The sequence below is a fragment of the Micropterus salmoides genome, unplaced genomic scaffold, assembly GCF_014851395.1.
Source record: "Micropterus salmoides isolate LMB-PRFRI ecotype aquatic unplaced genomic scaffold, ASM1485139v1 Ms_hic_scaffold_18, whole genome shotgun sequence".
NCBI classification, from domain to species: domain Eukaryota; kingdom Metazoa; phylum Chordata; class Actinopteri; order Centrarchiformes; family Centrarchidae; genus Micropterus; species Micropterus salmoides.
In genome coordinates this window covers 4,984,954-5,129,132 of record NW_024040928.1, presented here as the reverse complement: position 1 = coordinate 5,129,132, position 144,179 = coordinate 4,984,954, and the positions used below count along the sequence as shown (strand labels likewise).

General features: G+C 40.6%; 1 protein-coding gene and 1 long non-coding RNA gene across 2 annotated transcripts; one reads left to right on the top strand and one right to left on the bottom strand.

Annotated features, from left to right (window-relative positions):
- Positions 1 to 46,631: 46,631 nt before the first annotated feature.
- On the top strand, positions 46,632 to 130,121 carry cnih3 (cornichon family AMPA receptor auxiliary protein 3). The gene is made up of 7 exons (XM_038727803.1): positions 46,632 to 47,397; positions 65,077 to 65,145; positions 81,949 to 81,996; positions 106,992 to 107,104; positions 114,952 to 115,095; positions 115,754 to 115,809; positions 128,916 to 130,121. Exons 1-6 carry the CDS (start codon positions 47,320 to 47,322, stop codon positions 115,779 to 115,781), a joined length of 480 nt encoding a protein of 159 aa, XP_038583731.1. The 5' UTR covers positions 46,632 to 47,319; the 3' UTR covers positions 115,782 to 115,809; positions 128,916 to 130,121.
- LOC119909546 lies at positions 75,008 to 76,788 on the bottom strand. Its single transcript, XR_005445476.1, has 3 exons — positions 76,591 to 76,788; positions 76,185 to 76,465; positions 75,008 to 76,068 (listed from the first exon to the last, which is right to left on the bottom strand). It is a non-coding gene; the product is annotated as an uncharacterized LOC119909546 (long non-coding RNA).
- Positions 130,122 to 144,179: the final 14,058 nt, after the last annotated feature.

Sequence of the window (144,179 nt, the reverse complement as noted above, 5' to 3'; positions counted from 1 at the left end):
GCAATAATTTATTACCCTCAGAGAAGTGGTCAAAAACATCCATTATTTCTCAACATACTTATATGTAAGATGTACTTTACAAAACAGAATAGAGAGCTTGTGACAGGTTAGTGGTCATCTTACTGAAACTGAAAGAGGAAAAATAGAGAGGGCAAGAAAGAAAGGCGTGTTTGAGTCACTACGCAGCCTTTTTTAAAGACCTGGACTCAATTATCTTGCCCTATAGTTGGAATGGCAAAAATGCCAGAATTTCGAAGGCACACTTACAGAAGTCTAGATTACAGGGAGGGTTGGACCTGCCTGTATTTAAGCACTGCTACTGGGCTGCCAATGTTAGGGCATTAATGTTCTGGCAGCAGGGATCCCTGGATAATCAGACGCTCTGTGGCTTAAGATGGAGGCCAACTCTGAATAATTCTTCACTGCCAGCTATGTTATTTTCCAAGTTTGAAAAGCCAGGGTCCCATAAGAATTTATGCTTTGTGGTAAAGCAGTCAGTAAGAATTTTAAACCAGGTCAGGTGCTTTCTAAAATTACCAAATACATCAGTACAAACACCTATATGTTTTAGCCATTGTTTTCTGCCTCCCTGGCATGACATACTGTACCATGATTGGAGAAAGAGGGGCTTGGTTTCAGTTAATAATCTGCACATCATTCAGCCAACTGAAAGGAAAATACAATCTCCCTAATTCCCATTTCTTTCGGTATTTGCAGGTTAGGCATTACGCCCAATCAAAAATTGAAGATTTTCAAAATCTACCCCTGGAGCATGAAATTTATGATATTATATAAGAGCCCTCCTCTCTCCAAGCGTCTTCTTTCGAGAATTGTACGTCTATTTGATGACTGTATTGTTGCGCACACTGTAAAAACTAGGGATACTTGGAAAAAAAGAGTTAGGTGTGGAATTATCTGAATCCATGTGGAACAACTGTTTGTCTAAGATTCATTTCTGCTCTATAAACAGAAAGACCGTTCTTGGAACCCATTAACTCATTTTGAAAAAGCTAAATTACAGCAAACTAATTTTGTTCCCGTATTGAGAACCTTTCCTCCTACTGCTGTATTGAATATGACTGTAAACAACTGGCAATAGCTACATCTGAGCCCTGTTTGTTTAATTTGAAAATGTAAATAAAATATATTTTTAAAAACTCTCAGGTTCACGTGAAGACGGGACATTCGCGTCTTCTCCACTTCGGTGCCCTTCTCTGGGTTGATGGAGAAAAAACACCTTAGAAAACAGAAGTAAAAACAATGTCAGTATTAATTAAACAAAAAAAGTCACCATCACATTTGTATTCAAGCTATTATGTTGGACAAAGCCCATCCAAAAAGACACACCTCTGCAGAAACTTCAGGGTTGATGCCAGCTCTGATGGGTAATGGAAGTTGAAGCAGTAATAGCTCCGAAACATCAGGCACAGGGAAGAAATGAAAGAGGGGATGTTGTCATGTATGATGTTTCGAAGCCATTACAGCATGAACCATCTTGATGAATAGTGGTATTATCCTAAAAAGAAAACAAAAAGCAAATTAAAAAAAACAACAATAATTAATAAAAACAAGATTTGTCTTGAAACATTTCACCAAACAAGGGGCATGTACATTTCTCAGTTTCAAATTGCTTGCCATCAGTACACAAATAACTGAATGTGCAGGTTTAGGGGAAAGAAATATAAGCAGTACAGCCAACGACCCGCACCTCATCAGCCATCTCGTCAGCCTGCCACACCTGCCAGTAGTCAACCTCATACCTGCCTGTATTTCAACCCCGGTTCTTCACACCTTTCTTGCTTGATTGTCGTTGCTCCATACCCGGTGCCACCTCTGCGTTCAGGCTCTCATGTTTTTGATTTCGCTCAATTTCCCTGTGCTTTGTTGCTGCTGTCACTAACCCTGTCTCTTTGTCTGCTTTCCTCCCAGGTTCACTCACCCTCGTCCTCCGTTTTGTCGGCTGGGCTCACCCTCCGGTTCTCTCCTCTCCGGGCTTCCCCCACGGCGTCCTCCCTGTTCTCCCTTGCCTCCTCTCTTCCTCGGCCCAAGTGTCCCCCAGCTCTCTGGTCCCAGTCTCCTTGGTTCCCCGTGCCCGTGTCTCCCCAGCATCCACCTCTCCCTCCACTCCATCCCTCACCCCCCTCATCCTTCAATAAACCTCCTTCCCTCTGAGCTCTGCATTTGGGTCCTCTCTGTCCCCATACCACACCACCGTAACAGCATGGACGTTAAACAACATACTGCTGTGGATGGTGGCAGCAAAATCTAAAAATTAAATCAATATCAGTTTAAGTTTATGCAATACTATACCTCTGAATGTGTCTTAATAGACTGTTAAGAGAAAGAAAAGGAAGAATGGTCCATCTGTACTTCCCCTACTAGACATGCGTCCTCCACATAGCAGAACATCACATCTTCCTTCTCATCCAAGTAGGACAGCAGAAGCAGCACCATCTCTTTGATGTCTTCAGAGCAACCACTCAACTCATCCTCATCATTTTTAACTTTGTTACAGCCTGTAGGAACTTTTTGTTCTTGTTCACAGCAACAGTAGTCATGTAATTCAGGAGCCATTTCCCCTTCAGATCCGTGTGAAGGTTTCTTTAAGCACAATTCCGGTGAGTACCTTACAGTGGACTGCCATGCCAAGTTCATCGAACCAAAACGGCCACTCTTCCAGAAGGTATTTTATATTTTTTCCCTGGTTGACTTGTTTATGCTGTGTGTAGAAAGTCGACATCAGATGTTTAACCTCCTCTGGATTTGCATCAGAATTTCCAGAATTTCCAGTCCCAATTAATGCACCCATTGGTGTCCTGGATTGCTGCCCTTTGCTCTGGAGGGACTTTGTCTGTCTCAGGCTCATCAGAATGATGCTTCCGTTTTCATATTTTTGGGGTCTTACATCGCTTCATATTCTCTATCCTATTTTGCAGTTGCTTGACTAGAGAATGATAGCCTGGCCCAATCACATCTCCCTCTATTATGTCCTGCAGAGATTGTGAATATTTTGCTGCCATCTTTTTGGCAACTTCAGTAGAGTTTCTTTTACTTGCGCAAGGATTCTTCTGCAACTTCTCATGAACCAGAATCCGGACCATCTCCCTTCTCATTTGTGGACTTGGTCGTTTCCCTCTGTCCAATGACTGCATCAGTTCCTCTGGAAACTTCTCCCACGGGATCGTAAAGGTGTTCACCCAGTCTATATCAGGGCTTTGGCATCTGTTTGAAGTGGTTGAGGTTGAGCTTCTAGGTGAAAGAGACTGCAAGGTTGAGGGAGGTTCAGGGTAGGCACAGACAGATAAGCTGCTGGTTTCAGGAGTCTGGCCTCATCATGTGATTGGCAAAGAGCAAAAAAGCAGGAAATTATACTGAGAACCCCCCCCCACACACACACCCCGATAAAACTGGTGGCGGATCTATTATATCATATGGATGGTAAAGCAGGACCCATGACAATAACTTATTTGGTGGATGTGTTGCAGTGGGAATCAAAGACAAGTGTCTAATCCACTGTACCATCGCCACCTCTCTATAATAAATTATTTTGTATTAATTTTTGACCAAACTTCGACAGCTAAATGCGCAACATGCAACTGATTCTATAACTAAATAATATAACTACTAACTTTCAAATTAGTTTAGTAGAAGTTAATAGATTATTTTTAATGAATAAGAGACAGCAGCAAAGGTTGTTGCCTGTGACCTGGTGGTGTAGGAAAAAGTCTGATATTTCAACTCTGGCAGCGGGCGGGTGTGTGCGTGAGATGAGAACGACCGCGACAGTTTCACGGGATCGCGACAGTTACACAGAAGCCGTTGCCATGGTTACCTCGCGGAGTGCTTGTTTGCCTGTCTGTTGATGAGGAGCGCAGAGGAACCCCGCGGATCAAAGCCGTATGAAACGGCCTTATATAAAACCTGTCACAACCATTCACAAGAAATTAATTTATAACTTTAACATAAGAACATAAAGACTTAAAAAGCAACCATTCATACAGTAAAGTGTATACAGGCTATATGATTGATCAATCGACAACAAAGTCAAAGTAAACATTAGACATAGCCTATAACAAGCAATAATCAAAACATATCCAATTTATCCGATGCTTATTGTCAACTCAGTGTTGGGAAAGTTACTCAGAAATAATCTAGCTATTACCTAGTTACTTAGCATATAGGCTACTCCTTAAAAAAGTAATATTAGCTACTCTAGCCTAGTTATTACTGGGTGATATAACGCCACTCTCTCCCGATGAGTCCAAGCGTCACTGGCAGTAGCGACTGGAGTTTCTTTCTGAGTTTCAAGTTGCTGTGTTGCTTTAGCTGATGCTTCACTAACCTAAGTCAATGTAGAATTGTTCGCGTAACAATAATGACGCGTGACAACAACGTTACTTACAGCTGTCGAAAATACCTCTCCTCTCTGTTCTCCTGTCTTCCTTTAGTTTTGGCTAACAGCTGATAAGGTCCGGTGCCGCTGAGCTGTCTTCTTTGGTTTCTGTTTTGGAAATAGTAATCCTTTCAACTATTCTTTACTGGGAAAAGTAATATTACGGTATTACTGCCCAACACGTTACGTACTACTGATGCGTGAGAGCAACTGTGGCACACACTGCTCAGGTGTGGAATAGGCAGCTGAACGCAAACGAACATCCTTGTCGATACTTGGAAAGGAAGAAACCTTTACACACGTCAGCCTGTAGATGTCCTCAAATCCTTTCCATTTCACTCGGCGTGCTCCTGTTTTGTACGGTCTCCTCTAGAATATCTTTGGACACTTCTGGAAGGTCAGGCAAGGCCTCGGTGATGGCGGTGTGTAGAAACGTCATTTCTGGAATCAAGGAAGAATGTAAATGTAAGTAACACTATACATACTGTATATGTGGATAATAGAAACCTCTACCATGAGTATATAATGAGTGAGGATTTAAACTTATTTCTGTACATCTTAAAAGTTTGGGTAAGCAGTTCTTAAGAAATCTCACCACAATATATAGCGAACAACAAAACAGCCAGTAATGTAAACAATGTTATATTGTGGGATAGCAAACTGTCACTGCAGCTGCTGCTGTACAGCTAACATGCAGATGAGGAGGAGGAGGAGGAGGAGGAGGAGGAGGAGGAGAGAGAGGAGCAGAGCCAGCAACTCTCCTGCTAATACAGCTAACATCACAACAACAGCTTGTCCTGGCAAACTAGAAAGTCAGCTGAATGTCTGTGGGCAAGTCATTTAATGTTATCTGAGACAAATCATGGATAACAAGTTTTTTTTGTTTGGTGGACCACTTACTTTGTTTATTTACCCTTTTGTCAGAGCTGCCGACTGTGTAAATCAAAGTTTTTTTCAGCACACACACACACACAAAGAAGATAGGTTAATGTAAGGACACATTCATTGAAAGTGTTTTGGAATAGAGTTGCACTAACTAGAAGGTTAACCTCAACTTTAAAGGGAAAAACTGCTGTTACTTTCATATAGCATTTTTTTAAAATCATTTTTACTAAGCATATATCCATTTCTAGTATGGTTTCTCAACCACAGTGGCCTAGATCATGTTTATTTCGACAACACACTGTGCTTCAGTGGAATGACTCTGTGCCCATCAACAATGTATGACGGTAATGGATAAAAATCTGTTCTTGGTTCTCTGAGTACAGATGGCTTTCAGAATGATAGTCAGCTTTATTCAAAGTGTAATCCTGTCCCAATTCATGCACATTTTGCATCTCTCCAACAATAGTCTGTATTGTTGAAGCTGGAAGAGGGAGCTTATACATACATTCCTAAGAAAGCTCTCATTGAAATCCTGTTCTAATTCAGTGCTTTGATTTGTTGTTGTATCATTTGCGCACTGGCCGGCATCTCCATATGCAGTGGCAGCATTAGACTGACAAATAGTTTCCCTGTACATGTTACTTATGCTATCCACTGAACATGCTCTATGTTTCCTGGACATATGAGCGGTAAATGAAGATTTCACAGTGAATGTGTTTTTACAACCAGTGAGTAGACATGTAACAGGTCGACCCTCCACTATATACTCCTTCAAGTGAGAGAGAAGTTCCCTCACTGTGTGAAATTGGCGCTCACACAGCGCGACGGCACATTTAAAATCTGTAACGGCGCTAGTAGTAACATTGTGAACACGATAAAAGTGAGCTTTAAAAGCTGCGTAACGTTAGGTACAAAATGTACGCTTGCAGTCAGTGCCAACACACTTGAAAAGACAATACAGTTTATTCCTATTACCTCTAACACACAGTGTAGAACATAACACCTCAACGTCTCTACTGTTTTGCTGCAAAAACTGCAGGTAATCATTTTTAATGAAATACCAAAATCACCCGTTTTTTTCAAAATGTTTTAACGTTACCCACGCGGATAGCGCTGCAAACCTCTGCTTCTCAACTAAGTTTGCATGAAAAAAACCCAAAGGCTACCGAAAAGAGGTTTACCATGAAACCCACCAGACTAACTCAGCTAGCATTACAGCAACGTTAAGTTACATCGGTGTTGCTGTAAAGTACACCCTTGATCTAAAGCAGACTGTAGTATTTTTCTGACAAATGGTCGTCAGGTTTAAAGAAAATAAAGAATTTACCTGAGCATAAGATGCGGCTCGCCGTATTGTCACTCGTCACACACACGCTGGTCTGGCTGCTGGCAAAGTGGGCGCAGCTGCGAACAAACGTGAATTTAGCCAAGCTGGCTGCTGCCGCGATTATTACGCGGCTCAATGAAAGGACAGAATCTATCTCTGCTGCTCAATAAGTGGACAAGGCAGAGTTTGAAATTCAAACACAGGTGTTCATTTTTTGCGGGAATGTAAAATTTACTTTGAAAATCCTCACAGTTGAATTTCAAAGATAATACATTTTTCTGTTATGGAAAAATACTTGCACAAATAAATATGATACTTTTTACATATTCTTACTTTACAATTAACAGTTGTGTTTGGTTCATTGTTTTGCAAAATATTTCTGTAAATAAAACATTGCTTCACTGTTTTTGTATTAACAGTATTTTTATGTCATGATTTACTGTTAATTCCACTGACTTTTTTTTTACAGTGTAGGAATGTTCCACTCAGTGCAACTACAATATGAATGATTATTGTTCATTGATTTTCTACGTTAGGCTACAGATTCGTTTAAATAGTGATTTTAGTGCAACTGTCACAGTTTTAAAGACAGACAGACAGACAGAGATTTTATTCTGTGCTGAGGATAAATCCACAATGTGCAGAGATCTGTCCATACATCGATGACAGATTGATCATAAAAGCGGTCATGTTCAAGATCATGTTTGGATGAAAAACTAATAGCCTATCCAAACGGGATTTTAAAGTTTTTAAAGATGTAAATGCTTTCAGATATGTGACTGCATTTACATCCCGTGGAGGTTAGGTTCACGCATCAGTTGCCGGAGTTACTGATCTAGGGATTATCTGATCTCGCTCTCTGAAACAGAATACCCAGAGTTTCCTTCATCTCAGGCTTAACATACTCAGAATTTTCACTAATCCCGCTTTCTGAAACTTTCAGAGTTTCAGAAAGTTTCTTATCAGCGCCATTTCGTCGCAGATTTTTCGTTCAGAGGAGGATCATAGGGGGGTCCAAGGTCTGTGTTACAGGGGCACTGGCCCCTGTTGCCCCCCCCCCCCCCCAAAAAAACAGGTCATGACCTAAGCATATGCACAACATCTGGCTTTTCCTCATTGTGGGGACCTCACTGTATGTATTAGAAGCATGATCAAAAATGGACAAGAACACAGTTGTTGTGCACAGAGGCCGTACTTAAAATGAAGAGGAATACATATCACTTCCATGGTTAAATGATAAACTAATGATTTGTACTATTTTGCTTTCACGTACTGAGCTCCTCCTCTTATCCCATTAAAGGTTCAGTAGGTAACTTTAATAAAAAGAATGTTTTGGCATATTTGCTGAACGTCCCAGCTCCACATGGAGCTTCATGCTCATTATTTTCGATGCCATGGAGCTTGTATCGATGAGTAGCAAATAGGCATGATGACAAACAGTGGGGAATACCTTTTCAGGGGGGACAGCGGTGTACGAGCCTCTCATCCCGCTGTTAGATATTCTTGCAGCTGCCTCTGAAACCTGCGGCGCTCTGCCCTGGGCTATGAAGCTTTGGAGATGGGTCTTTGAGAAGACGAGTCAATGAGGGAGGGGGTCTTGGCAAGGCTATCGCTATGGAGAGCGAGCATTACGCAGGATGAGGTTTCTTGTGGGTTTGGTGGGTGGGGCATAGTGGAGTATTACGAGCTGAGAGACAGAGATGCCAAAGGTTTTGCATTTTATGTTCAATTGTTACCGAATGCAGGTATAATACTATCTCGACTTATGTCAATTTATGATTTGATTGTTTATGTTATTCAAATTTAAACTTGTACTGTGCAGAAAACAATTTTTCTCATTAATGTTTGCTTGTTTTTTAAAGACAGAGTTTCAGCCTTGAGGAGCTAATTTAAACTGGAAATATTCCACTTTCAATATTCCCCCAAAATCTGTGTTTTTAGCACACTGTCACACATTATGGAGAGTACAGTGTGTTTTCCTCTATCCTCTTCCCTGTTGTCAGTCTGCTTTGTATTTCTTCCTACCCCCACTACTCATCTTCACTGAGTCCCAGGTGAAATCATGATAGAGGCTGTCTCTTACCACCCATGTTCGCTATCAGCAGTTCTGAAAAATAAGGAACACTATAGCATTTAATTAGCTGAATCAAAATTTCAAATGAATCATGCTAATCCGGCCTGACATGATCTACTTTCTCCATGTCTCTGAGCACCAACACAATTAAAACAGAAAAAAAAAAAAAAAAAAGGATTACTGCATGGCAGAGGGAGTTCATCTTGGATCCATTTTAACCCCTGTGTGCCATACAATAGTGTGCATGAAGGGGCAGCAGGGGGGACAATTGCCCTTTATCCTGATAGCACCAGAGTGCCCACTTCCATTTCTACCGCCTTAAACACAATTTCATGGATAAATAAGGATTATTTTTGGCAAAAAAACATTTGTATAAGCATAATGAAGAGATTTTAAGGAATTGCAGCCAGAGACGTAGCTATGATTGAGAACAGAGGTCATCTCCATTAGTTGCAGGGCAGTTATCATTATTCGATTAAAATGTAATACTGGATATTTAAGTACTTGTGGGACAAAAACTAAATGATTAATTAGTTTCTGGCTGCGTAAAGAGGCTTTTAAAACGGTGTGTAGATCTTCATTAAGGTTGAAGGATTGAAATATTTCCTGTGACTTTAGAATTATTGCTTCCCTTTGGTGGAAGCCCTGGGTTTTATCAGCACTTTAAACTCAGACCTGCAGATAATAATCATAAATGTATGTTTATTGTAATTTTCTAGGGATATTCCTTTACATTGGATAATGTAGTATCACAATAACAATTCCTCTTCAAATTGCCCTATTATTGAGGTGGAAAAAAACTGACAGTCACACATACAGTCACACGTACAGTCATTCATCTGACATCCTGTTTTTCAGCATGTTAAATGTTTCTCTGTACTCTGATTTGGGCATGGAACCTCCATCATGCACGTCCGATGAAGCCACTTGAACTGCATGCAGTTGGAGAAGGCGTATGTTTCAGTATGACCATCTTCAGTGGGCACATAACCTTAGTGTTCCTAATAATCCTAATATCATCGCTACAGTTCAGCTCATACTGTACCAACTTGCTCCAAAGATTAGCAATATTAGTATTATATCATTAGCAATGAATGCCACAATCTTATATATTAATGAGTGCATTGTGTTTGCTAGTATATTGGTATCATTACATGGTGTTGATTTTTTGTACAATTGCATATCTTGGACATGTATAAATATGTATAATTAGGCCTAGGTGATTTACTGAGATTAACATTCAATTTAGAAATTGTGTAAATTGTCAGTCATTATCATGTAATGCTTACATTTTTATCAAGGTTAAATCATTGTACCCGTGACGGTTCTTTAAACCACCAACACCTAAATTGGTGGCAATGGTTTTGTTTTCTACAAACACATTGTTTCTCCACATGCTGCTGCTGCTGAGTGATCTGTCAATGAGGGAGATGGAGTTTGAAACTGCCTTTTATAATCCACCACAGTTTCTGTACAGCTGCTGGGCCACCCATCCAGTTCCCCGACGATTACACTTGGGTCGGTCCCCTGCCTCATGTCAAGTACAAAGTACCTCTTTACGATTATGAGGCTTCGATGTAAAACGAACAGGATAAAGATGTATTTTTCTCACTGTGTGACTACTTGGTACTTTTAAAGCAAAGTATTTAACAACAATCCAAAGAAATTATTACATTATTACTGAGGTTTGCTTACGTTGGCGTTAACTGCCTTAACTTATCCAGTAGTTGAAAAACAACAGACAGACTTAATAAACGGACACGCTGTGACCTAACGTTAAACTATACAATTACAGCCAGACTGAAACATAGCGCTCACGTTTTCCTCTGCTCCGCTCGTTTTCACCGTCACCTACTGCCGCCTGTCACGTAGCTGTCCTTTGAAGAATGAGCAGAGGATGCTCGCTAAGCGTTACTGTACTGCACAGTGTGCGGGTGAAAATCATTAACGTTAGTTGCGCATTGACATTATTGATCATGTTAAATTTTAGTAGCAGCAGTCACTCAATCAGTAGCAGCTAAACAGGGAAAACTATCACATCTGGAGGAGGTCCGGAGCAGCACTTCCGCATTTCCGCCTTTTTCATTACGTCAACATTACGTCATCAGTTAACCTCGAGATAATTGATTATTGACATCTGTGAATCGATTCATAATCGTCCAAGTCCGCATCGTGATACATCTAAAAATCAATTATTTTCCAAACCCCTGTATACAGTGGGTACGGAAAGTATTCAGACCCCTTTAAATTTTTCACTCTTTGTTTCATTGCAGCCATTTTCCAAAAATCAAAAAAGTTCATTTTATTTCTCAGTAATGTACACTCAGCACCCCATCTTGACAGAAAAAAACAGAAATGTAGAAATTTTTGCAAATTTATTAAAAAAGAAAAACTGAAATATCACATGGTCATAAGAGTGTACATTACTGAGAAATAAAATGAACTTTTTTGATTTTTGGAAAATGGCTGCAATGAAACAAAGAGAAAATTTAAAGGGGTCTGAATACTTTCCGTACCCACTGTATATACCCATCCTTTTGTGTCATTCAGGAGGTCAGGTTTGTTATGTTCAGAATTATGTTGTAGTGTTGTTATGTTGACCTCAGTTTAGTTAAAATACCAACTTTAAGTAATTCTGTTGATACTTTGTTGTCTAACATGGTTTAAGTACGTTTTTGAAACTTAAATTAATTTAGTTGGCTAAATAAAGCCTAAACTTTTCTAAACCTCAACCTTGTGTCCCTGCCTTTGCTTGGTCCTTGAGAATACCCAACACTTTACATTTGATGCATAATGTTGCTTCGCAATAAAATGAAGAAATTAGCTCTTGTTGACTGAATCTTAAAAAGTGAAAAATAAGAAAGGGGGGAAAACATAGCAGCATGGTAAGTCACTTTGCTCTTGACAGTGTGTCTAAGGAACATTAATGTTACCCAAGAAACAGATCTAATTATACTCTATCACAGCTTAGCCCTTGATTCAATCAACAGGATTGGGGGTGATTTAATTCTGGTTTGCTTAATGCCTGAGGAGCAGCCTTGCATGTAAATAGGTGTTTTGTTCTTCTAGTTGTTGTTGTTTTGTTAATTTGACAAGGGATGCCTTTGACACACTAGCTGCTCCTGGGCCCTGATCCTGCTGGTTTTCTATCTGTGTTGTTCCTCAGTGAGTTATACAGGTGGTGGTTTGAAGTGTAGATGAGAAACAGTCTGATCAGAGAGTCTGAACAAGTTAATTCAGATTTGATACCAGATCATATCTTTGAGTAACTGGCATGTAAAATCAAAAAAAGATTGTATTTCTTGTAGATTAGTCAGGTCAAAATTTATTGTGTTACTTTTGGTTATCGCCAAATACCAGCAGAACTAATGACATTGCCATTAGCCTCGTCTGTAATTTCAGTTCAGTGCTAACTAGCAAATAGTATGCAAAGATGCTAAACTAAAGGGGCGGCAGTAGAAACTGGAGGGTCACTGGTTTGATTCCAGCTCGGACCACAGATGGGGAGTGTGGACTGGTAGCTGGACAGGTTCCGGTTCCCCTCTTGGGCACTGCCGAAGGTGGCCTTGAGCGAGCCCCTGAACCCCCAACTGACATCTCTCCATGTGTTGTCCCTATAGGTCCTGTTTGTGTGTGTGTATTTCAGACCTGTGTGTAATATTAACAACAAAGTGAAAGCACAAGGGATTAATAAAGTATATCTTCTTCTAAACCATTAAGCTCAGGTGGCAGCTCGGTCACACAGCAATGCTTAGAACTGACCCAAAATAGCCTAATGGTATCATATAACCTTACGAATCAAATCTTGCTCAAAAAGTCTTCTGTACATACATCTAATGTATGTGCTGAGGATGGACCTTGGGAAAGACAAAGGGGCAGCTTTTACATCAGTAGACAGGTAATGAGGGAAAGCTGTGCTGGGGCAGTATGTAGGGAAGAGCGCAGTACACTGCAGGTGTATGAATCACATTTCTCCTTCATGTGGCCTTGCCATTCCTCCTTAGCTGCCCCCTCATCCTTTCCCCGGGTGAATTATTGCCTCCATCTCATCAAAGGAAGGTTCATATTCATACACCAGTCATGTCAACATGTCAGAAGGCAGCAAGCTTGAAGTTGTGTCCTTCACCTCCTCTCTGGGCCTGCCATGTTCATGCACCTTAACCTTTAGATCACCTACTTACATAGACTGTCACTCTGAAAAGCATCCATCGAAGCTTGAGGGTCAGTTGTTGTTTACACCAGGGGTTTTCAAAGTCTGACAGTGCAGCCCCCCCCCCCCCAAACTTCAAAATCTTTAGTTTACTTAGTAAGTTTAGCTCAATTCCTGGATGCTTGTGGGATCATTGTTATATTATTTGATCCCATAGACACTCAAACACTGCTGTTTGACAGCATACTGTGGTAAGATACAGGTTACAATTTTATAAGTAACATATTTAAGCCCTCAGTTTCAGTCCTTGTCTTGTCCTTGACATATGTGGTGTGTTCTGCCTGCTCCCCTGCGCTGTGGATTATGCAGTTGACCGTTGACATTGTTTGGATTTTTGCTACTTTCATGGATTTATACCTGTTTTGGACTTTGCCTCGAACCCATGTAGGCCTGTTTTGTTGTCCTGCCTCTGCACTACGCCGCCCCTGACTTGCCATACATTTAACTTTATTACTGTCATAAAAAATGTTGATCGTGTTTTCCAAAGCCCAGGGTGAGGTCCTCAAATGTCCGCGATATACAAACACTCGCCTCATTAATTTATGGTTGACAGTGGCAATGGCACATGAACGCAGTAGCTTCTCCGAGCTACAAATCCAAGTTCAAGCATCCTGGCCAAAATTCCAGCTCCATCCATCCTGTGCATAGAAACCTTATGCCACTGCACACGACAGCCTCTGGCTAACAGCTCACCTTTCACCAGTCTATACCCACCATTGGGCATTCTTGGCCCGCACAACACGGTCAAGTTCATCAGATATTTTGGAATAACATCCATGAATATAGAGGTCATGTTTTTTAATCCGTTCCCCATACAACTTGGCTAAATTCTCAAAAGGAAGTGCAGTGGAAACTTTTAAGATCATCAGCATCAACTTCCAGCCGTGGCCGACCCAGATTCCTCACAGCGGAAGTTCCAGTATCTGACACATTCACTGATGCTCCTTCAGCAGATTGAACAGACAAGCTATGGGTGTCTGTTCTGTAGACTGTTAATGAGTTCCACTGGGATGTTTAGGTGATGTGATGCCATTGTTGCCGAGGAAAGCTCCCGTGAGCAACAACCAGGAGGTAATCAAAATCTAGGGTTTCATTTCTGAGAATCAAGCTGAATCTTGCTTGAAATCTCTTCTCATACTTGCTCCTGCCTGCACAGATATTTCATTACGTCATCCTTACACGCCAATCCTACCAGAGAGCTGGCAGTGTAATCACAAAAGCAGACAGTGAGAGGAGAAGTCTGAGCAGCAGAGGGAACTGTAAACAAAAAGAAAAACGTTATAAGTTTTTTGAGATGTCTTTTTGCTTCAGTGAGTTTTATTTTCGGTCAAATTCTTATTTCAGTTTGACACTTAAGAAGTTTTGTTGACTAAATTGGCACAAAACTGAATTCATAAAGAACATTTATACGAGCAAACAAAACCTGCACTTGCTCTTGTGCTGACATTGCTGTCACTTCAGCAGCATCTGTTTGTTCTCCTGGCATCTTCAGTTTCTCTAAATATAGACTGCGATTCCTTGAGGAGACATTTAAGGTGCAGATGTCTCAGAAAGCTTTTGATGCAGTTATGTTAGAGCTAAAAGAAGATTTTCCTTATTTCTGGCAAGTAAAAAAACCAACAAAAATCTGAAAGTAGACTGATGCGGAGAAGGGTTTTTCATACAAGGACACTGCTTCACAAAATCAAATAAACATTAAGGACCCATTTTAAAATGAAACCAGCGAATAGCTTTTGTCCTGGAGACTTTTTTTCCAGAGCAGACCACAGTATCTTCTTCTTCTGCTGTGTAAAAATCCACTGCCTCTCTCTGGTGGCATGCACAGGCCCTTCTGCCCTGCAGTGAAGGCTTTAGAAACATGCTGCTTTCAGATGCAAGTATCCACTGTGAGGCCTGACGTGCCATTTTGAAAAGATGGATTTGGGTAATGGTCCAGCAAGAGTCTCAGCGTTAAGCTGTTGCACAGAGGAACCCACAGAGAAAATGGGAAAACGAACAGGACCCAGGACTGCTTCAGACCTTCGAATGGGAGAAGGAGGAGGCGTTACCATCCACGTCATTCTGCTGCTCAGAAACATTTAATGATGATGTAAATGAGATAAAAGCTTGGTCACGTAAGACTGAAAAAATGGCAAGGTGAGGAAAGGGAATTTTCCGGTGGTGATCAGAAGATATTCTAATTGTTTTCTCTCTGGACACAGGCTGAATACATTTGACATCTGTTGGCTTTAAAACATTTTAAGATTTTTCAGTCCTCTCATTTTAAATTTCTCAAGTGCGGTGACTAAATTTGCTTAATTAATTGTTTCAAATTAATATGTTTGAAACTTTGAAATGGTAGCTGAGCCGTCATGGAATGTGCTGGCCTGAAAACTGGGAGGAACTTAGGGTGCAGTGTCTTGTGATGGACATTTACAAACTATTATTTTTTAAGGAAGTGCAGTATGACAAGAACTTAAAGGTCCCCTGTGGAATTTTGACCACTAGTAGTGCAATAGAGTAATGTTTTTACGAGCGCATTGTACCGTGCATGCGCACAAGTACGCACATGTGTGATGAGATCAAAACGTGACATGATTTCTTGTCTGGTTAAAAGCTGACTCACTCAATTGACATTTTCCACACTTGACTTGCCCAGCCGATGCGACACCGGCACACCAGATAGTAAACAAATGAACCCAGTCTTGCGCTGTAAATCCAGACAGTTGTGAGCGATTTGGTAATGTAACTGGTATAGTTTTGCAATATAAACATCTAAAAACTACTGTAAGCTGCATTTATTTGATTTGTGGTGTGATTTCTGCCTGATCAGTAGTGTTTTCAGTTACTTCTGTTTTCCAAACGGACTGAAGGGGACACCAGCGGAGCAGTGACATTGCACAGCAGAGTATTGGACAGGTAGAGTTAAATCTTATCTTAACACTCCTTACTCCTTACTCCTACTTCTACTCGATACGTCAGAGAACACAAATATGTTGGATAGATTTTGAATGAAAGTTTTGAACATTAGCAGATAACCTACAGAAACAGGAGTTTATAACTGAATTAATATGAATTCATTTATCATTGAGGTGAATGCACATTTGAAGAGCTTACTTCCCCAAACAAAAGATCATGCCTACAGTGTGTGTTGACTCAGCAGGGATGATATGCCTCAGAATCCTACTGCATTATATTCTATTCTATTTTAAATTGTCGCCTGCCGCCTGAATTTTGCGTTTCCCCTTTACATGAAAAAACATTTACACCAGAAATTTATAAAAAAGAAAAAAAAAGAACAAAAGAAATCCACCAGAATGCAGGAAATTATTGCTCAAAATATTCATATAATTCAACATTATAGATTTCTTAAAAATAGTATTAAAATCTCGTTTCAATCTCGTGAACCTATTATCATATCTCATCTCATGATCAAAGAGTCTTGTCACCCCTAGTGATTTCCATCCTGCATTTGGTTTCATGTTAACTGGCTGAGCCACAGCATGGTGGTAACAAACCAGCAAACACAGCACTGCAACAACAAAGGCAGCGAAGAAGACTGCATGCAAGCAAACATGATAAATACATATATCTTGAGCACTTAAAAAAATGAGGGTCTAATGCTTCATAGCTTAAATTTTGTTTACTGTCTTACTGTAAGGTTAAATCAGGATAAATAGATTTTGTATTTTCCCTTTGTAACCTCAATTACTTAATTTGTTATTCTTCAAGACACAAAATCTATTGAATGCTCCTCAAATAACTAATTAAATATTTTATTAACCATTTTTCTTTTCTGTATTTGTACCAGTCTGCTGAAAAAGTAAAAAGCTACAGCTGCATGGTTCAACACTGTGTGGCCTGAATGTGTCAGCATCATCAGTGGGATTCAGTCTAAACTAGGAGTATAAACATATTTTGTCAGTTCTTAAAATGCCATATTACTGTCTTCATCAGCAGAAAGGTTGCTCAGTTGTCATTACGTGACCTAAGTATGGAGCTTCGGTCATGTCCCATGCAGTACTAAAGCTGACTTAAAGGCGTTTCAAGATTATTAAAATCTACAGGGACTGCAAAATCGCAGTACAAAGTTGCAAAGCAGAACTGGACATTCATCAATTATACAGTAATCAAAACTGAAAAGGGAAAGAAACTAAGAAAGAATGCTAATGTGAAGAAATGTTGGACGCAGATATGACTCTATGCGCAATGTCAACAGGCATGATTCCAGTCCTAAATATCACATATGTTATTGTCATAACAGGAAACGCACAGGTAAATTATTCAAATTAAATAACTGAAATTATATGACATGAATGCATTCCTTTTAGGTGAGCTAGTTCCAGGGTCTTGGTATTGTGCATGCTGTCTGACTGGCATGGCGTAAGCCAGGTTCAGACTAGATGATACCCAAACAAACGTAGGGCGTTGGGAACAAAAATGGGCATTGGGTGTGACAATTGATCATTTTATTTATTGGACCATGCAGTACGTTCTCGGGGGCAGCCGGTTTCATTGGTGCCGTGACCGGGTGGGAGTCTGGTTTAGGGTGTTGAGTGTGACGGAAGCCTGCGAGGCTGTGCAGTGAGTAAACCTAACTCCCTGACACTTTAAGAGATGCACTGGTGAGCGAAGCGAGTGCCCATGGCTTTTAACCTTCTCGTTACCGTGTCCGCGTCCCGTACCCGAGGTCGCCGCTTTGAGTCTGGGCCGTGCCGTACATTCGCAGGGGTGGCCGGTTACACATACCATTGTTTGAATTCTTGTTCCCGGAGTCGGTCCATAGCACCTTTGTAATTTGGGGATTTGCTTGCCTTTTGTGTTTGGACTGTTTTTCCTGGTTTTGACCTCTGCGAAGTCAACTCACCACAAGACTGTGTACCCTTTGGTTTATATTATAATTAAGTTCAACCGAACCTATGCTGTTAACTGTCCTGTGTTTGGGCCCACATCCCTGGTGTTTTCCTATCTGTGCAAGGCAAACGTGATATTTAGTGCATATGGATATGTCGTGGCTGCTATCATGACGTTAGCATTATTACTCTTTGTGTGGGTGCCTACAGTAGCTAAATGGCTAAGTTGTTAGCAGGCTGGCAAGGTTGATTGGCCAACTTGCCTGTCTCTCCACCTGCCTCCCTCTTAAGTTGCGGGGTACAATTTATCAAGTGTAGTGTGACACACCCATACTGAGTATTAAAGCATGATGAAAGGTGAGTGTGTGTATGCTATTTTATGTGCATATGTGGGCTTGGATTCCAGTGTAAGCGGCAGCACTTTGGGTCACTGAGTTTTTGCTTCACACAAAGGCCTGTTCACTCCACTGAACTGTGAAGAGCAGCAATTTATTTTAACTGGGCCTGATGGCTCGTGAATGGGTGTAAAGATATGATACATGGGCTTTCCCATGCTCACCTTGGGCTCTCCTTTTCTGCTCCATATCATTACAAGAGCTTCTATATTATCACAGCAGGGAATGTAAAAGCTTTGTCACAATGTGACTGAAGAAAATCTGGATTATAGAAACAATTTCCAGCCACCAAAATGAAATCTATTCAGTGTGAGCTGGTACATTGGATTCCCACAGTGCAATGTGCAATTGTTTTTGTTTTGTTTGCTACCCTTTATTGTGCATGTTTTCCTGTGAGACTGGGGAGTTTTAGTTTCCATGGGTTTCTGTTACACTGCCCTGATTTTAGAGCAAGGGGCTTGTGGGACCAAGGCTGCAGAAACAAAAATCAATAGCTTTGCAAACAACATTTTACCACTGACAAGTGCATTCATCAAGTAAAAAGCAGTTATACTCTGCAAGTGAATCTCCCTTCATATTACTCTTCAAAGCAACAAATATGTTTTTCCTGTGAAAACACGCAAGAGAGAAGAAGCTCCCTCTGTCTGTCACTAATAACTTTATGGGGCCCTCAAGGAATCACACTTACACTTATTTGGAACCGTGCTCTAGCTTTGTGTGGATGGAACTGTTTTGGATACTCTGGCATGGAGGACTAAAACTGGCAAAATCAAAAGAAAATAAATAAGTAAATGACTCAGTAAATACATTAACATGCTATTAAATGCATCAAAGATAATACATATAAATGTAGGCATTAATAATATCAGATTTTAATGATTTATTTTGTTTATATTAGAACATTCAATTTTATTTATACAGTGCCAGTTCATAAGAAGTTATTTCATTTTCAGATAGAGCAGGTCTCTGTACTCTGTAATATAACAGTAACAGAGACCCAACAATTAGCCTAGAACGAAGCAGCCCAACATAAATACAAAAAAAGTAAAGGTAGTAGTGGTACAGACAGAACATGAATAATAGTACTAATAATGATAGCAATAATAATAATAATAATAATAATAGGTGTGGGTGTCAAGCAGGAAAATGGGGGGCAGCCTGCAACCACAGATCCAGATCCCACAGTTCCAGAGCCAGAAACACCTGCAGAAAGTCATAGGAGAGAGGAGAGGGACGAGAAAGCACAGAACTATGGGAGAGGGAAGAAGTTGCATTGTTAACAAGCATTAACGGGATAAAAATACACAAATGGAGGGGAAGAGGAGGAGAAAGGGGCTCAGTGCATCATGGGAAGTCCCCTGGCAATCTAATCAGTCAAACTAAGAGTTGGTTCAGGGCTCACCTGCAGTGTTTCCCATAATTAGCCAGTAATTTGGATAATTATCAATGCAGACCGCCACATATTGATTTTCCAAATTTTTACTAGGCGTATTTAAAATCATTTTTGATTAAGGAGCTGTATTGAGCAGCATATATTCGTGCAGCACCTTCTGGCACCATTGCACAAACAATACATTTTATTTAGGAGCAAAGTCTTAAGCCTACTCTTAAAAGGAGAGATGGTGTCTGAAGCCAAAGCTGGGAACTGATTCCAAAGGAGAGGGGAGAATCTAAGCTATGTTTTCTGGCATCAGGGCAACTGTCTTCTAGTATGCTCAGGGCAGAATGACCTTTCTCCTGTTATAATACATAATAAAATAAATAAAATATTAAAATTATTATTATGTAATAGGGCTGTCCCTGACTAAAGATTTTCATAGTTTAATCAGAATTGTAAATTCTTGTCTGTAGTCAACTGATCGTTGAATCGAGCGGAGGGGGGGTAGCTCCTCTTCAATCTTGGGAAGCTGCAGAGTTGCAGTCTGTCTCATTTGTCACTGTAACTTACACTGTGTTAAGCTTATTATTGACCCCTTTCTCTCCGCTCTGCTCGCCTTCCATTAACCGCTTTTGTGCAGAGTTGTGCCCACTGAGATTTGCTTGCACCTCGCGGGTCTATTCCAAGTACTGTTTTAAAGCCATATAATATTCTTTGTGTGGTTCATCAATAGTGTTGAGCAATGCCTCCGCCGATGCGTCGGTAAAATGGCCGTCAGTAAAATGCATGTTGCAGACTGTATATAAGACAGTGGCAGGTGAAAGCATGACGCGTTTTCTGTCATCTGTCCTCCAACACCATAAATGCCATAATGAAAATGAACATCACACTAAACCAAGAGGAGGAAACTAAAAACAAAAAATGAAGACTGTGATGGTTTCCTTTCTGCAATAACTAGGCTAGCTAACTACACCTGGCTAACTACAACTTAGTTAACTTAGCTAACTAAACTAGAAAGACAAACCAACAATCAGACACAGAGAGACATACCTACTGTAAGTTCTAAGTAAAATACATGATAAATTGGTTAGCTAGCTCACAATGATGTTTATCGGTTTGATGCTCTGACTTAACGAGGTGTGACGGCGTGACAGTTTTTAATGAGGCATGACAGTGCACCTGCGCAAGCTTGGAGAATGATGTATGACTTATGGAATTACTATAGTCATACATCACAATCCCGTTTTAACAACTAAGCAACTTTTGCAACTTTGAGCACAAAATTAAGCTATTTGTCAAAAAATATTTGGCGAACTATGTGGGTAATCAACATTGTAAGGAAATGACTCAAATATAAGATATCATAGAAATATCAAAATACACTGGAGGGGGACTTTAAGCATTAGGGTATCAATTGTGGATTCATTCACCCCAAAAATATTTATTTAAAGCCTTTTTTCCAAAATTTTTTTTTTTACAGCATTATGTTGCATAATAGACTGTATATTAAGTTACTGGGAGAAAACCGGTAGTTCTATGTAAAAATCTGACATTTATCACCCCCATATAGCCAAAATGACATGATCCTCATTTCATAACGCCTCCGTGAAGATTCGACTGTGAGATTGGCTGTCAAATCAAGCTCCTTCTATCAAAACTGGACTATTCGGGGTCACCCCTAATCTGTAATATTTAAGGCTGTGCACGTTAACACGTTATTATCACACACACATTAATTAATTAATGCCAACAATTATTTTATCGCACGTTAATTCTTATTATTTTGAAAGTCCGTCACTCACTGGCTCTGAATACACATACAGTGAAACCATGGGTCACAGGAGGGGTGGGATGTTAATTAGCCTCTAAATCACCCACCCAAACAAGCAGTGGAGGGAGGCTTCGGCAGACTATGCTGGATGCAGCGTGTGTGAGAGATAGATAAACAAAAGCAAGACAAGCGATCGCAAACAAACTCACCAACGAGGATCAACCTCTCTTCTAGGGCTGCAACTAACGACTATTTTGATAGTCGATTAATCTATCAATTATTGAATAATCGACTATTCAGATTATGAATCGCAAAATAACATAAATGCATCTTATTTAGCTATTAGCCTTTAAATTAAACCTGAGGTTGTTTTAGGCATGGCTAGTTAACAGTCAAGACAATAAAATAAATACTGCATTCAAAATCGCAATATGGCAAGTGCAATATCCAAATCGCAGAAGGTGTAATTATTTGATGAAGGTAATTTGTCGTGCTGCAGATACCCCGGCCTAGAAATGTTGTTATTTTTTCCAGCAAACTGTAATATCTGTCAAAATAATAAACTGGAAAATAACTGGATTTTTTTAAAACCATGGGAGATTAAATATTCTTTGGACGGTGGTCAAAAAAGGTAAACAATAACACAAGATAATCAGTACATTACAACACATTGGGGCTTATTCATTGTAATGACTTATTTACCAAAGCCTGGAGCACTAGCTCACTACTGTAAATAAACAAGATGTGCTCACAGAAAAAGGAAGTGCAGGGCTCTGCTTCCCTTCATCTGTGTAGGAGAGGAACTAGAATGAAATTACGTTGCCCCCATGTGGTCAGTTGGAGCAATACAGTTGTAATACACTTGAAATCATAGTAATGATTTGAACTTTGCATTCCCCATCCTCTTCCTTTTATTGTTGACAATGTTAACACTGTAGAAAAGCGAAATACAAAATCATAATAATGAGCCTCTAAAATATACATTTTAACAAGGGGCATGAAGTGAGTGGTAATGATTTTGAATGTGTCAGAACACATTGTTTATTTACTTTAGCACAGTGTAACATCACACAAGTCTCACTGTTCAAAACAAGGAACAATGGAATAAATAACTTCCAACTTTGCAAGAAATACTTGCAGACTCAACATGATAGATGAATAATTTACAAACTACCCCACTTTATGCCTCACCTTTACCCCGCCTGAACTCGTCATGTCTTCATCGTCCCTGGAATCAGAGTCCTTGTCATCAAACTGGACACCCGATGGTCGAGAGCTCCGGTGTTAGCAGTGTAAGGGTGTCAATCTTCTGGTATCTCAAGATTTCGATTATTGGGGTCAGGGTTAAAAATTATTTATGGGGTGGCGAGAGGGAGGCAGGAATTTTTGAGGGGTGGCAACATATGGCAGACATATATATACTGAATTTAATCACAGTTTGATGAGAACTAGAATGTACACACAGGGCACAGACTGCCATTTATAAACTCATACAAACTTAAAGCCCCCCTCCAGTGTATTTTGATATTTCTATGCTATTTCATATTTTTCTGAGTCATTTCCTTGCAATGTTGGCGGCGGCTACTAAACAGCAGATCAGCTGCTTTCTGTGGAACTTTCAGTTGCTGCAGCAGAAATGTTCATTAAAAGATGCATTTTTGAATGCAATATTTATTTTATTGTCTTGACTGTTAACTAGCCATGCCTAAAACAACCTCAGGTTTAATTTAAAGGCTAATAGCTAAATAAGATGCATTTATGTTATTTTGCGATTCATAATCCGAATAGTCGATTATTCAATAATAGATAGATTAATCGACTATCAAAATAGTCGTTAGTTGCAGCCCTAGAAGAGAGGTTGATCCTCGTTGGTGAGTTTGTTTGTGATCGCTTGTCTTGCTTTTGTTTATCTCTCGCACACGCTGCATCCAGCATAGTCTGCCGAAGCCTCCCTCCACTGCTTGTTTGGGTGGGTGATTTAAAGGCTAATTAACATCCCACCCCTCCTGTGACCCATGGTTTCACTGTATGTGTATTCAGAGCCAGTGAGTGACGGACTTTCAAAATAATAAGAATTTTTTTAAAACTGCATTAACGTGCGATAAAATAATTGTTGGCATTAATTAATTAATGTGTGTGTGATAATAACGTGTTAACGTGCACAGCCTTAAATATTACAGATTAGGGGTGACCCCGAATAGTCCAGTTTTGATAGAAGGAGCCTGATTTGACAGCCAATCTCACAGTCGAATCTTCACGGAGGCGTTATGAAATGAGGATCATGTCATTTTGGCTATATGGGGGTGATAAATGTCAGATTTTTACATAGAACTACCGGTTTTCTCCCAGTAACTTAATATACAGTCTATTATGCAACATAATGCTGTAAAAAAATTTTTGGAAAAAAGGCTTTAAATAAATATTTTTGGGGTGAATGAATCCACAATTGATACCCTAATGCTTAAAGTCCCCCTCCAGTGTATTTTGATATTTCTATGATATCTTATATTTGAGTCATTTCCTTACAATGTTGATTACCCACATAGTTCGCCAAATATTTTTTGACAAATAGCTTAATTTTGTGCTCAAAGTTGCAAAAGTTGCTTAGTTGTTAAAACGGGGTTGTGACGTATGACTATAGTAATTCCATAAGTCATACGTCATTCTCCAAGCTTGCGCAGGCGCACTGTCATGCCTCATTAAAAACTGTCACGCCGTCACGCCTCGTTAAGTCAGAGCATCAAACCGATAAACATCATTGTGAGCTAGCTAACCAATTTATCATGTATTTTACTTAGAACTTACAGTAGGTATGTCTCTCTGTGTCTGATTGTTGGTTTGTCTTTCTAGTTTAGTTAGCTAAGTTAACTAAGTTGTAGTTAGCCAGGTGTAGTTAGCTAGCCTAGTTATTGCAGAAAGGTAACCATCACAGTTTTTAGTTTCCTCCTCTTGGTTTAGTGTGCTGTTCATTTTCATTATGGCATTTATGGTGTTGGAGGACAGATGACAGAAAACGTGTCACGCTTTCACCTGCCACTGTCTTATATACAGTCTGCAACATGCATTTTACTGACGGCCATTTTACCGACACATTGGCGGAGGCACCCCCCACACCCCTGCGTAAAGTAAGCGCACCATAAAACGTAGTGGGAGTTATCGTGTGCAGTGCGTGACAGGACCATCGACTGTATGATTGATAACAGCTGATACTCGCACATGAGAACAGAAACCACTGTCTTTCATTGTAGCCTTTTTCCCAGTTACGATAACCCTCGAATGAGGTGAAAACCGTCCTTGGAGCATCGTGGAGGGAAAAACTTCTACAAGCAAAACAGTAAGCTACATCTTTCGATTGCGAGTACTCTAGCCAGGGATAAGGTTTGTACCAGTTGCTGAGGAAGCTTCTCCTAGCTTCTCCCTGGAGGGTCTTAGGGGAACTCGTGCATTGGCTGCACTGGCCTCTCACACCTGGACTTGGATGCGTCTAGAAGATGGAGGGAGGGGAGCAAAGATTCATACTGAATTACATCTGAACTAATTATACAATGTAACAACTAAAAACATAATCCATTAGGAGCTGTCATTGATTAGTTATAACCATCAGACTGACATTTTAGTTAGACCCAGTTTGTCCGCGGCCCGTCTTGCGGCTCTGGTCAGCAGCAGTTCACGTAAAAGACCTTGAGGGGCCTCCAGGCTGGTCATCTCCAGGATGAGCTTTTCTTTCGCAGGAGTGAACAACAGGCGGAACGTGGAGGCAATGTTGCGGGCGAGGGACACCGCGTACGGGTGTGGTGATGATTGCTGAAGCTCCTGATACCGCGGTGCTAGTAGCCATCGCATGTCCCTGTGTGCGATGCTGACATGCGGAGGACCATTTGATTGTACCGTTTTTTTTTACACAATTCTGTCTCTCTGCTTCTCGTTCTTTTTCTTCTCCTTCATCTTCTTCCTCCTTGCGATCCTGACCACTCTCCTCGTCCTTGTGGTCGTAGTCTCTGTCTGACAAGTATTCGTCATCAGAGTTGGCAGAGTACCAGTTGTCGTCCTGGTCCCCGAAGTCTCGGACGCTCATGGCTATTTCCGGTTTCAGGGAGCGTTTTTGGGGGATGCTTTCCACTAGACTGTTTGCGCCTTGGTCACGGGGGTGTTGATCCGGACGTGCTCTTTTTCTTTTTATCGTCATTCAATTCAGTTCAATTCAATTTTATTTATATAGCACCAAATCACAACATCTAGGAGCGCTTTTCATAAAAGAGCAGATCTAGAGCAGCACTATCAACAAGATGATCGATTTGGGAGGGACTGAAATTAGCATAGGAGTCCTCCGTTACTTTGTGACTAATAAATTAAAAGCTGAAATTTAGCTACAGCAATATCTGTCGCATTCTGCCTGTCAGCCATGTTTTAGTTTTGCACTAGTTTTGGTCAGTTGAGTATCTGTTATTTTGTCTCTGTTTTGGGTTTCAGTCCTATCTGTTGTCTTGTGTCTAGTTTTGTGTGTTCGTGCTTGTTGGTCTGATGTTCTCTGTGTGTCTTGTTGGGGGGTCTGTTTGTGTTAGTTCTGATCTGTTTAGTTTCATTATTCTGATTTTGATTGTTCTGCGATAGTCTGTCCTCAGTTTGCCTGTCTGTCCTGTTTTAGTTTTGCCTTATTATGTTCAGTGTATTTTCTGCATTTAGATTTGCTTGTGTCTATTCCCCCAGCAATTCCTCTGCTATCTCTCTGCCTCGTTAGTCCTGATCCCGGTCACCTTGGTTGCTCCCGCCCTGCTCGTTAGTCCCTGGTGTTAAATGTTTGCTGTGTGTCTTCAGTCCTTGTCCGGTCATTGTAGTGTGATGAGTGTTCTGCCTGATTTGGAGTTTCCTCAACAGTTTGGATTTTGCCTGCCTCAAACCTGTAAGACATCCTGCTTTTTTTGGATTAAAACCTCTAAATCTCTGCTCTGGTGTCTTACGTTCGGGCTCTCACCTCCTGTGCGCTCACCTGCAAATCCTGATGCTATCAGACAGACATCTTGTATAGAAATAGGTTTAATTTGAGGTTTTTTATGCACAGCTCCTCTTCTGTTTACCTTTGATTTAAATAATTTTAAATGGCTTTCACTAAGTAACTCCTGGAATGGAGGAGTAGAGAAGTGTGTTAGACTGCGACTCTGCCTCCTGGTCTCAACTCTTGGTTGTCATGGATTTGGTCCACTAATAAACCTAGCCAGATTTCTAGAAATGAGATCTGCTCCATCCCAAGTGGGATGAATGCCATCTCTCTGAATCAGACCAGGTCTTCCCCAGGAAGTCTACCAAGTGGTTCAATCTAAGAAGTCAACATCAGCAGACAGACTGATGCAAGATTTTAAGTTAAAGGTTCAGTGTGTAATATTTCTGAGGAATTTATTGACAGAAATGCAATATAATATAACTGTGTTCAATGTATAAAGACCTTAACTAATGAACCATTATGTTTTTATTACCTTATACTTAACGACTTCTTCTTCTGCTTGTATAATTCCAGCAGTGTAGACACCCGTCACTACATTAAATGCATCCGAAGAAGAGGAAAAGATGATAATAAACAGTCTCTGAGTAGTCTTCTGGTTTATTAGAAGTAAGAAGAGCAGTGACCTTTGGACAAATGAACGAGCACACGTGTTATTTCGCACAAGAGCCGACAGCCTGTGGATCATACCATGCAGCCAGAGGAGTCGTGACAGATGCAGACAGATGACGGCAAAAAAATCACGGACTTTTTTTGTGGATTTTTCCAGATGGAAGGCTTTGATGTGGGACAGATGTTTTCAAAGTGGAGCTGAAGTTGTCTGTTTTCTGCTAGACGGTAATTAAGTTAGTTGCGCTTTAGCTCGAAGCTATGCCATAATCACCGACAGACCTGGCATGTTTCTCCTGTTTTGTAAAATATGTAGTTGGATTAATTTCATGTAGCCTTGTTGTTCTCCAGTGCTGTGGTTTGGCTTTTCTGGTTAAGTTAGTGAGACAATCACCTGATCAGTAATTAGCAATAAAACTAACGTTAGCTTACAGCATGGAAGCGATCAGCCAGCTAAACTTTTACTGCTCTGGTAGAAAAAAAATGTTGGATTGTAATTTAATGTAGTTATTCTACAGTGCTCTGTTATGACTATGTGGGCAGAAATGTGCCCTTACTTTGCTGAGACAAAGTACTGATGAATATTATTGGTAATAAATCGGTAACAGCATGGAAGCTCAGATTGGCAGCTAAACTTCTGTTGACTACTGCCCAGGTGGAAAACATGTATTTTACTGCTAATGACACATAACATGACTGTGTGCCTATCAAGTGACCAATAATGAATACTTTCCAAATTTCACTTTTTCAAACATTGCACCGTTTTACCACAAGCTGAAATTATGGCAGTCAATACTACTGTGTGTTGTATTTTAAACAAAGACATTTTGGTAAGATTTGCAGACTGCTTATCTAATTAAGCAAAATGAGGAGCCTTGAGCCTCACCAGCCAATGTAAACTTCATGTGGTTTATAATGGACTGTGGTGCAGAAACAGTGAGGCTTACATTTTACATCTGTCAGTGGCCATACTTGATGCACTAGATGTCTAGTTTGAGATGTTCATTTACTTTGGTGTTAGTCTAGATGAGCTAACCTGAGATGTAACAAAGTATGATTTCAGCACAGTAAAATACTGTATTACAGGAGTATGAGACATCATGTAACACTTAATTTCTTGATGTGGCTGTTTAATAAAGTAGTAATATTCACAACACAAGGTTTTACTAAATCAAATATAATCTCTTAATGTAAAGAAACCTGATTTCTTGACTGGCAACTCTCTCACAGAGGACATCTGGGGGGGGGCAATTCACAACTCTCACCACTAAGACCTTTAATGGATAGATTGTAATTGTTGAAGGTGGCGACAAACTGATCAAAATCCTCTTTTGAAGGTGTCCAAACACCTCATGTTGTCCAAGAATCTAACAATGTTGGGGTTTCAGAACAAGCCAGCGCTGCTTAGGTTGTTATAATTCATGAATGTGAAGCACCATCTCTTCACTTCCTTTTCCATCTTCTGGACATTTTGCGTTGTGGTAGTCTCCCCGCAGTCCTTGGACCTGTGCCACCATGGTGCTGTTAGGTCTTCAGGTGGCTCAAGCCCAAAGGAAGGAGAGGAACAATATAAAATGAAAACTGGGCTAAAAGGAACAGATTCACATGTAAACTTCTGGCACATCCAAATGTTTGGTTTAGTGCAGTGACTCAGCACTTAATATGTAACGCTTCAGAAAATTCTGTTTATTAAAATAAATTCTTCGTTCTCCTGCCTCTCTGGAAAAGAGTGTAAGAGGAAAATTGCATTAACAAACACTTTAAAAACATGCAACAAAATCAATGTAACATTGGGATCTGGACACAAAGATGAGACCAGACAAAAGGAACATTGATTTGAAACACTGGCAGGGCCAATATTGGTACCTTTAATCTATTAAAATACCTCACTGAAGAAACCAGGTGATATCTGGAAGGCTGTCAACGTCCCAGTCTAGGTCAAATGACAGTTCAGACCACAGCTGCAAGGAAGAAAGAGAAGTTGACCTGTAGACTGAGATGCTAAGTTCTGCTGTGCATCTGTGCTCCCCACTTCCAGGGCGTCCTCAGATGAGTCCTCAGCCGACCAACTGCTGCAGCCCCCACTCAGGTTTGGTGGCTGCAGAGACAACTTCACCACCAGATGAGGATCTGCCTTGTCTTTCTCCAGACTGTTGCCAGGCCTTTTGCTTGGCTTCTTTTCTACCCAGCTTCTGAAAGACACATTAGAGGGGAAAACAAAAAAGGATACTCTGTTCACACATGCATCTTTTCACCACAATGGTGACTGAGACATTACCCTCACAAAGCTGTAACTCTGCTGCTGTAACTCTGTCAGTACAGACAAGGGTACACTGAGCTTGTGAAGCTGTCAGTAATGGATGCAGACAATCAGCTTTCATGTCAGGAATCTGTTTGGTGACTTGGCGACAACAGCAGCATATTCGTGCCACTGCTGGAATGAGGAGCAGATCTGCACTGGTGAGCTTCTGTTACAGTATTCAATAATAGGTATGAGAAAAGCCTACAGCCATATTGTGAACCATCTTTAGGTGACAGTCCAGCCGGGTAAACTTAATCCCATGGCACCTAGTGTCTGGGCAGCACCACATCTACACAAGCATTGTTGTACATTTTCAGGACATCAGCACAGTAATTAGCTGTGTGGGACAGTTTTAATTTTGGGTCAGTTTTATGGACCTTCCTGATGCCGTTCCTAGCATCAGCCTGCTCTCCTCCTGGTCTGTGACACCATGTGCCCAGATATATTTGCATACAGGCACACCGGGCAGTCTTTTAGTGTCATATTCTGTGTGTACAATGTAAAAGCAAACATGTGGAGAAATAAGTCAACAGCTGTAACACAAGATTGAACTTGTAACAAGTATGATGCATGCAGCATTACACCTGTAACAGATCCCAAGAGATACAGACTTTTACCACAAAAAAGACTGCAAGGAGCTATTCTGTCACTCAGCTAACCCTTACAGTCCTTAAGGAGTTCATTTTTATTTAATACAAAGCTGGCATGTCAAGAATAAATTTAAATAACCCTCACAAGTTAGAAATTATCAGCCCTTAACTAGCATGTTTACAAGAAACTGGCAAATATTCCCTTAGTAAGCTGGCATTGTGAGATTACATGCATTTACATCAGGGAAGATGGCGTTGCCACATTTTCACTCGCTTCTTTGGAAGCCCTGCAGGCGCTGGACATTAAACAAATTATGCAACAAGTGTGGCAGACTAGTTAAATCGACACTAGGGCTGCAGCACTTAAGCGACATAACGACGTCCATTAGAAATTTGTCCACATGGGTAATTTCATTTGACGCATTGTTGTTGAAGGGGGGTAGCAATCTTACCATTAAGAAAATTCCAGTTCATTTGTAAGTGCAGGAAGTGTTAGCTGTTATTCTGTCATTACTAAGAAATGTTTTGGTCTTTGTTTCCTGCTTTCTTACTGGGCAGACGCTTTCCTGCTTGCTCTTACCTCTCTCTCTGCTTGCATTTGTTTGCTGAAACTCTTTCCGCTAGAAGTTATGAGCAGCGGCTCTTTAGATACTTTTAAATCACTGGGACTGTCAGATAAAGTAGGCTATTGCCATACTTTAAACTCTTATGATCTTAGTGCTACGTGAGTGTGGCCTACGAATAGCACTAGCCTGTACTGCAGCAACTCGAGTTATAGCTAAATACAGAACAGACAAGGCAGACTAAATAACTGAGAAACACTGGTAACTCCACAACAAGACAAAACAGACTAAGATATGTAAGCCTCACTGTTTCCGCACCACAGTCCATTATAAACCGCATTGGCTGGTGAGGATCAAGGCTCCTCTCGCTTTGTTTAATTAAATAAGCAATCTGCAAATATTACCAAAATGACTTTTTTAATTCTTTGAAATAGAACATAAACACAAAGTAGTACTGACAACCATAATTTCATCTTGTGGTAAACCGTGCAATGTTTTTAATGGGCATGTAATATGTGAAAGTAGATCTCTTATCTGGAACATAACCTGCTCCAGAGCAGATTAGCCGTTCAGCATAAGTTACCATGGCGATCTACCCTGGTAAGAAGTGAACCACCTTCGTGGTACTGAAAACCCAGGGTTAACCCCGAAGTTACCTGGATAAGCTCAAATCCTGCTTAATGGTACAGGCCCCAGATGACTACTCAGAGACTATAAATAGTTATTATTATTTCCTCCTCTTCTTCTTTTTACGCATTCAGTGCCTGCCTGTCTCCTGCCAGTCTCCTGCCTGCCCACCTGCTTCACCTACACCGCCTCTACTCACCGTCTTGCCTGGACTCTCCGCTCTGGACTCGGATTGCTCTCCTCCCCCACTGATTCCTGACTGTCTCAATAAACTCCCCTTTACTAGTATCGGTTCTTGGCTCCGTCGTGCTTTTGGCTTCAGCCTTCTCCCACACACACCCATAACATAGACAAGTCAGTGGGATAAAACTGGTTAAAACTATCTTGTTGCTGGTGAGGAACCTCTGAGTAAGAGGCAGAGGAGGTAATAGAGGCTCTGATTGACACCACCTTATCAGTAAAATAAGATAAAAACAATTCACAGTCATCATTACTTGCAGCTGAGGCACAAGGAGGGGTTGGGTTTACCAGCTGATCCACAGTCTTAAATAGAAACCTGGGATTGTGTTTATGTGTAGTAATGAGTTCAGAAAAATAGTGTGTCCTCGCATCCTTAACCATGTTATTGTAGTTAATTAATAAATCCTTCAGACTGAGGTAATGGACTTTGGATTTTTTCCATCTGCGCTCTGCTTTCCTGCATTCCCTTTTTAGGCTGTGAATGCTGTCATTTATCCAGGGTTGCTTACTAGCTTAAGAGGAGCAATAATATTTAATGATGACAAGCAAATATCATTGACGTGATCAACCAGATCGTTGGTGTTTGACTCATGTGAATGTGAATACCAGGAAATGAGAGCTGAAATTCTGAACTCTTATCTCATATTTATCTTTTGATCTTAAACCCAAATGTCTTCAGTGAACAGCAGAAACAAAGGAATTTGCCTTACCGCTCCAATACCTTTGGAGGGGACTGTATTACCTCTGAGTATTATAGGCTTAAAGCCTTTCTGAATAAACAAACACCCGTTTGATTTGCGCAAAAAACACCATTTAAGATCATTTGCAGCTTACAAAAAGAACCAGTTTAGGATCATAAACACAAATGGAGATATCTGTTTATGCAAAAGAACACCTCAAACATGTTGGACAGTTTAATCCGGAATCATATTAATTAATACTTGCATGCAGTGCAATTTATTCTCATAAATAAAGTAAACAGGAGGACAAATTACATTTAAATTGATGCCGTTTTCAGTGCGTCAGTCGAGCAAATAGCAGTGCATAGTTTCATGTAGCCTATTGTTGTCAGATGTTCGTTGCCTTATCGAGCCAAACGTTGTGCGCTAGCGCGTGGATGTGATGCCCTGCTTTTAAATACACGTTATGGGAAATATAAAACTAATTCCAAATTAGTACCTGGGTCATCCCATCTTGCGTGAATGTGCCCCCTCCAGCCAGCGACGTCAGTACTCAAGAGGGATGGCCCTTCCTGCAGATCGGTTATAAAGGGGTGGAGCTCCGGTGCCCCCTTTCTTCGGGTGAACAAGCGTTGCATGGACGTGCGTTTCTTAATGTCAGTTAAATTTCGTTTAGTAGCTTTTCTGTCAGAATTTGTCTCCTTTTCTTTATACAGTCAGTATGTATTAATATTAATGACGGGTGTTTCACTGACCATTTAAAGACAACTATGGCTGTTTGAAGGGTCGGACGTGGCGCTCCCTCACATATGCCACATTTCAAGTTGATAGTGATTTATAAGGAGAACTTGCTTACAAGTGAGCATCCACACAATTTTATAAGTCTGAACATTTTTTGGCAGACGCCATTTTTGGCTTTTGGGTGCACGTACACTTTTAGTGAGGATTCTACACACAGTTTTATAAATGAGAACCCAGGACTGTGCAGAAGAGAAGGACTACCTGCCGGTGCAGGGTAGAGCCGGCCTCCGGAGCGTCTGAGCGCAGCCTCCTTCAGGATCCTACGTCAGGAAGCCGATCGCCGTCAGCCGCCAGTGCAGGAGATGCAACAGTGTCGGCAGGCACTGTCCACCGAAAGGGCTCCGTGTCAGGGAATCTCGAAGACGCAGGTGCATCCGCTGGGTGGACCGGAGTGTTGTTAGACAGGGCTGCATAGCAGTTGGAGAGGCCAATGTGTGGAGGAAAGGCAGCCCTGTCTGAGCCTTTCTTGCAGCCACGGACCACCACTTCAGCCCATGTCGACTTGTGCTTCGGAGTCGAGCAGGACAAAAGCCTTGGAAGGGTAGCAGGGTCCCACAGCACGGTGTCCTGGATGTTAGGAATAGCGCTGAGAGAGGCAATCTGTTTGGCTTGTACTGAAGCCATCCACAAAGCCGGTCAGCAGGGAGTCTTTTTCTTTGAGTTCCTCTGAAAGCCGTCGGATGGGTTAAATTTCTTTTTAAGCTTTTCTGTCAGAATTTGCCTCCTTATCTTCATTTAGTGAGTACATATTAATAACACCGGTTTAAAGAGCTCCCACAGAGATGAGGGCTTCATTTTGTATTCACTTTGAAGTGTACTGGAGCGTTAAGTTCACTGCTGTGGGCGGAGGTCAGGCATATGGGGGAAAAAAAAAAATCCATATTCGAATCCCAAAATTGAAAATCGAATGTGAACCCAATGATCGAATATTCGAATATTTGGGTCCAGCCCTACAAAATTCATTGTCTTTAGTTACTTTAGTTACCTGCTCGTTACTGATCTTTTAATGTATTTATAGAACAGACTTAACAAACGCAATGTTATGCAATTGAACACATATATAGCTAGCTTACCTGAATCTGACAACCTGTTCAGAACCTGATGTGGCTTCTTTCTCAGAGCATCTTAGCCTAGGAGTTCATCAATCAGTTTCCTGTCCATGAAATGGCAGCGCGCTTCAAGTGTAACACCATCAGCCTTAAGTTAGCCTCAAGTAGGGACACTGCAGAGCTGCAGTCTCTATTCATTAGTCACTGTAACGTACACTGTACATTACAGCTAAACTAGGCTTGTTGTTCACCATTTTCTCTCTGCTCACCTGCCATTCACCGTTCTTGTGCAGTTTTACGTGCATGCCGTGCGGCCGACAACTGCATGCATGCTGCAGTTCCTTGTGGGTCTATTTCAAGTACTGCCCTGTTTAAAAACTATATAATATTCTTTGTGTGGTAATAAATTATCTGAATGTCCATGAGGTGCGGACACCGGCACAACACCGGTGCAGCTGGGGCTACATCTTTTCAGAAAGTGCTCCTCTTCTCCACTACGCACATATACACACATACACACTACGCCTACACGTGCGCACTGACCTACCTTAAGGGTTAGGGTTACAATTTAGGATTTATACACGCACTTTAAAAACATTTATTAAAAGCTTTTTTTCTTCTGTTTATTTACAGCATTATACAGGTGAAACTCGAAAGATTTGCATATCCTGCTAAGTTCATTTGTTTCAGTAATTCAACTTAAAAGGTGAAACTAATATATTATATAGACTCATTACATGCAAAGTGACATATTTCAAGCCTTTATTTGATATAATTTCGATAATTATTGCATACAGCTCCCGCTTGTCCAGCTGCTTCCCCTCCTGGATCTCCTCTTGTTTGTCCATGAGTTTCTTTTTCTCCAAGTGTGGCACGCTGTCAGTAAAGGGAAACAACATGCAGTGTGTTCTTATTTCCTCTTTTGTATAAGCATATTTTTTGCTTCAAATCAAGACACATTAAAGTCTTACAGCTGTGTGTGCCAGCAATGAGTCAGTTTTTACTTATGAAATTTTGCTGTTCTCTCCCAGGAAAGCAGCAGGATCAGGTGAAAGAAATAAAGAACTTGCTACACATACATTGGATATAATAATAAGGTACACTGTAATAGCTTTCAAATCACCATATGATGGTTAAAGCCTGGAGAGGAATGACGGTATCTGCGCTGATCTGTGACAATGTCCTGAAAGAAGTATCAGTTCAGTTAAAGTAGTTGGTAGTAGTTTCAGTTATCAGGAACATGCTGTTGACAGCAGCTGTTCTCCACTTCAGTGATTCAAATGTAAATTGCACCATCTGCTGGACAAATGCCTGTTATTACAGTGTAGAGAGGAAACAACATGGTTCAGTATGGTTTGGGGATTTACTCATTCTGGGGCCCACAAGGGCACTTAGGGCTGTGAGGCACAGGCATCTGGCAAAACGCACACTGTATACATTTAGACTTTTGCTATTCTACTGCCACATCACTATATAAGGAACTCAGATTGCTGCATTTATTTCAACATCTAGAAACATCTAGCTTCTGCAAGAAATACATTTTTGTGCTCATATGGCAAAAGAGCTAATATCATTCTAAATATAAGCTATAAAAATCCACACTATGGCTCAATTTTTGGCTTTTAATAATTAGGAATTTTCTCAAAATTGCTATGAATTTTGCTGTTATATTGTTACTGTTGTTATTACATGTCTTTAATATAGCCAATTACAGAATAATCTTGGTAAACTAAAGAGCTAGACATGTTTATTATACCATAAAACTGTTTAGAGTCTGTGAAGTCTGTGAAGATTCTTCATCCAGGTCGTAGTTATTCAAAGAAGGTTAAAGTCAAGGGCAACTGGACTTGGTTGAAGATACTAGAAGACATTTCGTCCCTCATCCAAAGGACTTCTTCAGTTCTGACTGACTGGTAGGGAAACTCAGCTATTTAACCTTAGTGGGGTTGTTTGCCAGGATCATCAATACCGCTGGTTCGTCGGTGTTTAGAAGAAGTGTTAGACACTCCGAAAAGAGTGCAGAAACAGCTTGATTGGACAAAAAAGATTAATAGTTGCTAGGCAACACTAGTCAAAATGCCTACAGGGAATAGAGCACATGATGGCCTTGGCCCGTTTCCAAACAAAAAATGAAAGGCTATGCTAATTTCTGGCAATACTGCTTTCAATTGTCAAAAGAGCTGTAAAAAGGCCAACAGTGACACATTGCTTTTCAGTGCTAACAATGAATCTCCAAGTAAGCTGATACTGATGGGCCACTCTCATACACTTTTGGGGGAATGGGCAAAACTCAGAACTCAGTTTTCTGCTTTGATACCCGGAGCTCTCACACCGGAGAAGTTCAGGGGAACACGAGTGGAATTATACCCACTTTTCTGCTGTCATCAGTGGAATTATTGAACATTCTAGTCAAAGGTGCGGCCACCTTTGTTCACAAAGTGAAGCGGCGGAAGAGAGATAGACGTGATAGACTTTGCACACCGATACTGGCAATATTTCTCTAACATGCGCTCACTGTGCAACAAACTAAACAAACTTCAGCTGCTGGTGGGGAACAGAGACTCTTATTCACCTTCTGTTCTATGTGGCTGTGGCTGTATGGATCGATACGGACTCTGTGCTGCAGCTGACTGGCTTCCAAAGTCTTCGGAGCAGATCGCCACACAGAACTCTCCGGCAAAACAAAAGGTGGAGGTATGTGTTCTCACATCAACGGTGGCTGGTGTAACGATGTGACAGTGATTCAACAGCACTGTTCTCCTGTTCTGGAATATTTTACCTTCATTCATTCTGCTTGGTGTTTACGTTCCACCACAGGTCAACATGCAGGACGCACAGTGCATGCTCTCTAATTATTGTCCATGGCGACTTTAACAAAGGAAATGTCAGACATGAGCTCCCCAAATACAGATATTTATAAAATGCCCGACCAGAGAGGAGAATATTCTAGATCACTGCTACACAACAATAAGCAGTGCCTTACCGTCCCTCGCGCTGCACTGTGACTCTGACCATGTGATGATCCACCTGATTGGACTGTACTGACTGGGATGTTTTCAGGACTGATACCGACAGTCCGGTGACTGAATACAGCTGTATGCCATCACGCACCAAGGAGAGTTATAACAATGAGAAACCCTGGCTCACAGCTGAGCTCAGACCGTTAAGAAGGGAAAAGGAAGCTGCTTTTAGGATCCAGATTTAAGGAGTCCAAGTACAGGTTTAACAAGGCAATGAGAGAAGCTAAACGATGGTACTCAGAGAGAATACAACACCAGTTCTCTGCCAACAACAACGCTCCTGTCTGGAGAGGCTTCAGACAGATCACTATAAACTATATCAACTATAAACCTAAAGCCCCCCACTCCATTAACTGCTCTCGCCTGACCAATTAGCTGAAGCAGTTCTACTGTCGTTTTAAGAAACAAAGGGACAGTCCTGACACCATCCCCCAGTGACTACACCGATCAGATCTACCTCCTCCACCCCACTCTTCATCTGAGCTATCAGGCTATTTAGGAGCCCGAACCCCTGCAAAGCAGCTGGGCCAGACTCTTTCCCCAAAAACCAAGGACCACAGGACTAAATGTCTACAGACCAATTGCCCTGACCTCTGTTGTAATGAAGTCTCTTGAACGGCTTGTGTTCCAGTACACCTAAAATCCATTACAGATCCACTTCAGTTCACCTAAAGAACCAACAGGTCTGTTGACGATGCAGTTTACGCAGTCCTTCATTTCATCTTCCAACACCTGGACTTTTCATGAACCTATACCAGGATCCTGCTTGTGGATTTCAGAGTCTGCTAACTGCAGTTTATAAAGAAGCGTGCAGAGACTTCAAAGTGTATTAGAGAAGTGTTTGAATTTATGGTGAAACACTTTGGAACCAAACACTTTGGTCTGTTAGAAGGTAATAATAATAATAATGATAATCTTTATTTGTAGAGCACTTTTCAAAAACAAGTTACAAAGTGCTTTAACAAGTGTAAAGACAATAATACCCAAAAGACAATAATACAAAAACAATACAAGATAAAAGCATGAAAACATTGAAAAGACTAAAATACACGTTTAAGGTAAATATAAAACTAGTAAAATACAATAAAATAAAAGGGATAAAATAAAGTCAAATAAGATCGGGAAAAAGGCTCTCCTAAAAGTATGTTTTAAGAAGGGACTTCACTGGAAGGGAGTTCACTGACTCAGCCGACCTGATTTCCTCGGGCAGGCTGTTCCAGAGCCTCAGGGCCCTGACAGCAAACGCTCTGTCCCCTTTAGTTTTCAGTCGAGACTCTGGAACAGACAGCAGACCTCTGCCCGAGGATCTCAAGGTACGTGCTGGTGTGTATGGGACTAAAAGGTCAGAAATATAACAAGGCGAGAGGCCATGAAGAGCTTTAAAAGTGATCAATAGAATTTTAAAGTCAATTCTAAAACATACTGGGAGCCAGTGTAATGAAGCTAAAATAGGGGTGATGTGGTCATATTTCTTTGTTCTGGTTAAAAGCCTGGCAGCTGAGTTCTGGACAGTCTGGAGTCGATCAATAGATTTTTGGGTTAAACAGGTGAAAAGGCTGTTGCAATAATCCAGGCGTGATGAAATGAAGGTGTGTAAAATGGTCTCAGTGTCCTTAAAAGTTAACATAGATCGAATTTTCTAAGTTGATAAAAACATGATTGAACAAGCTTTGTGGTGTGCTGCTCAAAACACCAAGGTTCTTTGCAACAGGCTTAATGTGATTTACTAGGGAACCAGCAGATGGCAGTATTTGATTTACCATCTGCTGGGACCCGATGACCAGGATTTCTGTTTTGTCTGAGTTCAGCTGGAGGAAATTATTTGATATCCATTTTTTAACTTCACAAAGGCAGTTGTTAAGTGAACTCAGCATTCCAGGATCTGTGGTTCTGACGGGGAAGTATATTTGTGTGTCATCAGCATAAATATGAAAAGAAATGCCATGTTTATGGATAATATGTCCAAGGGGAAGCAGATACAAGGAAAACAAAATGGGTCCTAAGACCGACCCCTGAGGCACACCATATTTAACTGGACAGAACGAAGAGACATAGTTGTTTACAGACACGCAAAACTTCCTATTTGACAGGTAGGATGAAAACCATTCTAAGGCAGTACCAGAGATCCCCACCCAGTGCCTCAGTCTGTCTAACATGATGTTGTGATCAATGGTGTCAAAAGCAGCGCTAAGGTCCAGGAGTACTAGGACTGAGCACATACCTTCATCAGCAGACATTAAAAGGTCATTGGTGACTTTAAGCATGGCAGTCTCAGTGCTGTGGTACTTCCTGAAACCAGATTGAAACTTTTCAAATAATTTGTTATTTTCCAGCACAGTGAGCAGCTGTTTGGACACAATTCTTTCTAGAATCTTTGCAATAAAAGGCAGTTTTGAAATTGGTCTAAAATTTTGTGGGAGGGAAGGATCTAAACCAGGTATCTTTAGATGTGGGTTCACGCAAGCTGTTTTAAAATAATCAGGGACACAACCAGTAGATAGGGAGCTGTTAAAAACAGAGATCAAATGGGGCCCAACAGAATCTATTACTTTCAGTAAAAATTTTGTAGGTATTACATCAAGTGGGCTGGAGGACACTCTCATTTGTGATACTGTTGGGATAAAACTGGTTAAAACTCTCTTGTTGCTGGTGAGGAACCTCTGAGTAAGAGGCCGCGGGGGTAATAGAGGCTCTGTTTGACACCACCTTATTGGTAAAATAAGATAAAAACAATTCACAGTCATCATTACTTCCAGCTGAGGCACAAGGAGGGGTTGGGTTTACCAGCTGATCCACAGTCTTAAACAGAAACCTGGGATTGTGTTTATGTGTAGTAATGAGTTCAGAAAAAGTAACTTTAACGTTAATGGCCCACCTTGTCAGGTAGCTGACGTTACTGTATGAATGTTAACGGTAGCGTTAAGTAAAATTTGCCAAACAGGCTTTGTTACGTTTGGATAAGTAACATTAAAGATTCTGTAACAGGGTCACTGTGTCACTAGAATAAGTGTCTCCACCTGGACTGAGAACGGGGCTGAGGGTTCAGGGGGAAGCGGCGGTTGTCGTATTGGTAAAGACTGGTAACTTTGCTGGGCTGTAAATGTTCCTGAGTTAAAGTAGAGAAATTAGCTGAATGACAGCCACTTCTGAGTTTGTCTAGGCTCTCCAGCTGCATGTAATTTTAATCTGTGAGGCCCTGCTTACATTCAAGATTAGCATCTGTAGCAGATACTTTTGTGACAACCCAAAGGTTCATTAAAATTCTCTATAAATATATGTCACGCAGTACCAGTTCAACAGTAAATTTAACATAAGAGCAAAATAATGAGTTTACATAAATAGCTGACTTGACTGATAAAGTGGTTTCCAGCAGCAAGATTAATATTGCACATATGAGTAAACAGTGTATTGCATATTGCCATAATTACTGTTACATGCTATAGAGGTTGTCATGCTGAGGCAATCTCAGTTCAGTAGGTTTTTGCAAGTTGGGAAAAAGCTGTCAGTAACTTTCTACCATTATTGTGTTTACAGGAGCCAGAGGAGCTGATGGCACCATCATTCCAGATGTGAAGCAGCAGAGTTCAGCTCTACAGAAGTCCCAGCTTGCAGTGTGGCTCTGCCAGATCCTGCAGCTCACTGCTTTGTTCAGCCTTTTGTTTTTGTTTTACTTTAACCTGGACTCTACTGATTTCAAATTATGACAGTGGGTTCCTATACATAGGTTCTGTCATTATATTTACTATTGAAACACAATACTACAAGTCATACAAAACAACTTTTACATTAACATTTCAATATTGATATTTCCATGAATGCAAGATTTTAATTTGTTAAACTGTTGCTTTTGTATTAGAAATATTTTTTGTTGTAGAAAATGTATCAGGCTAAATTTACTTAAAGTACAATCACATTAATCATCGTTCTTTCTTATTGAATATTGAATATTGAATATATACTGTGAGCTAAACATAACAAAATAGAATAGTTAACAGCTGTAAAACGAAAATATTAAGACGTGTCACGTGAACCATGAAACATTTTTGGTAGCATTTTCAATTTTAAACTCATACTTCTCTTTTAGCAAGAGAGCCTTAATGTTTGATATTTTATCTGTGTTGTATATTTAACTTGTCCTTGGAACTGAAAGAGTGTGAAATCTAAGATTTTAAGTCAATAATAAAGACAAAATGTGTGTTAATATATAGAGAATTTATTGCAGTGTGAACCATAATTTATGTATATTTTAAATGTGCATAAAAAACACATAAGGACAACATTTAAAACTAAATGTAAAAGTGAACAGAGGGGGAGAAGGGCCTTTCCACGTCAGTCCACGCCATCAGATCCAGACGTCCAGCACACCGAGGATGCGTTTCTGCAGCTGCCTGGCACCAGGTGTGACATCTGATCCACATTGTGATTCTGGGAGGAAAATATATGAGTAATGAATAAATGTTGCAGGTAGTTAATGTAAAATATAAAGTTAACTATAAAAGATGCCTCAGTTTGGGTGACAGTGCTAATATGTCACATTTGAGAGAAAATAGAACAAGGGAGCATAACCTCAATATATACATGACAGTCAATAACAATAGTCAACAATATGTTTTTGTTGTCCTTTGAAGACAGACAATGTAATATCAGCTCTCAAATGTCAAGTAGCCATAACAATAAATGCTGATTCATAGTAAAGTTAACGTTAGTCTCCACATAATCTATTGTGGCAAATTACCACATATATATATATTTATATAAAAACGTTGAAGCATTTTAAATCTTGTGTAGTATAATGTAAATAACAGAGAAATAGTTACTTGTTACTTTAAGTGTTGTATACTTTCAGGTTAACTTACCTCCAGTAATGTTATAAGCTGGTAACTCCAACCAAACAAGCCCCGGGTAGAAGCTACTTCTGCTAACGCAGTGTAACATTTAGCATTAGCTCATTAGCCTGAGCTAACTTGGTCACGTCAAGCTAGGTGGGCGGGGTTTCAGCAACCAGGCACCTTAGTTCCTCCCACGACCCGCCTCTTTGGCCACTTTTGGTTATCCGGGAGTGACGCGCGGTGACACGCTGCCAAGATGGCGCCGGCTAGCTCTGCCGATAATGAGCTTCAGAACGGCTCTTCAGAAACCAAGGGGTGACGTGACGGATCCTATGTCCGTTGTTTTATACAGTCTATGGTCCTAACATCAAGTGACCTTCCGATTATTGCGGCATATAAAAACAAACCACAAGCCCTTTAGGTGTGTGCTTGACATCACTTCAACTCCCAGCTTTCCTTAACCTACCCAGACACCTTGTTACAACGAAGATAGGACAGGAGAGACTTCAAGCCGACCCATTCTCACTCCCCAACACAGGGGATCCCTTTAGCGTCATAGTTCAACGCAGTGGGGGAAGCAAAGGCAGGAATATGATATTTAACAGAAAAGACTGAGTAAGGAGGTGGTTGGGGTGGATGGAGGGCCAGAACGCGGACTTTGAGGAGTCCCAGATTCATGTCCCTTGTGGAAGAAAAAGTCAACATTAAATTACAAGTTACACAAGTGACGTTAGTTAACTTATATGTTAATTGATGTACGTAGTTATTTTAACCCAAACCATGATCTTTTCCTAACCTTAACCAAGTACTGTTTGTGCCTAAACCTAACCAAATTGCAACGTTTCGCAATTTTAATAACACACCGTTTCAAAATGCCGATGTTTCAAAACGTTAGCGTTTTATTTTGAAAGTCTAACCGGACGTTACATGTATTGTTGCACACTTTACTGGATGTTGCATATTTGTTGTTGCTAGGCGTTACTAACTTGACTGCGGAGCCTTAAACGTCTAAAAATGCCAAAGGGCCTTGACCAAGCGTCAATGGGAGTGAGAATGTGTTGGTCAAGCAGGAGAGGAGCAAGTTTGTAGCTAGTTAATTTCTATCATACATCGTGTTGATAAATCCGAGTATTTCTTTTGGTGAAGCTAATAGTTATTTGTTTCTGTTTTGAAGAATACAACTTCTGTAATGTTATACTGTGATTAAATAAATAAACCAAATTTTTAGGGTCCTTGTTGGTTGTTCTGACACATTTATTTTTTATTATTATCGCTTGTAATTAGCAGCCGGCTTGCTTCGTGCTTACGCATGTAAAATGTATATTTTAAAGGCTTTCTATTATAGTTTTATATTTTTCTGTTATTTATAACATTCTTTCTCAGCCCTGGAACTCAAACCATTTTTTGATGCCTTAAAAATATCTACTAGTCGACTAGAAGGGGGGCAGCCCTAGTATTCAAACTGTTCCATGCAGTTCAGTACAACACTAGGCTTTATAAGCAGTGTTTATAACATCAGAAACAAACAGGGATGTTAGAAAACGTTGTGCAATGATGCAACACTAGTTACCATGCAGACTCGGCAGTCTGTCTTTCACGGGTCTTCCTCTGCTCCTCTCAGGCCTCCTGACTGTCTCTCACACTGTGTCCTTGAGAGACCAACCTGAAGAAAACGCCTGTCAAGGCGCTGGCAGGGGAAGTCCCACGTTCCCTTGGGGCTAATAAGGATCGTGCACACTCTCCTCTCCTCAGTCTAAACTGCACTTCGTGCGTTAACAGGTGATGAGGGGCTGACCTGTGCTATACCTTCTTTCCCTCCCTCAGGGAATATTGGTTATAATTAGAACCAATTCCCTTTCGGTCCGTACACTTGGTTCAACACATTGGTATGGAAATCTTGCATCACTCCCTGAGACATCCCTGCAGCTAGACTGAGAACATCCAGCCCTGGTACAGCAGCAACTGTGATGGCAATTACATCACTTCCCTGCTGAGCGCACCGACTGAGTGACATCCTGTGATGTCACATCCAGACCATAAAACTTCATAAAAGTATGTAGAGAAGCCCAGCTTGAAACCCCCTGCTGGTTTTCTCTCTCTAAGTACTGGAGCTTAGGATAGATGCACTTTCGATACCACAATGCCTCTAAATAACAGAGGACTCTTTCTGAATTTCAGTCTGTTGCCCTGGACTATAGTTCCCATGATCCATTGCGAGGTTGCGTGCGCTTGCCAGGAGGTCTGTCTTGCAGTCAGCCTGCCCAGCATTGCAATTTGTGATACAACTATGCCCTCTACCAGGATGTGTCTGAGGGACTGAAATTGTGTGCAGGCGAGGGCTTGTTTCCTCGCTTATTGTCCGCAATGTTGGGTTTTTAAGTGGGAATAGATTAAAGAGAGCAGGGTGCAGAGCTGTAGTCTGCCTACAACAGTCTCACTGGCCTTGACAGGAATTTTGGAAGAGTTTCCTCAGGTTGCTCTCACGAGGGCACAATCCCCATACTAATGTGTTGTACTGAGTGTACCGACTGAAAGGGAAATGATAATGCATAAATGATGCAATGAACTGTAAATGGCCTTTTACTTGCAGGAGTCGTTTTAACAGTTTATCCCAGTAGGTGTATATCCCTATGTATCTCGGCAATTAATTATCTGTTCAGTTTAAGCTATTAAGCCTGATCTGTTAGAGCACTCAGCACAGAGTGTATAAAGGTTAATTTCACTGTAACTCACACATAATTATTGTGGCTAATAGCTGCCATTTTCCCGTCCAATATGAGACTGTGAATTCCAAGAACACGTTAAGAATGAGGGAATGATTTGTGGGCTTCTGGGGGTCGTTGTACTGCACTGGTTCCCCTGCTTACGGTGTGGTCCGGTGTTCGAAGTGTGCTGTGTAACATGAGTCATCATCAGTATGACGATTACTACTAATAATAATTATAGCTGCAGGCAGTATTGAGCGAGCCTTCGTACCTCCTGCACGTTGTGGTGTGCTGTTTCTGCTGCTGTTGGGGGTCGGTGGACGTGGCTCCGAATTTCATGAATATTGGACACAATACGCGCAATGGAGTGAAATCCAGTCTTTGATCTGGATCTTCGTCCCCCAGGACATTCAACCTCTCCCCTTCTCACACTCTGTCCCTAGTTTGCACGTTATCATGCCTCTCCCCCTCTCTGTGTTTGTTTGCTTCTGCTCTCTGTGTGAATGCTGTTGTCCTCTTGTGTGTTTGTGTGGCCTGTCGTCTTTTCAGCTCTCTCTGGTGAAGAGTAGTTGGTGTGGCTCAGACCTTACCCAGGTGACGCACTGCTTCTGACTCCAAATTGGCATGTAGACATCCCCATGCCGGGACTCTTATCAAGAGTCCGTGGCATTGCATTGTGATATTTCGCCATGAAAAAGGAAGTAGTCTGTAAATGGACTGCATGGTCAAATCTGTCCCAATAATGCCAATATTGAATATTCCTTCATGGTTTGCACTATGATGTTTTTATTATATTTCTTCATCAAACATTATTGTGTTAATGTGTTCTTTCATGTGTCTATGTTTAGAATGGATTGTATGTTACGCTGGATATTTTCCCTATGAGGAAATGTTACAATTCCATCACAGGAAGTAGTGGACATTTTATTTTGTTAACTGTACATCCCACACTTTGTTTGCCGTCTCTAACTCTTGGTTTGGTTCTCCACAATTACAAAAAAACTATTGCTGCTGTTATAGCTGCTGGTAAATAAAGTGCTCCAAGGTAATCCTGAGACATGTCCTCGCTTTCCACATAAAACAACACAGAGACAGACCCACTACATAGAAACACACACACACACACACACACACACACACACACACACACATAACCAATATATAAATATATATATACGTATTACTCATTATTCAGGGGTATGTTTCAATGGGTTTTTCAGCCAATAATCTGCATTTTTATTGAAAATAATAAGGCAGCAGTTTGGTCAAAGACAGCAGGCGTAGCTCTGTTGCTAGGCAACAAGCTGCAAGCATTAAGTTATGCAGAACAGATAGCTGAAATCCGGTTGTAACACAACTTTCAAAATAAAACTCGGACTCAGTGTCATAAATTTTTCGTTTTTTTAATCTTAAAATGGTCTTTTCACAGTGTTCTTCATTGTTATTAATGTTGGCAGACTGCCATCTATAATAATCTGCCAAAAAACCTTACTAATTACAAAAGATGGCCTACAATTATTTTAAGCCTTTTATTTTCATTCAAAGTCAGTTATGGCTGTTGTATTTGCTTGCAATTGTTTATATAGCACAAAATCACGTGTCTCAGAGGATCTTACAATCTTGACAACATTGGACTTTAAGTGGCTGTGTACGACCTTTTTCCCCATGCTTTTGTTTTAAAGGCCCTTGCCACTGTATTTTTCTCCCTGCCTCTGGATAGCACGTTTTACATCTTGCTTTAAGTGTTTAATAAATACATTTATAAATGATTTTCATCATTATTTACAGTACACATTGCTACATCGCTACTTTCAATTAACTTTATTGTCAACACGCTTTCACACAGTAAAACATGATCTTATATCCTTTCATGATGTGCCGTTTTCAAAAAATATAACAACAATAAACAGTAAAATACAGGAATGTAAAGGGGATTTTACTCTGTATAGACAGTAATCGTGCAAAACACATTACACTACAGCTCTCAAGGATAATCAATTAACTTAAAGGGTATCATGTATTTTGTAGAGCATTGTTTCCCAGGTGTCTAGACACAGCATAAAGCTTCTGTGATTATTTGAAATTACAGGCAAGCGTCAGAAGGTGGCGCCAGTCTCAAAGTTTATACTGTGGGCCTAAACCAAGAAGACGGTTCAGTTTCATTGAAGTCCTCAATGAAACAGTATTTTTTTAGATCACTTTCGGTATGATGATTGCAGGAATGAATGCTTTCTGTCTGAAGCATGTACAGTATATTTGCATTAAGTGGACATCACACAGCAAATTGTGTTGTACTGAATTGGTCAGCCACCCTGCGCAAGTTTCAACAGCCCCCAAATGATTTGGCATCCAAATGATCAAATATACACTGAGAGCACAGTCAACCTTGAAAGCAAGTCTGTGGAAAACTAGAAATGTGCACACAGACACCAGCTGCACACACACGCCGGGTGCTGCTCTTTTAAATCCACCTGTTCACGCGCCTTCCTGCGGTGTCTGCTGCGCTATATGGATGGTTTGTCAGGGAGAGAAAACAGCATTAACGCCTTGTGCATGAAGTGACGAGGAGCTCCTCTCATAACACAATGACAGCACGTACACAGCAGAGGTCCTTCTGCCGTTGCTGAATGGATTACATTCGTATTCACCTCTCCCGAATGGTTTTGCGCATAACCTCCTCATATTAGCTTCCAGTCATCTCTGAGAAGACCGCTGCCTCTCTATGATTGCATGATCCCCTCAGCAATACATTGGGCACAGATCGCTGATCACGCCAAACGCACTGATCTGCGACCAGCTTTTACTTCAGAGTCACATCACCGCTGCTGGGTGGACGCACTGCTGATCTGGAGAGGATTTCTGCAACAATTCGTTGCAAAAATTGTGGGGGGCCAAGTCATGGTGCCGGTACCGCAGCGGCTTCTCATGGTACCGTGAGAACTTTCCTTCTGACTCCCCCCTTTCCCCCCCTATTTTTGTTTTAGATGTTTATCGGCGGGATCGTGCTTCGTTGGGAAATTATCCACCGTTTCCCCTTTCAATTATGTTCACCTTTGCTGCCTTCTGCTACATGCTGTCTCTGGTCCTCTGTGTGTCCCTGATCTTCTTTGCAATATGGCATGTAAGTACCTTTAAATCGGTATATGTTGTGTTTCGTGTTTTCCTGGATGTGTGCACGTCGGACGCGCAGGTGTTCTGCGTAATAGTGCTACAGAACTCACACTCCTGAGCATTCATTCATTTCAAATGGATCTTTTTCGTTTTAACATCAGTTTTTGGCAGATATAATCCTCAGCGTGACAGGTGCGCACCTGTATCTCTCCTCATTCATATATGCATTCATCCTTTTCACCACCTTGACACAATATCACCAGTCTTTCCTCTTATTTGGCTACTATAATACATACATATTCATGCTGACCCAATTTGATATGCAGAAATGCTTGCAACCCTGTGCAGCATCCTAGATCAATTAAACAGCCTTCCTTTCAGTTCAATTAGGACATCTTGTAAATCTCCCTGCTCTGCTCAATCTGCCTTTAATCAAGCCTCAGCTCAGCTACACACCAGTGCCAATATGAATGACTGCATTATTATATTTAAATAATCTAATTACTTGCTCCATGAGCATCATCTCCATCATGCAGAGCCTTATGTAAAGACAGATTTGGGTCAGGTCTTTCAGCATATTGCCCTGAGTATGCTTTTTTGCATGGAAACAGCAAACAGACCTGATGCACTTGGAATGACTGATCCTCTGGCAATTACAGCTAATAGTCGGTCTGCCTGTCTGTCAGACAGTGGCCCATGTGTCTGCTCACAGAGCAGAAATAAAGAGACAGGGAAAGTGAGACTGCAGACACCCATGATAGTACAGTTAAAACGGAGTGGGTTTGTTAAAGAAAAAACAAAGCTAAATAGAATAAACATAGCACACCTTCATAATGTGTGCGACTACTTCATTGATAAGGAATAACAACACCTCCAGGTTTTGATTCACAATACAGGAACAGAAAACACAACACCTCCTTCAGTCCTGTCTGTGATGTAAATTCAGCACTGGTGGAAGGATCACAATGGAACACGTTATTCTGTAGCTTCAGCAATAATCCACATCGCACCAGGCTTTATTTTGCATTCTGCTTATGATGGCAGAAACAGGGGAGATGCCTCCGTGTGACATGCAGACGTGCAGTATAAGAAGCTGGGAGCTCCATACTGGGAGAAAACATAATTAGGAAGGAGCTGTGAGGTGGGAATATGTGGAGCTGTGGAAGCCTTCAGCAGAGCCAAGGCTGCACATTAACACCAGCCACCTGCCAAATGCTGGGAAATGTTGGCTGTAACTCTTTCCCTTCTATCAGCCGCTTTGGTAAGCAGCCGGAGAAGGCTATCTTTTTGGTCAGTCTTTTATCTCTAATTTCAAGAACTCATATGGTTTCAAAGAACTGCTGAAAACACTGAATCCTGCTGCCATCAGTGGCTACTTGACCAAAAGGTTAGTTTTTAATGCCCTGAGCAGCAGTGCATTGCTAAAAAGAGCAAGTGTGCTGAGTCAAACTACCCTGGGTAAAATCAAGCTATAAATAAAAATGAGCCAGTATAAATGAACATAAAAAGACAGAGGCTATGAAACAGGACACAGGGACACAAAGACAATGGAAAATGAGTAATGAACTGCCCTGACTCAAACATATTACCAGTCCTGTCAGCAGGTAACATGAGTCATGGGAGTAAGAGAATGACAAACGACTGCAAACAGATGGACTTCTGTCATTAATTGGCCACATCCATCAAAACATATACCCCAAAGTTAATTAGCTCACAGGTATCTGCCCTATCTACTCCTCCGCTCATTTTCAGGTACTGATAAATCTGTCGTTAGCATGTTTTGTAGGAGGGATCTCACTGACCACAACTGATTCTTCTTCCAATTCCCTCATTCACATTACATTACATAAGGAAAAAAGAGGAGGACACGCTGGCTATCTTTGGAAAATCTATTGTCATTAATCACGTTCCTCTCTGACCATCCCTGGACTCACCGTGAGCTAAGGTGTTAAGCAAGAATAGGTCAGGGAACGAGGGAACAGAACTAGACTGTGGCTATATAAGTATCCATTAAAGTCACAGTAACAAAACTACTTTTTGGGAACTATGGGGAAGTCATGTTGATGAGTTTGTCTAATCATTTTACCACTAATATACCCTATATAATCCTGGCAGCACAGTGCTTCAGTGGCAACTAAGTGCATTAATTGTACTAAAGTACTGTAATGGAACACAATTTTGAGGCACTTTTTCTTTATTTGAATGTTTTGTACTTGTATGCAACTTTTACTCCACTATAAATACTATATTTTCACCACACTACATTTACTGCTGGTATAACTACTTTGCAGAGTCCCATTTTACATATAAACTTGTAACCATCAGATTAAGTATTAATCATAAACGACCCAACAGTAGCTAAAATTAGCAGCACCTAATCCAACAACAACAGTAAAATCCAATTTACACATGGATGCATCAGTAAAGATATTCTAAGAATACATTTGTCTGCATGTGAGCACTTTTACTTTGGATATTTTAAGATTATTTCCTTCTAATATGTCCATAATTGTGTTCCATAGTGGTATTGCTACTTTTAAGTAAGGGATTAGAGTATTTCTTCCACCACTGCGCTTGCTGACAATTCTTATTTTGCAATTACAGACTAATTATAAACCAATTTTGCAGAAGTTAGCTTGAACCAAACTAGCACCAACAGTGTGTGTGCGCGTGGATTTGTAAAAAGCTTACACACTGGCTGATCCTAGAACTTGCCGAGCATTCCAGTTCTTTTTGGTACTTCCCTCTAGTCTTTCTCCTTTTTTTTCTGTTGTCACTCTATGTCTATAAAGTATGTTCATAAAACCCTGGTTGAATTTTTGTCCTCACCTAAAAAGAACTTCTGCCGTTCTGTCTAACAGTGCTAAAGAAGAAGAGAAGAGCCACAATATCAGTAAATTAACTCAAATAAATGTTTTGATAAGCCCAATTATCTAAAGTTTTCTAACATTTTTTGACATTTGCCATCATAAGCTATTGGTCATACCAGACCAAGTGAGATTATAGCAGTAAATCTCTAAGCGTATTGATTTGAGAAAGGGTTCAAAGGTTCCATAGTCTGGTCACATACTCTATCCATTAGCAGAACATTTCTCAAACTTTAACATTAATTAATAATATATGTTCAATTTGGAAACACAACACATTCAGAAACACAAGAGATCAGATTTTTAAAGGACTACAGTCAAAAGGTTTTACTGTAAATGCCTATAGCTAGTGTTCTGATCAGCCAGGACTTTTCACCATATTTCAAGAGAGAGATTTTCTTCTTCTTGCGTGGAGAGAGGTACATTTCCTAGCCGTCAGGCAGAGACTATGACTCTTGAAGTGATTCTGGCAGCTCAGGAAGAAATAATTATCCATTAGGACTAGTATATGTAACATTTCTGACAAACATGTCACACTGTTCTCACTGTGGGATATATTGACAATGAGTGGTTCACTTCAAACCAGATGCAACAATCGGCAGAATCAATCTGTTCATTACATAAAATCCAACACCCCAGTCACCCATGGGAGCCCCCACAAATGATTACGAAGGCATTTTAATTAACATACAAGGTGAACTGCGACCTCCCCCGAGCTCTACGGCTCAGTGCTTCCACGGTTTGGCTGTGCTTAAGTGATTGTCCTCCCATGTAACCACAGCCCCTAATGTGCTTTACGTGTCATTAAAGCTGGGAGCGAGCCACACGGTCCTCTGGTGCGCCTCTGATAGATGGGAAAGCCTTGCGGTTGTCCTGGCTGTGTGGCAGAGGGCAGAATGTCAAATGGACATCATTTGCACCCTCAGTTGGGTTTGTCCATTATGTTGTGGCAGTTCTGGTATTTAGAGTATGGAAGGTGCAGTAAGAAATGAACACATATTTTGCATAGATGAAGCAACAAGTAAGGCGGATTTTTCAACCGGGCAGACCATCCTTATAATATAAGTCTCAGTGTTTGATCCACATCCATCAACCTACAGACGCCTTTTCATTTCCCCAGTCTCTCCAGGCAGAGGACATTTAGGGGAATCACGTTTTCTGAGGGCTCTTTCAGAGGTGTGGCAAGCAGCTACAAACTCTTTTAATGTCGTTCAGAATTTTTCAAAGTAAAAGCTTAGTTCAAGTCCAAATACTGCTTTTTATTTTGTAGGCTAAACCACTAAAGAAGAAGTGTTGATGTGAGTAACTGTTGCTGTAATGACTGACATCTATTTCAGCACCACTATCAAAGAATTAATTTATTTATATTTTTTGCTGCTATCAAAGCACCATAATCTGGCGGCGCGCCAGATATTATTGTTGGGCCGTTTTGGCAATGGTCCATAATAAGAGAATGAACGTGTTTCCCTTGTCAATGTTTGTATAAACATGTGTTGGTTATAATGTGCAGAAACAGTGACAGTGTTTCACACTCTTGGCTTACATTTTCCATGTTATCTGTCAGTGGCCAAGTCGCATTAATATATGGTTTTACTGAATAATTAAGTAAATATCATTTCTTATTAAATATACCCAGGGTGCGATTTGTGTAAAAAACAGAGGGGGGGGGGGTGGGGGAGGGGGGGGGGGGTGTTTGTTTTACCTCATGAAAATAAGGGGAGAGAGACTGATTTAAAAGCCGTCACTTTCATTAAACCCCGTAGCTGTGTGTCCTGGCATACTCAAAGGTGTAACAGGGACACTGGGCTTCTTGTCATCATAGAAACAGATCGTCAGATTGTGAAGTTTATTGCAGCTTCAGTAATATGCCTACCCGCACCCTGAATATACCTAAAGAACCCTCATGTCTTGACTGGCCACTTTTTGCTGTCACAGAAGAGACACCTTTTGTGCTGTGTCAGCCACGGTAGCTGTCCTACGCTCTTTGAAAGTTAGAGGGCAGTGGTAGACTGGACAGATGGTTGCAATTCACAACCCTCACCACTAGATGCCACTAAATCGTACACACTGAACCTTTAATTAATGGATAACCAACATTTAAAACTTTTATTACTAAATAGGATCACAACGCAAAATAAAATGCTCACTCCAGGAAGTCACAGGTCTGACCAAGAAGTAGTGAAGTACATAACCCATGTAAGATAATGACTTCTTGTGTTTGAATTTTGATTTGAAATAAGCAAGATATAACATGTGAATTTGTGATGTTTAGAAGTACTGGCAAATGTTATAACCCTTTGACATAATCAGGCTAGCTGTTGCTGCTGTTTCCATTCTTTATGCTAAATCAGGCTAACATCCCCTGGTTCTAGCTTTATAGTTAATTTAACTCTTGGCAAGAAAGCTAATAAGTGTATTCCCCAAAGTGTGGAAACATTCTTTTAATACAGTCATTACTTAGGTCACTTATCTTAAATTATTTTATTTACTCCCCAAAGAGCAATTAAAGAAGTGCATATTTACTATGGTATTAAATTTGGTCATGCATGGCTACAGTTTAAACCAAATGATTGAGATGTTAAGGCCGAACGGTCTGGTTGAACTGTACCCTAGAGCGTGTACCCCCTTGGTGGTTTGTTTTGGGCTGGTGTGAACAACCACACTCTGGTCCGAATTGAAGAGATGGTCTCGGACCACTGTCAAGTGAATTCTGTTTTAAAATAAATCAGTATTAGTTGAGGGCAGGAGGTGATGAATTTTGTCTCTAATAATTCAAATTTTATGATTAAAGAACGTCATGAAGTTTTTACTGCAGGAATACACGGCACAATAGTTGTAACTCTGCTTGGCTACAGCGCTGAAAAGAAACGTGGGGTAGTTCTTAATTTCCTGAACTTAATGATTACTGATGAGTAATAGGCTGCTGTGGCATTAGGGAGGGCCTTCCTTAATGTTGTAAGACTATCTTGCCACCTTAAAGGGGCCATGTGTAGTTTTCAGTGGCCTCTAGCAGTGAGGTTTCAGATTGCAACCACTACCTTCCCAAGCTTGTGCTGATGAGCGTGCCCAGTGAGAGAGCCAAAACAGAGACTTAATTATCCCAATCTAACCAAAGTTATAAACAATATGATAGTATTGGATGATTAATGTTGACAGGAAATAAAGCTCATAAATTAAAAAATACTACTAATTTTTGGAATTATCCTGCAAGATAGCATTTTGTATTAATTTCATGTATCATTGTAGTTTGCCTTGTCATCAGAGTTTACCATTTATTTTATTGTTTATTTCAAAAAATAAAATTTAAAACCCTTTCATCATTTCTTGCAGGCTAAAATCAACACTTTGACATAATACCAGTACACAGCATAGTAATATGAATTGCATTAGCTGGTGAAGTTTGGCAAGCTATACAACTGTAGTGTTTCGCAACGGATAACATTAGCAATTGGCCGGCATTAGCTGGCAAGCTAACGTTATCTAACTTTAGCCGACTAAAACACAATATCACAATATATTTCACATGCTTTGCAGTAATATTAGTTTACCTGTCCAATAGCATGGAAGCTAACTCTGGGCTGGTTTTTATGTCAAAAACAAAGCAGAGGTCTCTTCATGACCCAAACGCCTTTCCAGTGTCCACCTGCGTTGTGAAAGGATGTGTGTGGGGGTGGTGTTTGAGAAGCCTGTGAACACAGGGATGAAAAGAATGAATAAATAACCTGAGAAAGATCGTAGACATAAGGAGCAGGCACAGGGGCAAATATGACCTGTCCCCCGCTGGCCACGGTCCTGCATGAGTAGGAGGGTGTGCTGTGAGTGCGCTGTGGTGGTTTGCCGGGAACTGTGCAATGGGGAGACTGCGGTTCAAGAGAGGATTGGAGAAAGCTTCTGCAGCTATGCCTATTGTGACCGTGGTTCTTTGCCCTCGAAGACTGAGAGGAGGAAGGCTGAGATTGATCCGGAGTTGGAGAGACCTCATTAGGGCAGCTTGAGTTGAGGCTCCCACAAGGCCGAGGCACATGCACCACACAAACTTCATTTAAATGTGACAGGACACACATGGAATAGAAAGCAAGAGGATAGTGGAGGCCAATGATGGCCAACTCATTTTTGCTTCAGGACCCTCTTACGGGTTAATCCGGCCTTTGCCAAAACCTTTTTTCTCTTCACCCTCTCCCTTTCACCTACCTACCTATAACACAGAGGCAACATTAGATCTCCCGCACACTTAAGGCTGGATTTGGAGAGGAGCAGCTCAACTAGCATGACGCTTGGCGACGCCAACTCGCCAAGCATGACGTTGCCTCACACTGAGATTTTGACAAGTACAGGGCATTCGCAGGTTTAACAGAGGTGTCGTGTGAATAAGCGTTCACACTGAACAACCATAATGCTCGCCTGTCTGTTACTGTCTCAATGATGTTCTGGTGATGGTTTTTTTGGGTTGCTATGTGCAGAAAGGAGAGAGGAGCTAAGCAGAATACAAAATGATCATCAGACATGAAAGAGCAGATGCAAAGCTAGGCAGCGATACAGATAGGGATCAAAAGACAGGAGTAGTAGATAATAAAAGTAAAGTTCTGTGTGGAAAGGCTGAAATTTCATTGTTGAATGAGGGATCAAGCTTTTCTAGGAGACAAGTACGTGACAACATGGGCTGCAAACAGAGAGATTGATAAAGAGATCAATAACGAAATGATTAACTAGAAGAACAGAAGAACAGACCACTTCAGTCACAGCAAATAAAGCTTTGTGTTGGGAAGGGCACTCAAAGTTCACACTGTCTTCATCTGGTTTATTCATGTCCTAATTACAGCAATGAAATAAAGATGAAGTACAATCGGCTTTCCACTTAATGTTCTTGTTACAACCGTCTCCGGCTGTGTCCGGAATAATTTACTCATTCAATATTTATTTAACACTACATAGGGAAATCAATGTAGAGGACCATATAGTTTCAGGAAAATATTAATCTAGAAAATAATTTTTTTGAATCTGGCAACCTGATCAATGCACGACGGTAGCTCGCTCTCAGGAGCATGGATTTACTCTGATGTATGGACTTCAGTAGATGTGGTTTAAAAGTGAATGATTTCAGATGGAAACTCAGAGTTTTGTTTCAGAACACTTCTGGTTTTTTAAAACTGCAGTCTTATTTATACAGTTTTAGCCGTCTTTTGGAAGGATAACATCGTGTTCTTCATACAATGAAGTATCCTGGTTCCCGAGCTCCTGTCTGATTTGTTCGGCAGCTCAAAGAGGCGTGATGTTGCATTTTAAAAACAATATAGGGACAGAAAAGGGTCTGACATTGAGTCAGATGTGCAAGAGTTTATAAATAAATCTAAAGAACTCTAAAATGTATTTTATTTTCGAAAATCATTAATCATCAAACAGGCAATAGTTTCTGTGTTTGGATACGTAACTCACTGCTGATTAAGGGCAAACAAGAAAATGGCTAACATGAACATGATCTCAGGCTGAGAGAATTAAATAAAACTATGGCAAAAGTTTGATTTTCAGGTTAACAGTGAAGTCCAATCAGACAGATCTAGCAAGATAATCTAAACCACTTCATTTGGTGATAAAACTGAAAGAGAGAAAACCCAAAATGTTGGTAATAACCCCTCACTGCAGAAGAAAACTGCACACGTATGTAAGTACATCAGGTTAAAGTTTATCCAGGAGGTATTCTGTACACTGTGCTGTGATGTGACATTCACAACTGACAGTCTAGCTTGTCTTTGTCTTCATTTTGGTAAACATAGTGGATTGTTTGAAACCTGTGTGATTGTCTGAAAGCTTCTGTTTTGTGCCAATTCTGACTACTTTTTAGTCACACATTTTCGTCCTAGCAATGATTAAAATGTTATTATTATCAAAATACTAATTTCTACTAAAAATAAGACCCAGGCTTTATGAAATCCAAATTTTCTGTAAGATTGAAGAGTACCATATCTATTAAATACGATATAGAAAAGAGGACAGAACTAATGTGGTGATAAGGGGGAATGACATTCTGAGAAAACCCAGCCACCCACCCACTACCTCATCCACTGGCCGGTGTGCTCTATGGCATATGATATGGTAACTTCTCTTGAAAAATAGCGATATGGGGCACCTAAATAGAATTTACTTTTAATCAGATCACAAATGAAAAATAAGGTTGGAAGACGTTTGTTTGAAATCCTACGTCGGTATTCACAGCCTTTGCTCAGTACTTTGTTGAAGCACCTTTGGCACCAATAACCAGCTCAAGTCTTTTTGAGTATGATGCTATAATCTTGGCACACCTATTTTTGTTCAATCGAGTTCAAGTCTGGGCTCTGGCTGGGCCACTCAAGGACATTCAAAGACTTGTCCTGTAGCCAATCCTTTGTTATTTTGGCTGTGTGCTTAGGGTCATTGTCCTGTCTTCACGTTCCTTCTGCTGAAAAACACCTGATGCACGATGCTGCCACCACCATGCTTCACTGTAGGGATGGCATTAGCCAGGTGATGAGCGGTGCCTGGTTTCCCCCAGACATGATGCTTGCCGTTCAGGCCAAAGGGTCTTTTTTGTTTCATCAGACCAGAGAATTTTGTTTCTCATGGTCTGAGAGTCCTTCAGGTGCCTTTTGGCAAACTCCAGGCAGGCTGTCATGGGCCGGGCAGGCAGCTCTAAGAAGAGTCCTGGTGCTTCCAAAACTTCTTCCATTTACGGATAATGGAGGCCACAGTGCTCATTGGGACCTTCAATGCTGCAGAAATATTTCTGTACCCTTCCTAAGATCTTTTACAGTAGCATGCAGAGCCACAGTGATTTTCTACCACACTACACTGAACTGTACAAACTAAGAAGTAGCTTGTGTTCAAGGTGACCTAGTAAGACATCAAGGGGAAGAAATACATAGGTGATATAGCTGATTTTAATCTCAATGAAGCATACTGTCAACAGGGCTTTTCTGGCACCAGAGGCTATATTAGAGGCAGCGTTCAGTATAGAGCTTGGTTGGCTCAGCACTGATCCGTGTTCATTAACCCCTGCTGGCTTCTCATCCATCATTCTGACTCCACTGTTTTTATTGCTCCACTATACACTGTGCGATTACACTGTAGGATTACCCTACCTTTATCATCCTCCCCCCATGTCCTTTCCAGTTCTTTCTTTCTTCTTATTTCAACCCACCTCACTATCTCTTCACATTTAAATACTGACAGATCATTGGCTTGAAAAGTGTGCAGTTTTTGCTTGCATTCTTTCTTTCTTTCTTATTCATAAGCTTTGTCATTGATGATGAGACTGGTGGCAATTTTTCAAAAAACACTGTACAGGTCTTATCTTTTTTTCACAACCTTAGAGATGCGCTGACTGTTCCCATTAGCCAGCTCCTGACACTGGCCAGGCTCTGTATTAACTGACATACAGCCAATAATCCAGTTCTTTCAATCACAATTCATTGGATTTTTCAATATGATTGTCTATCAGTTAAATGTTTTGTGCTTAACGGCTGCCTTTAGTGACCTCCAGTTTGTTGGCATGAAAGAAATATGAACCTTTGCAATATTATCTTACTAACAGCCTGTAAGGTTAAAGTATCAAGCAGTGTTTCCATGGTAATGGATCTCCTGCCATTGATTTCAGTACTAAAGCAAATATTGTCCTGCAGTAATGTCACTGCAACATACTTTCTTTGGCCAGTCAAAAGGTGTGGTGTGACTACACACCTGTTTATATAAATAACTGTATATGTGTTAAATATGCTCAATTGATGTTCTGTATGATGCATTCATTTTTGTGTCTTTGGTGTCTGAAGTCCTGATAGCTGAAGAATACAGAACGCTGATATAGGAATTTCCTGAAAGGAAGAGATTATATTCATTTGATCTCGTCACAGTGCAGGAAGGGGTTAACTGAGCCAGCAGTGTTTGTAAGGATCAAGAAACTTCCTTCTCCAGTGGTCTCCGCCTGCCAAGGTGTTCAGCACAGATACAGGCCAACACTGACAGGAGCATGTTAGTGATTAAAACACAAGCAAACTCCCAGTATATGGACAGCTAGTGACCCCTAGGAAGTCTGCACGAGAGGGGATACTTTTATTTTCTGTACGCAGTCCTAGAAGGGTAAAACGGATCTTACAACGTGGCGATTAATACATTGAGCGGCAAATTCGTGCCTTTTGCAGCCACTAAAGCTGCACAAATAAGACAATAAGAAACCATGAAGAAACCATGATGAAATGCACCCCTAAATGCGCTGCCAAGCAAATAGTGTCTGGGTGTTCAGGTGCTATTTGCAAATTTTTAAATTAGGTAATAGGTATACATTTGGTGCAAAATTGGCCCGTTTCTATGCAAATGAGCCTCATCAGCAGCACTAATAGCCACACGCAGTTGGAATGGAATTATGAAGCGTCTTAAGAGATTTGGTGGTAAGTGAAGCACACAATCACAGTACATCATATGCTCACTGACACAGACAGTACAATATGTACTATTCCTCGCGAGGGAATGAAACTGGAAAAACAACATTAACCTACTGCTTTGAGATGTGGAGACAGTGGTTACACACTGTAACAGTCCAGCACACAGCAGAGTACAGAAAACAGCTCTCCATGCGCCCAGAGGCATGAGGGGAGAGCACACAGTTAAAGCACCCCAAATAACAATCATTCTGACTCCATACAGAGTGAGTCATAAAAAAACGTGAGGCATCCTGCAGATAGAAAACTAATAAAAGAACATGAGAGAGTTAATAGATTATCAGATAGAATTAGAATGTGTTCTCTTTCAAACCAAACATATAGATAGATATGAGTGGAAAGTTTTGTTCTTGCAGCTGCGTTATGCTACTTCGGTTCACTTAAGAAGTACAGATAAGAACAAATATTTCTGGGACAGCTACAATTGCAGATGAACATTTAACAGACACAAAGCAAGGGCAGCTGGCACTCAGCTGCAAAATTTTTATGGCTGTGTGATGGCCTGGTTCAAGTAACGACAACAAAGGAGGGAAACACTAAGAGAAGCTAAAGGATTTTATCAATCCTATTATACCAAATTAGACCAAACCAGAGTAAAGATACTCCACTTGGGGTGTGGAAATGAGTAAATCGGTGGTGGCTGAGGTGCATGAGTGAAAATGATGTTGCACAACAAAAACATCAGAACACACTCAGCGCCTAAACAAACCAAGACACAAGGTGTGCCTGTGGGAAGGAGCACAGAGAGATAAGTCTGTAGGTTTAAAACAAAAATGTTGCAAAAATTGCTTGAGATTTTCTTTTGAGCTACACAACAAGCTATCCTTCCGTGGGCAACAATCCTTGCATATGGATTTGACTGTAAGGAATTCATACTGTGCTGGACAATTGCCAGCCATTTTGATTGGCTTTTTGCTTCCCTAACATTTGTCACAAGCAATAAAGACCAACACAGGCTCACTCACACCAGACCTTTTCCCATTGTAGGTTAGCTCCTCGCAGGGAAATTGGGCAGCCTGTGGTGGAAACTTTGCATCATGCCTGTTGGTTAATGAAGAAAACAGATTGCACGAATTAAGCCCCACACTGTTCAGATGTCAATTGGCTGATGCAAATTACACTTGGGGCCCGATTTACTAAAGGTTTGCGTGAGTAAAAACGTGTGCAAACTTGATATCACCAGCAAATTAAAAGCTGATCTACTAACGGCGTCTTTCAAAAGTGCAAGATAGCACCTGTTGTTCATTTAGTACTTTTGCCTTAATGAATATGGAGTTTGGCGCGTTTCAATTTTATTGTGCAAAGTAGTGGGAGGGTAACATGCAAATACATTTATTTACTACACGCAATGTGATCTAACAAGTCTAAACGCAATTTCATGTTAGTGCAACAGCCTCTGTATTTAATACGTTTGAAAGGAAGGTGCAAAGTGTTGCACAGATGGCTGCTGTTGTTGTTGCCAGAAGGAGACACAGCCGTAATGAAAGAAAACATAGAGAAATGAACAATATTAGATAATATTATTCTATATCCAATGTATTGAAATACAATTATTTTATTTTATTTATTCGATGAATTATATGAATTGAATTTAATTTGTATTTTGTATTTTCATTTAGCTTTGGCGATACTGTTGCCTTAACATTCATGCCAATAAAGCAAATTTCGTTTCGACCTGACTTCTTTTCTCCGTGAGATGGAAGAATTTAGAAAGTTGCGTTGCGTTGCGGAGAGCCCCCAGCTGCAGCGTGGATCACAAAAATTCATCCAGCTGGAGGGAACGATCACCAACTGTTCACAGCGCACTGGTCGTAATAGCAACACAACCCATTGTAGGTATGGAAGAGGGAATGGGGAGTTTAGAGCGTTGGGGCATACAGGGCCAGGGACAGGAGATCGCAGAGCGACCGGGCACGGCACGGATGGTCAGTGATTGTTCCCTCTGGCTGGATGAAGCACGATCTGCTGGCATTTCCTCACGTTTGGGTCATTCCAGCATACTGTATCTGTTTCTGCTCGGGTTTCCCAAAGCAGTTTTTCAAGTTGTTCTGTCCCAAGTACTTCAAGTACTTCAATCTCAGGCAGGCACATACGATTTCCATATAGTCGGGACGCACTGAACGAAACAAACCAAGGTTTTTACGCAGTGGCTGATTTCCCTCCCGACTCTCCACAGCAGAAACCATTAATTTAAACCCTCATTTAAATACAGCCACCTCCATTGTGTTTGATCCTGTTGTCATCTACGCAATGATTCTTAGTAAATCACCCATAACAGGTACTAAAATTGCAATGTTTTAGAATGCACACGCAATTTAGTACTCTTTATTCTGGATGTTAGTAAATCGGGCCCTTAGTGTTTGGCACCAGTTTCATTGGGCTCTAAATTGCCCATCAGAGGTCGGTGAGGAATTGCTGTGCAGAAAACCCCATATTGAGTGGGTTTAAAATCCCAATGAATAATTGAGACAGGACTTTGAATAATTAAAGTGGACCTTGTAGTCTTTAACATTAGAGTGGAGGCTCCTCTGATTGCTGTTGTTGTTTTTAATCTTGTTATTTCCATATGAATGCCTTGAAGGCTGCATGGAGGAAAAAGCATGTTTGGCTGGTCATAGCTTTAACCCATTAGAAGATGGTGAAAATAAGCACACATTTACATCAGCACACTAAAACACAATAAATTGCTGCAAAAAAGCTGCAAGCAGAGTTCAGACATGTCATGTTTGCTGCATATTGGACAAGCATCATATTTTGTGGCAAAACATGCATATGGTTTGCCTTTTTTTTTAGAAATAAAGCAGAGATTCAAGATGAAATTGCATTTATATATATAGATAGATAGAGATTATTTATTAATAAATTCTTGATTGTTCATGGTTAAAAAAAACACATAAGTTTTGGTGACATATGGTCCTTAGAGTCACTGATCAAATAACACATAATACTGTTCAACCTCAGACCATCATTTCTTTCCAACCATTAATCATGTAAATCCAATTATTAAATTAAATAAACATAAGTATCTCTTACGAAGCAAACACATATCCAAATACCGACTCAGTGACCACAGTCTAGGGAAAGGCCGACACAAGAAGTCCTGGCTGCGAACAGATAAAAGAGTGTGCGGTCACTCTTTTGAGGTAGAGACAAAGATGCGCTTCCTCTTAAAATATAGCAAATACACATATATCAGAATGCAACACTAAGAAATTAGATTTGTTTATCCCAAACTTCACAGAGCTAGATGACGGTGAAGGTCTCAGTTAGTACAGTAAGGTGAGTACACTACGCAGGTACAGTTTCTATGCCAGAACAGTCCGCTCCAATATGCTCAAGATCATATAAATAAGCCACAGAAGTTTTGGGAAACAAAACTGGACCTTTTTGGCACGATAGATCAGCGGTATGTCTGGAGGAAGAAGAATGAAGCATACACTGATAAGAACACTCAAACAGTCAAGCATGGTGGTGGCTCGGTGATGCTCTGGGGCTGCTTTGCATCCTCTGGCAGCGGAAACCTGCAGCATGTGGAAGGCAAGATGGATTCATTGAAGTATGAGGAAATCCTAGGAGAAAACGTCATGCCATCTGTGAGTAAGCTGAAGCTTGGGTGTCATTGGACCTTCCAACAGGACAATGATCCCAAGCATACCTCAAATTCCACCAAGGCTTGGTTGCAGAGGAAGTCCTAGAAGAATCTACAGATGCCATCACAGTCACCTAACCTGAACACCAGAAAAAAATCTCTGGTTGGATTTGAAGAAGGCAGTTGCAGCACACAAACCCAGGACTATTACTGAACTGGAGGCCTCATGAGGAATGGGCTAAGATTCCTCAGCAACGTGGCCAGAAGCTGGTGTCTGGCTATGCATCTCGTTTGCAGCAGGTCATAACAGCAGATACACACTCCTACCAATATATCTACCATGTACCCCGTACCTTGAAGTGTTGGAGTTGAACTACTGTTTCTTCAAGTCAAAAAGAGCCAGTTCAGGCCTCTGATTAGGATACCTTTTTTTAGCGATGTTGTCGTGTTTCCACATCTCTGCATTTACTTTGAGTACATTGCTATCATAAGTGGCAGAACTGACGGCAAAAAGATGAAGAGAGCATAAGACTTAATTGAATGATCCTTTAAGCTTGACATCCATTAAAACATCTGCTCTATAATGTTCTTTTTGTATGATGCACATAAGGATGTATAGGCGAGATATTTCTGTTGCGCTTTTATGTGTGTGTGTGTGTCAGTGTGGAAGAGTGTGTTCCTGTGCGCAAATGCGTACAGAGCTTCACTGTATGCTTGGATTCATACACCCATGAAGACTATGCGAGTGTATACGGTTTATGGTGTGTATGTGTGTTCCCATCACCCATGATGAATAGCTCGAGGTTTGATAACACACTGTAACAGAGCAAGGCAATGAGTCAGGATCACTGATCCACTGGGAAATAACATGTTAAGAGCTGCCTGTCAGTGTGGGGGCGAGCCCAGGAAAATAACCCTGGATTGGTACAAAGCTCTGCCGTCTCGCTGATGTTCATTCCCAATACTGGGCTAACACACACATTCACATGTGCAAACTCACATGCCACTGATTCCTCTGTTTCTTTCTCATGTAGCACACAGTGCACGGATAACATGTTTGTACCACACAAACAGTAATCCCATTTGTCTTACTCTGGACTCACACACACACAAACACACACACATACATACATACACAATGCGCAGTGGTATACTCACCCATGGTGTACGCACCTCATGCGGATACACTGACTGGCCCTCATATCTCTTCCTGTAGTGTCTCTCTCACGCGTACACACTTCCCTTCTGAGACCCAACTAATCAAGCAATGGCATCTATCTTTGTAGTGCAATTGCCTCCATTGCAACACATGCAACACCAATGGAACTGTTGCGTATTTTATCTGCTGTTCATCACTACTTGCCATTGTCATTACCATTACAGCAGTGGGTGGGCGGAGGAATCAAATGACACCAATTCAAGGGGTTCTGATTTCTCTAACATGCAAATGGTGTGCCTTTGGGCAGATCTGATCCAACATTTTAACTGGAGCAGATCGTGCTAATGATGACGAGAGTTGATTCTGAAATGGAGGATGTGGGTACATGATGCCTCCCTGTAAGAGCGACTTAGAGAGAGCTCCAACCACATCTAATGGCCTTCTCAAGGGCTATTTTTATCAGACGGTGTAGCAGTTGGATTGGTTTGCTCAGCAGATGATGCTGACATGGTGCAGTCACATTGAGACATGTTGAACCTGAAGCCACAGGGCAACAGATTGGAGGAAATTAGTGAAGGAAGAGAACTGGAATGAATGATCATGACCTTAAAGGATAAAGCTGCTGTTATTTTATACTTATTGTCAACAAATCCCATTAAAAGATCATAACCAGTGTTAGCTGCTTTCTCAGTATTTCCTGACATCCTGTTCTATCTGTGACTTAGCCCAAAGTCAACTGGTCATAGTTAAGATGTAAATCTTTAACACTGATATAAAACAAATATATAGTATTATTTCTATAACAGCTGAGCACTGTCGTTTTTAAACCATGCTATCAGCATAGCTTTATGGATAGCAATGGCGGCTGGATCGGTCACTGTACTGTGTTTTTTTGTTTAGTGCTAATTAGCAAATGTTAGCATGGTAAAATGCTAAACTAAAATGGTTAACATGATATCTATTATATCTGCCCAACTTCAACATGTTAGCATTGTCATTATGAGCATACTAGCACACTAACTATTAAGTACAGCCTTAGAGAGCCGCTGGCATGGCTGTTTACTCTATTCAAATCACTTTTCTGTGCTGATGGGCCAGTGGATAAGACACATGCCTTTGGTGTGAGAGACCTGAGTTCAATTCCCTGCAGTGACCAAAAAAACAATATCGCCAACATTTAAGTGTGCCATTTCAATTGTTTCTGTTATATAATACAAAGGTAGATACAATCTATGGTAATAACATGGTCTTCTGCAGCCCAGCTTGTATTGTGAATGCTGCATTGCTGGTAGTGAGACATACAGGAGGCTGTTGGCAATAATTATGTAAATGGTTACATTTATATAGCGCTTTATTCAAAGCACTTTACAAGGTTTTTGCCGTGCATTCACCCATTCAATCGCACGCATCACGCTTGGGTGCTGGCCAGCCAAGCAATTCCCGCTTCATCATGTGTAATGTGGGGGAGGTGGGGTTTAAACTGCCAACCCTGTGATAAGTGGACAACCCACTCCACCTCCTGAGCCACAGAGTGAGACATTTAATTCTATATTGTCCCTCTGTTTTACCGATTATACAGTCATCAATTGTTTCCCTCTGTCCTTCACAGATAACAGCTTTTGATGAGCTCCAGGCTGACTTCAAGGTGCCGATCGATCAGGGCAATCCACTCCATGCGGTAGGTTTGGTGTACTCATTTTCATTCACACAGTCCCAGACATTTTCTCTACATGCTTCTTTAGATCATTGTATTATTGTTTATGTGTCAATGGCAATTGTTGGCACGTACGGAAATAGATTTAAATCCATTTGCTGAGGGATGTAGAGCACAGCAGGAGATTATGCGTCTCACCTTTCACTGTCTGTGTCTCTGTCTTTCCCATACCTGTACTCTCTCCTCTTTCTTTACCCCCTTTAATTTTAAATAATGCAGTTGTCAACATACTAGTTTTATACACCCTCCCTCTTCACCTCCTACATCAAAAGCAGACTTGTACTACATGGCTTCAGACCAAAGCATCAAGTATGTTTGAATTATCTTATACCAACAAATCCTACAAATATAAATAAAATAAATGTGACTAGTCAATTTGGCACCCCCACCATTTCAGAGTGTAATTCCACGCTGTTGTAAATAAGGACAGCTACACACGTGCATTTGTTTTGATTAAATTATGATCAAAAACTAGCAAGTCGCCAACTTTGCAAATACAGCCAAACATCAAGCAAGTGCGACAACACAAGAAATAGCAATATTACTTACTAGTACAACAGAAAGTATGGCCGCTCTGTGTCTGTCTTGCAGCCTTTTATTCCTCGAAGCTCTCGGCAACTTGAATGTTACTTGAAACGTGGGTGGCAAGCTAGCCAACAAAACTAGACAACAACTGACTCAAGAGCACTTACCGGTCCAAGTGTGTTGTATCTACAAAGTTTGCTAACATCAACTCAACATTTATAGGTACTGGCTAAACCTCTGTCTGTGAAACCTCTAGCTGATTTCAACAGTTTTGCTAACACAGCCAATAATCAAGCAAGCGCAACAACACAAGAAACAGCAAGCCAGTTAATAAGTTATTACTGACTAGTCCAACAGAAAGAAGGCCAGCTTGGCATCAGTTCTGCATCCTTTCAGCTCTTTTAGCTCACGCCAACGAGTAACAGCCAGTCCGATATTTATTCTTGTCCAGTCTTGCTCGGTTACTCAGTCTCTTTTTTCATCGTCTTTGGTATCTTTGCTGCCTCTGCCAGGATATCCAAACTGACAATACAGAGCCGGCTTCTTCCAAAGAAGTTACATTTTACACGAACTGAAGTTTTGTTGTGTTGTGATGCTGTAAAGAATTACTCTATTCTTATAGAGTAATGCTTTACTCTATACTACGTAGTGCCATAGAAAGTTTCAACAGCCCGGAGAGGCAATAGTAGTGATGTCACCTAACCTATTATAAGTCTGTACCATGTTTTTGAAGCTGTTTTTTTAAAGATAAAAATACTACATAATGTTGCTTGAAGGCTTCCATGCACTGTGATAGTTTTACAGATTTGCACCGTGGGAGTCTAAATGTCATATTGTGACCTAAATGCCTGGTGAGTTGTAGTGATATGATGTAAATAGAAAATTTCCAATTTGCAACTCTGTAGGGAATTACTAATTGGAAAAAGAAAACCTTTTCATGACTAATTCAAATCTTTGGAGGAAGAAAAAGAGATAAGTAATAGCCATTGGTGTAGGGCTGACCCCGAATAGTTGAAGATTCGATGCTTCGATGGGCGGAGCCTGATTCGACTGTCAATCCCACAGCAAAACGAGGATCATGCAATTTTGGCGATATGGGGGTGCTCAACGTCTGATTTTACATAGAACTACCAGTTTTCTCCCAATAATTTAATATAAAGCCTATTACAATATACATTTCAACGTTTAATGCTGTAAATAAACACATAAAAAGAATAAAATTTTCAATAAATGTTTTTAAAGTGTTTAAATAAATCCAAAATTGTAACCCTAACCCTGGGTCGTCAGTGCGCATGTGTAGGCGTAGAGTGTATGTGTGTAGTGGCAGTGGAGGAACACTTGCTGAAGAGACGGAGCCCCGGCTTCACTGGAGTTGTGCCGAGTTGCCGGCGCCTCGCGGGACTTTTGGATAATTTATCACCGTTGATGAACCACATAAAGAATATTTTATCGTGTTGAAATAGCTGGCTACTTGAAATAGACCCGTGAGGAACTGCGACGTGCATGCAGCTGTCGGCAGCACAGCGTGCAGCATGCAAAACTCTGCACAAGATCGGTGAAAGCCAGCCGAGAGAGAAAAGGGTCTTCAAAAAGCCTCAGTTTAGCTGATTTAGAAATTTACAGTCTAAGTTGAATGAATAGAGACTTCAGCTCTGCAGCTTCTCAAGATTAAAGCGGAGCCACCAAGTGTCCCCCCGGCTTGCAATCGCCGCGCACAAAAACCCACATGATTCGACTATGTAAATCCTTAGTCAAAGACAGCCCTACATTGGTGAAAGGTAACTAAGTACATTTATTCAAATGCTGTACCTAATTACAATTTAGAACGTATTTACATTTTATCCTTTAATATGAAAGGATATAAAAATATTGTTCTTTTTACTCCACAAAAGTTATTTTACAGATAATGTCTATGAGGGGCAGAGCGGTGGTGCAGTGGTTAGCGCTGTCGCCTCACAGCTTTGAGCTTTGAAGCTTTGATAGTAATACAAAAACAGCAAATAATGCCAATTGTTAAGACATCTGTTAATAAGCAGGCTGTCATTTCAAGAGCTGTATGTTTTTGATAGATAGAAGCAGAACAGCAGAAGAAGGATTAATGCCCAAAAAGTTCTGGCAATGACATAAGTGAGTGAGATTCTGATGGGGGAGAGATAACGGCGTCCATTAGTGTGTAATTCACTGTGTGTGTGTGCCTGTGTGTGAGAGAGAGACGGAAAAAGAGAGAGTGCTCCTTGTCTTTCTTCTCATAGCTTAGGCTAACTAAAACAGCAAATGGTTTTCTAACAAAAACTTTGTTTTTAACTTTGTTACGGCTAGGCTAGTTGACCCAAGTGCAGGACTAATAGAGAGAGGAAGCTGGAGTTAGATTAAAGAGAATTTATTGCAGGGTTGAAGGTATTGGATATTGAGCAGGGCAGACTGGGAGAAAAGATGTGTACAGAACAAGGGTTGGTGGCTGCTGTGCAGAGCAGGGGAAGCTATAGCTGAGAGTCCAGACTGTGAGAGGCTGAGCTGAGCAGGTACAGAGCAGAATCCGTGAATAGTTTAGCCGGGTGGGGGTCCAGGGAGAGCAGACGGGATGAGAGTTTTTTCAGGTAGAAAGATTTGCTTTTAACTTTTATTATAGCGTACTAAATGTTCTTCTTCTACAATAGATCTGATATAATTATTTCAATGTGTTCATAATGTTGTTTGTTTGTTGCTGCCTACAGTTTACTGATTAATTTTAAGATGTAGGCTATTTGACATTTTGATCTGTAATGAAATTAAACAATTGTTAATTAATAAACCCCGTAACTGCCACACTGCCCTTGTCATTGCTCAGTTTAAAGTGCTCCCACACCTATATTTTGTTTTCCCTTTGATGTGAACTGTACTTTCACTGCTGTGTGAGGAGGTCAGCCAAGCGGAAAAAAACCCCTCAATATTCGAATCCAAACAATCAAAATCAAATGCATACCCAACGATCAAATATTCGAATATTTGAATATTCAGGTATTCAGATTTGAGAAACTGTCCCTATTGAACAACAGTGATGGTTACAGAGACTTCTATTGGTCACTTTATGACAGTGTAGTTACATGGTACACAAGAGGTTCATTCTATGAATTACTAACTTGCTCATTTCATGTCTTAGAAGAATTAAAATTGACAACCTGTGTTAAGGAAGGTTAAGTGGATTACATATTGATGTAACATTACTGTAATAATATTAGTAAAAAACATACTCCTTGTTGCTGTAATATGCTATTAATTAAAAAGTTGGGAGAGGCTTTGTTTCTTATTTTGTTAAATACCCTATACTGTACAGCATCATCTGGTCTGAGAGGTTGCAGTGTTTTCAGTTTGGCTGGTTGTTAAGTCCTAAGGTTAATTATTGTTCCTGTAAAATTCGTTTCATTTCTGAAATGAGCTGCTGAACAGGTTGTACATCAGGGGAGTTACTTTTAATACCCAGTAATAGGTAAGGTAATATTATTGCTTTTTTAAGCTGTAATAAGTAATGTATTATAATTTCTGAGTAACAAGCCCAACACTGTTGATTAGAGAACTGATTATCCTTAAATTACATCTGGCTCAAAAATCGGATACAGCAGTTAATTTCCTTTTAAGGAAGGCATCTGGCACCTTATCTCGGCCATATCGGGGCTGAGAGGGAGGTGTGTGTATGTGTATTTGTGTGTCTGTGTGTGTGTTCAGTTTCTTCTCCTTGCTAAAGCAATCAAAGAGAAAACCTGGTTTCACTCATCTGTTTGTGACCAGTTTTACTATGAGTACTTGTACTTTTAAGGCTTGAAGTACATTTACTGCTAATATTAAATTTTTACTGATTATGAATGCAAAACTTTTACTTTTAACAGAGCTTTTTAATAATAATAATAATAATAATAATACATTTTATTTATAGGTGCCTTTCAGAACACTCAAGGTCACCTCACAAAACATAATAAAACAACAGTATAGCAATAAATCGATACACTTAACAATGACTATAATTACAGTGCATAAAATCAGGGTACATAAACAATTGGAAACAAAAGATTGCTGTGACCAGGTAAACAGTGATCACATTGGATATTCCAGTTTAAAAAGATGTGTTTTCAGGCGGGATTTAAAAACTGAAAGCGGCTGAAGGCTCTGGTGGGTGTGTTAATATGAAGGAGTTCCAGTGAGGTCCAGAGGAGCAAGGTTGTGAACACGTTCACACACTGGGATGGGACCGAGTGACATTATAAATTGTGCTTGAAATGAAAGTGTGCTATCGAGGATCACACCCAGACTCTTGACTTGAAGGGAGGGGGAGCTGGGGAGTTGTCAATGGTAAGAGAAAAACTGTCAGATTTAGTCAAAGTGGATTTGGTGCCAAAGAGGAGACCCTCGGTTTTGCCTCTGTTAAGATTGAGGAAGTTGCAACAGAACCAGGATTTGATTTCCGTTAGGCAATCAGAGAGGGAGGTGGGTAGGAGATTTGAGGTAGGTTTAGTGGACAGGTAGAGCTGGGTGTCATCTGCATAGCAGTGGAAATAGATGCAAAATTTACGGAAGAAATGGGGAAGAGGAAGATGATGAACAGAAGGGGCCCCAGGACAGAGCCATGGAGAACATCAGTAGTGACGGAGGATAAATCTGATTTGAAATGTTTGAGTTGGATGAACTGAGTGCGGCCAGAGAGATATGATTTAAACCAGTCCAAGGGTGTATCAGTGAAACCAATAGAGACTAATCTGTCAAGGAGGATGTTATGAGCGATGGTTTCAAAGGCTGCACTCAAATCAAGGAGGATGAGAATAGTTCACAGTCCGGAGTCAGCTGCCATGAGAAGATCATTGGTGATCTGGTACTTTTGCTTAAGTAAAAGATCTGAATAGCTTAGACAAGTGCAGAAAAAAGTAGAACGTTGTGGTCATTACATTTTCTGGAAATCCAAAAGGAAGTAACTTTTGGAAGGATGCAGTGTTCCATCATGCTATTCCCAAAGATCCCAAAGGAGTCCCTCTTGGTATAATTCCAGAAGGCTTTGAGAGACGGGTTAAAATCTGTTTATTACAAATCCTAAAGAGAATCACAATTAGGTGGATGAAACCTCACCCTCCATCACATAACATTTGGATTCAAAAAGTAATGTCTGTCTTTGGTCACCAAAGCATCTGTCTCACATTTTGACCACCTTGTTTTTACCACATTTGTCTTACATAGTTAACTTTTGTGTGGGGCAAGCCCAAATCATACGTTGTGTAGGGTCCTTTAGTGTCACCTTGAAAGGTGCCAATAGACTCTCAGCTGGTCACACCCACAACTAACAGTGTTTACACACTCGTTGTGTTTTTTATGTTTATTTAAAGGCTGTTTCAGGCTAATGCAGGGATTTAGGCTTTTAGTGGTACTGTGTATCCAGCCTGCTATTTAACTAGGAACCTTTGTTTATTTGAGCTTACAGAATATTATGTTTTAAAAACAGTCAATTCACAGGTTAAAACACTCTATTATATATATATATATATATATCCTCTACTCCGCTAAGCTGCATGGTAAAGAAGTTGGACATGTAGTGAATATTGAGAAACTTCACTGTTTGAATGCATTTTTGTATGTAAATGTATAAACATTATTTGTGTTTGTGTGTGTAAGTGTGACGTGAGAGAAGGTAAAAAGCAGCGAGTCTCTTTGAGCCTTCGCCAGTTTAGAGTGTTTTTTCCCCCCCTCACCCCAGTGTCATCTCCTTCCACTACCCTGTCACTCTTAAAAATTCTCAAAAAGAAATTGTCAAATTGTTCTGCTTCATCGCTCCTCAAAATTGCCACAGCAGCAATGATGGGAAGTTGTGGAGAAAAATGTATATTAGTGTTGGCCAGCATGGGAAAGCTGCTCCGGGTGAAGTTGTTTTAGGATGGATTCCAGTCCACTAAATCCTTTCCCCCTGAGTCTTCTTGGCTTTTACGAACACAGTTGGCTCTTAATAATGCATGGTGGTACAGTACAGACTGAGCAGCTGGTTTGGAGGTGACTTTGACTTAAGAGCTCTGGACTATATCACTTCTGTGGAGGACTGACTTCTTCATTCTTGGGGATGAGTGGAAGAAAGGCGGGGGAAAAGTTGTGGACAGACTGAGGAAATAATTGCAAACTGAAGGAAAACGGAGAGTTAGAGATGGAGACAGACAGAGAAAGAGGAAGAGAAGACTCAGTGAGGGTTTCTTAAGAGGCAAAATAATTATTCTGCTTGAAAGGCATTTTAAAGACTGAAAACAGTGCATTAGACCAGATTTTCCCACTCAGTACAACTTTCATATTTTGTCATATTTGCATATCATTATGCAATGCCGAGCGTATCAAAGAATCCAGTAGGGGAATGGGTACAAAGGGTTCCATCCAATTTTCTCTTTCTTTTCATTTTTTCTCATACTCCCATTTAGCCTCCTGCTTCTTACGACGTGTCACTGCTGCCCATGAAAATGTCCAATGTGCAATTGACTGTAAAAATGTACATCACAACTACTCAAATATTAAAGTTGCTCAGTGTATGTCGTTCCCATTTCGTTTATTTTCCTCTTTTGTGCTTATCAAAATGTATGTCCATTAGCAGTCATTTACATACAAACTTTATTATGAACACATGTGACTGTATCTGTAACAACGAATCAAGGTCCCATTTTCAATTTAAGCTTTCTGTTTTCCCTAAAGGCACAAAGAGCTACAGTAGGCGTGGGAAATAAAATAAAAGACTCAGTCATTTAAAACATTGACTTTTTATGTGTGTATACTTGTCATGAAACCACATTTTTTATATTGAAGTTGGAGGTTAAAATATGTGCGGATCAAAGTGGAACAGAAATTTTAATTCTCCTCACTTTTTGTGAAATATAATAATGTCTGGTGCTATTAGCTAACAATTGTTGGAATTGCAATTGTTATTTGGATGCTGACAGAGAAACTCACACAAGAAACAAATTCACCCATAGGCATACTCACTTATTCTGGAGGCATAGTTAAGTCTGTCCTGGTATAGGTAATTGTTCAACCTGGGGATTTCAAGGGCATAGTTTCTTTCTACTTACTTGTATCTTGTTTTGCAATAAAGTGCGAAAATCCCAACTTTATCTTCTGTATCTATCTTCTTAACCTAGCGGGTTGATGGCCTCATCCCGAATACACTAACTAGCCATAATTTATCTTGCCTCTTGCACACAATCACACACTCCTAGAAATGATCCGTATGACCCATCTCTCACTAACTGTTGCATAATATCTCCCACCCAACTTTCCTTCTTCCTCTTTGTCACTTTCTTTCTTTCTTGAAACCAAGCAGTCTAATTAGCAGTTTCTGTCAGCTTGCTCCCTCAGGGGGGAACCTCACATTGTGCGGACCCTTCACAGACACACATGCGCACACACACAAACACTCGGATACAATTTCTCTAACCCCTCTGTCAGCATTTCTCTCTCACATGAAATTTGCAGAAAACTACAAACTGAACTTGCTTCACTTTTCTCTTTTAGTTTTTCTCTCTGTGCCTCTCTCTCTCTCTCTCACAAACACACACCTTTTATTTTATATTGGCTATGTGTAGTCAGACAGTGTATTGATGTAATGATACAGTGTAGTGAATATTGTCACAGCACATGGAGAGTTGTTATTGCCCTCAAAAACTTAGTAAATTCCAAGAAAAGTAGGGCTGCTGCTGCTGGAGGAGCTGAAAACCTCTTTGATAGTTTATGTGTTCATTCATTTTAAGGATGTGTTTCAATGTGTATACATGTATAACATCCTTTTCTCACCCCCACAAATTCCACCGTTCATACTCCGTTTTCTTCGACTGCTTTCAGTGGTTACACTTAAAACAGGAATCTTGTCAGGAATCCCTAATCAACTGAAACCCAATTTATCACCTAAACTTTGATCTATTTAAATTAATGCTTCAACTTCATTCTGTGCTTAAACTTAAACTGTTGCACTTCTATTTTAACTGCTATTTTCTTTCAGGATTTATGTTTTGCCATTTTAACTGTTTCACTACTTCTACTATTTCAAATGTTCTCACCACCCAATTTCAACATCAAGCACACAATCATTTTCTAAAGAAAATTTTGCCTTTAGTAGAAGTAGAGTCACCACACCAGATACACTGTCTGTGTGCAAGCTGCAGCAGTTCAGCAAGCTAGCTGTCACGCACAAGTGTGATAGTGACAGTGGTGTAATATAATGTCATAAGTTTAGTTGAGTTGTCGCGTTGGAGGCGAGGCTTCCCGAGCAGCAGGAGAAGCCAGGGAATCTGGGTGATTTACTGTAGATTAGTTTGTTATTCACGTTGGTGGAGACTACTCTCAATTATGGCAATCGGAGGTCACTAAAATCAATGTTGAGCCGGTGTGCACATATGCAAAGACATGACCAATGACGACATGTTTAGCCGCATGTCATTCCACCACTGGCTGTTGAGGTGGTGTCCAGCAAACGATGTGGGCTTTGTAAATAATCGGGCAGACTTTCTGAGGAATACCTGGTCTGATTCGGAGAGATGACAATCACTTTGAAAAGAGCATCTCTCATATCTACAAATCTAGAAACCATGACAATCCAGTGTAGACCCCAACCGATATGGGTTTTTGGGGGCTGATGCCAATGCCGATATTAAAGTGACAAAGAGATGATTTATGAGCCGATATTTTGAAAATTTGGATAGTAGACCCCTTTCCCGTCTTAATATCCATTTTCCTAATGTTTGATGACTTTGTCAGGCAGAAAGCTGTGTTAGATTGTTGTTCAGCTCACATTTTCACTCTAGTTTAGTCATTTCCAACACGCCGACTGTAACTGCAGATAAATTTAGAATACGCCAGAAACTATAGTTGAACCACTCATTACGATGTTAGCGCTCCTCGCCATAGCTAATTTTGCAACGGGAAGTGTTAACTGCTGTACGTGATGTTGGAGAATATTTAGAAGTGCCACACTGTTTCAGAAATAAGTCTACAATCAGGTTTGTCACTTTCCTGTTTCTACATGCTCTGGTAGACTCTGGTCAGCTGATTGTTTTCTTTTGTGGTTTTTCCTGGTAAGGCAGTGTTGTTAACACGGAAGCTGCAGAGCTCCCTCTGGTGGGCAAAATATTCAACACTCATGTCATGAGGATCTGTCTGTTTCTTTTTTACAGTTTTCCAATTGTTTACATGCAATTTTGAAAACCGGGTTCTTTTTCCTCAAAATATAATCACAATTATCCAAACACCACACTCAATTTGCATAATTCCTAGATTGTTTGAAAAATTACACACTTCAGTCAAAACATACACACATTTGTGAAAATGCAATTGTTTTCATTTAACCAACACAGTTCTCAATGATCAGACACCATTGCAGCCAGTTTCACACTGCTGTGATAAATAAAAACACACTTGTAAAAAAAAAGAACTAATTCTAGGAAATGGCATGTGCTAGATTTTTGGCCAGACATTGTTATGCAAGGGCTAATTTAGATGAAAAAAAGTGACAAACCCACAACATTCTTCATGATTAGTTTGAGATATAGGGAGAATGTACACAGAGGCCTACTATAAACTTACCAAGCACTGCACAACACTGATGCTGCAGACTGAATATTCCAAGTATTTATTTCAATACTTACAGTATTTCTTACCATAATCAGTTACAGTAATCCAACAATGAAACAAATAAAATCTGTTGACAAATAAAAATTACTGCATGAAGTACATGCACTTTGACTGTAAAAGCAACAAGAAAACTAACTATTCATCATCCCTGTCTGGATCAGTCCATAAGATTTCATCCACATCACAGATTGTCTTCATTGGCAAGGTACCGTTGGAAGAGTCGCCTCGTGTGACGAACCCACGCCTGCACAGAAGCTGCTTCGATATGATCACAGGCCTGCTCCGTGGCCTGAATGAGGGGCAAACGGTCATAGGGCCGCAGATCGTATACCTTCCACCGCCATGCTGAAAAAAAAAACTATTGGATTGAGGAAGGGGGAAGGTATAAGACTTCAAATTCAGGGTGCTCATGGAACCAATTCTGGACCAGAGCAGCCCGGTGGAATGAGACATTGTCCCAAACGACAATGTACCGCATCTGGTCCACTTGGTTTAATGCTGTGACAATCTTGTGCAATCTGTCAAGAAATGCAAGTATTAGATTTGCATTATAGGGTCCCACATTTGCATAGTGGTGGAGGACCCCATTTTGTGTAATAGCAGTGTAAAGGGTGATGTTACCCCCTCGCTGCCCTGGCACATTGGTGATTGCCCTGTGTCCAATTACATTTCTCCCTCTTCTTGTTTTCGCAAGGTTAAATCCAGCCTCATCCACATATATAAATTCATGTTGAATTTATGCTGGACTCTCTGAAACACAGTAAAAGACAATAGGATGCTATTCAATATCTATTGCACAGTATTTTTTTGTGCCAGATCATAATGAGCAGTGCATAATACCACACCATAATAACATGAATACATACCTCCACATACTCATTGCGCAGATGTTTCACTCTGTGAATTTCTGTCAAATGGTACCCGATACAGTTGCTTCATGTATATTTGATTTTTCTTGAGGATTCGACCTAATGTTGACAGAGAGACTCGTTGGATGTTATTGCAAATATGGTCATCATTGATAATATTGGCTTGGATTTCTCGCAGCCTGATACAATTATTGGTCAAAACCATGTTCACAATGACGTCCTCTTGTGCACGAGTGAACATGGGGCCCCTTCCACCTTGGTGTCCTCGACCCTCAATCCTATGTAAAAAAAATATAAAAAAAAATAAAAATACACATGCAGCCTACTGCCAAATGTCATAGTAAACAATACTGATGATAAGTACAGCAAGCGTCAGTTTCAGTGTACTGTGTGGTTAGCTTACCTTTTTTCTCGAGGAAATGTCCGAATTACTGACGCAACAGTATTTCTGCTGAGATTTGGTTGAACACTTTGTCCAGCTTCCATCAGTTTCAGTCCATGGTTGATAACATGGTCAATAAGTGTTTTCTTTGTTCAGGTCCTATCAACTCTTCAGGTCCTTCTCTACCTCTTCCTCCTTCTCTTCCTCTACCTGGGCCTCTTCCTCTACCTGAGCCTCCTCCTCTACCTCCTTCATCTCCTCTTTGAGCTCTCGCTCTCGCTCTCGCTTTCTTCTTCTTCTTCTAGCTCCTTCCATTTATGTTGAAGACAGGTGAACTCACTGCTGCTGCTGCTGCTGCTGCTGCTGCTGCTTTCTTCTTCTTCTTCTTCTTCTAGCTCCTTCCATTTTTGTTGAAGACAGGTGAACTCACCTGCTGCTTTTTATAGCACACCTGAGTGCTGTGTTTTAAATTAGCACGTGTGCTTCCACACCTGGTGGATGTGATTATCCAATTTGTTCATTAGTGTGGCTTTGTAATGACAAGGAAGTAACCTCACAATCCTTATCTGTGTCTAAGGTGTGAAAATATGTGTAGAGTTTTACAGATCACTGTGTGTAATGTTTTGCAAAAAGGGTGAAGGAGACATTGTGTGTAATGTCGTGCAAATCTGTGGAGGTGTTTTGGTCATTTGAGTAGAATTTTGCAAATTGTGTGGACATTTTTATTTTAGTGTGTAAACAATCGTAAAAAACTGTAAATGCAATTAGCTCATATAGCCAATAAATTGGTCGGGCCCTAATCCAGAGTTGAAACCAGGAGGCAGTCCACTGTTCTCTCTAATGGAAATTAGAGCAGTTACCCACCCAAAAGCTCATAGTAAAAGTTGTTTTGTGACTTTTTAAAGGGGTAAAAACATAGAAGTCACATAATAACACAAACGGACAGAGTCAGCAGTAGACCAGGTGGGTAAAATTAGCATTGCCAAGGGAGTCTGGTGGCTTTGACAAGAGAAATATAGTGATTGTTTGTGGTCTATCTTTGTAAGGATCCTCTCCATAATGTTGTCAGACACTTAGATTAGGCGCAGTTGCCCGCAAGGACTACATTGCAGCCCTGTCTTGCTGCTGCCAGCTCACTCCTGAACCAATTTAAAAATATTTCCCTTTTAGTCACAGACACACAAACATGGAAAAATAGGGCCCAGGTTGCCCTTTTACCCCCTAAAGCACTTAATAAAGTCACCTTTCAAATTATAGCTTGGGCCTCCTGTCCCTTTGTGTCTCGCTCTTGGGTTCACTAGCTCTGCCAGAACAACATGCACACGCACTCTGCAGAGAGACTTCAGAAGGGATACAGCTACAGCCATACAGCCAAGAGCAATGATACTATCATCAGTCTGAAATTGATAACTGAGGAAGGAGCGGAACGAAGAGAGATTGGGGGGGTTCATTCAAATGCTTTATGAATTTGGACTTTAGGAGTGTTTTTAATGGCCTAACTGATGTTCATCAGCATTCCACCAAGGACGCAAGCACAAGTGATGAGACAGCTTCTGTATCCTCTTCACACTCTTTAAACGCTCCCGTCATCCTGTGTATCGCCACATCTCCACGCCTGTCTCCTCCGCTTAAGTTCAAGTCTTACTTGAGTCAATGGGGGAAATTTTTTCACAGCATTTAAACACACTGCGCACCAGTGGAACATTAACGTTATGAACACCCTCTTCCACTTCATCTTTAGGGGTTCATTGTCCAATCATACTTACATGAAGCACTTCCTGTAAATGAGAATTTGCCCTTAATTGGTCTGCCTCGTTAAATAAAGGTCAAAGCCCCCTCCAACCCAACCCTCCACCTCTCCACTTCACATTTTCCAGCTCACCCTTCCTTCCTCCAACTCTTGTTTATACTTCCACGCCACTCTCGCTTGTCAAGCTAATTTTCACTGAGTAACATTTCAAAGAGGCATCAGCCTAATTGCTTGCTAATGAATAGACAGTTCTGTGTGTGTGTGCGCACATGTACACCGACAAACACACACAAACTCTGCAGGAGATGAAGGCGAGGGGAAATGGTGTCATGCAGGAGTGAATTGGTTCAGCCCTTGATGAGGTGCATGGTCTTAACCAGAAATAAACATTAGCTGTAGAGATAATTAGCTATCAGCCTTTTATGGCTGTTGTGGTGTGTGTGCAGATAAATACTATACATATATGGATGTGGGTATATGTGTGTGCAGCGAATGAGGTCATATCAAGGACAGTGGGAGGGTTTAAATTCAGCCTTTTAAAGAACATGAATGACTTCTGTACACGTGGCAGGAATCTATAATCTGCCGCTATGAATGCAAATTCTTACCTCGACCACGCATTTCTCCTTCCTCCACTCAATCATGGATTCTCTTTTTTGCCGATCGTGCTGCTGCCACACATTGCACCTCAAAGTCATACTTTATTCCGCTGAAGTGGCCTCTCCTTATACTGTAAAGTTAGCACAATATATCTTCCGCATCTTCCTGTGAAATGAAGGTCCCATGAGGTGTTTTGGGGAGGTGAGAGCTGAAGTCTTGATACTTGATACTTTCGTTGGCGAGTGTGAACACACACACACACACACACACAAAAACATATTCAAAAAATAAATATATGCTACAAAATTATACAGTGGTCACCCTCAATTTTATACTACCATTCCCTTATTTATCAGCCTTACACTCAGGAACCTCTAGTTTCATTATTTAGAGCACATGCATAAATTTCCATAAGAAACCTCTGTAGCAGTCTGCACTTAAAAATAGTAATCAATTATGTATGTTTACGTCCTCAAAATTTGGCATCTAAACTTCAAATACATCAAACATCAGATTTTAGAACAAGCCTACCAGTGCCGTAACCGGAGAGTTTGGGGGAATATTATTATTTTTATTATTTGCTTTTTTCTTTCTGATGTTTCTGCCACTTAGGGACAGCACAGCAATATCATCATATTACATATTATTGCCATCTTGTTGGCAAACAATTGTCTATTTACCGTATGCATCCTGCAGACAGAAAGGAGCCTTTGCATTCATTTTGAGTTATGTTTTTGGTCACCTGGAAAATCCAAATTTTCAAATTTGTTTTTGTCTCTACCAACTCCAGAATGAAATATCTGGCTCTTCGGCTGCTAAATGCTCCACTATGTTCACCAGCTATTTGCTAACTATGTCTGCTATTTGGTGCTGGGCAGGTAGTGTACAGTACAGTAAGAGCATTTTCACAGAAAACAGTTGCCTGCTTCTAGAAACTAGTTGATGAGCCTGAAACAAAACAGTAAAGTTTCAGGCAGTAAAATCAAAACAATAAACTAAAAGACCATAAAATTCTCCCCAGAGCTCATAATCGAATGATAATTATCTGTGGGTTCATGGGTTCATCCCTTCACTTTATGGGTAGATCCAATGTTAATGAAAGATACTGATTAAGTACAAAGCTGGGGTCAGAATGCAGTGAGGCAGGGTGAAACAGCTAGCTTGGCTCTGTCCAAGTTAAAAAAAGAAACTGCAAAAAAACCCTACCAACCCCTGTCACTGATGAACATGTTTGTGTGTTTTTTTAACCCACACAAGCTATTTCTTTAAAAACATCAGTTTTCCTATCTACGAGCCAGTCTATCCTCCTTCTTCGGGTATGGTGCGAGTTACAGTCAGCAAGTGCGGCTTTTGATTTCAGTCTCGTTTTACTACATTAATACCAAACCAGGCAACCTCATTATAATGACAACACTTGGGAACTGCCTCTCCCTCCAGCTTTTGTTCTCTACGAAATTGTTGCAGCATGTACCTCCCTCCCCCACAAATTGTTGTTTTTACATTTCTGTTCACGTGTAGGTTAAACAAATGGCATTAAAAGTTAATAAGACTGCCTACTTTGGTTAATTGTTTCAATTTAAAATGAGCCAGGCTAGCTGTTCCTCACTGCTTCCAGTCTTTATGCTAAGCTAGGCTAAACATATCCTGCCATCACAGATGACTGATAATGACTAACTAATTTATTTAAAGTTCTGTTATGATAATCAACAACTACAACTATTAGTGGACTAAAATGGATGTGGATGGATGAGGTTTTTCACTGCGTCTGCACACACACACACACACACACACACACACACACACACAAACAGTGCATTCTGTCTGTCTAAAACTATCTCCCTCACAGCTCTCACCCAGTTCCTGCTTCTGTCTCTGATTCTCTCTCTCTCACACACACATACACACACACAGAAGTTCAGCAGAGGTAGAATCTCACTGTCACATTTTCACACAGCAAAATCTAAATCATATGCTTCTTGCTTGCACTCAGCATTAAACACATGACGACAAATCAAAATCAAATCAAGCTGGTATAGTCACGTACACAATCACACACCGTACAACGTGTAGTGAAATGTGCAGGTTACTGCACAGGTAAGAAAAAAACACAGAGGCAGCAAAATATGCAGTTACTGTCCATGGTTTTCTAAAAGAGTTAATTACAATAAGCAGACCACCGTGGAGTATCAAAAATACTCATGAATTTAGTGTTCATAGGCAGCACATTTTCACACATTTTAATCCTATTTTTCTTGTGTGGTTACTAAATATTAGTTCAGCTTTGGACATGCTGGCTTTGATGTTCTGTATAAGCCTCTGTTGTTGAAGTTTGCCGTCAGCTTATGAGAAGCAGAGATATAATCAAACTGACCGTCCACAAGCACAAACAGCGTGACACTTACATCGATATATGATTCATAAGAAGCCAAACTTGTGCATTGCTATGAGTATTAGCTTAATAAAAGAAGGGTTTTCATTTGAAAATATCTTTGTTGATTCTTTTAGATAAAGAAAAGTGTGTCTAGAAAAGGCGAACAAGTAATATCAGGCAAAAACATTCTTATGCCAGACTAAATCCACACAACAAAGTATATTTTGAATATAAAAATGCGGTCTATCTGCACCTTAACACCTTAACAACTACTCATCATTTTGGATATGAAATCCATTCCCAGAGTATTGGGATTTTGTCAAGTCTAAAGTCATGAGATCAATGAATTGTTTGTGACTCAAATCACATGACTTCAGTCATCTCTCATACCATTACCAGGTCCAAGATGTATTAATGTATATTTGACCGTGATTGTCTGTGCAGTTTTTTGCGGAATATATTTATGAGCTTATGAAGTCACTGGAAAGGTACTTAAAGCCTTTTTCACCTACTTTCCTTCCACTTTCCTTGCCTACAGTACAAGGACAATCTTGTTTCATCTTTCATGACCCATACTCATCTGAGTCAACAACAACAAAATGTTCTGTGAATCCCAGGAAGATAAATACTTACCTTTTCCCGGTTTGTCTCCTCACAGAGGGAGAGACTGCGGAACATCGAGAGGATCTGTAATCTGCTGAGGAAGGTAAGCAGAGAAACAGTTTGCAGATGACACCCTACTTTCACCTGATATCTGATACTTTTAAATGTATTACTGCGTGTTTTGGCTTCATGCATCCTCTAAATGTTGTAGTCTTACCACTGGCAGCATTTAGCACAATTTCCTTGTCAATTTTTAAAAATGCAAGTCTTCTGCTTGACAATTTAGTACTTGATATTTGAGTTATGTGAGTGTTTAGAGCTGCAATATCAGTAGTCTGCAGGTCTAATTTCAGTTGTTCAGTTTTAATGAGTTTTGATTTGCACAGTGATGCTTCCTTTGTGCTCTTGCCTCATGCTGAACTAACATCAAAGGGGAGTCTGAGATTGAGAGGTTCTGTCCTGTGCTCTGCAGCCTGTCGGTTTCTGTGTGTGCGTGTGTGTGTGTGCAGACAGTTTGCCATGAGGATGAGAAGAGGCCTCCTCCCAGCTACAGCGTGACATCTGTTTCTCCCTGCACCTCTCTGAAACTCACACTGCAAATCTCATGCATGTGTGCGTGCAAGTGTGTGTGTGTGTTTGTATTTGTGTGTCTGTTTATGCTGGAGGTTCATTGGTTGAACAGCTGATCTTGGTTATCAGCGTTGTCAACTCGAGCCCCCAGGCCCTCCGCTAGCCCATGGGGAGGACATTCTCCCTACAGTGCTTGTGCAGTTACAAATGGCATTAAGACACAAACACGCACAAAGCAACATACAGTACACACACACACTAACACACACACATCCAGATGCACTGTCCTTGCAGCTGTGACCTACTGTGCAGGGATCATTGGAGGTAGCTGCAGAGGTGCTTCCAGAATGTCACTATGGAAGTGTATCCAGGAATACATTCAAATCCACAATGGCATTATCATTTTCTACCTATGTATGTGTCATTTGAGTAAAAAATTTAAATGAAACGTTAATTTAAATCTTAAAAAAAATGATTTACCATTTATGCAAGCAACATTTAAGTCGAAATGCAATTTTCTCTTTAATGGACAATATTTAAAAACAATAAGCGAAACAGTCTATTGCATTTACATGTCAACACACTCTTTTTGGGTCAACATGAAAATTAATGCAATCTGGCGGGTCTTCAGTCGGGACATCACTTCCTCGTCAAGTTACAATGTCTCATTAATAATTCAATATTTTATTAAATCATCCTGAAAAAGAGACATATAAAGTACATTGGAATAATGATAATGATCTCATACTTTAAAATCAGTTCAATTTGGACTCACTGCTGTGTTATGATATTAATAATAATAACATATGCCTGATCGGAAAATGCTGGACCTAAAAATTCAAAACAATTTCTATGATAGAGATTAATGTAATCACTGTATATCAACCATTTCCCTGAACAGGAGTATCAATATTTATTACGTTCCGTTTACTTGCTTTTAACATGGAGGTGATTTAGAAAATCCATTTTAAGTGACTACTAGTAGAGACATGTTCCTTGTGTTGATCATCCTAATGTATCGTGCTTGTGTAGGGACAAACAGTAAACAAGATTTAAGCATGTTGTCTTGCTGCCATCTTGACCAACAGCTTACAGATGAGATAATGTTACCACATTTGTCTAAAATACTCCCAAACTTTAGATGGTCGTTTTTAGCTGCAGCCTTTTATACGAGTTAATGTCCGCTTCACCCCAGCCCTAATATATGTAAATCGCACCATATATATATATATATATATATAGCTTACCATATTTTCCAACCCTACGCCAATGTATAACTGACAGGAAGGGTTAGGGTTAAAAACACAGAGACACAGAGAAGCAGAAAGAGATGGCATCCCTGCCCCTGAAGTGACAATTTCCTTTTTCATACATCTATCAAATTCAAACATCTGTTTATAGTATATGAAATTCAGGCACACAATTCATGAGCTATATTTGAACTGTACTGCTTACTGTGCCTGTCAGTGTGGATGCCTGAGGTCCTGATGCAGGAGGATCTACTGCATTGTGGTTTTTGCTCCTTTCTGCAGAGCTCTACTATCCTTTACTAAAACTATTCAACTCACTCCAACTGGCACAGTCACAGCGCGGTGGTCCTGATCGATTTGCTTATAAGCTTTGGCTGCGTTTCTTTACATTGGCATACCTATTTGATATTTTTCACTACCGGCACACATGGATATGCATATGGACACATGTCTGTTCTGTCTGTGTTCTGATGGGTTTTGGACTCTTGAAAACCCATGTAGATGACAGTAGCTTGAGGGGAAATACTGTGTTCTGTACTCTCAACTGTTTGTGTCTGTGTGTTATTTATTAGATATGCAGTCTTGTGACTTGATGCAATGAGCCGGCGCGTTGTCACAGCAACTGAGCAAGCCTGAGTGTACTCATTAGTGCTCTTCCTTCCTTTATTTTTGGACCTATCTAGCCCCTTTTTCTTCTCTCTCCTATTTTTCAACATCTCTCTCTTCCTTTTTTTTCTCTTTCTTCCTCATCCTTCCTTCTCTCCACACCTTCCTAAGATTAGTAAGGAGTAGGTGATGGAGGATGAGCACAGACTGTTTATTATAAGGTGCCTTGGGTATTTTTTTGAATCGCTGCCATGCTGACATTAAAACTCAACTTTGGCTGCTTTTCACTTGTGTCATTAGGTGATTATCAAATCAGTGACTCTTAAAATAATGTCCGTGTGAAAAACAATCTTCACGAGTTGTCACAGAGCAGTGAAGCAGTGCGAATACTAACTTACAGTCTGATATAATTGTGTTTTATTTTAATTGTTTAAATCAGCTCTTTACTAAAACCCACTTGTCATACTAAAAACTGCAATCCACACTCCACAGTATAGCTCTAAATAAAGTGTCCAGGCTGTGTATATTACTATTAAAGGCAGTCTGTCTGTTAGCTATTATCTTTTACGTCTGTTCTTGATTATGAAGAAACTCTGTCTCTGCCAGTGAACCCCAGTCTAACACAATGCTTTCAGGGTGTCCGCGGGGTCTTAAAAAGTCTTAAAATTAATTTTGCGAAAATTAAGGCCGTTAAAAAGTATTAAAAAGTCTTAATCGCCATTTAACAAGGTATTAAATGAAGATATTTTTTTCAATGTGAAAATTCTGTTTGTCCAAAAGTTTGTTTGATAAAGTGTAAGTTAACGTATTTATTTATAATGCGTAGCCAAAAATACTAGACAGGCAGTGCGTAGCAACTGTGTGATTTGTTTCTGTAGGCGCAGGGATCTACCAAGCAACTACTTCACTCTTAAACGCTCCAAAAAATAGATCCGTGCGAACCGGAAAATGATTTATGAGTACAACCAACCGTAATCTCCCGTCCCACCGGACCCGCAATGTTTATCGTCCAAAACATAGTTGGAGTGGCAATCAGGAGTAACGGGATTAACCCGGTTGGCCGGTCGTTCTGTGGCCACTTTGAATAGCCCCGTTCCTGAAAAACAAGAGCAGGATGCGCTGCAAGAAGCGGAATCGGTAAGACAGAAGACAACAGTGAAAATTCAAGGAGCGTGTGGGTTTGGCTAACGTTTGGCTATTTAGCTAAATCTCTGACTTTTATTGAAACACATTCAACTTCTCATAAAGCCGATGCTCTCGTCAGTGTCACTTTTTGTGAACAGATCAATCACAGCCTGGATGGAGCGGGATTTTAAAAAAAAAAAGTTTGATGTGCTGCAACAAACTTTATAAATGTTGAACTCAATGTTCTGCATAAATGGGTATGATTATTGACGAGTTAGTAGTCTGCCTAAAATCAAGGTTGGAGACTGTCATGTAGCCTAGAGCATTATTCTTGCACAAAGTTAATGAATAAAAAAACAACCAAACTGAAACAGCTGTAATTTGAATTAATATTACACTAGTGGTAAGTAATATACTATTATATGAAATTATATTGAACATAATGAATACATTAATATCAAACTTACAGTTTACTATTAAGTTAACAATGTACTTTAAACTTATAATATTATACTAATACAGTCATTTAGACTAGTTCCTCCTCCAGGTTGGGCCTGTACTACACCGCCTACACTACTTACGTTATTCATCACTCAGTTTATTCTCTTCATCTTTGTTCCCTCCTGCCCTATTTGAAATTTGTTGTATTGATCGAGTGGTCGATGAAAGTTATCACACATATCATTGCAGACAAGCTCAAATTATCTAGTTTAAACCAACTAAAACACAAAATTACACTGTTTCACATGATTTGCTGTAATATTGCGTACATAAACGTCATAGCTTATGTAAGATTCAATTCAATTCAATTCAATTTTATTTATATAGCGCCAAATCACAACAACAGTTATCTCACAGCGCTTTTCATAAAAGAGCAGGTCTAGACCGTACTCTGTGATGATATTTACAGAAGCCCAACAGTTCCCACCAAGAGCAGCACTAGGCGACAGAGGCAAGGAAAAACTTCCTTTTAAGAGGCAGAAACCTCGAGCAGAACCATGACTCAGGGTGGGCGGCCATCTGCCTCGACCGGTTGGGGTGAGAGAGAGAGAGAGAGAGAGAGAGAGAGAGAGAGAGAGAGAGAGAGAGAGAGAGGGGAGGGAGGCAGCCTACACAATATACACACAGAGGTACAGACAGCGAAGGTAATGTTGCTATAAACTAAATGAAAAATGGTACAGATATTTATAATAGTGTTAATGGTAACCATCGTAATGTTAATGATTATAATAACAATAAGACTAGCAACAATAGTCGTTGCAGTAGAGGGTGTCGAGCAGGAACACGGGGGCAGCAGGCGACCCGCAGCCACAGATCCAGACTCCACAGCTCCAGAGCCAGAAAACCTGCAGGAAGTGATAGGAGGAGAGAGGAGAGGGACGAGAAAGCACAAGACTACCAGAAAGGGGAGAAGTTGTGTTAGTAACATGCAATAATGGGATAAGGTTGCATACAGAGGGAGAGAAAGTAGAGGAGAGAGGAGCTCAGTGCATCATGGGAAATCCCCCGGCAGTCTAGGCCTATAGCAGCATAACTAAGGGATGGTTCAGGACTACCTGAGCCAGCCCTAACTATAAGCTTTATCAAAGAGGAAAGTCTTAAGCCTACTCTTAAATGTGGAGATGGTGTCTGCCTCCTGAACCCAAACTGGAACCTGGTTCCACAGGAGAGGAGCTTGATAGCTGAACGCTCTGGCTCCTAGTCTACTTTTGGAGACTCTAGGAACCACAAGTAACCCTGCATTCTGGGAGCGCAGTGCTCTGGTGGGGTAGTAAGGTACTATGAGCTCTTTAAGATAAGATGGTGCCTGACCATTAAGAGCTTTGTAGGTAAGAAGAATGATTTTAAATTCTATTCTGGATTTTACTGGAAGCCAATGCAAAGAAGCTAAAACAGGAGAAATGTGATCTCTTTTCCTGGTTCCTGTCAGAACACGTGCTGCAGCATTCTGGATCAGCTGAAGAGTCTTAATGGACTTTTTCGAGCAGCCTGATAATAAGGAATTGCAGTAATCCAGCCTAGAAGTAACAAATGCATGGACTAGTTTTTCTGCATCATTTTTAGACAGGATGTTCCTGATTTTCGCAATATTACGTAGGTGAACAAAGGCGGTCCTTGAAATTTGCTTAATGTGGAACTTAAACGACATGTCCTGATCAAAGATAACTCCAAGATTCCTCACAGTGGTGCTGGAGGCCAAGGCGATGCCATCCAGGGAAACTATATCTTTAGATAATGCGTCACGGAGGTGCTTAGGCCCCAGAACAATAACTTCAGTTTTATCTGAGTTTAACATAAGAAAATTACAGGTCATCCAGGTTTTAACATCCTGAAGGCACATTTGAAGTTCAGTTAAGACAGTTGCTTTTCGCTGGAAATCTGACCAGTCCTTCACATGGGATACAATAGGCCTATACAGGCTGTTATATGTTTAAATTCCTTTTAAAACCACAAAAATATCCCTTTTAAAGGTGTGTGGCTGATTTAATCGGTTACTGCTCAAAGTGGCTCGGGCAGTCTTGAAATATGTTGAAAAAGTCTTGAAAAGGTATTGAATTTTACTTCTGGATTCCTGTATATACCCTGGCTTTACACTTCTTTAGATGGTTGGGTGGACTGCTACTGTTAAAGCTTCCAAATTACATTATATCTCGTCTCTAATTTAAAACAGTTACCAATCCAATAATTGCATTACCATAGATATCCCATATGTCCACATTAACAATATTATAAATTGAATGAACTGCAAACTACTCTCTAATTAGATAATTTAATTCCCCTTTGTTGCTTGGAGTGTTACTATCTGATGTTGCAATTGTTTTTATTAATTCTAAAGTCTTTAGATGCAAAATATGACATCAAGTGTATCATGGAAGACACGAGACTGCATCAGTTATTCTGAGTAAGATATCTTGTAAAACTGGTTTAGGTACCAGGCTGTAAACATGTAATGCTGGCCTCCCTTTTGTTGAAGCAGTTTATCCAGCCAGCTAAACACTCAAATAGAAAGGCTGTTAGACTGAGGAGGTTGTGCCGTCTTAGAATTTACTGAGAGACATGATGTGACTGTAAAACTGAAACACAAATTAATAGAAAGATGTCAATGAATAAAGGCTCTTAGAACATATGTTGTCTTATAATCAGAATTATCATAGAAATATTGGAATCAGGGTAAGTAAATTTAGACAGATGCTATAATATCAATCACTATAGATGAATAAAGACTTGTGCCATATCAGAAAAACCTACAGACATGTCCTTTGCGTCAATGTACAGAAGAAAGTTTCCAAACAATCCACAGAAATTATGAGTAACCTGCAGCATGGGCAGTGTACTCCTCTACTAAAGCAGAAGTGAAACTTCTCTAGACAAAAAACACATTTTTGCTCTGCATCACTAGGTGAAGGTTTTAGAATGAAGAATATAAAATAGAATACTCATTTCTTAGGACGCGGCATAAAGAGGCCACTCCCTGCCTGGTATCTTTAAGGACACCACACCACTCCATTAATAGTAATTAGTAATATCAGCCCTGGGACAGGATGAAGTGACTGCAGTTAAAATGCAGAGGGGGCTTGTTTTATTGTAAAACAGTAGGTTATCATCCTGCTGTGTCAAATTTTGCATTTGTTTTCATCCTGCGGGTGGCAAAATTGCAGCGTTTTGACTAGATGCGAACAATTACCTTTTCGATATGTTTGTGCATCATGGCTATAATATGAAACAGGAAAATGTCTTCTCGCGTGTCGCTGACGATGCCCCAAAAGTCATTCCATGTTTCAGCGCAGTAAGAATGCTTGGCATGGCGGTGAGGGGCCCAGAGTAGCGCTGCAGGATGGCGGCAGGTGTCCCATTTGTCTTCGGTAAAGTGGGCCATTTCAGACTGTAAAAGTGTCGAGCTACAGAAAACTCAGATTCCACCAAAGCTTTGTTGACTGTCTGGGTCAAGGACACACATTGCCTCAACCAGATGGCTGTTCTATTCACTAAATCTTGTGTTAATATCCCCAGTAATTTAGCCTACAGGGCTCTCCACAGCCTACTGCTTCAGGTGTGTAGGGACTTGGCACATTTGCTTACTTTGTGTAGAAGTTGCTGTTTCTGATTTGTCATTAGGGCCAGTAGCTCGCTCTACCCAAATAGCTTGGGACTTCAAGTCACTCCTGAGCTTCTCCACGCAATCTAACACACTTTTCACAACCTTCACTCCAGTGAAGAAGTCCATTTTTTTATCCTGTAACACTTTGTTAGCATCAAGTAGGGCGAGGATTCTGTGGACCATAACCGCAGTAAACCTGAAGTGGGTGTCATTGATTGCTTTTAGTTTGGTGAGCTGAAGGCCTCTGCTGTCAATCTCTGCAAGGGACTGCACAATCACTGTTAATATACCTGTTAACAATGACTGACAGGGTAGCCAGATGACCAGTCCAACTTTGATCCTGTAACATTTTCAGACGTTCTCCCTCTGACCTTGCTTACCGCTGGGCTAACACTCTCGGCTGGTGGAGCTAGCAAATGAAGTTTGGGCTCTGCAATATATTTACTGCCACTGGGGCCTCAGCTGGATCTGTATGGTGTTTTTCTTTTTTTTTTTACAAAGCCACGTTCGGATTTCAATATTTACTGCTTTTTGGCAAGGGAAGTAAGCTAACGCAATGGTAAAAGATTCTAGCTAGATAACAGTTACAATAACTATTTAGCAAGCAAACTAGCTTGAGTGTTAATGGTTTTAAGTTTTTTTTTTTCAATCACGCCGATTGCAGCGTGCCACGAGGTTCAAATCTAATAAATACATCTCTTGACAACGCACAACACCACAATGTAGTGGGAAAAGATAGATCAAATAATCAAAACTTTATGGGATGAAAGAATGTGTTCAGTAGGCTACTGTCGTCTCTATGACACTTGCCAATATTTTGTTGTTTTTGCTATTTTTCTATAGAATTCATAAAATTTGGTTGGCAGAAAATACAACTGAGGTTGTAGAGCCATGTCCGGGTACTAGACTTCTACATTTGTGTCTGCCATTGATACGTAATAGGGAATGCTACAGGCCAGCCCTATTCAATTGGTAACCTGCGGGCAACTTGATCTCACAGAAACATGTGAAATGAACACGACCCCTTAACCCGGATTTATGTGGTGGTCGCACCTGCGGGCCACATCTAGCCCAAAACCAACCTCCATGTGGCCCAGCATTCATATGATATATGATAGCTAAACTAGTGGAAGTAGCTAACGAGATAGCTATCTCGAGATAGCTGGTCCGTAAGGATCAGGCTGGGAACCGGAGGGTCGCCGATTCGAGTCCAGCGAGTTGTGGAGTGTGGACTGGTAGCTAGAGAGGTGCCAGTTCACCTCCTGGGCACTACCGAAGATGGTCCTGAGCAAGTCCCTGAACCCCCAACTGCTCGGGGCGCCGCACTGAGTGGCAGCCCCGTCCCTCTGATATCTCTCCGTGTGTTGTTGCGTGTGTGTATTTCAGACCTTAGTGTGTATACTAATGGCAGCCGATAATAACACCAGAGTGAAAACATTGAATTTCCCCTTGTGGAATTAATAAAGTATGTCTTCTTTTTCTTCTATTTTGTTTCCTTTTCATCTCTGATTAGAGTTTCACATGTGCTGATAACCGCCAATCCAGGGCTCAACAATTAGAACTGCATGACCTGCAGCCTCTCCCCTCCTCTGTGTCTCTGCAGAGCGCCTCCACTCCATATACACACACACACACACAAACACACACACTCTAACACAGAGCGAAGTCCGCCAGCAGATCAGCTGATGTTACCAAAGTTGCTACGCTCGTTAGTGTAAGTACGTGGTGCAATAAAACCTTTGCAGGTAAAAAGACGATACTTTATCAATATACCTGTTTAGCATAGACATTTAGAAGGCAACGCCGTAGGCTACGCACATAACCGTACATTTATACTTGTGCGTCGGTGTCTCTGTCGTTCTGCAATTACACCGCCAGATGCTAGTCGGCGGTAGCCCTACTGCGTCCCCTGTGTCAACTTTTGCAGGCTAATTTCCCTCCGCTAACGTGAATGGGGTAAAAGAACTTTTAAAATGTTATCAACCGAATGGATCACATTCTGAGTATTACAGTCGCTGTTTTGGCCGCTAGTAAAAGTTACTTCAAAGCACAGGACACTTCCTGTCGGCTTGGAGGCATTGCAAGGCAACTCAGCCGACCAATCACAGTGCTTACGGTCCATGTCGCCTCGACGTGTAATTACATTTTTGAGGAGGGGCACGTCAGGCTACGGCGTAGGGTTGGGGGCTACGTAGAGGCTACGCTGTCGATTCGATGCAGAAGTATAAATTGCACTTTAGTTTGCCACGTACATTAAAATATGGCAGATTATAAACTCAGCTGCTGGCTGAGTTAAACCAGCTCCTGTCTACCAGCAGCAGCAGAGGGAGGAGGAGGAGGATTTGTTCCCAGTTAGATATTAACAACTTTGCTGTTGAAAATCCTGTTGCTGCTCTAAAAACAACATTGAGTTATAATAAATTATTAAATTATTTTTTTTAATAATATATATTTTTAAATATATTTTTTAGTAATCAAAAACAACTGACTGTATTGATAAAGAACTGAACCAATAAGATGTATTAATAAGAGTGTGTGAGAAAAATCTCCTTATCCTAGTATTAAAATCTGGCCTAAATAAATTTGTAATAGCCCATAGGCCATCGGTTTCTCCTCCCTTTATGAGAACTACGTCTTCTTTAAGTTGGGTCTCTTGTCCTGATACATGCTCTTTGCTTGCAGTGTGGTTATTGTGCTGAAGGAATCACTTTTGCCAGGAGTCAGCAGGAGACTGAACCTGCACCGACGAGCCATTCCCACACCCCACCCATAAGGGATGAGTGGGGTCGGTTGAATACCCAACAGAATCTCTGCTCTTAAAGATACTTATTCAGCTCTGTGTTTGGGTCATCCATCTTTAATTCTGTGCAAGCATCAATGAAATTAGTACCTCAATCTGATTCATAAACCTCAGTATGCACTAATCTTACACACATACATGAACAACGCCGCTCACCTCTTGCTGTTGGCATGGAGGTGGGCGTTGAGGTCAACATAAGTGAATGGTGGTGCTGTGTGCAGCCTTTTTGCTGGTAGATCTGACATCTGCTGTTTGATCTTGCCCGGAAGCTTTCTGCCTGTGACACATTTGAAGTTTGTGCTCTGAATGCATCTCTTGCCTCCTACAAGCCATAATCCATCAGCCCGGATGGCACCCTCTGTGAATTGTCTGCCTTGGTGCTTTTACCATCTCATTGCTGTCAGGGTTTGGTATGGGTGAAGCAGGTAGTAGGTTGGAGGACCCAAATGCAGGACACGAAAGCCAGCAGGAACAGTACAGAGGGGTTTTAATAAGCAAACAAAAGACGAGCACACTTACAACAGAGTGGCTGATTGACTGAGTCCAAAAACAAAGGCTGTCCAACAGAAATCCAAAAGGGTGAAAACCAGAATCCAAAAATGAGCAGGGTAACAGGGAGACACGGCGAGTAAGGCTGAAGACACGAGAACAAACTGCAACACAGGGTGACAACATACAATGACCCGACAAAGACAAGACAGAAACACAAGGTATATATACACAGGGACTAATGAGCAGGGCGGGAGCAACACAGGTGAAAGACATGAGGCTAACGAGGCACAGGTAGGGAGAGAGAGAGAGAGTGTAGGGGAAAACAGAGACAGACATGCAGAGTGTGACAATTGCAGAGTTGCAAGGTAGTGATGGCCTGAAATTACGGCCTCATTTAAGCCCAGCTGAGATTGGGAAACAATATCGCTCAGCGTGTTTTGGTTGGTGATCTTCAAGTATGCAATGGCTGAGATTGCCTGGACTGAAGTGTCAGCAAACACACACAGTTCTGTTGACTTGGCACTGGACAGGGAGATAATCACTTCAGGGAATTTGTACTTGATGGGAGAATGTGCAGTCCTCCACGGAAACTTTGACCCAAATCATCCCAAAATCACTTAAACACATAGACTGAAGATATGAGAAACTGTGACTTCGCTGACAGAAGGATAAAATGGTTTAAAATTGATACCACTGCGTAAAAGGAATAAACAAAGAATCCAGACACTGGAATAAACTCTTCAACTCTTTTAAATTGCGTATTTTGACAAAAAATAAAACATACTTAAAATTGTGAATTGATCAAAAACAACGGAGATCAAACAAACAATAAAAGGGTTTTAAAAGTCACCACATCTAGTGAGAGATCTTAGGCTTGCAGCACTGGTGGTTCTAGAAGCTCGGTGTTGTAGAGTTGTAGCGACTACTTGCATGGCTTGTCTGTGAACTACTGCATCTGGCGAGAAAGTCTGCCTTTCATCCATCCATTGTCATTTATGCTCCCTATTATGCGCACACACACACGCACACACACACACAAACACATCTGTACAAATATATACTATATACACAATAAATAGAACCGAGATCGCAGCTCGGCATGCAGGTGATGTAGTCTGTGTGAAGTGTGTTGTCTGATGTGGGGCCACTGAGGGCCTGTCCTGCATACTTTGATGAAACTCTGTGAAGTTTGCCAAGACACAGGACACAAAGGGAAGCTGGCTGCACTGCACAGATGGTGCTTCTGTTTGTGGGATTATAGCTCTGTGTGTGTGTGTGTGTGTGTGTGTGTGTGAAAGACAGACACATGTTACAATAAAGAAGGATGCATTTTAATTGGAAATTTCTCCTTTAGATAACTAGAGAGAATGAGAGGGACACATTTTTCGATAGGAACATTTGTGAAGTCAGAACATCAGTGGATACTATGAATATAAATGTTCATCTCAGTAGATGGTCTGGTCAGTAAATCTCTAATTGCTTTCTGGGGACCTCCTGGGGTCCTGGAGATTTTTTTTAGGGATCCCCATGATGAGTGGTTTTATTTCACAGTAACTAAATTCAGTAGAAAGTATCCCTGTTGTTGCATAAAAATGATTTCAATTATAGGTTTTAGTCGTACTTACACTTACAAACACCTAATTAATTGGATCTTGTTAAAGAAAAAACAACAGTTGCTCAAAGAAGACCTATGATCCTAAAAAACTAAAAACTGGGGATGGGCATTTAAAAATAATAATAATAATAATAATTTCTGATAGTCACGGGGGACTTTGCAAACCTTCTCATCCTCTTTGCATGTCAGCTTCGCAGAAGCAACTGTAGTGACAGTCTGCTAACCTTGTAACTTAGCTAACTTTACTACATTACTTGCTGTGTCGTTCACTCTATGTCAAGGTATTAATCATGGTAATAGGTTTTTTCATAATCACATACCCCAGCTTCAGGGTACGCACTTCAACTAAAATCCAGAAATATTCTAGTTTTTTTGTTGTTGTTGGAATTGTGTCGCTGAGATGTTGATTTATCTCTATGGTAATGTCAGAGGTTGGTTTATGGTGTTGTGTTATAGTTTATAGTCACAGTAACATACATACAGCATGGTTGCAGCTGTACAAAGTGTTCCAAAGTGCAGTGACGCTGTGTATCATGGGATACTTGTAGTGATTAGGGTAGAATATAGATTCCCACATGAATGAAGCCTCGTCAGTGTTACTGCTGAGTGGATCAGATGCGTGTAAGGGTGGCCCCCGGGCACCACAGCCAGAGAAACAGATCTCCAGCCCCAGCCAGGCACACTCCAGATGGGCCACTCTGTCAACACAAACACACACACACACACACACACACAGCTTCAGAGGATGTGCTGGATAGTCTGCGATTGAAGGAAGAAAATTGTTCACTTCTCATTAGCATGGAAATTGAATGCATATGCTCCAATACACAAACATATCTACTGTATTGTGAACATGTTCACTAAATTCGAGGTATCACAGCAGGGTCGCCAGAAGTGTACAATGTAGTTTAGTAATTGTATATAATTTGCATTTTGCATGCGGTGTGTGTTTGCATTCTGCCCAGGAACAAACATGTGACAATTACTGAGCCATGAAATAAAAACCAGAATGCTCAGGACCATTGCAGGGTCAGGTCTGGACCTGGCAGGGTTTCGATTGCAAATACATCCGGTTTGTTTGTGACAGTAAACAATGATAGCCACTGATTTTTTATTGTTCAATGTAAATAGACAGTGATAAAATACAACATATTACAACACAGTTGTTCATACAAATTGATCAGACTGCTTGACAGAATAGTTTGTGGTCAGACCATTGGATTGATACTCCAAATAAACCTCTGTGCTTTCTTTTTTGTAATAGTAGAAAGGAGTTTGGTATGACCAAGACTCTACAGCTGACCTTGAAGGGTGTACAGCCTTCCTGCGAGGTCCATCTTATGGTATTTTCATCGGTCTGTGCATGACACCGCAAACTACTGCAATTAAGGAATTGAGCCAGCATGTGCCTTTCAAATGTCCAAACAGCAGTAGTACACAGTTGTGCCATCAGCATGCAGCTCCTGGTTGATGACTGTCTTCTGGTCTTTGTGACCAGCATTATTTATTAGCTGCTGGTAACACATGACTATATTCAAGGAAGGGTAAAATCAAGGGCAACTGGACTTTGTTGACGATACATGAAGACATTTCACCTCTCATACAAGCGACTCCAAGCAGCAACTCTTATTGAAGTCTCAGGAAACTCAATAAGTCTTATACAGCTTTGTTTAATGAAACACAGCCAAAGAGACAACACAGTTTCGGCTAAATTATTTTCACAGTGTTAAAACAGTGTAGTGCCAAACCAAATCTGAAGATTGCTGCTTGGGTCACAATATTTATGCCTTTGCTATCCCATAGAGTCTGCACTTACAAGACCATTGTTACAGCCATTGTTATCAACACAGCTGCCGTGTTTACTGACAAGGACAGACAGTAGCACTGCTAGGAAGGCAGAGTTCATTTGGTTTGATGATGACGTGCGTGTCACCCACACCTCACCAGTTACCCACATAACTCCACGTTCACTAGCAAGGACCACGCCACAACAATATGTCATTTAAAGGTTTAATGAATATTCTGAATGTGCAGATATATAAATGGATGTAGAGGGGAAGGGTGGTGGTAGAAGAAGGATGCCGTCTGATAGGCTGGTCTGGGAGGTTGTATGATGACCAGGCGGAGGAGACTCAGAGTTGGGGTTCTGTCTCGGAAGTGGTTTCACCCGAGTAATTTACTGGCCCCCCAGACGGTACCTAAATGAGACATGAGAGAGGTGTGCACCGGGTTGATTAGAAAGGGATGAGGGGATGTAGGGAAGAGGGGATGAGGGATGAGGGGGTGTATGAGGTGCCCCTAGGGACATTATTCAGAATTAACATGCATATACATGTACTTTTCCTCTCACATACTCATATGAAACCAAACTCATTCACATACTATACTGAAAACCTCACACACATACAAGTAAAATGCTTTTACACACACAACTGAAAAGCTCACACACATATAAGTGAAATGCTTTTACATACACTACTGAAACGTTCCCACACACACACAAATGAAAACCTTTTATACACCAAAACTTTAAATAATGATTTATATGTTATTGACATTATACATAAGATTTAAAATGCCTTAATGATTTGAAGTATTTACTGTAATTGTGGTTTTCAACACCACAATTGTCTAAACGTGAATCAGCTTTAAACTAAGTTCTAACTGTTAAATGTCTAACAAACTATTTGAAGCAAATCAATTAAACCTGAATTCAGATTTTCACATAACTTTAGTTACTTACTTTAGATGTCACTTGATTGTAGTGTTTCTTTTAATAAGTCACTGTTAATGCTAATGTTAAGTTAAATGTTAAGTTAACATGAGCTATTTTGCTTGCATAATGATAGCCATAGTTATTATTTCCACTTTTTGGCATATTAAGGCATTAAAAGGCCTTCTCTACTTCTTTCCCCACTCCCTGCTAGGAAGAGCAGCACTGGATCTCTTCATGTCCATTAAAAAAATGGTTTATGGTTCCCGTTGCAATAAATTCTAAATATATTTATACTTTAGACTTATTTTGTCTTTACTACTGACTGAAAATGTTCATTTTACATTTGTTTTTTAAAATTTTGAATTTTTTTCATTTTACATTCTGATTGTCAATTGAAAGAATCAGCTCATCATGCAACCATCTGATTTGTTTGAAATTGAGCATACTTTGGAAGAAATCAAACTATGCGCCGATGCTTGTCAGAAGCAATAAACATAATGCCGTTGTACGATCAACAGTTGTTCGCTTGTATTGTGAGATGTGTGCTCTTATTTACACAACTTCCTGTTCAACTGAAATGCTTTCCTGTTTAACTGAAATCCTCTCATATAACGTACGAAATGCTTTTATACAACATACATTTTACTTGAGTGTGTGAGAGCGTTTCAGTATAGTATGTGAATGAGTTTGGTTTCATATGAGTATGTGAGAGGAAAAGTACATGTATATGCATGTTAATTCTGAATAATGTCCCTAGGGGCACCTCATAGGGTGAGTGGGGAAGTTGAATGAATGAATGAATGAAGGGAAGGGGAAGGGAGGGTGGGTCGAGCAATCAGAGATAAACGAGGCCCCCCCTTGTTAATACTAGAACGGCCATGACGGTCATCTTGACCGTTTTGAAGTTTTTTTTCTTTGTTGAAAAAATAAATAAACTCCTGCTGGTACCTGACTTTTCCTAAAAGTGTTTGTATTTTCATTTAAAATGTTTTTTATATAAATTACACATAAGGAAAAAAAAAAAAGAACATATGGAACCATGGCCCTGGAGATGCTTCAGAACTTGAACAGTGATAATTCGGATGCAGGGGAACAATCAGAGGTGGAAAGTGACTGCGACGTTTCCTGGGTGCATGTAAATATTTCCTCTTCATCAGAGAGTGATTCACAGTCAGAGTCCACACCAAGGAAAAAGAGGCGGCTGCTATCATCAGACACGGCGAATCCAGATGTTCCGGTCATGTTGGATGATCCTGTCCTGCGCTGTGTGTTTTGCTACAGGCTGTTAGTTCTGCTGGTCCTATTATTATTATTATTTTATTATGATATTATTATTGTTATAGACCCTCCCGGACCAGTAGTTCTACCTGCTCTTGAGCCAGCTGTGCTCAGCCCGTCCTTAGAGCCATCTCAGCCAGAGACGGCTGTGGAAGAGGGGAAGGATGGGACGGTGTGAACGGTCCTTCAGCCAACTGAATGTCCAGGAAGAAGGCATAGCCAAAATGTCCTGACAGAAGCTGCTGGCCCCACAGCGCACGCCGAGCGCAACATCGAAGATGCGCTCACAGCCTTCTTGTGTGTGTCTGATGATGGCATGCTGAAGCATATCAGGGACTGCACTGTGGCTGAGGCACATCGGCATTGTGGTGAGAGCTCATGGGACCTCACAGTGGCTGAATTAAAAGTCTTCATAGCCCTGCTATATATCCGTGGTGCACAGGGTGCAAAAAACATGGAGTTAGACAGCCTGTGGTCAGAAAAATGGGGCTTTCCATTTTTCAAAGAAACCATGGCCAGAAATCGTTTCAGAGAGATAATGAGATTCCTGCGGTTCGATAAAAACCGACGTGTGCGCCTGCAGGATGACAAGTTTGCCCTGGTGTCGGCCACTTGGAACAAGTTCGTTCAGAACAGCATAGCCTGCTACAAGCCCGATGCCAACATCACAATTGACGAGCAGCTGTTCCCCACCAAGGCCCGGTGCAAATTTATTCTGTATATGGGAAATAAGCCTGATAAGTTCGGCATAAAATTTTGGCTGGCTGCAGATGTTCAAACCAAATATATGCTGAACGGGGCTCCGTATCTGAGAAAGGAGGAGACACGAGCAGAGGTCAGCTTGTGGAAGAGAGTGTGGTGCTGAGGCTGGCGGAGCCATTCCTTGGGAAGGGAAGAAATATCACCACGGATAACTTCTTCACGTCTCTCAAACTGGCCACCGCCTTACAGGCAAAGAAGACCAGCTTGGTTGGCACCGTGGGGAAAACGAAACGTGAGTTGCCCCCTTCAGGTGCTGAAATGTGCTGACGCAACGCTTACCATCTACCAGGGAAAGCCGAGGAAGAATGTGCGTATTTTTCCGTATTTTCTGTATTTTATTTTTTTATGTTCCGTGCACACAAGCGTGAGCATCACCGATGGGCCAAAGGCAAAGCCCGAGTCGGTGACGTACTATAACAACACCAAGTACGGCGTGGACGTCCTCGACCAGATGGAAAGGGCATACTCGGTGAAAGGCGGTACACATAGATGGCCAGTCGCTGTGTTTTATAACATCCTCGACCTGACTGGGATCAATGCCCACATCCACTTCAAGGAGTGCACCAGCAGCAAATTACCTCGGAGGAAGTTCATGCAGCAACTTGCAGAGGAGCTGAGAGCACAGGTCATGGAGGAGAAAAGAGCAGTATGGCAGTTTGCACAAGGTTCCAGTCAGCAGCAGAAGCAACCACCGCAGTGGAGTCAGTGCCAGGTTCGAGAAGCTGCAGTCAAAACAAAACCCAAGACACCTGCTGCAAATGCCGCAAACCCGTGTGTGGAAATTGTGCAAGGAGAAGACAGGTCACTTGCCTTGACTGTGAAGCTTAAATAGCCAAGCACTATATTGATGTAAATAGTTAGCATCCAATTTGTAATATAGGCTAATGTTTTTATGTTTCTGTAGCCTACGCATCCTTCTTTTTAGATCAGCTCGTTTCCAGCTTTTTCTATTAGCCTATTTTCTGTGTTATTATATTAAAATAAAATGTTTTATAATTAAATAAGTTTAAATGTTTTATAAATTAAAAACTTATTCTGAGTTATGTTGAATGGATTTGTAAATATAGCCTAGGCCCCATCTGTTGTGAATATGCGATAATTACGGTAGGCTACTAATGATATTATTATTTATAAATGCATAATTAAACTTGTTTAAATGTACAGTTTGGTGTTGTTTTGTTTTTTAAAAGATATCCTAAGACACTAAATGCATTAATCTCCCAATTGAGTATTTATCATTAAAGATTTAGAGTTTGGAATCTAGCGGTCAAAATGACCGCTTGTGGCAGTTCTAGTAGTTATGGAATTCTGGCACTTCTAGTGTTAAACAAAAGACCAACAAAATCACTGAAACCATTTGCACTAATTTTGGGACACCTTCAGAGTTGGAACTGCACCCACTATACACTTTGAATGATCAATCACAACATTTAAATTTAAACATTTAACATTTAAACATTTAAATCAAGATAAGAAATATACATAATCAATTTCCCAGAATATTACTTTTAAACCCAATTATATGCCAATAAAAGTTAAACACTGTAATTGTATAACTGAAGATTTTCTATCGATCAAACATCTGAATAACTGTAGAGTAGAAAAGTAGAGTTTGATTCTGACCAGGGGAAATGTCAGTAGTTTCAGGGTTCAAGGTTCAAGGTCATAACCATAATTTTAGTAATTACTGAAGTAATTACGGAATGGATAAGACACATGCCTTTGGTGTGAGAGACCCGGGTTCTATCCCCCACTGTGACCATCCACCATTGTGTCCCTGAGCAAGACACTTAACCCCTAGTTGCTCCAGAGGCGTGCGACCTCTGACATGTATAGCAATTGTAAGTCTCTTTGGATAAAAGCGTCAGCTAAATGAATAAATGTAAATGTAAAGAACTACATTCTGCTGGGCCATCTGCCCGCTCGTCCTATAGAAAGCCTGAGCATGAGGTGAAAACACCGTGGTCACACGCTGACATAACTCAAACTAGCTGATACAACTATTTAGCTTTCTCCGCTATGGAGGCCTCACTGTTGGAATGACCAAAGATTGACAAAGACACATGTTGCTCAGAGGCCACACTTTATGGAGAAGAAGCACATGCTTTCATGGCTAAAAGAATGATTAAATGAAAAAAACAAATGGTCCCTTCCATTTCACACGTAAGAACAAAAATGGAGGATGCACTGCACCTGTCCTTATCAAGATGGCGGGGAGCACAACTGGAATTAGGCTACCACACTATCTGTGCGTTCCAAACATGTATGTGTCTTCGTATGTGTGTGTTTCAGCAGCTGAGATTCTGGATTTTCATCTTCGATTAAGTGCAGTTATTCGCTCCACATGCAGTGGCGGTAGAAAGGATAAACACAATCCTAATTACCTCAGCAGGACGCAGTAATTACCACTTTATCACACAGTGACCCAAACTTGCATTTGGCAGTCATGTTACTGGACTTTGGTGTTGATAAAGCGCAGGTAGCACTGTCATCGGCTCCACACACAGTGTCTGGCACAACCGCACAACCACAGCAAAGCAAGCAATCACAACAATAAACAGGAAAAGACAAAAAAAGGGACATTTCGAAAAGAGTTTCCATTTTGACTGCGTTTGAGCACCAAGCATCATCGATGTAAAAACAGTCCACCTCCTCTCATCTTGCTGCGGTCTTCCACTGACAGCTCGGAACATGGACCACCAGCATTTGAGTGCTTGATCCGGAATGTTAATAAGCAGGTCTCTGTAAAGATGTGGATACGAAAGTCTCTGATTTGTCCAGACTGGACCTTTAGGAGCAGCTTTATTGTGAAAACGGTGATGGTGTTCGACTAGTGGCCAATAAGAACACATCCTTTGTTACCATTGTTTCGCAATTGCATATTGTCCACAATAATTGCAATAAGACTTTTTCTCCAAATTGTGTAATGCTCTGTAGCGTCAGTTTATAACAGAAGTTATAATAAAACCACCCAAGTGTAAGTGTGCATGTAACTTTGTGCACCACTGGGTTCCCACCTGCAAACATTTGTACATAGAGCATTCTATGTTAAATGACAGTTATGTGGAAGTTAGGTGATTTCATTTTAAAATTTCAATTGGTTGAATTGATTTGAGTCACTTGCTCAACAATTGATGATTAATGGTTCTGAATGAAGACTAGCATTTATATCTTTACATGTCTATAACAATGTTGTAGTTATTTCACGTTCTTGAACAAGGCCTATTGGGTATACAAGGCTGTTTACATCAGATTTGTGTGTTGTTGTCAGTAAAGTTTTATGTACTTTTTAGTGCTGCGTGGTTGCTGGAGTGAGGGATCATGCTTGTACCTTCATCCGAGTGCTGTCAGCCAACATCCATTAAGGATGTGAACAAGAAGGGGACAGAAAAGAGAGAGGTTTTGGTCTGTGTGGGGATTGGATTGCGTGCATTCTCATCCATGTTCTGCATGTATGCTTCATTGGTGTGGGTATGTGTGTGCGCAGTTTCCTGCTGTATGTGTGAAAGTAAATGGATATTTTGCTTAAGCAGCAGTCTTCACTTCACTGTTGAAGAGCAGTGAATATGTGGTTTACTGTTATTAGGAGGCATGTGGCCATCTGAATAATGCATCCTGAACACTGCTTTGCTATGACAGCGTATATAGTAATGTTCAAGGCCAGGTGGTCCAGAATGGCACCATAATGCGTCGCCCCGTACGACGTTAAATATACATGAGTAAAGAAGTGGCTTTCTTTGGGAATAACATTAATGCAGTGCTGAAAAGTCAGTGGCCCAAGACATTTGGATTATTCAGGTGTTCACAGAGATTTGCATGGCAAGCATTTCAACCACGCAGTGATGCAGTACTATTGGCCAAAGATTGTTGATTGCGTGCCAACTCTTGGTGGCCAAACATGTGTTATTAAGTCCGAAATGATCTGCAACACTGTGTTTCGGAAGTAGCAACATCTGGTGCTTCGGTATGGAAAGCCACAAGAAAACTTCATCATTTTGAAATGAAAAGCTTTTTGAAATTGTCACAGCATAATGTCCTTTTTTACTAAATACAAAATGAATGCTTTGTCCTTTAAATTATCATTTTAAACTAAGTGAGTATGAAACAGTTTTACTGTGATTGTGACATGATTTGTAATATAAAATCACTGGATATTTTCACATTATCATTCAATAACTATACTTAAACCTGGACTAAGTGAAGTCTAAAACGAACCCTCCTTTAGCTCTGTTTTGTTCAAAACCAACTCCTAGGGGAAATGGGGCTAGGGTAAGTGTTTGGTCCTTAAGCAGCTAAATGCTCCAATATTTTTCACCAGCTAGTCACTTACTTTGTCTGTCTATCATTTGGGGCTGGGAAGGTAGTGTACAGTGGGTTTTACACAGCTTTTTCACTGAAAAAAAAAATTAAAATTAAAATCATTAAAGCAGTGACACTGAACCAACATTGTAAAGCTGTGAAACCAAAACAATGAGTGGAACTACGCTAAAATGATTGTAAAGCTGTGAGCAACTAGAGAGTGTGGTGATAAATCTCTGTTAGTTTGTCACAAAGAGTGACCCCGTTCACATTACATAGCCATTTGATTCATTTTTGATTTAAAAATATTGACCTGTGCTGATCAGTAGAAAACACAGCTTGTTGTTATATAACACAACATATTGTAAGTTGAAAGACAGAAGAACTTGCACACATAGCCTCTGTCTGCCTTTGGTTTCTTCTGGTACAACCTTTTGTTGCTGACACTTTTTTCGCTGTTCAGATATGGGTGCTATATCTCCCTGATTCATCTTTTGTCTCTCAAGAAAAATATTTACCAGGAGCAGTGATGTATCACTGGTATAAAATTACAGCAAGGGTTAAACTTGATTAGATTGCTGGCTTTCTTTGCATCTCTTTCATTCACCAAAGTTGATGGCACATCTCAGTGGGCTAAACTTTCACAGGATCTTACAGTTAACAATCTCAAGCTAATAAAAAAAACTTCCCACCCTTCACAACCAGCTTGCTACGTATACCTTGAACAAATGGACTGCATTTATTGTATAAAAAATTAATATGACAAATTTTCAGAAGACAGCAGAGCAGCAAAAACTTCTTGTTCTTTCACTAAGAGCCACGCAAGAAACCTAATAGTCAGACTGAGCCAATCAGAGTCAGAGTAACTCGGGTCATGCCTTTGCTCATTTTGAGGAATATTCTACTTTTCTGTATGGAGTTCCAGGTTGAAGGAAATTCTTAGAAGTTACATACACAGGGCTGCAGCTCCCCTGCCGTTAGAGGTGCCTGCATAGTTTTTTTAGTGCTCTTAAACAGTTGTTAATCCTGTTGAATCTTCTGCCTCCTCCAAGAGGGCTTTGACTGCTCTTCTCTTTCTCACTGTTGTTTGCAAACCAATAAATCACAATCAACAGTTAGAAAGTACACACGCGTCTCGCAGATGCTGAGATCGTACGTCGGCATTAAATGTATTGCTCAGAAATAGCAGCCAGCCAGTTTTCATCAGTCAGGAAGTTTTTACACAGAGCCAAAGTTGGTCTCCTCTCCAAAACAAGAGGAACGGCTGATTACAGCAGGTAATAAAGCTTGTTAAATATCACGTTCCTCCGACGCTCAGGCGGACACAGGCGTGAGTGCCGCAGCTGATCTGCAGCTCTTGGCTGGAAATATTTTATTAACCTTCCAAACTGTTACGAGTTCTTTAATGAACTTGATGGCTTTATCTAGCACTTTGAGATTTCCCTGAAATGTAAAGTGCATTATAAATAAAATTTATTATTATTATTATTATTATCCAGTTTGTAATTACTTTTTTAACAAACTTTATCGTGTATCTCTTCATTATACTCCCACACAAGAAAATGTTTTAATGGTCAAGGATAGCCTAGAGTTTTTCATTATATTCCAATCAAATCTGATATTCATTTTTAAATTTTGCTCATGGATAGTGGCAAATAATGATGCCTGTGCATCGCTTTGTATGGCGTATAGGCCTACGTCAGCTGGTTAATTTGCCTAATCTTCGCGAGTCGGTGGAAACCCACACAACAGTGGGCTGAAGGAACCTTTTAGTTCCTTGAAAAGATCCGGGACTTAGAAGTCCCCCGGTAATTTTGTGGAAACACGGCTTAGAATACATGTTCTGAGGGAAGATTCCCACATATCCTGGTGAGGTTTGGTCTTTTTAGGCTATAATGTCTAGAGGTTTGCCAGTATGCTGATCAGCCATATCGATTCATCATTGATCATGAGGATTGACTTAACCTTTCATTAATACATGCTTTAAAACTGTGAATTTGGCTGCTGAACTTTAAAACACAATCTCAATTACTGCTGCTTTAATTTTGACTGATTTGATTTATTGACACGTGGTAATTCATTCTATTGCAAAAATCTTCTTGAGTCAGTTGCTTTAAAGTCATCCTAGACCTAACCGAGAACAAGTGGGATGTGTTCCCTGGTGAAACTGGGTGTGTTGCACTCATTTTAGTAGCACAAGCAAAGAAGAGTCATAAATCAGTGAACTGATTCTAATGTCAGTTACACAGCAATCTCCAAATTTTGCTAACATTAGCTACTGTGACATTAGCCTCAACAAGCTATTAGTCATAGCAGACCACAAAAGGCAGTGGCATCCTTCAAGTGTATTGAATTAAACAATATGTGTAGCTTTAAAATGGGACTTTTATTGGCATGGCGATTGTGTCAGAGTATAACACCATGTTCCGATAAGAGCCATTAAAATATTGGGCACAGACAGACATAGCACTCAACCCATGCAACAGCCTATTTCACGGTGTCATGGTAATTGCTCCACAGCCATTTCATTTTACACCTTTCTGAGAAGACCAGTTCATAGTCAATGATGAAGGTTATGCATCATTATAAAACAAAGAAGGTTAAGTTCAAGGACAACAGGACTCGGTTGAAGACACCTAAAGGCGATTCACCTCTCATCTGAGGGAGATCTTCGGTTATGAAGAACTGAGAAGCGAAACATCTTCAAGTTACTTCAACCAAGTCCAGTTTCTCTTGATTTTAATCTTCCTTGGATAACTATGACCGGGATGACGGGGAATCTTCACATACATCATTATAAAACTGTAAAACTATAATCTTTTTTTAACTTCCCTCAAGTTTTTATTTTGGAGAACAAAAGCGGACCTTGTTGCTTAAGGGGGGTATGGGATTGGCAGAGGATTCTCACACATATTCGCACCCTTGTGGTTTGCCAGGAGGTTGTCTTGCTTTGCTGCATTAGGAGGGCCAAGCCCTCCAGTTATTATGATAATGATGGAGCCCTGCCATCAGTGTGTGCTGCCCATTGTGAAGCTAAGCTCTCCATAATCATGATAGGGCATTTAGCCACTTGGAATGCTTGCAGATAGACAGATTTACAGTGGCTAAATATAGGCTAGGCTAAGGATTTGAATGCTAATGACGATACTTGAGGTGTTTTCTTACACCTATGGGCATTAAAATGATAATGCGGGGTCTGCTAACCAACTTCCCTTTAGTGCCCCATTCATGCAGTTCTTATAATAGAGCTAATGTAATTCAAGCAGTATCTGCATTCAGTAGGAGTAATCACCAGCAATGCAGTAGAAAAAAGTAGGAGAAAGAGACAAGATCATGTGTTGGTGCATGACGTTCTGCTTGTTGACATTAAAGTAGCCTCATCAGTGACTTAAGTGTGAATAATCTCTTGCTCTTTGCTCCACTCCTCTTCTCTCTGACTCATCCTCCTCCTGCTTCTGTCTCTTGCTCCTTGGTGTCTCTCTCTAGTTGGTGCTACCAGAGTACTCCATACATGGACTCTTCTGCATCATGTTCCTGTGTGCCCAGGAGTGGCTGACTGTGGGCCTCAACATCCCCCTGCTTTTCTACAACACGTGGAGGTGACTATTAAGTCCACATTAGTGTGTTTATGTGTGTGTGTGTGTGTGTTTGTGTCTGAATTTATGTCCTGGCTTCATCATGTGGTTTTATGTTGATGGTTAAAATTAAGATTAGACTAAAATAAGAAGTGGTTGAAAATGAATTACAAAGTACCATGTGTTGAAAAGCTGTAGATGACACTATGGCTTAAGATATGCTTACTTTTTGCCAATGTTTAAGTGTTGACAAGTATTTCTAGGAATTATGTCCATATTGAATGATTCCTTAGCACACCATTTACATTCAATGCTAATGTTCAGTATAAATGCAGAAAGTAGTGTGCCTCTGTGTACTGCAGCAAGGTGGACAGTAGCGATGTGGGGGACTGGATGGTGGACGAGTGTGTAAGCGCATCCCATTTTTATGTAGGAGATTTGTGTTTGCATCCTGTCACAGACCTGAAATTAACATTCCCTATTTTAACCTTTACCATGGTCTTTCCCCAACCTTCACCAAGTGATTTAGTTGCCTAACCTCAACCATTTTCCATAACCACAATCTTTCCTTTCCAAACCACAAGTGCTGAGAATTGTCAAAAAACATTGGCATTGAACGTAATCTGGGTTTTTGCTTAATCATCCGAAACCAACTTTCCTGTCTTGTGATGGGATTTCATAGACACAAGTGTTTTTAATCAGTTCCACCATTGCATTCTGCTGTTGTAAATAATCTCTGGTGCAACAAATGTGTATTGACAGAAAAAAAGTCCCTGTTTGAGGAACAGTTGCTGAGCAAGAAATGACAGGGTAGGGATATAGAAGAGTATTGAATAATGTTTTTGCATGGGATTTGATGCTACTAAGAAAAGTTAGAGTTATTTAAAGCTAGAGTGCGGAACAATAAATGAACATCCATTCCAGTCGAGCCCTTGCCAACCAGCATTGGTTGGTTTGCCAGAGCTAGCGACAGCAAAAACTCAGTATGGCAGAGCCATAGGGCAGAGCCTATATGTCATAAACATGTATGGGCAGTGTTGTGTACTCTCACTGTCAGAACACTGGAAGACAAATGTTCTGCATTGCAGGTTTAAGATTACAATTTGATTAAGTCTTAGTTCATGGATTTGCATTTAAAGTTTACATTAACATTAGGCTTAGACAGGGTATGGTTGAAAATTAAGTAGAAAGACACCCCTATTGAAAAGCTGCATTTCACAATAATACTCATGATATACTTGCTTTTTACCAAACCGTATGTGCCGACGAATGGGTGCGATGCTAGTGGCATTGTTCACATTAAAAAATATATCCACTAGGGGTCGAGATAAGGGCCAAATTCAGTAATAATATCATGTACTTTTATTTATTATTCTGTTAGGCCTAAAGCAGACGTGGTGACTGTTTATTCTGACCATTCTGGGGGGGTTCGGGTTATGCTTGATTGATACTCCTGTGTAGTGCATTTATAATTTTGCGTAGTTGTGTCCGTCATTCTGCAATTACACCCCCAGACGCGAGTCGGCAGTAGCGCTACAGGGTCCACTGTGTTGACTTTTGCCGGTCGACCAGGCTATCTTCCGGGTTAGCGCTCCGCTAACGATCCACCGTGTTACAGCCGCTGTTTTGGCCGCTAGTAAAAATTACTTCAAAGCAGAGGACGCTTCCTGTCGGCTTGGAGGAATTGCGGGGCTACCCAGCCAACCAATCACAGTGCTTACGGCCCGAGTCGCCTCAACGTGTAGGTACGTTTTTGAGGAGGTGCACGTCAGGCGTTGGCTACGGGGCTACACAGAGGCTAGGCCATCGTTTCGACGCAGAAGTGTAAATTACACTTTAGATGTAATGTAATGAATAGTTATAGTAGTAGAATGGTGCATGTGTGTTCATAATCTATGAGCACAGCAGAAGCAGTGACAGCTGTGGTCTTCACATCCTGATGTACCACTCCTGCCGTTCACGTGTTTAACTGCATTTTGCAGATGTCTAGCGTCCATTTCTGAGGATGCACACAGCCAATGTTTTAAAGAAACGGCGTTGTTAAAAGCAAGTATATCAGTGTTCTAACACATCTCCAGCCTCTGAATGGGAATGTCTGGAAAAATAGGTCACCAGTCAGTGATCTTCAGCTTTGAGTTTGCTGCTCCTTCTTCGTCTGTTATTGTCTTTGTTGCTGTTCTTCCCATCGGTGCGGGTTAGACGTAGACTGCTGGCAGCCTGTTTGGTTTAAGCTAATGTGCGGAGAGGAGAGGAGAGAAGTACATTAATTGGAGACTGTGCCAGAAGTCCACCGGCTACAGATGCTGCTTCCTGCACAGCTGAATGATGAGAAGACATAGAAAGGAAGTGAGAGAGGAGGAGGGGTAAAATGAAGGTGGATGTAGCAGGAGGCAGGACAGTGAGGCAGGAGAGAAAGTGAGTGAGCAATAGGAGAGAGGTCTAATATTGACAAGGTGATTCAGAGGAGAGGGAGAAAGAGAGGGAGAGACACACTGATGGTGAGCTATTTAAACACAGAGGTCATGGAAACATACAGTATGTGATCATGCTAACATATATTGACGGGTGTATATGTACAGTGTATGTGTGTGAATTGTATCCCACGCTTGAGTCCACATGTCCACATGATGCTCTGCAGAGTAAGAGGCCAGATTGACAATCTTGTTATCAGCAAAGCTTGTTGTGTAACCAGGAAAACCATTGCTTTCTAATTAAAGATTAACTCTAAAGGTTAGCGAGGTTGGGCGGCTCGGTGTTGCAGTGGTTAGCACTGTCGCCTCACAGCAAGAAGGTCGTGGGTTCAACCCCGGTTGCCCCGGCCTTTCTGTGTGGAGTTTGCATGTTCTCCCCGTGTTTGCGTGGGTTCTCTCGGGGTGCTCCAGCTTCCTCCCACCATCCAAAGACATGCAGGCTAGGTTGATTGGTGTCTCTGAAATATGAGTGGTTGTCTGTCTATGTGTGGCCCTGTGATGGACTGGCGACCTGGGGTGTACCCCCCCCTTTGTTTTTTTAAGTCGGTTAGTTAGTTTTTGTGGTGCTTGAGGCATTAAAATGTGTCTTTCCAGAAACAATGTCTGACAGGGGCATTTTTGTGTTCTAAATACAACAGGAAGTTAGGAAGTTAGTTATTATAGTTTAGACCTCTTATTTGTCTTACTCATCAACGCAGTCAGCAGTAATGGCTGTGAATGCAGCTGTAACAAAATACAACAATAATTAAGGTGCAATAAAATCCTCTGCAACCGATAGCTGCAATTTGTGTCACAGTTTGGACTGCTTCTCTGAGTCATAACTCAAAACTGAACACACATACACGGTACAGATATTTTTAGATTCAGTGTGGCTTACATTTCCTGGAGATATCATTTGAATTATGTCCATCGCAGATAAACGTCTCTTGGTGCCAATTTGCCAAAATGTTAACAAATATAGGCAAACAATATAAGACACCCCTTACTGCCCGAATCCATGGCAACGTTATACTTCCTGTTTACATCCCCCAAATTGTGCAAACACAATTGACACAGCTGGCATACTTTTGTCTGAGTTGGGGCCCACAGTGTGAGTTTAAAAGCCCCTGATACAGAGTAACATTGTTTCTGGAAAGACGTGTTGTTGATTTGCCACAAATTAATTTCCATTCACCTTCAATGACATTATAAATGTCAAAGATGAATATCAGAGCCAGATCAGAACCTCCGCATATAAAACCAAAACCGTCTGGGTGGCTTGGTACAGCTAAGTGTAAATAACAAAATAGTTGAGGTTATTTTTATTTGGGAGAACTGGCCCTTTAATAAGATGACAGAGGAGAACGTCAGGCAGCCATGGGAAAATTAAAGGGATGTAACCATTAGTACACCAGTATGTACTATACTGCATCACACACAAATCCTACTTAGTCAAGTTCTTTGTAAATAAATGTATTATTTATTAAGCTACAAACCATACACTACTAAATACACACATAACTAACAACTACTAAGTATAAAAATGAATAAATAAATACAATCATGAATAAATATGAATAAAGGCACTGAGCCTAGAAATGCAGAAATGAATGTAGAAAGGCGACCAGTGATACATACAACCTGCATACAACCATAAATAAATGCACTGACTATAGCAGGAACAATTAATCCATTGATAGACTGAATTGATGAAATCATTTATATAGCACCAGACAAGGTTTATAAATGAGCAAGAATAATATATTAGCCAAATATATAAGAAATGCATAAATAAGTTAAGATAGGAGATTAGTAGAAGGAACCTCTATATTGACCCAATGCTGAGTCACTGTAGTAATTTGTAACATCAACCCCAATAATACAGAGAAATTATTTTGCTTCTGAGTTTTAGTTGGCCAGGGGAGAAATTGCTCAGGAAAGGGGAGGAAGAGGAGTGGTGCTGTTTCTCTGTGGGGCTATCTGAGGCAGGCTTGGATGCGTTCGGTCCCATGGAGAATTTCAAATATCAGATGTCTTTCTGTGTGTCTGCTCCTCTAGCCCTGAGCGGGCCGCAGGATGGCGAGGTTACCTTTAGCCTTTGTTGTATTGGCAATGAGTGCCAGGTGATGACTTAGTTCTAAAGTTCATCCTGATCCTAACGGTGGTATCACAGGTGCTACAGCCGACTGGAGCTGCTTCCTTAAGTTGAAAGTGTTTACCGGGTTTTTTTTGGTGCAAGGATTCTTGTGCTGCTCGGTTGGCCTGCAGGAATTTGCCTGCATTTACTAAACTGGCTTAGCTTGTCAGAGCAGGCTCGCAACCTTTGTTTTTCAAGCACTGGGAGTTCTTGCAGGCCTGTCGTAAATCGAGAAATTGTCATTCAATTTTCTTTTAGCAACCTCCAGAGTCTTGCAAAGGTCATGGGACAACCGTGGTCCCTGGGTAAAAGCTCATCACGTCTCTGGACAGACTTTAAATTCTTTATCATCACATCATTACTATCCTGATCACGCTACACTAATGTATTTCCAATGTAAGTGATGGGGGACAGGCCGACTCTTATGTCTCCACTGAGAATCAGACACAAAGAAGAAATATTCACTTCCTGTGACTCAAAGTGTGACCGAGCAGCATGCAGACAGATTATGTGCCTGGCCTCAGTGGAGAAACCTTAATTATATTAAGTCTGGGATGATGTAACTGACTGGTTCATTGATAGGACACATGTCCTTGTTTATTAAAGTTTTTGCCAGACTAAAATCTCTCACAATATGTGAATGTGGGGGAGTAGAGGGAAATTCCAAGAGAGGCTGGCCATGTAGTGTTAAAATGCTCTGGTAGCCAGCTGAATCCTTTTCAAAGTCTCTGTGTATGTGTCTGTTTGTGTTTGTGTTTTGTTTACCATACTCTGGAAGATTAGTCCACAGTGAGCATCTCTGTCTGTTACCTTTGCTCAGGGGAATTGTGGAACAAATGGTGTCAATGGTTCCTTGTTATTATTAATGTCATATTTTAATATTTTATATATATGTATGTAGTAGTTTGTTTCTATTAGCTTACTTCATTTACCTCATCATCAATGAATTGTGCATGTATCTTCTGTCATATTTAGTGACTCATTACAAAACCCTTCTGTCATACATCAAGATGCATTTTCAAGCGCATTATTGAAGATTTCATTCCATTAACCATTTGTTAACCTGGGTTATAACTGAACAGTGCAAAAAACATCATACCCTGCAAAACACAATTTAAATGTTTAAATGAGTAAAATTCTTAATGCAACTGGTCTATAACTTTAAGCTGAAAGAGTCTCACTGGGATGTAAAAGCTCCAGGAAAAATCCTACAACTCCCCAAAGAAGCTATTCTCCTATTATTCGCCTCCAGGCTTTGTGTTTTGCACATCTTCATTTTACACAGCTTTAACAGAGAGCTGTTTGCGTTTGAAAATATTGATTATGCTAAAAGCTTAATCAATAACATATGCAGATTCTATAATAGGGTGGATCTCTTTAGCTTTTAAATCAGTCAGCGGATGATACGGTTGTAATTTGAAAGGGGAGCAAATGTTTCAATCAAGTTTTATTGAAAATGACTGTTTTACTAATTTCTATGCAGTTGGAGTTGTAATTCACTTATTGAGCTGCCTGGATTTTGAAACTTAGAATAAAGCTGATACCTTTAGAACTGCATAACTGACCCGGGTGAAAATCTCTTGTTGGGAACTTTAACATTTAACAACATTAAACTTTAACAAGTTTGACACATCAGACATCTCATTTCTAGCTGGTGACCGTTGATATTGTTGACTAAAATCAAAGTTCGCTGGCAGATTTGATCAGCTCATTATTAAAGGTGGAGTAAGCAATTCTGGAGAAATACAACACCATGACAAATACAATGATGTAGAATAAACAATGACACAGCGAGTAATGTAAATAATGTTGGCTAGGTTGTGGGTTAGCAAACTGTTGTTACAGTTGCTGTGAAGCTAACATGCAGAGAGGACGAGGCAGTCCCATAGCCAGCACAATACAGCGATACTGACGACTCTCCTGCTACTATAGCTAATATCAGACCATGTCTTGGCAAACTAGAAAGCTACCTGGCCATGTGCAGCTAGCGGACCGTGAGGAGATATTTGCTGAAGCTGATAAAAATACATTTACTGGGTTAGAATCGTTTCCCCTTCCTTTAACTACGTGAGTTGTTCTAGCAGACTTTTAAAACAAGAATCCTGTAAAAACGGGTTCACACATGACATTGTGCTAAAAGACTGAGGCCAAAGCTACATGTCGCTAGCAAGAACTCTAGCATCCTCACCAGTTGTTGAAATAAATAGCCCCATCTGTGACCTCAGCACCTTACTCTGTGATTCGGTCACAAAGTGTTACCTAATGGAAATATTCAGCCCATTCTCATCTCAGGGCGTCATATACCGACGATTTCAGAAAGAGTGACAAAGTGTAGGTGTTTGACACTAAAGGGTACCTTTGAGACGCACCGGGTACAGCCATAGACTGTATAAAAGAAGTGGACGTAGCCACTGTGACATCACCCATTGGTCTGTGGACTACTGTTTTGAAGCCTTGAGTTTGGCATTTTGGCCATCAACATCTTGGTATTTTTGGAACCAGTAGTTACCAAATTTGGACAAGAGGATGGAGCTTAGGTGGAATACACATTGACAGAATCACAAGGTAGCCAAACCCCAAAGCATATCTTTCTTTATTATCTATTTTTCTCTAAATGGGACCATAATATGATGATTCGGACTATAAACTCATTAGGAAAGTATTTACTGAGGCAATAAGTGAGAATTAGGGTCATTTCGTCATAGACTTATTTTTTGCAACCAGTGCTGGCCATTAGAAGAGTGAAAATTCAAGGCACTTCTGTATTGGCTTCACTTTTCAGACTTGGATGATCCCACTTGGGAGTAGCTAGGGATCAAACCAGGAATTTTTTGATTACTGGTCAACTGCTTGACCTCCTGAGCCATGCCACCCAGTCAGAGGAAATATTGGATTTAATTTTGGTCCCTGCCCAGGCAAACATTTTAACATTCCAGGCAGACAGTAGACATTAGTGAAATCACAAAAATACTTTAAAAGTTGCAAACAGCTGCTGGATAACTAGCAAAACTAGTGTATGGACTTTTCCCCATATGGTTAACACTATGATTAAATCACAGTATACGCAAAAAAGTTTCTACAAACAAATTCAACCACTATTCCGCCCGCATTCTGTTGCATGATGGTGTCCCCCTAACTCATCATGCCATCTTTTTCCATACTGTCTCCTTTCCCATTTCCTACCATCATCTCCCTGCCTACCTCCCTCCCTCCGCCCTTCCCTCTCCCCCTGGGGTCTGGAATGGGTCAACTACCCGCGATGTGGTCTTTGCCCTCTGTGGTAGGTACTTCCATTCCCCAACGGACACAAAGGAGCTTCTCTACGACCCGGCATCCGTGATGAATGGCGACACGCTCAAGTTCTGCCTGAAGGAGGCCTGGTGCAAGCTGTCCTTCTTTGTCCTCTCCTTCTTCTACTATCTCTACTGGTGAGCATTTGGCAGGCAGTGTGTGTAGATAATTGGATTACATGTAAAGAGATTACATTAATCTGATTACAACAGCTAGAGTAAAAACCTATGAAATTAAGTCCGTAGATGAGTTTTTGAAGGGAGATGGTGAAAATGTAAAACTAGAAAACTGTGAAAATCAACACTCACGTACAGTATGTTTGATTCCAGCATATCACCTGGTTATGTCACTTGGTTTTTATTTCTTGCTCTGAAGAAGCAATGTGAGAGCAAATCATCAGTTTTTTCTCAGGCAATCACACGCTGTTCTTTCACATTCTGTAGATATGTCAGGTTACACCCTAGGCTACTGTTGCATGTGATGTTGAGATAATTCATTGATAAGCACTACAAGAATGCTCAGGTGGACAGCAGAAGGATAAAACTTTATGCATTGGTAAATAATGTTCATTGTTCTGTGTTTTTATACAAAAGATGGTAATTCTGTAGATTAAGACATTTTTGAAATTGCACATAGTCTTTCGCCTGTGCAATGTTTTATGATTTGTCTAACTAATGTTTAGCTATTGTTCTGCTGTTACATGATAATAATGCACACAATGTTCCCGTCCATGTCTTATAATGCTGCTATTAATCACTCCGGATTCTTGTTCCATGTGTCATGTGGGTGCTGCAGTGTGTGGAACCTGGACATATCCCTCTAATAGGTCTTATCAATGGAAACACTTAAAGGTACAATCCTTAAATTTTTTTTGACTTGTTATGCTTTGGTAGTAAATTGAGACAGAATAGCATTATTCTTGAGAAAATCTCACCCCAATGGTCTTCCATAAAGCCACCGCAGTGTGATCAACACTAAATGTGTTGATCTTGATCTGTAGAAGGGCCACGTTTGCTATTAAAGTGTCATGAATGACTGGTGCGGCTTTCTGGATTTAAGCTTTAAACTGAGCTCAAGATTTTTGTGGAGTCATGCCTGTTACAGACTGTAATTCTCTGATGGCCCAAGAGTTTTTATGTGCCTGACATGGCAGTATTAGCACAGAAGAGGCTTTTTGATGATCGTCCCGTAACTCAAAAGGATTGCAACTTTAACACAGACTTGTTTTTGTACGTGTGTGATAATGCTGTGATTAAACATTTAACACATGCTGTAAGATTCCTCCGGAGCTGTAGAGTCTGGCTCGATGATTGCAGGCCATTTATTATTATCATTTTAAATATCAATAAATTTTATTGACATTTGTATTATTACCACTGCCCTGCTCTTATGTTACATCTCTATGTGGAACAAGCATTGTGCTACTGTGTGTTTTCTTTCTTCAGACTTATGAAAAGTGCAATGAGATTTCTGTTTTATAATTAATTTTTAAATTAAGTTTTAAATATAGTCCTTGTAGGGAAATGATGTGCTATCTTTTTAGGCAGTGTGTACTTTGTTAATAATTAATAATTAAGTTTATCACAGCAATACCACACAGGTAGAAAACCAACATCATGCGAAATGTGGCAAGGGCTATATTGTGGTGTATGTTTGCTTTTGATAAAAGTAGCATCTCTACAGGTAGCCTGACATTACATCCTAAAATCAGTGTACGCCAGGGAGATGATGTTCTCCTTCTTCTTATTTCTTACATTTTACAAGATATTTTAAGATCATGTGAATTGTTTACAAAAAAATGCAATATACCTGACATCATTCCCCTGGTAAAAGCACCTTGTCGAGGCTATTATGATACTGATATCATGTATTATTATATTGCATATTACATTTTGAACACATGACCCCTGCATACATGTAGAGTAGAGGCATGCAGTGAAATGTATTTTTATTTAAGTCCTTTTTTGCAATTCAATTTTAAATGGATTAAAACAATGTCCTGACTATAAGAAGACTAGATAGTGACACCTTAGTATGCTCCCTCCTGGCATGGTATAGGGGTAGAAATTCAGGGAACAAAAGCTAATGCTCATCCATTTCATACCAGTGCCTGCATCAATCAGTAGATGAAGTCAGCATGTTAGGTTCAGAGAACATACCGGTGGTTTTGAATATTTTTATGAATATACCTATAGTGCATCCCAGCTAGTTTGTGTTGGGCCTGTTGTGGACACTGGGTGTCTGTGATTGTAAGCATTCATCTTGAACTTATATCATCGTGCTTTTCCATCTTAATCCATCCTGTCCTGTTTTAGCTCATGTTGGATTGATCTGCTGTGTTAGCGACCACTGGCAGCAGCAGCAGCAGTAGCGAGGTACTTTTCTACAAAGCAGAGCGATGGTCCATTCACTTTCAATTCCATCAAGTTCCTTTAATTTTTAACTTAAAAAACTTTCAGGATGTTAACTATGGCGTGATTTTGAAATCACATTGCTTTGTTTATACAAAGGTTTTCTGGCCATCAGTTGGTTAATTTGATGTAGAGGCTCAATTATGATTATGATTCCCTCTTTTTGTGAAGAAACCATAAACTAAAACTATAATATATTTACATTATATATTTATTCTCTGTCCATCTGAGGTGTCTCCTCAGCCATCCAGAAAGTACGAGATTGTGCTTTAGCATAAGACTTATAATTTAAAACATTTTTGTAGTTTATGATACACTTTAATTCACCAGTCCAGCTTAAAGGGGCAGCAACAAATGACAACAATGACACAGTCACACAGGTTGGAAACAAATCCCTAAAATTACAATACTTTTTGGAAGGGAAAACAAATGCAAACCTTAAGGGCCCGTGTCCACCAAAGCGTTTTTTGCCAGCTGAAAACGCCCAGCAGGGAGCTCTAGCGTGTGTTTTTGAAGCGCTGCTGTTTGTTTATAGCCTGTGTGACTCACTCACCTGCAGTACCCAGTTACTGTAGTGACCGTGCTACTATACGCTATAACTGGATTAGGTTCTAGAGATGTTGCCATATTACCTGATTCCAGCAATGACATTGGTGATTTTAATTATGTTTGGCTTAAGTCATCATAACCAATAAAAAACTACGACAATTCAATCGTGGAAATCAACTGTAGAACATCTCTAACTGTTGTCTGCTAAATGTAGTTCTTCTAATCAGTTTGTATGGGCCTAACCAGGTTGTTCTAATGACATGCAATGGCTGAAATTCAACAACTAATTTGAGATGTGAACTCCTGTTCCTGTTGTAGCCTATAAACCGTGAGCCAATATAAAATCATTTTGTTTTTGTGGATATAGATGCTAGATGGGTGTACAGAACGGGTCGAATTGGAAGTGAAGTGATCTGAAACCTGCTTCATGGTGTTTCTGTCTTCTTGCCTTGTGACACCGACCCCTTAGGTAATACTTTACAATACAGTAGACAGAACAGCCTATTTACTAAGGAATGAGTGAGAATGGGGAACCCCAAACAGAGTAGTCAGGAGCTACTTTGGTGTCAGTATGTCAATTCACAGATTTTTATGGACTTATCGTTACCTAATAAATAATTTTATAATAACTTATTAATATAGTATAGTAATATAGTAGTATAATATAGTATCTTCGGGTTTGTTCACTAGTGACTCTTCATTATCTATATAGTAGATAGTGTATATATATACTATACTCCTAATTTATTCCTCACTCCTTAGTAACTACTAACATTTTTGTGTACTGTACTGTGAGGTGTTACCACCCTTCTTCTTTAAATCACTCCTGTACCACTCGCCTGCATCCGTGACCTAATGACCTGCACAGAAACACATGCACACGTATATTTCTCATATGGTTTCACCCATTTAACACACTTTGTGCACTTAGATTAATAAATTCAATCCTCAATAATATATATATGTATATCAAGAGTAAGAAATCTGTGCACATCGTTCTGTTTTGTTTCGATATAAAAGAGAAGCCCTCTGCTCTTTAGCATGTCTACACGGATCCTGTTCTACCTTTGCCCCGGTTGGGCTATCTCACCCTCCTCAGTTGTTGCTCCTCTGACACTGGATGATAATGAAGCTCTGGTTGACGAATAGAGCTTCCCTTAGAATGTGACCTCTACCCTCCAAACCTCTTACCTTTTTTCATCCCTTTCTCCCCGTGAACTCATTTCTGTCACAGGGATGCTGTGTGAAAAGTGACGGACTCCAGTCACATACTTTTCCCTTGCAAGATACAGACATGCTTCCTGTCTTTTCTCAGCTTGGTTTAATCACTGTGGTCTAAAATACTGGCACTTAGCATGTTGCTGTATGCTGTTACATGCTTGTTGTACGTTTACTTTGTTGTTATTCCCTGTCTTCCCGGGCATGAAAATCTGGCCTTTCTATTTACTCACGCACATACACACAAGCACACACTAGGTTAACCTTGGCTTATTAACTAGACAGATGTTGAAAGCAAATGGAATATGAAATAAGTAACATCTGTCACAGTGCTTGATATGAAATGTTTTTTTTAAATATATCCTTAATTTAGGAAAGAAAGAAACTACGAAATGTCTGACATTGTACTTTTTCATTTTTTTTTATCATATTAGGGGTGAGCCATCGTCTCAGTTCTCTCCATCTGTTATGAATAGTGTGTTTTTCACTTGTACAGCTATTGGAAACACAATGCATATGTTCAGTGAAACAGAAGCAAATGTGTTCATTCGTTGTTTCGCTTGTATCACAATGTTCAATGAAGTGCATGGACTAGATTTAAACGTGTGCTGCATTTATAGCTTGGTAGGAAAAAGAGTTGGCAGCTGAAAACCAACAGTATTACAGTAACACATGAAGTTAGCAAACTCAAGTTTTATGATGATGTAATGTTGTCAGTCAGTCAACCTTTCATGCATTCATCAATAATTTCAGTTGATCGTCTCCATAGGTCTGAATCGGGACCTCCAGTATTTGGATCAACTCGCAGAGATGGACAATCTGTCCACTTTGGTTCAGACTGACAAACCTCAGGAACTATTAGATGGATTGCAGACATTCATGGTGCACAGAAATTGAATCTTACTGACTTTGGTGATCCCCTGACATTTCATCCAGCGCCCCATGATATTGAAATTTTTGTTTTCTACTGAAATATTTTGACCACTAATAGATGGATGGCTGTCGAATTTGGTGCACACATTCAACTTTTTTGATACTCTGACTTTTCAGAAATGAAAATCAAACTTAATCAGCCTGACATGTTATTTGTGTATAGTGCTAATTAGCATATGTAAACATGCTAAAATACTAATCTAAGATGGTGAACATGGTAAACATTATACCTGCTAAACATAGACATGCTATCATTATCAATGTGGGCAGATTTAACACTAGACCGAGATTTGATAAAATGCTATTGAACCCCTTAAACACTAGTTCTAAATGAATTGCCAATAGAACCAGTCACAATATTTGTTTACAGTAACTTATGGGTATAAAACCCCTGCATCAAGTACAATTTCATTTCTCATCTCAGGGCGTCATATACTGACGATTTGAGAAAGAGTGACAAAGCGTAGTTATTTGACGCTAAAGGTAACCTTTAGCGTCTGTGTGAGACGCACCGGGTGCGTCTCTATGAGACGCTCCAGGGCGTCCCAAATAGCCCGGAAGTGCTAGTTAGCTAGAACATAGCTAGCTACGTTCGTGATAAGGGTGTTGACAGTCCCACGAAGCCCCTAACCTTACCACAACCATCAGAAATGTTAGTACCTAAACTAAAAAAGTCACTGACTTTATGAATATCGACCGGCAAACCCTACAGCTGCTAACAGGTAGGGTTAGCCTCCCTTGTGTTGCTACAATGTAGGTAACGGGGGTGTTTCATACAGACGCTGAGGGGTACCTTTAGTGTAAAATCCTTACGCTGTGTCACGCTGTTCCAATGCATTGGCAATTGTAGGCTGTGGACAAGGCATGGAAGTGTCTATTTTGTCAATTCAGGTGTCACTCATGGATTGGATCGTCTGGACCTTTGACAACATAACAAAGCAATTTTTGCTGGGATGTAATCCACTGGTGGACTACAGCTTCACACGTGAATTTTGATAATAGGCAGTGTGCTGAAGTGAGCAACCGGTACCAGGAATTCTACTTTATACTCTTTGGCGTCCTGGGACTTTTTTTGCGTACCGGCAGGCTATATGTGGCGCTCATCTGTTCCCATGTCCCCTTTTTCAAATCTACTTCGCTCTATTTGAGATGATAAGTCGACTGCTCTGGAGCAGCCTGTCCTGCTCCGCTCCAAAACGCCATCAACACCTTTCCCCTCCTGCCTACTGTATCTAAATCCGAGTTCACTCCTCCTAGCCTCCAGCCATCAACCCACCTGCTCAACAGATCACCAGACACTGCTATGGCTGATGGGGATGTCATCTCGTTATCTCCAGTGGCAGTATTCCTCCATATTATACCCAGCTTCATCTGCTACGTTACTCCTGGGCACGTTGATGCAGATCTCCCTGATTGCCTCTGGCTTATTCCTCCCAAGGGATCTACGCTCTTGCCTAGTGTAGCTTTACATCTAAGCCGCTCATCACTCTGTGTTCTCCGCCGCCATCTCAGCCCTCTCAGGTGGACAATCATCTTCATGCAGCAAATATCCACTCATCAGACATAAACTCATCAACATAGGACAAGGAAGTGCAGGGATACCGCAGCCCCTCTGGGCTGTGTGATCAGCCCTCACCATGACTAGAGTCCCTGACATGGAAAGAACCCTGTTGTGAAGTTTGCGGATGACTCCGCCATCATTGGCTGGATTTCAAGCAACAATGAGACTTTAAATTGGAAGAAACAACCTTGCAACAACCTTGCAGAGAGGACCTGAGGGCTCTGCGGTGGTTGAACACTGCTCAGAAGATATGAGGTGCCTGACCAGAGCTGAGGATACAAAAACACAGTACCCACCGCGACCACAGCTGCTGCCGTGTGGCAGGTGACAGCGACGCATCCGCTGTCTACACACGACTCCAGAGCAGCTTCTTCCCTAAAGATGTGAGACTCCTTAATTCATCCTCAGCACTTCACCATGTAAAATATTTTATAGTTATGGCTTATTATTTATTTACCCATCTAATGTTTTGCTATAACATTTGTTTTTGAGAGCACCATAAAGGAAACTACAACTTATTGTCGCTCTACAACCCTGTGTTGTAAAATGATAAATAATCTCGCTTGTACCTTGTGATGGTTCCCAAACTGTAAGTTAACAGGAAAACATTCCTAAGTTCTACTAATAATCAAACTACTGAACAGTAGGGTGTGTGTGTGTGTGTGTGTGTGTGTGTGTGTGTGTGTGTGTGAGTGTGTGTGTGTGTGTATTTGCTACAGTTGCAGCTGTACAGCTGCAAAACACATTCAGACACCCGTAATAAAAAATGTTAAGTCATGGACAAAATGTGCCCATCCGCAAATTAGAATGTGAATTCATGCAAAGTGGGTTGCACACCTGCAGAATATTTTTTCACAAAGATTTGTTCTGAGATATTTTTCTAACACAAACAAAGTCAAGAACTACAGCTGGCTGAATCTGCCGCTACGAGTCTCAAATGCTTTTTTTCTCTCACAAATGACAATTTGCACCACATAAGGAGGTAATTTGATTTGTGTATCTGTAGAGTTAGGGGTGCAGGGCACTACAGAGATCAGAGAAACTTTTTGGCCTTTTGTAAGCATTTATCATTTTTCCAACCTACTTTAGATTAAACCACGCCCACTTCCATATGACGAAATCCTTGATGGTATATAACAGCTAGTCACATACTGTACATACAGTATGTATAGGTACACAGTACATGGTTATTTATTTGTCATTATACAGTACAAGATTGTATAACAAAACAACATTTGTAGTCCCTTAAATCTACACTAAGTGTATATTAAAATATGGTAACATATTAAAAAAAACAATATATACACTTATTTATATATATACATACACATAATCACCACAAACTTTCTGTAGTGCATTTTTTAAATTTGCATCTGAATTTAAACAGCAGCAACAAGATAATAAAAAGTGGCCATCTGGACTGTGTTTGAGCACCAACATCATCGATGTAAAACACACCTTCTCTGATCTTGCCGAAGTCTTGCGCTGACAGCTGGGAACACAGACCGCCCACCGAGCACTTCATATGTAAAGTTGATGGGGCAGGTCTCTGTGAAGATGTGAGCACCACACTCTCTGATTTCCGTTATATATATAGGGTTGTCAGCATTAACGCGTTAATTGCGATGAGATTAAGGACTGATCATAACGTGTTTTAATTGTGTTAATCACGTTAATCGCGTGTGCCAAACAATCTTATTTTACACCATCACTGGTGCTGTTACCAAAGAATCTTTGCTAAAAAGATCTTTGGCTGCTACTATTTTGACCCTTCGATGCACCCTTACTTGTTGTCATGCTGCCACAGACACTTCCTACCTCCTGCTGCAGCCGTGGAGATGAACAACAACACAGTCCCAGATGGCTCTGTTGACAAGTCAAAAGCAGTATGCACCTTGTGTGAAATGGAATTAAAATATCATCAAAGCACTTTGAGCTTAAGCTAACGTTACCATCAACGAGCTGAGCGTACAGCTAGTACAGCTAATCAGGTTGATGCTAGTGGACTGAGTCAAAGCATTATTTTGGAGAGTGCAAGACATATACATTGTCGTTGCGGGGAACAATTGTTGCACGCATACATAGCCTGTATGAAATGAGAAAGCAGCCAAACTGAAACTCCTACTAAAAGCAAGTGCTGTTTCATTGGTTTCAACTGAATTCAAAAATAATGTAGCTATGGAGTATTTTGTTTTTATGCACTTTATAATAATGTGTGTACATTTTGTACATGCACTTTTGCTGTCGAATTTTTGAAAGCAAGCTTAAGGAAGATTATATTTCATTGACATTGATTGTCAAAACAAAACTCCTGACAGGGTCAATAGTTTTTTCAAGCTCTGTGTGCGTGGAGGGACAGCCCAGCGGCAGACACTCGGCCCTTCCGGTCTGCATGTCATTTTGCAGCACCGCCATGAAATATTAACATATAATCTTAAATATTATGGGAATTATATTCCATTATGACCAGTAACATTATGAGTGTTAGAGATAATTATTCACAGATAAGTGTCTAAAGCTTCATACTGATTGTTTTAAATTGAGATTACACATCATATGCAAAAGTGAGAGCGCTCACTCCTAACTTGTCATTTGGGAGTGAAAAAACAGCATTTCAGGCTTGAAAATAGTTAAGATAGGAAGAGTCTAAGATAGGATTTTCCCCAATTTGGTATTTGAGAAGCAAATCCTGACTAACTTTAGGAATCCTGTCTTACTTCATCCTATCTTATCTCAGGTTAGGAAATCCTAAATACGCAATCCAACATTGGTTATCAACTTTTATGTCTCTTACCTAGCAACTGATGCCACTTATCTCATCTCCCGAGCTAAACGGCCGTTGTTTCGCACTGAAAATGGAGCAGAAACAAAAACATCATTGAACCTCAAGTCAAATGACTTAGAGGTGTTGGTAACATCCGGGGAGAAATCCAAATCCACGTAACGCTTATCACGGCAGATTACAGATAGAGAGTGGGCTAAAATAGCGGACACAGTCACCGCCGCATAACCGGCATCCAGTGGAGCGTTAAAAAGAAAATAAGTCCACTGAAAAGTGATACGAAGAGAAAGGCAGTTGTTGTGTCCAAAGAACAGAGGAAACCGGCGGTGGCTCCTCCTGTGCTCCCTCACTGACCCCGGCAGAAACCTGTAGGCTACTCTTCTCGGGAAAGTTAATAATGAAGGGGAAAAAAAAACAATAATAAAGGCTGCGGGATAACGTCATCATGTTTTCATGTATTTCTTGAATTTAACGATCTCCTCCTATCAAAGACTTGCATTAGGATCCTTTTGTTACATCAAGCCTTTACATTATGTTACATAATGAGACTTTAGCCTATCTTACATCTCCTACAGTCTTTCTACTAACCAGTGTTTTTCATATAACACATCAGTAGAATCAGTTCCGCTTGTTGACATTCTGTTGATTTTGTAAAAGCAATTAAAGAGCAACCATGTGGATTAAACGAGTTAGCAAACACTACCTGGTGGAAAAGTAAAGTAAAAGTTAGGACAGCTCAACAGTTATCCTAAAGTTAGGAAACTTCATTTAAGATTTTACGAAGTCAGGATGCTTCTGTCCTGTATCTAAAATTAGGAAAGGAACATTGACTTAGGAACTGTTAATCTGTAATGGCCTTTTTGCTAAATCAGTTCCTAACCATTATTACCATGGTTACCAAGCAGTTAGGATAGGATCTGCCGGTTAGGAAGTTTCTGTAATACGGCCCCAGGTGTGCTACTCGTACTGCATGAATTCACATACTGATCTGCAGATGTGCACATTGTGGCCATGACTTAACATTTTTTACACGGGTGTGAAAATTGCCTTTTGCACCATATTCACTGCAACAACTGTTGTAAGTAAAATTGTGAGTGTGTGAGCGTCTTCATTTGTGATTCGTAGAATAGAATTTGTGCGCCTGCAATGAAGAATCAGAGAAGGTGTAACTGTTGTGCTTGTGTGAGAGAAAATAAAAGTGTTTTTGCAACTCCTAAAGTCTTTTTTCTCTCTGTGACTTTAAACTTACTGATACACATGTGACTGTTTCTACAAATAGTAGAAGATATTGTAGAACACTATCTGCTACAAATTCAACTTTCACAGGTGCTCAGTTGTTTTGCTCCAATAATGCCTTCATACAGACACCTTACACCAAAATATTGCACAGATGTCCTACACCAAGATACTGCATGTTCCTTCCAATAAAATCCAAAACATGGGAGACAGTTTAATCAAATTTAATCTAATATATTAATGACAAAGCCAGTTCTCATTTGTTTTAGTGGGAGGAGATCAAGGAGGTTTTATGCTTGATCTGTCTGCCTCTCCCCTCACAGTATCTTCTCCTGTCTCCCTTTGTCTCACATTTTATCTCTGTCCATGGATATTCATGAGGCAACAGAGTGAACTTGCAGTCTTTTCACAAGCAGAGATTAACGGAGGTGTTAGGAGCTCCAAAAGGCCTCAGGGATGAACACAAACGTTTGGGAGCATTAGTTACTGTCAACAAGGCGCTAATCTGTTCTTGTCAAGTCACAGCTCAGCGACACAAGTGTTGAATCCCCAATCTGTGATTTTGTCTGACACTGTTTCATGTAATCCTTTATTGTTCCCTTTTTTTCAGGTGAACATCACAGATCACTGTGCCTTTGGTCAAAAATATATATAGTATGTTGATCACATCAGGGCTGAAGCTCATCTCTTTTAATGGTTTACTTAAACAAAAACAGTATTGTGGTGAAATCCCTTTGCAGTGACGTGTGTCTTACAGCTTGTTTTGTACATGTTCATTGCATTACATGATGCTCATCAGCTTTTGCTTTTTCTTTTGCATTCAGTAACCTTTCCACAGCTGCAGTCTTTTTTGAGTAAAACAGCACAAACATGCCAGGAAGGAGTGTTGTTTTTACATTTTTAGGCCATGGTAAAAACCTAAAAATGTATTAAGAAATTAAGACAATTAATGGAGAAATTATGGTTGTTGGTTTTTTTTACATTAACACAATGGTAACAGTGAAAAGGCAAGATCGTAACAATTTCATGTGTAACTTATTGCCTTTACAGCTCTGTATATAAAGATGGTTTGTTCAGTATATGTTCTTATATCATTTTGTGCATTTTAAACTTAGGTTAGGACTCACTATTGTGATTTTCCTTATTAGCTAAATTAAAGCCACTACGATTCCCAGAGAGATGTTGCTCCCTTCCATATGCAGGTCAGAGGTGAAAAGTCAGGCTCAGCTACAGATCCTCAACCCTGTAGCTGTAATGAATTCATTTTCTGGCTCACAGATATTTCACCAGGGCGGGTGCTTGAACCTGCAACTTCCACCTGGACAAGCAATACTAGTGAATTCTGTATTTGGAACTACGAAGAAGGATCCTGTTCAGCCAATGTGTGTTACTGTAGTTGCAGATAATAAGACTTAAATCCATTAAAACAATGTTAGGCATTTTATTTTTTCTCAAATAGTGATTAATGTAACAGTGATTAATGATGATTAATTATTGACACGGTACAATGATTTGTCTGTGAGTTGCGTAGAGTGTGTAGAGAAGGATGAGAGGAGTCTGTAAAGGTGCATTCAGACGGAATGAGATTTGTTTTTGAAAGTGTTTTTGCAGCCACAGACGGTGAGAGGATAGAGACAGTACAGACATTAACATACATACAATATAATACATTGAGTTCTATCAGACATTACTACACAACAATTACTCGAACAGGACTGGTTCGTATTTCTATGTCTCACCTGCAACCCCCCACCAACACAGCCAGTTTTTTTAGTGCAGGGCTGTTTTAGTCTGAACGCCTGCTTAGAGTATCACAATTGACCCTTCACTAAGCCATGCACCAAATACGCAGCAATCCAATCACAGTGCAGTATAGGATTAGCTCTAACTGAGGTCCGACACTTTCATGGCTGCGCTCCACCTGCGGACACGTTTGCAAAAAAGAGTTTTCCAAGATCTGGTCAAACACTGTTCCTGGGGCACTTGTAATAGTTACAGTTGCTACCCAGAGAAGTTGAAAGAAACAGTAAGATGTATTCTCTTTCCAAAACCTAAAACAAATCCAGAAAAATGTAGCTATGGAATGTTCCTAATGTAATGTTAGTTAGCTATCAAACTTACTAGTGAATGTAACATTGTAAAGCCCTACTGTTCTGCTTTGTAATGATTGCAATAGTGAATAGAGACCTACCCAGCTGTACAGGAACACTGTTGATCCTTAATATTGTTGTCCTCTTTCTCAATAGCCAGTTAAGTTAATACGGTGGTTAAATTTTAAGTTACTCTGTGATCGGTAGGCTTTAGCTTCTGTCTGTATTTTTATGTTTGACAGCCCGAATACAACCTTCAAGTGCACTATGCAACTGCAAAACTGTCCTTTTTTTCCTTTCCGCTTTTTCCAAAAATGAGACAATATTTCTCCAGGGAGTGCAGTAATAGACTGTGGCAGCGCCGTGCTAAAAGTCCGACAGGTCGGACAGTTTGTCGGACTTAGCAATAGTAACCAAGGGGGGCGTGGCTTAGCAAAGGGTCAATAAGGGCAGACTCATTAAGTCATCAAATGGCAATATACAGTATCTCATATTTGCTTACATTAGCTAATTAGCCACTCTAAGCTACTTGTCATACCAAACCAAGTAAGGCTGTAGAAGCAAAACCCATGAACAAATTGAAGTGATCAAGGCTGAGTTTGATTGCTTATGAATTTATCTTTTCATTTGTTAATGGAAGATTTATTTTGACAAACGTTACATAATCTTGCTTTAAGCCATTGATTATTAATACTCCTGTAATGCAACCAATCACAGTGTTGCTCCCATGGCAGAGGTGACAAAAAAACGTAACTGTGCAGGTCAACTATGGTGGGACCTGACTGTACGTGCAATACTACAGCACTTTGATGGAGAAGCATAATTCAGCCTTCAGAAAACAAAAGTGAGGACACAGCATTACTCTGAATAATGCAGATTATGACAGAAAAGCTTCAAAAAGGACATCACACATGAAAGTTTGCCGTCAGCAACTAAAATAAACACACCAACAGACTCCTCATTAATCTGCAAGCAGTTGAGACATCATTATAGCGGTGACTCAGCAGAAAAACTAACTATGGATCAATGAAATGTTTGAACAACACAGTGCACAAATGCTTTATCTGGATGCATCTAACAGGCCATTAGATGATTTAAAGTGTGTAATTTTCACTTTTACCGTCTGCCTGGCTGTCCAATCACATCCTACTACCTGTTTCTTCTTCTTGTGTTTCAGTATGATCTACTCCTTGGTTACCTCATAACAACTGATTTATCAGCAACTGGAGAGAAACAAAAAACCTCTGGAAACACAGACTGACGCTGTTTCGTCTAGAATTGAAAGACAGGAAATTTAAAAGTGAAGACGAGAATGAAAAAAACATTTTTCGCAGAGAAGCCAAACAACGAACTCGACAGGGCTTCAAAGCATCTTTTCTGCTTCGTCTCCTTAAGAAGGAAGTACATGTTTTATGCCCGACTGTACATAAAAACTGACTGACTAACTCCTGTTTACAATTTGACTGGTCACAGAGAGACCCGAGTTAATCACTGCCTGGCCAACGTTTGTACCACACACACACACACACACACACACATTCACACATCTCCACAGCCTCCCCTGGAGTGATACCGTACTTACTGTACAGTAGCAGCACTGGTAGCCCAGAGGACGAAGAGCACAGTAGCGTTTGCACAGTTTGTCTCAGGCACAGCATGGTGAAGCACTGTCCAGCCCAGCACAGCTCACCGACCGACCCACAGTCGATCCCCCTCAACGCCTCACCAACCTTAGCTTCACCGGTGAGTCACTAATGAGGGATAGATGAACGAGTGGATGGACGGATCACACTGTACAGACAACCGTTCCATGGCCTGTGGGTTATCTTTCTAACATTACGTGAATGGCTTTTGTGACGTGTGCATTTTGGTGTATTCTTTAATAAAAAGCATTTCTAATTGAGTTAATCTAAGGCAAAAGGAGTTCTATACAGCAAATGCCTTCTTAATGTTGTCCTAGTGTCGTTCTATTGTGGGAAACTTTTCTAAAACTCAAACTAAAAACTGACACCTGTCAAAGCTTTTATAGTAGAGGAGCACACATTCTTTGCACAAATAGTGACTTTGATCTTGCACAATATCTGGCAATATCTGGCTATATATTAGAGATAATTTGTGATAGTCTAGCCACACAGGTGAAGGTCTTCCAACATGTAAAGAACTATCCAGCCCTATTTGAAGCTGGGGAGACAATGTGAATCTTTTCTAGCTCCATTTACACCATGGACCAAAATGTTGTGTTTTCAGTATTTAAATTGATTTATTTATGTCTATTTGATGATTTGATGACTTGCTCTTACGATCTTAAACGACATATTATTTTCCAATGTAACCACACCATGATAAGCATGAGCAGAGAATAAAGCAGAGGATGAGAAAGGTGCCCAGCATAAATCTTTTTTGTCTTCTCTGATTTGAATAAAAAGCAAATGTAGCAGATGATGCAAATAATATATGAGAAACTGTCTGAGCTGTCTGAGAATATGGAGATTGGGGCTTGAAAGTCACATTTGTCCTCAGTGTCCCGCAACTGTCCCGAATTCTACTTTGAACAGTCCCAGACTTAATAAGCATTGTCCCAAATTGAAGTTTGACTTTTGACTTTTTTTTTCCATTCTACATAATAACAATAGTTAAATAACTTTAACTTACTTTAGTAACTGTTTCAGTAACTCGCGTCACTTCATTGACTCCAGGAGTAAGTTCCCTGCACTTTTATGTGAATAAAAAATGGAAATCAACTTTGGTGTTTTGCTCCAATCAGTATTTATTATCTTTTATTCTTAGGTTGAATTACTATTTCTCGTTTTTTTTCTAACTTTTGCATCACTGCAAACTGCAGCGCAAATGGAAACCTGTTTCTGATTGGTATGCGCCTATGGACATTTACATACACACACTTTGAACATTATTATTATTTAGCCAAGTAACCACAAACTCACTACGGGGACATCACATATTTGAAGTAAAAAAGTAATACATAAAAATCAACAAAGGGCAGGTGAAGATAAAAAAAACTATTTAAATTTTTACAAGATATAGGAACACCCTTATCCAGAGATGGAGGGAGGGAAAGAATCTCTGAGCCACATGCATGGGAATGAATTACAGTATAATATATTTGAATATATTTCTCACCTATTTCCTGAGGGTCTGAGTGAGTCACTAAATTAGCTAATCGCGTTTTTAGCAATAAAGTCCCTAAAAGGCTCTGAAAAGTTGTTACACCTAGTGAGAAAGTCACCAGGTTAGCAACACTGGTCCCTCTTTATTATGACTGCTGTGTGTGTAAGAAGACGGGTGATGTAGCATAGAGCGTGTCGGTGCCTCCTCAAATCTTTCGAATTTGAACACGTAAAAATTAAACTGATACATATGCCGTGACGCATAATCATAATAATTTCATTTGTAATGATACGTTTTTCTAGAAGAGAAGAATTGTCCCAGACACCATATCTTTGCGTCCCAGGTGCTATTTTTATTGTCCCCGGGACAATGGGACATCCTTAACTTCGAGTGCCAATTGAAATACTACTGTATAATGGTTCCCAGAAAGATAGTTGCTCCCATCCATATGCAGGTCAGAGGTGAAAAGTCAGGCTCGGCTACAGATCCTCATCCCTGTAGCTGTAATGAATTCATTTTCTTTGCTCACAGATATTTCACCAGGGCGGGTGCTTGAACCTGCAACTTCCATGTGGAGCACTCTTTAGGTCTCGGCATCTTCTTCACACAATGAGCGGACTTCATAAGCTGCTACTCAAGGAGCAGACATGAATGCTCAGTTCTTGTTGGGGTTTTTTTTCTTATTCTAATTCAACCATTTTCTTTTCTTTTCTTTTCCATCTTTACTGTGTATGTGACTGGCTGAAGTTGAATTGAGATATTGTTTATGAAATAAAAACTATTTTAAAAGCAAAGATTTGGTGTACATATTCGTACATGTACAACTCCACTCATCATACTTTTTCAAATTTTATGTGCTAATGTTCCTTGTGCAGGAGATGCATATTCACCACATGGGAACAAGGGAGGAAGGAGGTGGGCTACATTTGACTGCTAATGCTTGAAGAATCAACATGTATATTCTCAATATGTAATGCAACTCAAAATCCACACAGAGAGAGAAGGTGTGTGTGTGTGTGTGTGTGTGTGTGTGTGTGTGTGTGTGTGTGCGTGTGCGCACAGGTGAGCGAGCGTGTGTCAGAGCTGTGGCAGACAGGCACTGACAGACTGGTGACAGCCTGTCTTCCCAGTATGCACCTGGGTGCTGTCCACATTGCTGCCATATATTTCATCATAATTAAACCAGACACACATTGCTGACCTTTTGCCCCCTCACTGTGTGTGTGTGTGTGTGTGTGTGTGTGTGTGTGTGTGTGTGTGTGTGTGTGTGTGTGTGTGTGTGCTGACTGACAGGGATGGACAGCGGAAACTTCTTAAAGTGATCACGTCTGTATATAAGATCTTTCTTCTTTTTCTTCATTTCTCATGTAGATTACCATCTATCCCTTATTACAGGGATATAAATCAATGAAACAAACAGCTTCACTATTTACTGACTTACTGTACTGCTGTTTCAAAGGCTTTTCAAAAACAATAATATAGTAATGGAGTACCTAAAATAGAGCTCACTGTAGTTCAAATGATCAGTAGTGCAGATAGGCTAAAAAGCCACAGCTAGGTGGTTTCAGTGCTTATTGAAAACAAACATATATAATGTATTTATTTTTTCCCCCATATGATGTCATGTATGAAAGACCCCAAATTAAACACTGTAGCAGACTACTTGATTATTTGCAAATGATTTAAACAGCATTTGTATGGGAAATATTCTGTAACCGTGATCACTATACGTACTGTATTTGGACTAGTCCCCCTCCTGTACCTCCTCCTCGCACCTCCCTCTGTTTGGGTTCTCTTCCCGAAAATCCCTGCCAGCATTCAACTCTCCTCTTAAAGCTGTGAAATGACATTGAGCTCTTGTCCTGCGGCTGTGACATACTGTGCTCTGTCGTCTGGAACCTGAGGTTTTTCTGTTTCTTCAACTTTTCACAGCACGGGAGCCAATTTTAATCTCACTCTGCATGGGACTGAAGCTTACTGATGCATACTGGAACTTTCTCTAAGCAAAGGCCCAGCAGAAATAGGCTCTGCGACTCATGTGGACTTCAAACACAGTTTTCCAAAATGTGAATATATGAAACAGTGAAGCTGACCAAAGCCTGCAAAAATGACGTCAAAACCCTGTGACATCCCGTCCCACATGAGAGATGTAACCGTATTGCTTAGACTATAAACTCTCTAGTGAATCTAAAACAACTATTCGGCCATCAGTGACGCTGTGTTGGTGTTTGGCAGCTGAGCCTCATAGGTGGGATGATTAATCAGTGAGGATCTGAGTCAGACAAACACACTGAGCCAGGAAACTTATTGTTAGTGCAGCTATGCAGCTACCAGAATTAGAGTGTTTCTTTAAACCACGCATATGCTGCGCGATCATGCGCAGTAGACTCTGGTGACAAGAGGAAGTAGCCCTGTAGTATTTCATTGGTCCAAAACTGGCTTCACTGCTCTCCATTCAAATCAGCGGGGTGGCTTCGTTCATTAATATACTGTCTATGCCTTAAGCTACCTAGCTAATGTTGATCCCATTAAGTGAGTAGGATGGAGGTGTGTGGGAGGGTCGTGAAATTTTTTCAACCTCAAAAAGGGGTCGGACTGCCATAAAGGTTAAGAACCCCTGGACTGCACAATAAAAGTTAGACTAATTACAACAGAAAAATGCTGCTTTCATACAGTTACATACAGATTGGTACCCATCTGTAAGGACCACCAATGTAGATGATACACTCCACAATTTCCTTTAGTCCCACTTGTTCATCTTTCTCATGTGGTTGCAACATCGCTCTGCTACTTTTAAGACAATAGAGATAACCCAAGGATTACTGATACATTTAGAGTTAACTTTATTTCTCCCTCAGACGTGTCTCAAGCCAGCTGACTCTCCTTGTGTTGTACAAAAACAAAATCAGGACCAGTGTCTAGCTTTGCTACATTGTGTTTAAGAGCGTCACCTTTTTTTTTTTTTTGCCCTTTGAGTCCTGTTCACTGATTCAGACAGTTTGTTCCCAAAAAACACTTTTGAACTCTTACGCCATCTGAACACTTCCCTGCTTTTCACCTCATCGCAAAATCTTCCAGTGAGACAAAGAGAGAGAGAGGTGTAGTGGCAGATGCAGCTAAGCATTATGGGCACTGACACTTGTGCCTCAGGGGAGGATGATTTCACTGGGCAAGATCAACCAGCAGTATAACTGTACAGTCCAAACGTCAACTAACTGATTTGTCAAAGTACTGCAATTTTAGCCCTATGATAGTCCGAATTACGTACATTGCATTTAACCTTGAAGTTATTAACAGAAGTTCTAACAGAACCAATATACAGTAATATACTTTCTCTTGCTCACTGTCTTTATCATACACACACATACACTCACCCTGTTTTTGCACATCCCACTCACTCTCTCTTCTCTAGTCTCTCCCTAATCCCCTTTTCTCACTAATTCTATATTTACCTTTTTCTGCCATCTTTATAGGCCCACCACTCTCTCTCTCTCTTTCTCCCTCGTTACGATTTCTCTGCAATCCATTTGTATTAATCTGTCACAGTCTTTAATGCGGCTTTTGTTGATGAAGTTGTAGGTAGCGGTTGGTTTTGATGCTGAAAACACAGTTCCTCTTCTTCTGCCCGTCCAAACAAACTGTTGTTGCAGCTGACAAAAATACAAAGTGCATCCCGTGTGTTAAGAGTTTGTTTCCAAGGACGACCTGTCCAACAATGCAACGCAACAATGCAATAGGCCGGAAGATATTTTGACTTGTGACAGTAGGGAAAGCGTGTAAATAATGTTAAAGATGACATATTCCATATAGTTGCTTCAGTTTCAGGGTCCTGGTACTGTACATGCTCTCTGCCGCACAGTTATCGGTTACTGGGACACAAAATGTTCAGCTCTTTCAAATGTTCAAATGTTCTAGTTGTATTTAAATAATGCATTTATTTCTCACTTTGTCTCAATACTTAATGTTTTATATAAAGCCCTTCAAAGTGCCTTGTTGTTGAAATGTGCTATACAAATTAACTTGCCTTGTTGTGTTTGAACAGTTAGTTGTGATTGGTTAAAACTCTAGAACAACAATAATGACAGAAGCAGGTAATGAGTTATTTGTGTTTATTTTGTTGACCAGTTTCTTGAGGACTGCCAGGAAGTGCTCCTCCCACATTGCTTTCTCCCTCATCTCTCTAAAAAACCTTTGCTCCCTGTCCACTGCCTCACGGTGTCTTCTGTCCTCTCTGTCTCGCTGCCTCTCTGGCTCTAGTCTCCTCTCTCTCTTTTTGCCTTTGCCTCCATCTGTCTTTGCTCCAGCTCATTTCTCTCCTCTTTCTCTTGCAGATCCCTTAAAACGTCCACATCGTCCACCCGCCGCATTTTCTGGGGGTGGATGTTGTTACTGTGTCCTTTTCTGGATTGACGACAGAGTGGGTTTCAACCACCGAGGCAATGAGGACAGGCGGCGTTACTGACGGCCTGCCCCCAAGTGCCTCATCCATCAAACCGTACCACTTCCAAAATGCTGCAGTTGCCTAAACCCCCCCCGTCCTGACCCCAATTCTGTGGCACTTCAGGTCCTGTGGAGGAAGGGCAGTGTTGGAATTCTTTTCTATTAATCATAGTTGGAATACAAAATTATTATGAAATACAAAGGATCTTGTTAATCACCATTTGATGTGCAAGAGAATCAAATTTCAATCAGACAGTGTTATTAGAGTGCAGACTGCAGCTTATGGCATTCCTACAAGGAACACACTGATGCCCAACGAGGTAAACCCACACGAGTGCTCACAGCTGGGCATTTGAGGCTGATAATGGCCGCTTTGATCCTTGAGTTTGGCCTTCTTTGGTTATCATTATCGTTATCTTTTTGTTGATTACAAAACAATGTTTCTTTTGATTGATTGATTATTTTTTGTGGTGTGATACGGAAAAATTACACCAAAATCTCCAGATGGCGCCATGCTTGTTTGTGACATAAATAACGGTGTCAAAAGTTGGACAGACACACTAAAGGTGGGGCGTAAAAAGAGATTCTAAAATGAATGTAACATTGAGTTGCTGCTGGGATCAGTTCAGTTTTACACGTATTGTTTATTGGTTTTAGATTAAGCTTTTACTGCATGGAACACTATTGGACTACAGTGTTTTATTGAATAAAGATTTAAAGTGTTCAAGAGGACCAGCAGACATCTGGCCTAGCTAGGGTCTCGAACACCGCTAGTTGGGCAAAGAAACAGAACACAAGCCAGGTTCAGATCGAACATTTGAAATGTCAGCAGCTGTGCTGTTATGCTTAATATAAATAGTATAAATAGTAACTAGGCTTAAATGTCTGAAGCAAAATGTAAGTGATATAAAATCATCCTTAGTTAATTTGTGCAATGATACTGTACACTGAGTGTGCACCAAACATCATTAATAATAAACAGTGTGAATTTCAACAGTGGTGCTCCTAGTTCAGTATTGGCGGTCCGCCACTGCTGTAAAATGCATATATGGGAAATACTGGTATTACATTTGTAGGGCTGTAACAAATAGCCTTTAATGTAGTCACACATTTGATCACAATAATGAAATGACCCTGCATGCAGTATCATCAATGAGAGAGAAACCAGTATGTAGCAAAGTAGGAACGGTTTCATTTGATAGTGTACATCGATAGCTAGATATGATATGCATTCAATCAATGAAGCTCAGCTTAAGTTAAATCAGGAAGACCCTCATATGCTCATTCACAACTCTCTCTACCTTTCTCTCAAACTCTTTCTCTCTTTAAAAACTTTTAAAAAATCAAAAACAAAAAAAAGATTGAGCTCAACCCGTCACTGTAGCCTTGTTAGTACGAGTCAGGAGAAATCCCTTTCCCTTTCAGTCAATCAGATGTTAAGGGCAGGCCTAGAATTCCTTAATTTCATTGAAAATAAATAAACGCTAGCAGGATCAGGATTATAGGGCAGATGTATGTTGCTGGTGCTACAATCTGCCATTTAAAACTCTAGATCAATTTAGTTGCCTTACATTCATAATGTTGAACTAATCATGGTGTTAACGCTATCTGCATAAAATAGCAGTCTTTACAAATAAAAGTGTTATGATAAAGCTTTTAGTTAGGGCTGGCTGAGGTGAGCCCCAAGCCATCCCTTAGTTATGCTGCTATAGGCCTAGATTGCTGGAAGACTTCCCATAATGCACTGAGCCCATCATTTCCCTTCTCTCCCTCTCCATCTGTATGCATTCTTATCCCATTTATGCATGTTACTAACTTGACTTCTTCCCTCTCCTGTAGTTTTGTACTTTCTCTCTCCTCTCGTTCTGACGCTTTCTGCTGGAGTCTGGATATGTGGTTGTGGGCCCCGTGCTGCTCCCATGTTCCTTCTCGACACCCACTGCTATAATTATTATTATAGTCTATTATTATTATTATTATTATTATTATTATTATTATTTATATTGATATTATTACTATTATTATTATTAATTTGTATGATATTATTAATATTACTACTACCATTAGTATTATTTTGTGTTATTAGCTTGTGTTATCTATGTGGAACTTGCAAGTGCTACTGTGTTGTTTTTCCCCCCTCCTGCTCTCCCCTGTGACTAATGATTTCATTTTTATTGTTAGTTTACATCAACACATTCATTAAGACACATGGAATAAGTGTCTTGAGTGGGTTGAGAGCATTAGTCCAGCTCACTGCTAAAAAGATGAACACAGTCAGATGCCTTAAATGCATTATCAGTATTGGATTTTTGTATGTCTGCCAGCCGAAATCTGTTGTTTTGAAATGTCTTCAGGTCGACTGCCTGAGGTTTCCTGCTCTGTCTCAGTTCTGCCTCCAGGCCACCCGCCTCCTGATCTGCTTCTTTCCTGCCCTCTGGACATCCGCCTGAGAGCATCAGCTCCTTTCTCTGGCTCCCCGAACACTTGGATTTCACTGTGGATCATTTGATTTTGGATTATTATCTGCGCCTTTTGGATTTGTTTGCTTTATGTTTGAACTGCGTCCCTGTTTTGGACTCTTGCCTTCGTCCTCACACATTTTTTTGTGTATGTTTTTCTTATTAAACTCCATTAAGTGAGTCTGCTCCCTCGGGTGTCTTGCCTTTGGGTCTCAATCCCTTGTATTCCTCTGTCTGCACTTGACATAACGAGGATGGAAAGACTCTGAAATAATAAATGATAAGTTCTGCACTGCGACTTGACTGTTTGGATTTCAAGATGCTTCCCTGTTGGAAAGCTGTTTCAGCAGCATACGTAGTTACTGACGCCTACGTCGTTACCACAGAAACCCAGGGAGCTAGGTTGGTGATGTCTGGACACACAAATCTGGGTGGACAGTCTGTCTTCTGAACAACAGACAAATCGGATTGGCCTGCAGTCTGAACAAAGCCTTAGAGATCATGTAATCATTTGTTGAGTGTTCATTGTTCATTGGGAAAGCTGCCCACTGCGCATTTGAAAATGAGAGGGGGTTTCTCTCTCAACCATGAAAGTGATGCTGAATAAATATGAACACACACACACACACATATATATCACAAATATTAATGTACAGGCACAAAGTCATGTCCACACACGAGCACAGATGTGAATGAATATGACAATATTTTTCAAAGTGCTTCAATGCATACAGTAAATACCAATGCAGATGGCTTTGTAACTCAAATACACACAAACACACACAGTCAAACCCGTTTGACCTACCCTTAACCATCACAACTACCCTTACCCTTACCCCAACCCTAACATTAATCTAATTGTTTTCTGAACCCCAAAACCACATCTTAAACCACAAAAAGCAATCTCTACATGTGGGGACCAACATTTTTGTCACCATGGCATCACAAGTCCTATTGGTTAGTGCATATTCAGCTCAAAGTCCCCACCAGGATGTAAAAACATGGAGCACACACACACAGATACACATACAGAGTGGTTCTTTTATTTTGGGGGGACAGAGTGACAGACACATACTAACATACACTTATACAAACAATAACACCCAAAGTTTTTTCTGTCTTTGGGGACACACCTACACACATGCCAACCAGGTGACAGGAGCTCACAATGGGTGCTCTTGTGGAAGCGGGATTTTCAGAATAAAAGTGCTCGTGGACAATGCTGGATTTTTAAAATGAAAGATGGTAGGGCCCCCCTGTTACCATCTGCGGCCCCCTCATGGTAACATGAGGCTAATGGGGGTTCACAATCAAGGCTGTATTTTAAAAAAAATGTGCTAATTAGTTTTTCAATTAAATAAATTAATAAATCAAATTTTTACTTTCTTTTTGTCAGTGGGCTGTAGCCTCACAAAGAAATTAAGCACACACCTGTTTTCTTTGTTGCTTGGAACAGCCACTATTCTGCTTCTTATGTGAGGAAACCGGGTCGAGATGTAGCCCTGTGCGTGCTCCCGAGCCCCTCTCAGACTACAGTGACAACACCGCAGCTAACGACATGCAGCCCACTAACGCCATAAAACAACCTGCTCCCAGCACAACACAGACTCCAACATAAACTCCATGTAAGGATAAAAACAAAAATAAAGTTTTATGTGCTGAAGCCCATCAGACCGAACGAGATTCAGAGGATGTCGAGTGAAAACACAGTGCACATCAGAAAGGCTGGAGTCACGGAGGAAAATTAGCTTGCTGGCTAACGCCGAACCTTTGCTAACATTTTCTGGTGCAAAGTTTATCACTTTCCACATTACTTAACCAACTAACGCGACCCATACTATCCTGTGTACCGCAGGTATTATGTGTTGATTTAGCCTGCAAGAAAGGATGTAATGGTAAAATGCAAATGTGGAGCGTTTTGTTTATTAGCCTATAGTGATGCAAGGCAAGTCATCCAGCTAACGCTAAGTAGCCCGTACCTGCCGCAGTTTGCTTCGTAAAGTTCAATTTAGATTTATTATGGCTTTACCAATACCCAAGTACACAGCTTCTCCTCCGTCTCAGTTGTTGTAACTAACGTGACCAACATAACATACAATAGGCTACCGAAACAACACAGAGGAAGACTCACACTACAGTAAAGGCACTTACTGCCGTCTGTTATAAAGTGTGACAGCAATCTCATTTATAATATTAACTTTGCAGTGGAAGTATAGGTGAGCAAGGTTCCAGCATGTTGTGTGAAGCTGTCTCCCTGTCTGTCTATAGTCGCTCTCGCCTTTTTTTCCGGGAATATTGATCCAATATACCGGTGTCTCGCTGCGCTGTACGAAAGGTACGGAGCGGGTGTTGATCTGCCTCTGAGCCAGGATCATTGAAGTAACAGAGCCTGAACATGTTCTGTGTTGATTGTTGGATCTCTGTATGAAGGTGGTTGTGTTTTGGATTATTCTCGCTCATGAGCTCAAGTAAACACGCAGACGAGCACACGCCTGGTTGCAATCTTAAAACCGCACCACTAGTGGCTGCTAAAACCTGCAAATTACCCCTTTAGGGAAATCTATGTTTCTATTCAACTTTTTAAGATGTTTTTTTTTCAACAATTTCTTAAAATAGAAATGAACACCATATCACAGTTTAGCTTCCAGCTTAGCTTCTTTAGGTAATTTAGCTTCCGCAAAGCTTTGCAACTTATTCTTCTTTATGTATTTGTAGGTTGACTAATACATGAATGCTTTCAGCTACATACACAATTTAACTGTAAAATTCTTATACTCTTTAAAGGATTTTTATATTTTCTATTTCTGACTTTTCCATCTTCCACTTCTGCCAATTTTCCAATTCAGCGTCCAGGCTATGAGCAATGCAGTCAGATTTTAAATCATTTCACATTTCTGCATTGACAGGAATGCTTTCAGCATTGAGCATTCACATTCATTTTCTGCAGAAAATGCAATTTTTCTTGTCCTCTCCCCCTATTTGCTGTCTATTCCCCCAACCTTCGCTTCTGTCTCTCCCCCTCAATCTCCCCATGCAGTCTTCTTTGAAATGAGGAAAGATACTGTAGGGTGTATTAGCAGCTCTGATGATGGCCAGCCAAAACTGTGATTGCTAAAGCACTTTTTTCATGGTGAGATGTCAAATGGATATGTCATGCTTGATCTAAATAATTTGTACTCCGTTTCCTGTCCCTCTCTCTTCCTGTTATTAGCTGTGTGTGTGTGTGTGTGTGTGTGTGTGTGTGTGTGCCACAGCAAAACAATGTGGCTGAGAAAGTGCTGGACTTACATCCAAGATGGCGTCTGAGACCACATGTGATGCAGCAGCCGCGGGGAAAGGACATGGACCTGTTCTTAGACGAATGCTATGTTCAGCATCCAGCCACCAGAGGCATTTGGCTTCACCCTACGAATGGGAATGGAATGGGAAAAATGGATTAGGAGGGAGCATGATGTTTTGAACTTTTCCTGACGCCCTGCAGCATCATTAAGAAAAACATCATATATGAAAGTGCACGTTTTAACATGGGAAAACAAGAAGAAAATGAAACTGTGGACTCCGTCGTTGCTGCTTTTTGACCAAAGGAACTATACCCCGGAACTAAGAACTTTGGAGGGACTCACCGTGTTTCCACTGAAGGGACCAGGGTCTAAATTTAGTTCTAGGGTCTTTATTTTACCCAACCAAAAAGTCCCTGCTCGGGGGGTAGTAGTTGTTAGTACCGGTACTTTGGGGGGGTGGGGCTTGCCTTGCAGTGAGTTTCTGAATGATCAAGTAGAGGAGACTTACTTCAAATCGAGCATGACGGCAACAGTCAGATAGCACACACAAGTCTCGCAGATGTCCGCCTGAGATCGAACATTGCCATTAAATTTGTTGCTCGGAAATAGCAGCCAGCGTGCAGCAATTACTCTAAATACTGGGTCAGGAGTTGTCGTTTTAAGTTTTCATCAGTCAGGAAGTTTTTACACAGAGCCGAAGTTGGTCTCCTCTCCAAAACATGTGGAACAGCCGATTACAGCGGGTAATAAAGCTGGTTTAAAATCACGTTCCTCCGACGCTCAGGCGAACTCAGACGTGAGTGCGGCAGCTGATCTGCAGCTCTTGTCGGCTCTTGTGTTGCTTTCTCTGTGCTGGAGTTATTTTATGAACTTGATGACTTAATCCAGTTTGTTATTAAACAAATTTTTTCGTGTGGTATCTCCATTATACTCCTGCTCAAAAAAGCTGTTTTTAATGGTCAAGAAAAGACTATAGATTTCATTATATTCCAATCAAAACTGTGATTACAAATAATAATGCCTGTGCATCGCTTTGTATACTCCTACAGCCTACATCAGCTGGTTAATTGGGCTACTCTTCGCAGGTCACGTTGGAAACGCACACAACAATGGGCTGAACACCTGACCCGAATACGCCAGTCATGCTGATTATAAGAAGACAGACAATCCCCACTGGATTGTTAAGTCTACTCTATATGTCTTGGCGTACTTTAGTGCTTCATTTTTGGTACTTGAGTATGAGTTTTTGACTGTTCTTTTGCTACCTGCATTCTGGTTTCTCTGCTGTCTACCTGCCATTTTAACCCTCCATCTCCCTGTCTGTAGGAATCACCTCCAGACATAGAATAGAAAAACATATCTTTGTCATTGTAGCAGGATTTCTTCAAGGTAATAAAATATAAACGCATACAAAACATACGGACCTACTCAGACATTCATTCAGCAATATTGCACAGTCCCTTGTAACTTGTAAAAGTGACAGTGAAAAATGCATTTGTGAATTATAATTTGGCAGCAGTTCAAACTGTCAGTGTCCAGGGTGTGATGAGTCCTGCACTATGTTTTGTGCTTTCCTGAGGCATTGGGAACTGTATAATTCTTCCAGAGAGGGAAGAGGGCAGATGACGATTTTCTGTGCAACCTTTATGACCCCCTGAAGCGCTTTCCTCTGCACTGGAGAAGCACACACAGAGACAGTAGGTCAGAGTGCTCTCCATAGAGCAGCGGTAAAATGACAAAAGCAGTTTTTGGGGGATGCTATTCTTCCTGAGAAAGTCTCTGCTGGACCTTCTTCACCAGCTAAGCTGAGTTTGCGCCCCAGGTCAGGTCCTCCATGATGTGAACTCCCAGAAAGCGGAAGTCTGATTACCTCTCCACACAGTCCGCATTTATGAAAAATGGCTGAATGTTCGTTTTCTTCTTTCTGAAATCCGCAATGAGCTCCTTAGTCTTTGTTGTATTGAGGAGCAGGTTGGTATCTCTGCAACACACTGTCAGGCTGAGGGCTGTGGAGACATGGGGGCACACGCTGACCTTCTGTATGCACTCTGTCAGGAAGTCCTTTATCCAAAGAAAGGTGGAGTGTGAAAGTTCCACATGTGATAGTTTTGACACCAGTCTGTTGGATAGGATTGTGTTAAAATCAAAACTAAAGTCTGTAAAGTGCAGCCGAGCGTAGCTGGTTGTTGTCTAAGGTGGGAGGGATAAATGACATGATGTGACTCTGGACCAGTTTCTCAAAGCACTTCACCACAGGGGTGAGTGCTACTGGCAGATAGCCACTGAGGCCAGTGATCGTTGGTTTTTTAGGTAGAGGGACTATGGTGGAGGACTTCAGGCATGATGGGATAATGGTCTGGGACAGAGACTGGTTGAAGATCCTAGTGAAGACTGCAGCCAGCTGGTTTGCACAGTCCCTCAGCAATTGTCCAGATATGCCGTCATGACCGGCTGCCTTCCTTGGATTGACAGCTCGCAACGTGCACCTCACACTCCTCCCATTGTCAGGATGGGTTTGTTGTGGACTGCTGGGTGTAGCATGGGTGCCTTCAGATACTTCACCTCAAAGCGGGTCGTTTAGCTCCTCTGCCAGAGATGCATCACCTTCGGCAGCTCCAAGGTTGGTCCTGTAGTTGATGATATGCTACACTCCCTACCACACCTGCCTGATGTTGTTGTTGCTGCTTAATGGTCCTCAAACCTCCTTCTGTAGTCCGACTTGGCCTTCCGGATGAATCTCTTTAGGTTGGCCCAAGCTGAGCTCGACCCAAAGGCGATGTTCATCTCCTTTAGCAGTTGCGAGACCTCCCTAGTCATCCAGGGCTTCTGATTTTGGATGTGTTTTTTCACTGTAACAATATCAGTTCAGTTCTTAATGTAGAATAGTTGAGTGTCAGTGAACACCTCCAGGTCTGCATGTTCAAATATTTCCTAGTTTAAACCATTCACTCGGACCTGCCTGCCTGTACATTCAACAAAGCCCTCACTGGATCTAAGCCACATTCATCAGCTGCACTCTCCGGCCCGTCGAGCCTCATTGCCTGCCTGGATAATAACCCATACCCCCTGGCTCCACTCATCTGCTTGTTCTATTTTTGAAATTGTGTTTTGCAATACATTTTCTTAACCTCATCA

Coding starts and splice junctions, on each gene's coding strand:
- cnih3 (XM_038727803.1), top strand. CDS start 47,320: ATGTTCACCTTTGCTGCCTTCTGCTACATGCTGTCTCTGGTCCTCTGT. Junction 47,398..65,076: donor TCTTCTTTGCAATATGGCAT/GTAAGTACCTTT, acceptor TGTCCTTCACAG/ATAACAGCTTTTGATGAGCT. Junction 115,096..115,753: donor TTCTTCTACTATCTCTACTG/GTGAGCATTTGG, acceptor TGGGTGCTGCAG/TGTGTGGAACCTGGACATAT.